The following is a 114,810-nucleotide window of genomic DNA, read 5'->3' on the forward strand; positions in this document are numbered from 1 at the left end:
ACACCTTGATTTAAACCGCATTGTTTCAGTTATCTTGTGTGCCGTTGCCCACAACGCGACGGTGACAGGACTGTGAAATACAAAAACGAGAAAAATAGGCATGACTTATTTCGCATCCAGCTAGACAACCCTGTCGTCGCTGTGATCATAGCATAGGCTTTTTATTAGAAAAGAAAACAGCAAGGGACCATGGGATAAAACTGTTACAGGTGTATTTTTTATTATTAAGCAGCGAGGCAGCTCAAGAATGTTGGGCACACATGTACTGTGGCTCTTTTGCCTCATGGCCAAGCCAACATCAAAGTTAGTTCACTAACTTTTAATTCTAGTTATTCTTCTTTTTCTTATTCTTCTGACCTAAAAATTTTGCAACTCTAACTCCTCCTAGAGCTTTAACTCTACAAACTCCAAACTCGGGTCAGACTTTCAGACTGTTTTGACTTGGTGTGCTATATCTTTTCAGACTGATTTGACTTTCAGTTTTCTTAAATATTTATATTAAAAATCATAAAAACCCCATAGACTTACATTGCAGAGCCAAGACCATGACCAAGACCATCTGACTGTTTCTATCTATCTATCTATCTATCTATCTATCTATCTATCTATCTATCTATCTATCTATCTATCTATCTATCTATCTATCTATCTATCTATCTATCCTAGCAACATGCTAATGTTAGAAACATGCTAGTCGAATGCTAATCATGCTAGAAAACATGTTAACGACATGCTAGTCGCATGCTAGTCATGCTAGAAACATGCTAGTCACATGTTAGTCATGCTAGAAACTTGCTAGCAACATGCTTATCATGCTAGAAACATGCTAGTCGAATGCTAATCATGCTAGAAATATACTAGCAACATACTAGTCATAGGGCTGTGCAAAAATCGAATGCGATTTTCATGCACATCTCATCAGTAAAGATGCTCCTGTGATTAGAAGTATATCTCCAGCACGTGCGTTCAGATCAGGGGTTGCCAGGATTTCACAACAAATCCTAACCAGTTGCTTCTTAAAACTAGTCCAATCGCGCTTCCAAGGAGGTTCCCCGATAAAAATTGCTTCCCAGGGTTAAAATATAAATTTTTTGGAAGGGTTGCCTTGGTAAAATTCGCATTTTAGGGGCTAAATATAACGTTATTTGTATTGGGGTTGCTTCAAACCGCGGACATGAAAAACAACCACAGACTTGGCAACACTGGTACAGGTGGAGCGGCAGTTACTACACAGAGCCGTAGTCTACCGACAACTAACACAAAATCGTTTTCAAAATCGACAAAGAATCGTCTGCGATTTTAACATCGATTTTGTGTAGATTGTCAGTGAATTGCGGCTCGGTGTAGTAAATGCCAACCAGTGTTGCCAAGTCTGTGGTTGTTTTTCATGTCCGCGGGTCGAAGCGACCCCAATACAAATAACGTGATATTTAGCACCTAAAATGCAAATATTACCAAGGCAACCCTGCTAAAAAACTTATGTTAAAAAACTTTGTAACCCCGGGAAGCAATTTTTATTGGGGAACCTCTTGGAAGCGCGATTGGACTAGTTTTGGACTAGTTTTGAGAAGTAACTGGGCAGAATTTGTTGTGAAAACCTGGCAACCCTGATCCGAATGCAAGTGCTGGAGATATACTTCTAATTACAGGAGAGTCTTTACTGATGAGATGTGCATGAAAATCGCATTCGATTTTTTGCACAGCCCTAGCTAGTCATGGTAACAACATGCTAGAAACATACTTGTCGCATGCTAATGATGCTAGAAACATGCTAGCAACATGCTAGCGACATGCTAATAATGCTAGAAACATGCTAGCGACATGCTAATAATGCTAGAAACATGCTAGCAACATGGTAATCATGCTAGCAACATGCTAGTCACATGTTGATCATGCTAGAAACATGCTAGCGACATGCTACCAACATGCTAATAATGCTAGAAACACTAGTCACATGCTAATCATGCTAGAAACATGCTAGCAACATGCTAGTCATGATAACAATATGCTAGCAACATGCTATTCACATGTTAATCATGCTAGAAACATGCTAGCAACATGCTAGTCGCATGCTAGTCATGCTAGAAAAATGCTAGCAACATGCTAGTCATGCTAACAACATGCTAGTAACTTGCTAATCATGCTAGAAACATGCTAACAAATGCTAGCAGCATGTTAATCATGCTAGAAACATGCTAGAAGCATGGTAGCGACATGCTAGTAATGCTAACAACATGCTAGAAACATGCTAGAAACATGGTAGTGACATGCTAGTCATGCTAACAACATGTTAGTAACTTACTAATCATGCTAGAAACATGCTAGCAGCATGTTAATCATGCTAGAAACATGCTAGTGACATGCTAGTAACTTGCTAATCATGCTAGCATGTTTCTAGCGACATGGTATCAGCATGCTATGCTAGCAACATGCTAATCATGCTAGAAACATGCTTATCATGCTAGAAACATGCTAGCAACATGCTAATCATGCTAGCAACATGCTAGTCGCATGCATTCTTTCTGTCAAACTAATCTATCATTCTTTCTTTTTAACTAATCTATATCATTCTTTCTAACTAATCTATCTGTCATTCTTTCTAACTAATATATCTTCCTTTCTTTCAACTAATCTATCAATCTATCTTTAAACTATAAACTTCTAACTTCTTTAAACTTCTTCAAACTTTCTGGTCAGGCTTTCTCAAGCCAACTTAAAGTTTGTCTCAACAAACTTTTTTTTCTAGTTTCCTTTACCATTGCTTTTGAACGGTAGTGTACACCATTATGTTAAATTAATGTAATTTGTTTATGATTTTTATTATTTTTAACTTTAAATTGAAGTTCAGAAGGCATTCTTTATTTTAATTCTGAATGGTGCACAACCCTGTCTTGCATACAGTCTGCACATATTCTTAATGCTGCGATTGCATATACAATTGCTGTGGAAGTGATGGTAGTTTAGGACAATGTGTTCGGTGGAGGAGGAGAAAGCCCAATGTGTTCAATGATGTGCCCATCCATGCTTAAAAGCATTGATGCCTTTCACCTCTGTGCGTGTAGGCATCATTTCTGCCCATTTATTTTGGCAAAGTGAGATTAATGGATTTCATCAGTTTATGCTTATTTACTATAGTGTAGTGTATAAAATTAAATGTAATTTTAATGCTATTGTTTTAGAAACACATTTTTATTCCTATGATTTCCTTTTTTTAGGTAAGTATTTAAATCCGTTGTCATTCATTTGAGTGCATCGGTGCATTTTTGTAAAGAACCCTGCCCAGTGGTTTATATACAGTAAAACATGCCCTTGGTGAGTTGAAGGGTACAGAGCGTGTGCTCCTCCTTTGTGAGCACCAAGAAATCTCATGCCACTGGATGGTAATTAGTTCCATTTGTCAGTTTTTCATGAGGTTAATATCTGAGAATGGCCAACCTGAGACTGGGACAGATGCAGTTGGCTGCATGGGGCAATAGAAGTACTTACTTTTGAAACAGGTTACCAAATCTACTGAATCTTTGACAAATGTTTCTTTCACTTTTATCTCAGTAGTTTTAAAGGGATAATTCACCCCCAAATTAATATTCTGTTGTCATTTACTAACCCTGAATGGTCCTGGAATTTTATAAAAATTTTAATATCCAAAAATGTAGCAGTACTTAATTTTTTTTTTTTTTGACACATTGAGCATAAATAACAGCTTTATTTATAAATAAATTCACTAATAGTTTGCTTTAGAAAGTTTATCTCTGTTTACATACAGAACTGTCAAAAATGTTGATAGAAAAAAAGTTTAAATGTCTTATTAAAGAATCTACTTAGTGAGTCACAATGTTGACAATCAAAACGAATAAAATTAATTATCTTGAGTATGATATTTCTGTCGATGGGGTACTTAAGACATACTGATGGGGCTGTGGTGGTGCATGTGATAAAAAATTGGGAAAACACATTTCTGTTCAACCAACGGGGGTTTTCTGAAGTTTAGAATTATTTAAATATTAATTTAGTTTAGTGAAATCGCATGTTGTGTTTTCATTGGAAATGGCTTTTGCTTTTCTAAAAATAACTTCTTTTTTTCCTTCCAGCTCAAGAAGGGGTGTAACACTGTAATGATTAAACCTGTCTATGCAGCCGTTTACTTTGACCTCATGACCACGAAGCCTCCAACTGTGGCTCCGTCATTTAAAATATTATTTAGCATTCTCTGGTTTTCGTGGACAAAACCCTCTACGGCTTCCTGAGCTCTGTCAGCAGCAGCCTGCCTTATCTTCATGTGTAGGGCTCTTTGTGGTAGCTTTTATCGACTCAAAGTGTAATTTTTCCAAATCTAATCTTGCAGAAGGGAAGCTTGAAATGTCATAGATAAGCACTTTTTGGAAGTTGTTTGTGGTCTAGAGGGAATAATTTGGTATTCTCAAGCATTCCACCTTGGCGTAAGCAGTATATGAGATGAAGTATAAAGAGCAGCATTCGTACAGAAGTGTTTTTGATTCACTGTGCTTTAGCTGTGATTAAATATATACATTCAGAAAAGGGTACAGTAGTTTATCGTGTAAGTTTTTGTCTTTCAAAGGAAACCACCCTATATCTATGAAGAATAATTACAGGTGTGTAAACATTTGTGAATTGGAATGGGCTGGGAGTTTTTCTTATCTACAGTTTCTGCGTATGAAGGAAGAGGAAAAAAATGAACAAACAAGGAACTTTTCAGATGACAGTTTCAGGCCCATTTTTTGTCCCAATTACACTGGTGTTTTTTCACTGCTAAATTGCCTTTACTGGTGCGTGAAATTTATAGACGGATCCTGCCTCGTCTGAACTGAGGCCAAATATATCCATATATGCTTTATACAGTGTTAGATTTGGGGAGAAAAGTCTATTACACTGATTTAAAATATCTTGTAGCTACTTCTACACTCCACCTTGTACCTAATCTGTCCAGACATTGACTAATTAGCATGGGCCTCCTGTGCATTTGCCAGTCTGGAATTAATTGTATGCATCCAGCTGATGTTCCTTCTCTTCCTGTGGTAAACCCATACATTTATTTACCGTTTTCTGCTCAGAATCCATGCATAACAATAAGTGTAGTGTGAGTTGCATCTACTAATCTTTGGTTATTTGACAGTTTGTCTCAATGTATGTGGGAGCTGGGAAGAGAAGTGTGTGTGTGTGTGTGTGTGTGTGTGTGTGTGTGTGTGTGTGTGTGTTTCATGCAGCAGAGTGGAAAAGTATTTGATCATGTCTTTGACAATGCCTGTGACAGTGACAGCCTGCACTGCTGGTGGAAAACCCAGTCTGACTAGAGCCCTTTGCCAGCAGTTATGGAAAGTAGAATAACTTGCAGTACTTACAGGCACTAAAGCAGGACTAGATTTTCTATTTTTGCACATTATAAAATGTAAGTCAGTCAATGTCGCAAAATAAAACATCTCTGGCACAAATCCTGGGTATTACACGGCTACTTAACAAATAAATCCATTTCATGGACATGAAATTTTGATTTGAGTTGAAATTGTTTTTTAACTTTATCTGTATATCTTAAAGTTTCCACTCAGGAAAAAAATATTACATACAAATTTGGCTTTGCAACAAGACAAACACTGCAATAGTGTTGCAGTAATATAAGTCCTCTTAAGTCATTTACACTACAGTTGATAACTGAGACTGATTCAACTGAGATTTGATAACTGAGATAATGTTCATGAAGGTCCATAAATGGTGAACCTTCATGCATATACATAAACACATACACACACACACACACACATACTGTACAATGCATGAAGGTCCTCCATTCATTTGCCATTAAATATAATAATCCAGTGGGGTTTTTGTATGTACAAGGAGTCTGACAGCCAGTGCCCAACACAGAGATCTGATCTCACCGTCATCGGTCTGTCTGGAATAACATGAAGAAACGGAACAAACTGAGACAGACTCAATCCAGAAGAACTGTAACAATGTCTCCAAAACCCTTCAAAAAACCTGCAAAGCTACAGTACTGTGCAAAGTTTTAGGCACTTGTGTAAAAATGCTATAAAGTGAGGATGCCATCAAAAAAAAAGCCATAAATAGATTTCATTAATTAACTTCTATTAAGTTAATTTAAATCAACATTTGGTGTGACAGTACTATGCGTTTAAAAAAAGCTTTTGTTCTAGGTGCACTTGCGCATTGTTTTTCTGGTAGCTTTTCAGATTTGTTGAATTGAATTTGTTCTGGTAGCTTTGCAGGTTTGTTGAAGTGTCTTGGAGACATTGCCACAGTTCTTCTGGATTTAGTCTGTCTCAGTTTGTTCTGTTTCTTCATGATGATGATGATGATGAAGAGATCAGATCTCTGTGTGGAGCACTGGCTGTCAGAATCCTTGTGCAAACAAAAATCTCACTGGATTATTACAATTAATGGCAAAAAGAATGATATTTACTACTGACACACTACAGCAAAAGATAGAAATAACTGACTTAAAACCATTTTTTGTTGGTGAAAATACTAGTGGCCTAAGACTTTTGCACAGTACTATATATATATATATATATATATATATATATATATATATATATATATATATATCACGTTGATATATATGAAGGTCCATCTTTCATGTAGACTTTCTTACTTATTTTTAGTTTTTCTAAAAATCACAGGTTTTCCTCTTTTACACAGAAGCCTTTAAAGAGCTGAACTATTGTAGAGGCCTTGAGCAAGTTACAGCTACTGAATGTAATACAATCCAGTATGTACTGGAAATTATATTAGTCCAGATGCTCATTATTTCTTCTTTAAAACAACTTAGATTACTTAACACCACAAGAGTATGACTAGATTTCCTTTTTCTGCACATTATATGATGAATCCTGCTCATTATGTTGCTTCTTACAAAAGAAATCAATTTATGGACTTAAAATATTGGTTTCAGTTGAAATTGTTTTATAATTTTGCCTGTATTATATCTTAAAGCTTCCCCTAAAAAAAAATCCATTACATACAAAATAGGATTTGCAACAAGATGAACACTATACTGCAGTAATATTTACTTCTACAGTATCTATATTACGGTAATATTAACACTTATTAAGTCCCCCCCAAGTCATTTTTACTATGCACTAGTTGTGTTTGTATGCAACAAGAGCGACACTGCAGTATGATACAAGAAACATGAAAGTAGTGCTGGCTTGTTCCCTGCATGAGTGGACTGATATATGGCATTGCCATAGACAAAAGTGAATATTATCTCCATTTCATTCAAAACAACTATTCAGGTGAAAATTTTAGATTTTTAGAAATAAATTAAGGACCCTCTGTGAGGTGTAGGCAGATTCTGTGTAATAAAGAAGCAATATCAAAGAAAAAGTCCTGCAATATAGCATTCTGAATCCAAAATCTCCAGCCACGTGACAACAGTGGAGTAGTTTAAATTACACGCTCTTACAAAGCTGCATCATAACACATTTTCTCTAATCTGTTTCCTCTTGAAGTGTGATCAGTCCATGGTCTCCTCATTCTTTTAGTAGCAGCAACATCATCTTGTTGCCTCAAAACAAATACATGCCCAAAGAATTTCCATTTACTTTGATTTACTAGATGAAGCACATAATGAACTCTAATGTGGTGCTGTTTGATGTCATTGTCCATGGATGCACATGCTGTTTCCATTACCACAGAGATGCAGGTACATGTATTGTAATAAGCAGCTATGAACAGTAGCTAAAAACAGAAAGTTGATCAACATACTTGTGAAATAAAAACTCACATTGAGAGACTGAATAAAATAGAATAGAATGAAATGCAAGCATAGCAACCATGTAATTTAGAAGCTTTTTGGTCATTACTCATTCATCCGTGATTTCTGAGGTCTGTCTTATTGTATAAAGCTCTTGAGGTGTTATTGTACAATGAAAACAGTGTAAATGAAAGTCAAAAAGCCGCAATTGGTTCTCTACTTATCATGTCAGCTTATTCCATTGAAAACAAAGTATTGGATTGCAAAATCCATGTATGGGGATTGATGGGTTCCTTCAAGCTCAAAATGTGTAATCTTCCCATTAGAGACCAGGGGAAGTGATTACCTTCTATTTACAAGCATGTAGATGCAACCAAATCCAAACAGAAGTTAAATCAAACTCCATTTATTCATTTCAAAGTCTTGGTCTTCCATGAAGACAAGGTATTGTAGTGATGTAGTGCATTGTATTGCATTTCTAATGGTGAATAGCAGCCCAGAGGGGGTCATTTTTCATCAAGTCTGTAATATGGACAAGGCTTTACTGTGGCTTCTGAATTTTTTTACTTTTGACCACACATATTGGTTTAATTTTGATGTGTGTGGATTTAAAATTGCATTGACTGGCTGACTAGTCTTATACAAATTGAATGGTCTCTGAAGTTCACATGATGTCTCTGACATTTATTAGACCCCCGTAACGCATTGAAGATGGTCTACTAAATATAGTGCATTGAGATGTTCTTCATGAATTGAATTTGTCAGGCTAGAGCTTAGGGACTTGATTCTCTTGCATGCCAACTAGCTCTCAAACATGCTTCGCAATTATTGTCCAAGTCCCTGTCCAAGAATGTCAACAAATGTGTGATTGTGTTTGTCCATATTTAAACATTCTATTTAAAATAAGCACAGAGGTGTAGACGAGAGCTTTGTGTGTGTGTGTGTGTGTGTTTCTCAAAAAGCATGTCTCTCAAAACCACAGTGCCGTAGCGATCCATGCTCATTAATCACGCTAGCTCGTGCTAATGTGACTCCGTCCCACTGGATGGGAAGTTCAAACTCTCATGAGAGAGAAGAGCACAAATTTACAGCTGCCCCAATTTATAAACTGTACAATGTCTAAACTTTTTGCAAACTCCAGCTCAATGGACAAATGGCAGCCAAAACTTTCAAGCTACGTGGACAGATTTTGCATCTCTATTTGGAGCCCAACTGTGTCTGAAAATTCATTTTTGACCTTCTCATGTTTTAATTTTTTAATCTGTCGACTGATAGATTATTCCAATGTCTGCCAAGAAAGGGGCTAATGTGTTTGTTAAGAAGGGTGGAGATGCGTAGCAATATTAAAGTTCACCATCTCCTATAGCACTTCTTGTCTTTGAAAAATATTCCAGAAATTATAATGAATTATGCAATAAAGGAGTAGGATATTTCACAATGCCAAACTTTTAGATATGTGACCTCCATCAAATGAAGCACAACTGAAGGATTCATATGAAACCAGCCATCCTTAGATACTTATCCTTTTCATCTTGTTATTTGAAATCCATTGTTTACCTGTAATCAAAAAAAGAAAAGGTTGAATAATTGGTTTTCTTCAAATATGTTGAATAAGGGATATTTTGTATATAACCATTATATAAGGGCTTTTTTTATTATTATTAAAAGTTGAAAGATTTTAGATTTTTTTTAAATGTCTTTTCACATACTACTTTTTACACACCTTTTATGTATAGATTTAGTTTTACCCTAGAAAGCTAAATCCAGACTTTTAATCTTAAAAGTTACAGTAATTAAAAGTCACTTTCAAATCTCAAAATCTCAAAAATATTACATTATATGTGACCCTGGACCACAAAACCAGTATTAAATTGCTGGGGTATATTTTTAGAAAAAGCCAAAAAAACATTGGATGAGTCAAAATTATCAAATTTTCTTTTATGCCAAAAATAACTAGGATAATAAGTAAAGATTATGTTCCATGAAGACTGCTCAGAATTCATTTTGACAACTTCAAAGGTGATTTTCTCAGTATTTAGATTTTTTTGAACCCTCAGATTTTCAAATAGTTGTATAAATAGTTCAAAATCTTGTCCAATCCTAATAAACCATACATTAATAGCTTACATATTCGGCTTTCATTAAAGCTTAAGTCATATTCATGAAAAAAAAAAAATAAGAGTATTCTAAGAGTAGTCGTAATATCCTAATATCTTTTCAGTGATTAGGGGTAACATACTCCTTCATGACTGGTGTAAGTGCTATAAAGTGAAGCATCAGCGAGCTTCAGCTTTTCCCCGTCGTTTATCCAGAGTAATTTTGAGGGGGAGGGGAGGTTAACATTTTTGATTAAAGATTACGAGGACACATATATTTTTTAAAAAATAATGAAGTGCACATTTATTTTTTTAATAATAAATACTACAGTATTCCAAAAAAAAAAAAAATATTTAATTTTGATTTCATGGTGACTTTAAAGCGGACGGGACTCGTTTTCTAAACTACGTCAGAGTTTCGATTCTTGCAACCTGACGTCTGCTATTTTCATGTAACAGTTCAAGACGGGACTAGTGTTTATTACAGTGGTGGGAGGATCTATTTTGTACATTTGGGTCACAGAGATCACACGCTCTGTACGATTGATTACCATTAGTATTATGACTAAATATCACGCTAAATGGCTAGTATAGCAAAACCATGCTAATGTTTTTCATTATTATTATTATTATTATTTGTAGTAAACCCATGTTTAATTTTTCATAAAGGTACATTGTAATTAAAACATTAGGCTATGTAATTGATTGCGGAAATGAATGTGAGTAATCTTACCTGATGCTGATATTACAGTAGCCATTCTTAACAGTTTACGTGATCAGGCTCTTGATTTTATTATTTTTTTTTTAATTATTATTTATTTTCTGGGAAACAAATATATCAAACATACGCATGGTGAGAGCATCTATGGTAATTCACGTTGGCCAAAACACACAAGGAAACGAATTTTTTGTTGTTGTTGTTGTTCAAGGGTCACATATTATATTATATTATAAGCTCAGTATAACTTTATAACCCCCCCCCCCCCCCCCCCCCCATTGTGCAATTGAGATACTTAAAATGCTATTAAAGTAGCCTTAGCATGAGAAAATAAAATCTGTCTTTATATTTTAAATGTTACATAAAGCTTGTTTTAGATTGCATTCCCAGTTACTACTACAGTCATCCAAACTTACAAGCCATTGTACTAAACAAGACTTAACAAGAGACCAGTCATTATTTATTTTGTCAACCTGGGCATTTTTGACTCCCAGCTGCACTTGTATCTACTTTGTGAAGTGCATGCACTCAAGTAGGAAGTAGGACATTATGGTGGCTAGTTTTTTTCCATGACAAAGACAAGCGATTGGGAATTTGAAGGTTTGGTAATACATCACTCCTCTTTGTGTATCACAGTTTTTTTTTTCTTCATCCATTCCAAAAATGCAAATGAACTTGGGAGACAGGGGCATTGGGAACTTATTAACGGCTGGGATTTTTTTCCCCCCCCTCATGTCTCAAAGGATACAAATGAGTGGTCCGGACCGAAGAGGAGAGTGTCAGTAACCTGTACTGCTGTACATGAGTCACTTACACGTCTAATGGGAGAGCTCTGAGCTACTGCCTCGTTCTTTCAAACTCCCTCTCGGCACCTCCAAGTAACACACTCAATTTTTCATGACATCCGGGACGATGAGTTCATCAGTTTTAAATGGGACATTTCCTCAATATTACCTCTTTTAACTAGGCTCCTTTTGGCACTCTTGCTTTGTGTGAAAATGAGAATGCTTGAAGAAAAAAAGTCAAGATTTTTTTTTTCTTTTTCTGAGCTATCAATGAATATTCATTGTTGTTGCTTTGAATAACTTGTGCTTACATTTGCTAATGGTGAGGTTCACTGTGGTTCATAAATTATCACTGCCTTATAATTTAAAAATTAGCAAAATAGCATTTAGAGAAGGCAATCTCTTACCTGTTCTGCTCAGACCTTTAAGAAATGGTGCAATTGGACAGGAAATGATTGGCCTGTCCAGCAGGGGGTCATGGGCTTTTGGGCAAGTGTGATCTTTTTTTAGAAGAGTTCGATTCACAATCCCTCATTGGGTGAGTGCCGGTTCGACCTTGACTGGATGTTCTTTCTATAGTTCTATATCATTATTCCTAATTCATTTTATTTTCTCAACTATGGAGACCTTTGCAATTACCTTAATACGTCGATATGCAAATATATTTATCTTTCATGCTAAACAGAACTTCTTGTTATATCTTATTAAATCAAATTTAAGCAAAATATAAGGTTAATTAGAAATGCAATAGGTTGAATTAGGCATTTATTTATTGATATAGAATTAAATTTCTGCAGTGTTATGATGTACAGTGACAAATTTCCTTTCTGTAGCTTGTCTTTAGAATTGTTATTTGCATTCATTAGCATTATAACTATTTATATGTTGTTCACATACTAAACAAGCATTCCTGAGATTGAGCAGCATAACGATCTGATATTATTTTGCGCCACGAATGATAAAAGATATTTAGCAGTTATTTTTCATCACAGATAATGTTCATGTACAGCATTTAATAGGCAGCTAACACCCAATTATAGGCTCAAATATGCTAATGATGAAATAATTAGTTTCGAAATGACAAGGAGGAGGTCGTAAATTCACAGGACGAGTAGAACGAAATGATTTGAATTCTGACGGTAGCTTGTTTCTTAATGATGTTTCTTAATGAATGAATTTATGTTTCTTCAGAAACATAAAACTCTCATCTCATCTTCAGAGGTACATTTTAAAGTTTTCCAATGAGATTTGTGTCTGAAATTATTCATGCAATAAAATAATTAAGGGATGTATTTAGATTTCCACATCCATAAGCCATTTTAAAATGTGTTCTGCACACTGAGCGGCATGAGCAGAGGTCAATAGGGCACAGCATGTATTTTTGGGAAAGAAAACAAACAGCCTCCCATTCCTCCAACATAATAACCCTCGGCATCCACAATGCATCAGGCTGCCAGTGGTCTTCTTGCTCCATCCTCCCACATGTTTCTTTCTAATTTTGTCTTGTGGGCTCAGAGATAGACACTGGCAATTCATTGCAGACTAAAATCATTATCCCAGTTGTATATGGCTCCAATAACTTTAATAAGCTCATGCAGTTGTGTGCCAGTATCACGGTGAGAGTAAGGGATGTCAGCGAGAGGTCTGAATCCCCAAGATGTCCTGCCATGGCTGCAGGAACAAGAAAACAAATGAGCTACTCGGTGCTTCTCCATTCATCCGGAGCATGTGCTGTTCCTTTCTCTCTCTGTATTTGTCTCTCTCTCTTTCTTTCTTTCTCACGGGCTTTGGTTTACTTGTCATCTCAAAACCAGCCCTGCACATACTATCTCTCAAGGGAGTCTTCATAAAACTATTCTTCATTCAGCGGTGCACAAACAGGTGTTGTTGTTTTTTTGTTTGGTTTTTTACGTTTCCTGAACTTCTGGTCCAATAAACAAAACAAACATTAGCCTTCTTTAAACTGACATTACCACCATTTGACCTATATGCTTTAACTATTCATCTTTTGTTTCTGCATTCATTAATATATCGATTCTGTAATGTTTCCTGCATCAAATCAAAGGTTGGCCTCAGATGAAGATGTCTGAAGAAATATGTACCTGTAATAGAGAACTCCGTAATCCCAGAGACATGCACTTTTTGCAGTGGTTGTACTTATTCATCCCTTACGAATTACTCCAAGGATATTCCTGGTTAAATCAGAGCTAGCTACTAAAAATTACATTTTGCAAGTCTTCACTTTAAAGGGGTCATATGATGCTGCTAAAAAGAACATTATTTGGTGTAATGAAATGTGTTTGTGGTTTAAGGTTAAAAAAACACATTATTTTCCACATACTGTACATTATTATTGCTCCTCTATGCCTCGCCTTCTGAAACACGTCGATTTTTACAAGGCTCATCGGTCTGATAATCGAGGTGTGTTCTGATTGGCCAGCTATCCAGTGCATTGTGATTGGCCGAATACCTCAAGCGTGTGACAGTAATGTTACACCCCTTAAAATATTGTGATGCCCCGTCCGGTCGGAGCAATGAGACAAAACATAAAACGCATTATAAACATGATTTCTAGTCGTGGCCTCTTTTGGAAGGCAAAACAAAGTAGTTTCGCTTTCTCAACGAAACGGCGTCACACACCGTGGCCTTGAGTGAGTGTATTTCCTCAGCGACCAGCACGGATCAGCTCCAAGCATGACGAAGTGGATATCGTCCTCTTTTGGAAGGCCAAACAAAGTAGTTTCACTTTCACAGTGAAACACACAGCGACTATACAACATGGAGTCGGCGGCAACAACAATACTACGAGAATAAAAGGTACTCCTCCTTTCTTTGCGTGAACATTTGGGCAGCGATATGCAAATCTTTCCACATAGTGATGTTGAGATATGGGGGTGTGTTAGAACAAGCCGTTTTAGGGGGGTGTGAACAAGTCTTAACTTTTATAAAGAATATCTCTTTGGATTTGACACTTTAGGCTTTGCAACTTTACAGATCTTCTTCATGCACCAAGAGCTTGTAACACTCCAAAGAGAAAGGAAAAATTTAAATCACATCATATGACCCCTTTAAGGTAGGGTGACCAATGACCATACATCTCTTTTTTTCTGTCCTGACCAGGATTTATAAATTGACTAAAATGACCAAGCTTTGGATTTGTTTTTCTGTTAATATGACAGTCCTTATGCATTATTTGTTCTCATATTTGCATCACTTTGACTGTTCTTTGTAGATCCCACCTTCACTCATGCAACTATTGGTCTATTATGTACAATGCCTGCATGCTATTGGTCAAACTACTTTTCAGTCATTACCTTCAGCAAGTATATAAATGATAGGAAAACATCTGAAATTTTTTGGCAATTTTAAAATCCTGGCCAGAAGGCCATATCTGGGAAAAAAAAGGATGTAAGTTCACCCTGTTTAAGGCCAGTTTAATTTAGACCTAAAAGCATGTTGAAACAGCATCTTAAAACCATATGTGGCACAAGGGCTTAAAATGTGTTGTGCGCTGCTATACAGTATCCACAATTGCAGTTCAAATTTGAATGTAAAGAAGCATAATTAAAACTAATTAATCTTTTAAAGTTTGTCCAAATTTGATGGATGGATGCCAATTTAAATTCTTATTCATTTTTTTTTTTTTTTGGTTTATTTCAAATTCAGAAATTTCAAGGGGGCCAGTTTTACAATAAACACATTTATAACATACAGTATATAAAATATAACATACAGTATTTCCTACTGCATGTTTACATATAAAACAATTACACTACAGTCCAAACAGATAAACGAACATGTTCCACTTTTTTAGTTAACAAAAATACTTTTCTTAATGGCCAAATGAAGAATTTTGTCCTTTAGCCTGAAATCCTCAGTGGCATATTTCAACTTGAGGGTGTTCCTCTTCTATTATGAAGAAGAGCTATTTCACTAGCAGATGGGGCAGAGGTCTGATATGATCTTATTCACCTTAAAACACACACCCTTTTTTGCTGAGCTTTACTTTATTCCATAGCTAAAGGTTTATTATTTCTGCCCTCAATTTGATGTGCTAAAGTATGCTTGCTCATGGTGATTTATGTATGATTGTCTGCTGATAGACATCTCTGTATTGTTCATATGAGCTGGTGGTGCTGTTTTAAACATCTCATATTTGACAGCACAATTTCCAGTGACTGGAATTCTGTTCAACAGAATTACAGGTGCAGCAGGGAAAATGTTGCAAAAATAGATCAAACTATCAGTATACTGCAAAGAATATACTGCATGCCATTAGTTGTGAAGCAAAGCAAGAGGAGGTCATGAAGGCAGATAGAAAAGAGCTTAAAGAACAAATAAAAAATAAAAGCATGACCCCAAGTAAACAGTAGCTGTGAGCCACTTTGAAGACGATCACCTCAAGCCCAACAGACCAATAACATTTCTCATACATTCTTCTCACCTTTTGACACTGCTCTGGGCTGTAAAGACAGACTGCTGTGATTTAACACAGAGGATATATAAATGAATAACTGCCCAAGCCAAAGAGCACCGCCATAATCCTCATTAGCAAAGCAGATGTTTGTGCTTCATTCAGATGAATGAGTGTTACTCTACAGTATGTCCTTCTGCAAGATCATCTGCTGTAACCTGCACAAATCTTCCTTTCTCTGACTTTCTATCTATAATCGCATTCTTGTTCTATATTTTCTTATTTGTTCATTTAATCTGTGCTTTCATTCATTCTGTTATTTTTATATATATATATATATATAGTACATATACACTTTCAATTCTTTAATTCATTTTTAATGTGGTTATTCTATTCTTTCATTAATTGTATTATTTCTTTTGTTCTATAAATTGTACTTTCAATAATTGTCTTTCTCAGTCATTTTCAATCTTTTTACACGTTCTGAAATGTATTGTTGTAAAGACACGAAGTTGCAAAAACAGGAATATTGTGGTAATAATACAATTAAAAACAACTTTTTCTATGTTAATATATTTTAAAATTTAATTTATATTTGTGATGGCAAAGTTGATTTTTCACCATCATTCTTTCATCCTTCAGAATTAATTCTAATATGCTGATTTGGTGCTTAAAAAGGTTTTTTTTTTAAACATTGATACTGTTTTTCTTTGATGAATAGAAAGTTTAAAAGAAAAGCATTTATTTGAAATTACTTTGTTTTTATAATAATGTAAAAGTCTTTATTGTTACTTTTGATCAATGTGTCCATGCTTCTTCAGAGCATTCAGTAAAAACCTTTGAATAAATAATTTCATTCATTCATTTATATATTAATTTATATTTTTATTATCTCTTTCTTTCTACTGACACTATTGTGTTATCAGCAGACCATTCTAATATCTGTATCTAAAGGCTAATTGATTGATAACAGTACAAGGACCAAAAAGTCATTTTCGCTCTCAAATTTCATTGAAACGCTCATAAAGTAGCACTGAAGTCCTCTTGACAATATTAGAAAGGGCATTCTGGCACTTAAAATAAAAGAAGAACTTCTGGTAGTAAAAGTGGGAGTGGACTTCTTGAGGCTGTATGTAAACTGTTCATTATTCTGCTGGGGTTCGCTTCATTAACCTCTCAACCATATGACCTACCCAACACATTTGATTAACTTCACTCCCTAACTTCTCTCATTTCTGTAAGCGCTGCTGTCAGAAGCCATTAAACCTGATGAAGGAGGCAAGATCTGAAACGGATTTGAGAGGAATCAAACTTTTAAAGGAAAGGTTCGGTTTGTTTTTATTAATGGGGAAAACACAGTAGTTTTTAAAAGTAGTGTCTGTTTATTTCGGGATATGGACTAGGAATGGTTGTAACACTTTTAGCTTTCACAACATTTCTTTCTTTTTTTCTAATCTTTTTTCTATTTTTTTATTATTAAACATTATTTTATATCAAACCCTATCACCCTATTTATTTTAAGCATTTTAAAATGTTAAAATAAACAGCAAACATTTTTTTATATAAATTCAACAAATACATAAATCATGGACTAGTCATTAAAAACATAACAGAACGAGTGTGTGTGTTGTCAAAATTATGCCAAATGTTGGCTTACACAATGTCCTATTTTGTTCAATCTTTTTGGGTCAAGTAAATGAGGAAAATGGTGTTAACACTGGTGTTCATGGACCAATTTTGTCATATTGTGCCAGTCTTTTTTTTTTTTTTCTTTTTAGTATATAAAATTAGCTTCCCTTTTTTCTTTTTGCAGCAAAGTGAATACTGTCACATGTATTAAAACAGGACTACAACAGAGTGTGACATACCAAAAGGAAGAACATGGAGGGCGGAAAGGCTCTTTTTAATAGAGTAAATTGCAAGAGAGGAGTCCTCAGAGGATGCTGGGAAGACATAATGGCACTGACAATCAACTGGCTGAGTGCCTTCCTCATTTGCTTTCATCGGCTGGGATTTGGGGGATGCCTGTGTCTATTTGAACCCGACACAGAGCAGGGAAGTCAGCTCGACTTAAGTGGAGCAGAGATAAGCACCAGGAGACCATGTGGAGACCCAGTTACCCATAATCCTACAGACCGCCCTGTGACATTGATAGATTAAAAGAAAAAAAAAGAAGAAAGAAAGAAAGAATCAGTGCTCATATGCTCAAAGCTCAGCGTTGCGCTTGTTGTGGCTGTGAATTAATACATCACAATATGTCTTAAAAACTGTTTCATGGCAAGATGGCAGCCTTCACAGCTCTGTCTGATTGGAGGTGTGATTGATTTTTTTTTCTCTCAGATCAGCTTTAACAAAATAAACAGGTTTAGTATCGCTTTTCCTTTCCGAGTACTTATTTATCTCTGTGAAGGAATCTGATTGCAGTGCACATTGCAAACATCCAAGGTTTTCGACAGATGTCACAGCCACTGCATTTCTTGATAGATACCCACATTTAAAAAAGAAAATGAACATCTCCAACTAATATTATTGTGACATAAAACATGATGGAACGCTCATAAACATGTCCACATCTCCAGATAAATTAAGGATACCAGACATCCTGCTATTAGCTTTGATTCTGATATAATTATAGGATGCAATACTGCAAAATATGTATGTAATTTGTAAATACTGTCGATTAGATGGTGTGTGAATGCTGGAAAACATCAGCTTTAACAGAGTTGGTGTGCATCTGAGAGCATGTGTTATGGTACATTAGATCCATCTTGATCTTTTTATATTTAAAACTGTAATTATCGTATATCTGACTAACATGTCTAGATACCCTGAAATGATTTCTGCCACTATACCAGCCTAATTCTATCTTCCCCTCAAGAACTTTTTTATAATCATATACCTTGAAGTTCAATACAAGTTAAGATTAGTCTGTAGCACTTGTGGCATAATACTCATTATTACAAAAATTGATTTAATTGATTTGTTCTTCTTTAAAAAAAAAAAAAAAAAAGTCACTGAGCAAATGTGTAAACATTAAAATACCAAAACATAAAATAACACTTCATTTCCAACTCCATATTTACTCTCCTGGTTTATCTCTATGCAAAACATGCATAGAACAAAAAATCCACAGCTCAGTTTCAGTTAATGCTACAAAAATGATTCAGGGAGTTTTATTTAAAGAAAAAGAGGGACAAGTCCCTTTTTTATGAGGTTCCAAAACTAAAATGTGATGTTTATCTGTTTACCCCCAGTGCAAAATGTAGGTGACTTTATTTCAGTATGACACAAACTGAGATTTTTAATTCAAACCACTGCTGACGTGCTCAGAACATTTTAGACAGTTCAGGCATTGCAGTGCATAAGAGGTAAAAAAAAAACAATATAAATACTGTTCAGTTTCTTGCACAGACTGATTGTTTTGTGTCTTTACACATCAATGTATCGTCATGGGCCGCAGGGTTTAATTTGGTTTTGTTTGTGTATGTTTTTTTTTTTTTTATTGTATGTACTAGCCGTGATTCCCATTCACCTCCAATACAGGACTGACAGACTGCAATGGTTTGAGTTAAAAATCTCTGTTTGTTTTCTACTGAAGAAACAAAGTCACCTACATCTTGGATACTCTGGGGGTATACAGATAAACATAAATTTTTAATATTTGGGTGAATTATCCCTTTAAGTCTGCTGTTTAATTTTATAGATCCAAACAAATAAATGAGCATTTTTGAGAAAAGCTTTGGAAAAAGACATTGTGAGGGTGAAGAATGCAGGCTTGAGAAACTGCTGTTGAAGTGAAGCTGCATTGCTAACATTACAGATGGAGAACATCACCTTCATGACCTTTACAACAACCAATTAAAGTAGTATTACAGACTGCACAAGAGTGCCAGTGCTCCAATTAACAAGATAAGTAACGACATTTGGATTTCGTCCCCTCATCTGAGAGAAATGTGCCCCTTCTAGACACAAAAGTAAATCACAAAAAGCAAACAGAAAACACTACAAAAATAAACTTGACAATTACTATCAATCACTCTTGCCATATTTTATCTTTGTTAAAAAAATGACTAGCATAGTGAAACCAGCAATAGAAAGTAGACTGACAGGTTCAATTTTTATGTTTTTAGGATTGACAGACTCACTAATTACGTTGTGGACTTAATGTAGAACTTTCACCTCTTTAATGTATAACTGTCAGTCTGCAAGCTAGAGCTAATACACCTATTAGTGCTTTTCTTACACTGTAAAAAGACTAGTGTGCCAGAACATTACAGAGAAAAAAAAATGGTATCAGCATCTAGGGTTTTACAGACTTTAATTCATAATAAAAAAAAAAAAGAAAAAAAAAAAACATTTTATTACCTGATATATTAATATTCCAACCTATTGAAGTATATTACTGTGACAACCACGAAAAACAGGTGGTGATGAGAGTAACATGATGAAAGCTCATAACGAACAGTTTTTCCACAATCTGAGGAGGAAAATACTTATATAGAGAGGGACACATAGTGTCATTCACACAAATGCTGAACACCAGCATGGAAACACATGATACTGAAATAATGCAATAAACATTCATTTCACAACAATTTACTAACAATTTAAATATTTCAACAAAAAATATTAAATCTTAAGTCCAGGGAATTCTTCTTCACTGTAGATTTTACGAAGAGCTTTATCACTTCCAAAAACTGTAACTTTTAACAGTATTTTACTGTAAAATTACATGTAATCAAAGTTATTCACCGTTTATAGTATGGAAACTTACTGTTCACCAATTAATAGGTTTTTACTGTAGCATTTTTATATTTTTTATGGTTAAAATTAAGATTTTTTCTTTTTTAACAGTGAGATAACCTCAGTGCTTTATGTAACTAAACTAGCTGTTGATTGAAATGAGCTCATCTTTATAACTGCCATGTGGAAATGACAATTGTGACATGAAAGAACCATATTGCTTTATTCTAGTCTATAATTTAAAATATCAGAAGCTGTATCTGAATTGTATTCCTCCATTATCCACTTTTTTTGTTACCATGGGAACTTGCACAGACAGTCTTGTGTATAGTTTAACATATATTAAATATACCTTTTTTTACATAAAATCTTGTAGAGAGGAAACTTTTGTACCATTAGACTTCTTAAAGATCTTAGAGATGTCCTTAAATGTGCTGTGAATGAAGCACAGGAGCAGAGGTGGGTAGTAACGAGTTACATTTACCTCGTTACATTTACTTGAGTAATTTTTTGGGGTAACTAATACTTTTCGGAGTATATTTAAAGATGGGTACTTTATACTCTTACTTGAGTAAATTTTGGGGGGAAAATCTGTACTTTTACTTCGTTACTGTGGGAGACGCTCCTCTCGTTACTTTATCTTAATGCAATAAATGTTATAAATGCTTCAGTTTATTCCAAACGCGCCGTCTACTTTTCTCTGGACAATGAGCGATGCCCAGTCGCGGATGATTCATTCTTTTGAGTCAATTCTGTTCAAAGGCTTGATCAAACCAATTGGCAAACGAGTGAATTGGTTCATGAATCAGTTTGAATGAGTCGTTCAGTTCCCTGCCGCGCGCGCTGAGCGTCTCTGAAATGGTTCACTCGGAGTTGTAACGTTTAAGAACAGAAAGAGCGTTGAAAACGTGGCTGTAACTGCACTGAATTGAAAGCAAATCAAAGGCTATTATTTGCTAGCGATGGAGATCCTTATTAGATGAACACCGCGTGTGCTGTCTACTGTTTAACAGGTAATAACTTGGGCTACATTCGATTACAGTACACGATAGCACTGTGAGTTTGTAGTACCTGTGTGGCTTATAACAGAGGGGAGTCAAGTTGAATGCAGCTTCCAAAAGACAAAAAATAGCCGATTAAGATTTTATTAATTTTAATACAATCACACCATATCATCAGCTGCTAAATTCAGATCTGTGATTGCTTGCTGGCGCTGAGCCAGAGATAGATGTGTTTTTACAGCACTGCGCATTATAACCAATCACACAAGATTCTTTTGAGCTTATTAAAGCATTGGCCGATCAGAGGCGTTCAGATGAGTCATCGCTAAAATGCCGGTGCTTCCTTCACTCGCTCGCTGACTGAATAGCTCTTTCTGGCGAATTCTCTCGTCAGAAACAACAAAGTGCAGATGTGTGTACGAATCTATAATTAAGATATTGATTTCACAGTGTTAACAGTTTCAGTGATTTTAATGGGAGTTTCTGAGAGTGATTGAAATCTAGACTGTCAGTGAAAATGATCTTTAATAATGTAAATGTTATTTGCTCTCTTTCTGAACAATGAAAGATTAGTAGCAATATTTATATCACATTAACTTTCAATGTTAAATTCACATTTAATATAAAGTCAGTCGTATTAAAAGAATGTTAAGGCATGACACCTATATCTGTTACTTAAGTAAACAGACAAGGTTTTATAATAAATTACATAAATTGGAGTAAAGGCTGATGAAATATATACATTTATACACGCACACATACATTACATACATTTTATCTATATATCTAAATAAAAATAGGCTCAGTATGACCCAAAGTAACTAGTAACTAACTACTTGAGTAGATTTTTTATCCGATACTCTTTTACTCTTACTCAAGTAACTATTCAAGACTAGTACTTTTACTTTTACTTGAGTAAATATTTCTAGAAGTACTTTTACTTTTACTTGAGTACAGTTTTTGGGTACTCTACCCACCTCTGCACAGGAGTCACACATGAAGGATTGAGTCAAATATCAGCGAGTGTTTTTGTTGAGCAGGAGACGTCCCTGTGCAGCAGATGTGGTGTAGTATGCAGAAGTAAACATTTCCTCTTGTTGAAACTAATGCTCACATTCTCTTGGAGGTGGCCTTTATCACTGCTGACGTGTTCTGTGTCAGCACAAGGACTTCAGTGGAGCTGGTATGGAGAATTATAATAAGGAACTTGGTCATCTAAAGAAAAGCTCATCCTCCTGGGTGACACTTTTTACTGAGCTGATGAAAATTTGAGCTAAGAAAAACCTTTTTGGATGGATAATAATAGCTTGACATCGGTGTATTTTCTGCAGTTATCCATGTCCCGCTTTCTTTCAAAATCTCTGATTCAGATTTTTCCATTTGCGTAACATATGTTCAATATCTGCTCACCTTTTTTTTCTTTTTTTTTTTTTGATAACATAGCCCAGTTTCACTAATGTCGGTAATTGTCCTCTAGTCATTGCTAGATGAATAATATTGGTAATGTCAAGAAGACAGTTCAAGCAGAAAAGATTACAGCTCAATTGAGTTCAATTCGCTCTGTTCAAAATTAGTTGATTATTCCCATGGCTGGGTCCCACGCAACTCTCAAGTTCTTTGACAGAATAGGCCCCCAAAGGAGCTAATTGTTCCTCCTTGCTGGCGTTCTTTTATTGTAGCTTTTAAGGAGAAATTTCTCCATACCAAGAGCGCAGTTTCTCACTAAATGACTAATAAAAATAACTGCAAATTTTTTTTTTCAGCTAACAAGATATTAGAGCATGGTTGTTATCATAAATCATGTCCATTCAACATCTGAAATAAAGGGTGTTGCTGGTGCTTTTTCATACACATATATAAACAAAGAATAAACTCATCATCCTAATATTATCATTTTAGGCTGGCAAATCTGGTCTAACTCACCTAAACACATTCTAAAAAAATCAAGGACAAGGTTTCAGTTGTTATCTGCAGTGCATTCACTGAAATGTTTTGCTTAGAGAGGTGAATTCACCAATCTTTACATCAGTTTTGTGACAAATATTTATCCTTTGACTTATATTTTTATCTTTTTAAGTTGAGAGATTCGTGAAGGACAAGCAGTTCACCAAATGGCCAACCACATAGTTTTTTATCACACAAAGACTCCCTGACTTTTTGCTCATTCATATGGTGCTAAAAGTATCAGAGTGAATGTGTTCTTGAGATCTGAAGTCCATGAGCAAATGGAGAGAAGAGACAATGTCTAAATGTCTCTATCAGGAACTCCCTGAGATTTCACTTCTATTCCTTGCAAAAAAAGGTGGTGTGTTTTCACAAGAGACAAAAGCCAAGCAAACATGGCTGCAGGGCTTACCACATTGATAAGGTGAGGTCAATGCAAGCTCATAATCAACTTCAACAGCTTATGGTGCTTGCCCTCTGGGAATTTTCACATATCAACAAGAGCAGCTCGGTGGAGGAAGTAATAATCTGCTGTTATCTGGACTGTGGCATGGGACTAGCATTGCCAGCGGCTTCCTGAAATGGTTTCCAAACAAATCCCTTTTTTAAAAGAGAAAAGTGCTTTAAGTGATTTATCAATACTCTGAGAGGCCTTTGTCTTTATCTTTTTGAAACCCTCTGGTTCTCAAATCACAAATGCAATTCTACTTAACAGTTACCTACAAAAATGCATTTTTCCCCATTCCCCGTTGCATTTGTAGATGAGCTTTTCCTGACTCGCATGGTTGCTCGTTAGTTTCTGTTTGTGCGCACACTTGCTCCATGTCATTTTTAAAGCACTGCGGTCTCTAAGCAAATTAAGTGAATGTATTCACAAGTAACTCAAAGTGAGCTTCAATGACATGTCAACATTGGTAATGACTACTGACGTGTGTCAAATCAGCTTTGTTTTTCGTGACCCATTTACGTGTTTCTATTCAGCACTGCTGGTGTCATTAAAAAGGATTATATTAAAAAGCATCACATTTTAAGTCTTGTGTAAATTGTTGAGGTATAACTGTGTCGCTGCATATTAAGAAGCACAAAACTTGAAGATGAGGTTTTTCTCTTAATTTTTGGTTGATCAGTGATTGTCCAGTATACATTGCTTGCAAAGTTGATTCAGTTCAGGAATCCAGCAATCCTACCTGCCAACCCATAAGCAAAGGCAGGTGTATCAGAGGACACATCACTGTGATGGATCATGAACTCTCTACAGTGTGACATGGGGAGTATACATCATGATGTCATGTTTTTTAAACGAGAACCCAAGTGTGTGATACTATGTTGCAGAGGGAAAAGCACACAGCCTTCCTTATGAAGACCCCATAAAATCATTATTTTTACCCTTCTACATATCTCAAGAATTAATTTGCCCTCTATGTTTTGACATAGCAGTCCGTAGGCATTAGAATCAATCCCAGTTATGGTGGAACACACTTTTAGCTGTGACGATGTTGAAATGGAGCAGCTCCGCAGAGGCTAAACCCCCCATAGCGAATCCATGTGTTTTTGAAAGATAAATATCCAGATTTCAAACGTAAAGGTTTTTCTTGCTACTGCTGACTGTTGGGAACCGGAAGATGTGCAGGTGGATGTCGTAGTTTGTCAGCGCTGTGTAGTTATTGACGAGTGTGGAGAGAGAACAAAACAAAACACTGGTCATGAATTAGAAGCACAAAACGAGGATTTGTAAAGACATTTTTTTTGTATTTCGAAATAAGCCAAGAGGAGACCTTTCCTTTGCTAAAATAATGTAACTTTGTTTCCTTTGCTCCTACATTTCCCAGAGGCGCGCGCGACACATACGTCTTCCATCTTCCACCTGCACGTTTTCCGCGTCCCACAGTCAGCAGATGTTGAAAAAAAAATGTTTATTACGTTTGAAATTTGGATATTTATTTAAAAAAAACGCATGGATATGCTACAGGGGGACTTTATTCAGCCCCGGAGCCGTGAGGGACATTTTATTAAAAATGCACGCACATTATTTAATGTCTTCTGAACTGTTGACAACAAACACCGGCCTACCCCATTGAAAGGCTTGGAAGAGCAAGGACAATTTTTTATATAACTCTGATTGGATTATTCTGAAAGAAGAAAGTCACATACATCTAGGATGCTTCGAGGGTAGAAGACAGACAAATTTTCATTCTCGGGTGAACTAACACTTTAAATTAAATTAAATATACTAAATGCGTATTTCAAACAACTAATTTAATTTGAGCTAACTAATGTATCATTTACTGAAACTTCAAATTTAAATTCAAATCAATTAGCTTGAAGGACCATATAAGTGTCACTCAATAAATTAAGCTTCTATTGTTTTTGTTGGCATATTGGCATGTGCGTGTGTGTTTGCTTAGTTAGCAAACACACACGTGCACATGCCAATTAAGCCAACAAAAACAATACCACTACTAAAAGAAAAGTTTTGTTTTTATAATACAACAATGACTGCATAAACAACTTCAGTTACTGCTTTTTTTAAATATAGCAACAATTAGTCTTAACAATCAGAGACCCATCTTCAACCTAACCACATGCTCTACTCTCCAGCAAAGTGGTAACCTCTAAAAATGCAGACATATAAATATTTTTAAAACTAAATATAATAGAACACTGACAGACCCTATAGTAATCTTGAGCAAAAATACTTAAAACTGCATTTACTCCTAGAGTCTAAAGCAAAGCATTCTGGGAACTAGAAAATGGCTTGAGAAAATTGTATTCATAAAAATCTATTTATCTGAACGTCTCGGTTACGTATGGTAACCCTCGTTCCCTGAAGGAGGGAATGGAGACGCCACGTCGGTGACCGACGAATATGGGATATCGCTTCGATAGACCAATCTACTTCGAGTGTAAACTAAACGAGCCAATGCACATTGGCATGCAATTATTGCATCCAGCTGCCGCTGATCACTGTGTGAGTATAAGAGGGCAGCAGGTGCAATGCATACCAGTTTTTCGCTGAGGAGCCGAGCCGGGGACCCGGCAGCTCAGCGGCGGTACAGCAACCATGGCGACGGGACGTGGCGTCTCCGTTCCCTCCTTCAGGGAACGAGGGTTACCATACGTAACCGAGACGTTCCCTTTCAGTCGGTCACTCTCGACGCCACGTCGGTGACCGACGAATATGGGATCCCTATCAAAGCGCCATGGGTGCTGCCCCTTCCAGTGCCCTGTGCGAGCCGCCTGCGCCCCTATTAGGTGTAGGCCGGGGCTCAGAACAAGTAGCTCCACTCACCGTTGTCAAAGCACTACCTCACTGGGTGAGATTGGATAACACTGGGAAAACGTACCCGGTCCGCTTGGAGCCGGGATGCTGCGGAAGCCCCATCCTTCCCGAAGGAGGTCTCGGAGGCAAATACACATATAGCATCCGTTTAGGAGTATAAGGAGAAATTTGAGGTGATTAAAACCCTCTTGGGAAGGCAGAAGTCTGCCGGGGAAACACAGGCTTTAAGGCTATACCGTGGAATACACATATGAGTACCGCTTAGGTCTCAATATGGAACCCACCCTTCCATGGTTCTCACAGATTCATCATGAAGGTCTGGCGCCGGACATTCCGCTGCATCCAGCTGCTTAGGGTGATGGAGGATCTCAACAGGGTCTACAATACGGACACTCTGGAGCGGTTTAAGCAAGCCGACACTAACCGGGGCCTCTCAGTGCCACTACCCGTTTGAGGTGAGAACACAGGAGGATACCGGCTCTACACGAAGGCTACAGAACCTAGTGAACGTGTTAGGGGTCGCCCAACCCGCAGCTCTACAAATATCTGTCAGCGAGGCGCCACGAGCCAGCGCCCAGGAGGATGCAACACTTCTAGTTGAGTGAGCTCGCAACCTGAACGGGCAGGGCACATCCTGAGCCTGATAAGCCAGGGTTATGGCATCCACAATCCAGTGGGCCATCCTCTGCTTAGAGACGGCACTCCCCATCTGCCGGCCTCCGTAACAGACAAAGAGCTGGTCTGAGGTCCTGAAGCTTTGTGTCCGGTCTACGTAGCACCTTAATGCTCGGACGGGACAAAGCAAAGCCAGGGCTGGGTCTGCCTCCTCCAGGGGCAGCGCTTGCAGGTTCACCACTTGGTCTTTGAAGGGTGTAGTGGGAACCTTGGGCACGTAGCCAGGCCGGGGCCTCAGGATTACCTGGGAGTCAGCCGGCCCAAACTGTAGGCACGAATCGTCGAACGAAAATGCATGCAGGTCCCCTACCCTCTTGATGGAGGCCAGTGCAAGCAGGAGCAGAGTTTTCAATGAAAGAAACTTTAGCTCAACTGAATGCAAAGGCTCGAATGGGCCCTGCTGTAGTGATTTAAGCACTAGAGACAGGTCCCAAGAGGGTATACAGGGGGGCCGGAAAGGATTTAACCTCCTGGCCCCTCTAAGGAACCTGACGATGAGGTCATGCTTACCCAGAGACTTCCCATTCACGGGGTCATGATACGCAGCAATAGCGGCAACCTGGACTTTGAGGGTGGAGGGAGACAGCCTTCGCTCCAACCCTTGCTGCAGAAAGGATAGCACGACCGCAATCGGGCATCTTCGGGGGTCTTCTCGGCGAGAAGAACACCACTCAACGAACAGGTTCCACTTCAAGGCATAAGCGTGTCTCGTAGACGGTGCTCTCGCCGAAGTGATAGTGTTCACTACCTCTTAGGGTAGGTCACCTAGAACCTCAGCGTCCCGTCCAGGGACCAGACATGGAGTTTCCAAAGGTCTGGACGCGGGTGCCAAATGGTGCCCCATCTCTGAGTCAGTAGATCCTTCGTCAGAGGAATTGGCCAAGGAGGGGCTGTCGCAAGGAGCACTAGTTCGGGGAACCAGGTCCACATGGGCCAATACGGTGCTACTAGCAAGACTTGCTCCTTGTCCTCCCGGACTTTGCACAGTGTCTGTGCGAGAAGGCTCACTGGGGGAAACGCCTACTTGCATAGGTCCCGAGGCCAGCTGTGTGCCAGTGCGTCCGTGCCGAGAGTTCCCTTGGTCAGGGAGTAGAACAACTGGCAGTGAGAGGTCTCTGGAGAAGCAAACAGGTCTACCTGAGCGGCTCCGAACCATCTCCAAATCAGCTGGACCGTCAGGGGATGGAGTCGCCATTCTCCCGGGAGCATTGCTCGAGACAGCTCGTCGGCTGTACGATTGAGCAGGCCTGGAATGTGAACGGCACAAAGTGACCTCAGAACCTTCTGACTCCAAAGGAGGAGGTGGCGAGAGAGCTGCGACATGCGACGGAAGCGCAGACCACCTTGTCGGTTGATGTACGCAACGGTCGCAGTGTTGTCCGTTCGGACCAGCACATGCTTGCCTCACAAGAGACCTTTGAGACGGTTCAAGGCAAGGTGTACTGCTAGCAACTCTAGGCAATTGATGTGCCACTGCAGCCGCGGGCCCGTGCAAACCCCTGAGACTGCATGCCCGTTGTACGTGGCCCCCCAGTCGGTGGTGGAGGCATCCGTGTAAACCACAGCATGCCTGGAGATCTGCTCTAGGGGCACCCCTGCCCGGAGAAATGCATGATCTGACCACGGAGTGAGGGTTTGGCCGGTGTAACTTGGACCCGGTGAGTGCCGCGCTTCCACACCTACCTCGGGACTCGGCCATGAAGCCAGTGCTGGAGCGGTCTCATATGTAATAGGCCGAGCGGTGTAAGTGCCGCCGCGGCCGCCATATGCCCCAGGATCCCCTGAAAGAGTTTCAGTGGGACCGCTGTCCTGCTCTTGAACGTATTCAAGCAGGCTAGCACCGACCGTGCACGTTCCTCTGTGAGGCGTGCTGTCTGTTCGACCGAATCCAACTCCGCTTGGAGTTACTAACGCTCGGCTCCGAAGTGAAAAGCTGGTATGCATTGCACCTGCTGCCCTCTTATACTCACGCAGTGATCAGCGGCAGCTGGATGCAATAATTGCATGCCAATGTGCATTGGCTCGTTTAGTTTACACTCGAAGTAGATTGGTCTATCGAAGCGATATCCCATATTCGTCGGTCACCGACGTGGCGTCGAGAGTGACCGACTGAAAGGGAACTAGATGTTTCTGGGTAACAAAGGCATAGTATACAAAATAGTACAGATTACTAGATTTTTACAATTAAAATTAACAAATTGTGAAAAAAAAGTGTCAGTTAGTGCTTTTGTTTTGAGAATGAAAAAAAAATGTGGAAACAGAAAACCTGTTTACCTGCTCTTGAGCTAGCTTGACTAGCATGAAACTATAAGACTTTGAATTGAAAAAGGGCTGATTGAAGTTTTTGCTTAAACATTACTGCTGGCTAAAAAGCAGATTTTCTAACTGCAACAGTACACCTGGATGGGCGAACACACACAAAGTGAAATGGCTGAGACAGTCTGGATAATATGCTAATTGCCTAACACCGATGTCAATGACACTCATCAAGCATTAAAAAGCAACAGAATTTTTTATTCATAACCAAAGAATTTCTAATTCACAACCTATGTCACATTTCTTAATTAAAATCAATATGTTTCTTGAATCTCCTAGGTTGATTAAAAAACAAGAAAAGTGACAGATTTTTTAAATATTATGATAATTGTTATGGTAATACCACTAATGTAAAAGATTTTCCTCTGTATGTGATTATATTATTATTATATTTATTTGTCTTTATTTATGAATAAAAAAAACTATTTAATAGTGAGAATTAGACCCTATACAAAAGAAAAAAAAATGTAACAGTTCATTAACACAAACTGAAATAATAGTAAACAACCCAGATGCCGGACAGTAAAGTACTGGATTAGAGGATGGATAAAATCATGTTATTGTGTGATGCTTTTGTGTGTAGCTGTATTGACTTTTGGTTCATGTGGTTTTTTTGCATATGAGAAAGAATCATTAATGACGAACAGCTGGTGAAGGTCTCACCAAATCTCATTACAAGGTTCTTCTCACTTCAGATGTGCTTCAGTGCAATATTCCTCAGGAAAATGCTAAGATTTTTTACATGCAGCTTTCCTAGACGTGTTATAAAATATTCCATTCCAGGACACTTTACTAGGGGTTTGGAAGATACACTGTGCCTTAATATTTAGTCAGTGTGTTGGGACACACACTGCACAGAAAAGTCCATCGCTGGTAAGAAAGTGAGCCAAACATTCTTGGAAATGTATAAAATTACAAAAGTTCGTAAGTTCTGATTTCACTTAAATCAGTGGAGTGTCCTTGACAACAGTGAGATTTTAACAACCTATTTTTAGCTGCTGTCACCACAAACCAGAGGAGAGAGTTTGCCTTCATATGCTAACTGCTCAGAAGTGCTCTCCATAGGAACAATTTGCTATCGACATGGTGCTTGAAAGCCATATTGCGGCAGTTCTAAAAACAAATCATATTTCATGTCTGCCATTTGTGGGTTGTATTATCATGTGAAATAACTAATACAGTAATAATGGATGATGTGAAATGTGTTTTATCAGCTTTTATTAGTGTAACCAGAGATTTTTAAAGATCCACTGCTAATACTGAATATCTTTAGTTTGAAATATTTATGTTTATAAAATATTTAATAATAAAATAGAATAATTAAGCTAACTGAGACTTGTTCTAGCACTTGTATATCATTGATGTTTTGTTGATTTTGATTGCTTCCATTGTCCTCATTTAGCAGACGCTTTTATCCAAAGTGACTAAATGTAAATGTAAAATGAGGAAACAGAATAGGACTTAATAAATTACCATTTGTATTGTTAATTGTAGTGAAAGAAACTTTCATCATATGATTTCCAAAGATTTTTCGTAGAGTTTAACATTTTAATCACTATATATAGATATTATGAAGACATGAAAAAAAAAAGTCCTGACTGGATTGTAAAAATGAGTCGTTCGGTCACCATTTAAAGTTGTTTTTTTCATTTTAATCAAAAAAAAAAAAAAAAAAAGAAAAAAAAGGAACCTTCAAAATATTTGTTTTCACAATATTTTTATTTTTTTGTCTTCACTAGTTGATTTGAAATGGTCCTGTGGTGTGCTGGGATGTGAAATGCTGCTTATAGGATGCTGCAGTCTGTAACAATCCAGTTTACACTCAACAGTTATAAATCGCTGATATCTGTGCTCGTAGCAAACAGTATAAATCTTGGAAAGACAAATTTGAATTCGATGCCGTCAGAATGTGCGTAGGAATGAACCTATTTGAGCTGTCAACTCATCCTTACATCCTCACATCAGGACTGACTTTCTGCCAGACAAAAAGATGAATTCTGATGAACTGTTTCATCACGGAAATTCCAGATTTAAACTGTTTTGAGATAAGACTGCAGCTGATCAAATGACACTGACTGTTCAGGCTACCTGTCTCCATCCATGAGGAAGTGTGCTGCTTGATCTAGTACACTGCTGCTTTATCTCAGTGAAATCTTTCACACACACACACACACTAAAAGTTTAAATTTTAGATTAATATTTTAAGAGCTCATTAAATGTATCCTATATATATATATATATATATATAATTTTATTTTTTCCCCCAAACCACATTTTTTGTCCATTGGTCATGTTAAAGGTTTCTTGCACCACTAAACAATGATAATCTAATAGTAGGTCTATAGTTTCATCTAGTTTTATTCTTCTTGAAATGTTATTTATCTGATTCTTTTCAGATTTAAAAATGTAGTTTTTGTTAGAGAACATATTTAAAGACAGCATTTAAATTATTATCATCCACTAACCTGCATTATATGTAAATGTCATCAGTCATATGGTAATTATCTAATTGTTTTGGTATCAAAGGCATAGTCATTTCTTAAAACTCCCTTTTTGTGGTTAGTTTCATAACTGATCTAGGTTAGACAAGGAGCTTTGCATTGTAACATGCTGCCTTGGAATTTTGTGTGTGTGTGTGTGTGTTTTTTTTAAGAGACGTTATTTACTTATAAGAGAAGTGAAATATTTTATTCTTAGTGATAGGGCTGATATTACACATTGGAAAACTCATGAATGGTGGCCATAGTGCATATAGTGCTGAGCCATTTTAACAGTGAAAACACAATATAACTAGACATTCAGACACACATTTCCCTCCTTGCTGTAATAATACAGACATGATGAAAATCCCTGAACATTGTAGTTGACAGAGCACCTCTCAAAGCTCCACTGCAGCCTTTTCCATGTGTTAGCTCCAACTTGCCAGATGCCAGACATCAGACACGCTTATTCACTGTCACAGAGACGGCCCTCAGATGTGGCGTAACACAGGGGCATTGTATTGTGTCCTCATCTCTGCTGCTGGGGACAGATTTGTGCAGGAAAGAACCCCTGTGACATCTGGCCCTTATGTCGGCGGAGGGCCTAGATGCCTAATGAAGGGACATGCTTGTGCTAGGCACTGCACTGCACACCATTTATTAACGTCAGAGAAAGTCACAACAGGGTCTGCTGCACACTTTAATGATGGTACACTCGAGCTCACAGTGTTTGCAAGCATTTGTGTAAAAAAGCTAGTCAGGCTTTCTCACAGACTTACACTTCATACACATTCTCTTGACCTGGAGTTCCTGTAAAATTTGTTATAGAAGTAATAGAAGATACATTATATGAAATGAAGCAATGATTAAGGTATCCAACATCAGATCAGATTCCTGAGTTTAATATTTCAAGTATTCAGTATTTTCACGGAATAAATATAGTATTGTTATTTTTTTGTCCAGTAGTTCTTTGCCTCTTTCCCCATTTTACTGTAACAAATAATTGCTATAACATATTATTGTCTACTATAGTATTATTCTTCCATATCTTTGCATGATAACGTCACTTTTCTGAAGTACACTCCACTTGTAACTATCAAAAAGAGGGTCAGAAGCCAAAAAAAACTTCATTTTTGAGATGGGAACAGTTACTCAAGTCTTAAGATCCAAGCACAATGCCCACATATCTAGAAATTAAATAAACACTACATAAGACATCATGCATCGGTGTGTTTAAAAGCTTTATTATGTACCGTGAAGTATAAAACCTTGTTGCTGGTCATGATTTGTTACTTCTAAGCATTAAAATACATGAGAGAATTCACTTTTTTATTCATTTTTACTTCTAAGCATTACAATACATGAGAGCATTTATTCTGGGTGAGTTCAGTCCCACTATTGAGTCTCAGTACCTGGTCTTCTTAGTAAGCAAAACAACTAAATAAAAGCATTTCCTTTATTCCCTATACTGGCACAGAGAGATGCTGACTGCTGAGTGAAATTGACATTAAACCGGTTTCAAATTGATTTCAGATATAAAAAGATTTATGAAAAATATTTATGACTAAAAAATTTGCCAGAATTATAGGTTTACTGTTTCAGTGGAGATTATGTGCAAACTCTTATTTGACAAATCTATAGACCATTCTGTATAATCTAGTGATTGGTTTTAGGTATATGTGCTGAATCCTAGAAGCTTTCAAAATCCTCCAGAAATATGCTGTTTCATTTGTACAGTCATAAGGAAATCTCATTTTAAAATTCGTTTGAGCTGTATTGATAACCTCAAGGGCATTTTAAAAAACATGATTGGATGTTTTGAAATTTTCACTGCAAGGAGAAAAAGCTCAAAAACACATTCAGCTAAGAATCTCAAAGCATTATGATGTGCATATGTGTGAAATTCACTTACTGTATGTATTGTATTAGTGGTAAATAATTTTGAAGCCTCAGGCTTTGAAAGCACAGGTTCTGATGAGTAATTTGTGCTGTATTTCAACACTGCTAGTAATGACATATGCAGAGCAAACTAAGTCATATGCTCACAGATGTCACAGTGGCAGAAAGCAAAGAAATAAGCTGCTATTATAACAGCAAAAGTATAAGCACAACTGTTTTTTGCATAAAGATATAAGTATTTAGTTGCAAGTGGTTGTAGATCTATCAAGATTTCATGTACCACATTCAACTTTCCCACATAGCTGTCAGTGAGGTGACATTGAGTAGATACATACTTTTACAAAATATACTCCATCTTCCACAGCCATTTATTCCAATTATGTCAATTTTTTGTCCTGTGAAAGTGAAAAGAGGATATATTACCAAAGAAATGCATTATACCTTACAGCATAGCATTACGCAAAAAAAGGGTTTTAAACCTGAAAACAATGTTAAGATCAACATAGCCTATGTTATTCCACAATATATGAAATGCCTTATATTGATCTTACCACCATAATGCAATATTGAATTTATGGGTCTCTGAAGAATTCAAACTGGATGTGATGCAACTTAAAAATGTATCTGCTTGGACCTGAATAAGCCAATCCAGGGTGAGGTCCATCTCATATGACACAGTTCAGATTTCATTTAGCTGAAAAAGACAATAAAAACTTGAGTCTCAACTTAGTGTCACTCAAAAAGACAAATTCTTATAAATTTATCTCTTGAACTGGGAAAAATTGGCTTAGAATTACAGGACTAGATCAGCTCTATATTCTGTGAAAATACATACCAACCGGTAAGCTCCATTTATTTTAATTTTGTTTATTTCTGATGTGATCAACCTGTTTTTTATTTTATTTTACTGCAGTATATAAAAGCTTTGTCATGCCGTCCTTTCCCATCTGTCACAAACCAAGTGTGACTTTACAGTGACTTACACAAGATGGATACGCAGTGGTCATCTGTGCCCTGCAGTGTTGTTCTGTCAAGATCGGCTCTGTTCAGATCCATGGAAATGAGTTCAACACTGGTGGGGAAAGAAAACAGAGAGAGAGAGAGAGAGAGAGAGAGAACATTTTGTGGATTCTTCACACCATTAATTCTGATACATTTTTATGCTTTTTCACCAACATCTGCCAATACAAGAACATTATCACACACAAGTAAGACAGCTCATAAACTGTGGGCTGAAACACATCAAGCAATGTTGGCAGTGACCTCGAGAAAGCGCAGTTACATTGACAAGCATCTGTCAGTTGGATGCTGTTGTCTTCAGCCCTGCAATTATCTTTAGTTTCCAAAACAAATCCCTCAGTTGACTTGCCAAGTTTGTCGTATTACCACAATGGCAGAGAATAACAGAGTGCAAGTGCACTCCTACAAGCAGATGGTGTCATTGTATCACTGTCAAACCTCTGAATTTCTTTAGTCTAACTGCATTTATAGACTCTTCAATCATAATATAATCTTCACTGCTTTTTGTTGCATAGCCAAAAATAAAAAATAAAAATCATATTGTGAATATGTGAAAAACAAATGGAGCATTTAATCAAGGTTTGGCTGGTTAACATGTTAGTAATGCCATAACTACCTAGTATTAACATTATGGGGGTATAATGGAGTCTAAAAAAATTATTTCTCCATTGATGGCCAATTTAAAATTAGTTGCATATTCCGACATAAGCAACATACAGTATACATAGAATAATAAGTGGATTTCTAAGTTTTAAATTAATTACTTATTTTCTTGCTTTGTCCTTGAATCACAGCAGAACAATTAACTTCTTAAAATGAAGAATTAAACAGATGAAGAGATGGGTGAGTGGTAAACTGATTACAAGAAAACAGGTGAAAACAGCAAGGCATGCTCACAGTTAGGAGCAGAGGAAAGTTCTCTATAATGAGAAGAGTGGGACTATTGCTAATTGAGATTCATTAAAAACTAAAGGATAATTACATTGTGTCTTGCATACTGAACTGAATATTTCATTATTACACTATTAAGAGTGCTGTGGTTTCGAAGCAGAGCGTTGAAACGTCAGTGGGTCGTGCTGAAATTCAGACCGAAAGAATGAATGCAACTGTAATATTTTTCAACAGTCCAAAAAACAAGATGAATGATAATAATAATAATAAATTAATATTGATATTGATATATAATAATAATAATAATCTTACATTTAAAGTCTTCAGCCTCTTTTCACTGCAAAGGTAACCCAAAAATTAAAGTTCCACCAATATCGTTCCTCCTAATAGCTGTGACGTGGACTAGGCTATTCTCACAGAATTAGAACAATTTTTAAAAATTTATAATTCTAATTATCATTCTAGTTATCATCTTTACTGTGAATGGCCCTTAACTATTTTTTTTTTTCTTTTTTTTTTTTATTTGATACATTGTTAGCTATTTTAAGTAAAGGCAATTTTTCACTAAGCTTTCTGAGCACTTGTAATTGAATGTGTTTTAAGTTGTGCGGTTATGGTTTCTATGTTTTAAAGTACACTACTTACCTGGCATGCAGCATCTGCACAAAGACTGTTTATAAGCATTTCCCCCTCACTTCTCACTGATTGGTTTTATCAGTTTGCTCCAAATATCAACTGCAAAGCACCTGCAATGGCAGGAAAGAGATGTTACTCAGGTTAAACAAACGAAACGTTTAAGGGGAGGCTGGAAAGGAATATCCTACTCTTGGCAGCATACAAGGCAGAGATAGAGATGTGGGTGGACCTGGTGCTGGGGAAGCTGCTGATGATATAGACATACCCTCCTCAGCGATAATATGTGTCTAAAATCTTGCCTGAAGATAGATGACATGAATATGACCATGACATGAATATGACCATGAATATGACCACAGGCTGACATACTGGTATTTGTTGAAGAATTAATTGCCTTACGTGCAGTTGTTTCAGCTGTTTTGTTTGTTAAAGATTTTTGTACGCCCTTTATGGTTCATGATCTACTGAAGAAAAATAAAAAAATATTTTAACATCACAGTGGTATAAAATAAAATAATACCACATTTCAAAAGAAGAAAATACCAACAGACTCATCATACCACATTTCAAAGGTCCGAACACTGCCAAGAAATTGGAGCTTGTCGATTTCTCTTTTTGTACTCTTTTTTTCGCTTTGTGTCCTCAACATTTGTTTGTCTGCTCTCCTGCTGTGTTAAACCCAAAGGAACTAAATTACGGGACCAGCATGTAACATCTTCAAGCACCATGCTGCCTAATGTAATCATTTTAACATTCACCCTTGTGTTTGAGCTGGTTAAATCTGCATATTTTTTTGGTCTGATTTAAAATTTAGGTAGTTCATGTTGATATTCTTTATATTTGTCCCCTTTATTTTTAGTTCCGATGCAAAACTACAATAGGATGGTATTTTATATACCAAATTTTTTTTTTGTTATTGTACCTTTGTATTGTTTTGAAAGTGTCCTTAGATTCCTTTCAGTCAGTCACTTTCGACATTACATTAGTGACAAATGAATTGGGAATCTTGCTAAATAGACCAGTCTACTTCGAATGTAAACTAAACGAGCCAGAGCACATTGGCATGCAATGATTGCATCGTTAGATTGCAGCACAAGTATAAATAGGCAGCAGATGCACTGCATACCTATTTAGTTTCGGGGCCGAGTGTGTTATCATTCTGCTCCTACCAAGCCTTTGTTTTACGGACGAGTCAGCGTGGTCAAAGGAGCTTCTCTGTGTGGGTGGTACTACGGCTATAGTGGGTTGGTCGACTTTTGTTGAATGGGTGCAAACTACAGGCTGCACTACCCCCTTTAGTGTTGCGGCAGCCATCTCCCCTGTGTGCTAAACTAAAAGAGTATTCCTAAAAGAGTATTCATGGGTGAACGTCTTTTTAAATACATGTCTTTTGGGGGGGGGGGGTGTTGGTAAATTTGCACTTTACAATAATTAACTAACACATTCATACACTTTAATACATTAACATTAACTAATCGAACCATATTGTAAAATGTTATAATTATTTGTTATTAAGCTATATATGTTCACAAAAAAAATGTTAAATTAAACAGAAAAGCAGGCATGCATAACTTGGTGTGGCAGCCAATACAAATAATAACCCTTTCATTACCTAAATTCTGCGTTTGGATCAGGCTCGATTGCAGAATCACAAATGTGCTTCTGAAATTATTATCTCTTTCTATATATTGTAGTAATGAGCTTTTCTGTGTCATACGTGACACAGAAGTTAATTTAACTTCTGAATATATTATTGGATACAGCATGCAAAGAGTGCTTCCTTTAAATGTATTAAAACAGTCAAACATTCATCACGATTTCACAAAGTTCCTTAAAAAAAATTTTTTTATGTCTTTGTTAGAAAGACGTTGCAAGCATGATAGAACTCAGCACTGGAAAAAAAAATTGTTATTGGTGCGGTGAGTGCGTGGACTTCAACCTAAACACCTCTGATTGCCCATTGCGTTTTAAAAATCAACAAACATGTCTGTGATTGGCTCTGGTGCAGGGCCTCCTTTAGCACTTTGCAGCCAGTCGAGCTCCCTCAGGAATGTGCTGGGCCCTCTACAAGGAGTGTACCAGCCGTGCCTTTGGGGCTCCTCCCAACGATTGGATGTCGATCACTGCATCGAAGGGTGAGAAGGAGCTCTTTGGAGAGGAAGATTTGGCTGTGCTGCCACCCTTCGGGGTGGTAGCAAAGCCTGAATTGGATCCAGAGATGACGGCTATGCTTCTCCGGGCTGCCTAGAGGGTAGGGCTCAAGTGGAAACTTCCACTGCATTCTGTGCCCTCGAGGTCGATTTCTCAGGGTGGCCTGCACTGGTTCTCAGCCCCATCCAAACCCGGTAGCAAACGGTAGAGCAAGAGGCCCTGAGACAGGTGACCCAGAGATGGAGTTGCTCTTTGGGAGATGGTGAACACACAACTCCCTTCCCCGGAGGAGGGCTGGGTGGTAGGGCTGGACGATTAATCGAAAAGTAATCGAAACCGAAATTTAGAACCTCTAACCGACGTAATTTTCCCATGTCGGTTATTTCGGTTATTTCCTGTTAATACTTCCCCCTTAAAAGCGTGTGTAGCCACATGATTCTGCCAGTCAGTGGCATAAAAGCAAAACACGGAGGTGAACGCCGGTTCAACACATAATGATGGCGCGCGAGCGGTGAGCCTTGAGTCTTCACTAAACTTTGTCAGTTGTATTTTTTTTTATGGTTTGGACATTCAAGCAATTAGACGATCGGATGTGTATTATTATATCGAGCTACCATGTTCACGCAGATGCACTGTGGCACAAATACTCATAGCTGTGAAGATCCTGTGCACAGAGGAACGCAGATGTCAGCGCTGTCCTGTGATTTATCACTAAAGTATCTTAGAATCTCAAAACTTATTATAGCATATTTTTCTACGTTTGAAGGAACTAGGCTATTTACAACACCCAGCTTCACAATAATATAGAGACGGTATGACTAACTCACACACGTAATCACTTGTACTGGTACTGTTTACCTTTAATCTTTATTTATCTCTTACACCGAGCAATAATATGTAAGAAATGTTAGGAACATAGATAAAATAACTGATGATAGTGAGCTATGATCGTTCTTTCAATAGGAAAAAATATCCTACCTTTAATAGTCGAGCTCAACCGTCTGGCTGAGGCCAGTCTAAAAAGACGCTCAGGGGTGCGTATCTATGGTTTTGGGAAACGCACCCCAGGACAGTTGACAGAACGCTGCTGCGTGTCAACACGAAAGCGTATCATTTTCACGTGTTATTAAGCCTTGCCACTTGCAAATGTAACCATTCAAAAAACTTTAAAGCATTCAAACACAAGACGTGGAAAAGCTGAACTGAGCTGGTTACTCGCGCGCTGTGCTCAGTGCACATGCCAGACAGAGAGCCACGTCTCACAGACATTAACACTGAACCGACCTCTCATTTGCAAAGTTCTCCTTTAAGTTCCTCCTGCACCTCAACAAACAAAGACAAATCACAGTTTAAACAAACAGAAAAGGATGTGTAAGAGCCCATTTCAGCACCGCGGTGTTCTGGTGTTCAGGGCTCATGCAGAAAGAGGCGTCTCAAAACACTTGAAAAACCGAATTTGTCCGTTTTTGCTCTTCTACCGACAAATACATAAAAAATATGTTAAAATACCCATCTTTGGATAGTATGTTCGAAAAAAACGGTCAGTTATGTCTTAAGTTAAAGTAAACAGTTGAGAAAAAAATCGTATGTGTATTATATTGGATGCATTCATTGTCTCTTAAAGTGACCGTGCCTAATAGGGCTTGGGTGCGCATTGCATTCTGGGACGTGGCAGGCATGTTGATGAACAAATAAACAGAACAAACATATAAATTAAGCACTTTCAAACAGGGCCCACTGGTACAACCTGAACCGGGGCCCCGCAAACCCCAACTATGGCCCTGTTTACAGTACAAACCTTGTAAGTGAACTATGAGGGCAAAAAAACAAAACAGAAACAAAATAATCGTTCATTAATTGTAATCAAGGTAAAATGTTACATTAATCAAGGTTTTGACTTTAGGCCATAATCATCCAGCCCTACTGGGTGGAGAATCGTTTGTTTTGTTTCATCCAACCACTGACCTCTCGGTTGGTGGTACCCAAACACTCAACAAAAGAGCTAATTCTGGGTGTCAAGAGAACACGGAGAGTTGTGGACGTTCCAAAGCTGGATCACACTCATCCTGCTCTGTCACCAGCAGGCAGCGAGTGGTTTGAGACTATTATCAAAGGCCCTACTCATGCATCCTCTGCCCAAACTTGGTACAAGGTAAATGTTGCGCCGCACATTCAGACCCCGCTTCAGTTGGTCAACAAGCTGCCCGAACCAGGTCCTTGCATTCCACCTCGCTGCCCCACTGCAGGTACGTCGGTGGTTCTGCTGGTCCCACTTGTACCAAATCTGGAAGCCTGGCTAGCACTGCCCAGCCCATTTTGCTGTCTCCTTCGAACCATCAGATTCAGTTTGCCCAGCATCTCCCCAGTTCAAGGGCATCTACTTCACATCATTGAAGGCGGCCGATGCTCCTGTCTTGCGTATGAAGATTGCAGTCCAACTGGCAAAAGGATGTGATAGAGCCGGTCCCTCCAGGTGATATGAAGACGGGGTTTTACAGCCCCTACTTCATTGTACCCAAGAAAGGCGGTGCGTTACCACCGAGCGCCAACCTCCTGCTCTGTCTCATGAAGATAACAAGGAAGTGACTAAAACTGCAATTCATCGACTGGCCGCTTGAGGCTGGCTGCAAAAGGGAGTCAGTCCCATAGACTCCCCATGTTAAAATGCCCAACTTTACAGCAGAAAAAAACATGTTTACAGCCTGGTTAAAAAATTTTTTTTGGTCTTTATAGCTAATTTTGCCCTTCATGACAACTGTGAAGGGGGTGAGGTTTTTTTTACAACTCATCCGTCTAAATTATTTTAAGCCTTAAAGTTCTGCATAATTAAGGGCGTGGCCACTTGAGTGACAGCTGGATTGCCACTGCTGACACTGCCGTCGCACTAGTTGGGCGTGGCTTCAGCAACCAGCTCCCGCCTTTTTGCCCAGTTTCGATTGTCCGGGAGAGTCGCGCGGTGCCATTGACAAGATGGCGATGGCCCGCTCTGCACACTTTGAGCTTTAAAAAAACGCTCTACAGGAGTCTACGGGTGATGTCACGGACACTACGTCCATGTTTTTATACAGTCTATGGTTACAACTGATGTTAAACCTTTGTGTCTTGAACCAGGCCCTTCACAGGCTACCGTTCAAGATGTTAACGTAGAAAGGCATCTTCGGGTGCATCTGTCCCCAAGATTTTTTTGCAGCGATCGACCTGAAGGACGAATACTGTCATGTCTCAATCCTTCCACGCCACATACATTTTCTGCGGTTCACGTTCAAGGAACGGGCATATCAGTACAAGGTGCTGCCTTTTGGGTTATCCCTGTCCCCCATGTCTTCACAAAAGTTATGGAGGGGGCTCTTGATCCCCTAAGAGAGCAAGGTGTCTGCATCCTCAACTGTCTTGATTATTGGCTTATACTTGCACAGTCTTGGGATCAGTTGTGCGAGCACAGGGATTTGGTGCGCAGGCAGCTCAGCCTGTTGGGCTTTCAGGTCAACTGGGAAAAGAGCAAACACTCCCTGACACAGAGGATCTCTTTTCTTGGTATGCAGCTGAATTTGTTTGAACAGACAGGATGCATCACAGAGGAACGTACTCAGTCGGTGTTGAGTTGCTTGAATTAATTCAAAGGCAGGATGGCAGTCCCACTGAAACAATTTCAGAGGCTCCTGGGTCATATGGGAGCTGCTGAGGCAGTCACGCCGCTGAGGCTGCTTCATGGCTGAGTCCTGAGGTGGGCATGGCAGCATGGCACTCAATGGGTCCAAGTCACCAAGCCTTGGAGCCTTCACAAATATGTGTTTCCCCTAGTGAGCTTACTTGCACAAACACTGTTCAAAGTCAGGGAGGACGAGGAGCAGGTCATGCTTGTGCCGCCCTACTGGCCCACTCGGACCTGGTTCCCCGAACTGATGCTCCTCGTGGCAGTCCCTACCTGGCAAATTCCTCTGAGGAAGGATCTACTGATGCACCCACGTCCAGACCTCTGGAAATTCAGGACTGGTCCCTGGATGTTTTTTCTGCTAACCAAGATGGTGGGGAAGCAAGAGCTGATCAACAGGTTCCTTAGGGGGGCAAGAAAGCTGAACTCTCCTCAACCTCCCTCTATACCTTCTTGGAACTTGTCTCTGGTGCTTGAAGCACTACAGCGGGTCCCATTTGAGCCTTTGCAATCAGTTGAGCTGAAGTTTCTTTCAATAGAGACTTTCCTCCTGATTGTATTGGCCTCTATCAAGAGGGTAGGACCTGCACGCATTTACGTTTGATGAATCGTGCCTAGAGTTTGGGCTGGCTGACTCCCAGGTAATCTTGAGGCCCCGTCCTGGCTATGTGCCCAAGGCTCCTACTAATGCCTTCAGGAGGAGGCAGACCCAACCCTTGCATTGCTTTGTCCTCTCCACACTTTAAGATTGTATGTGGACCGGACACAAAGCGTCAGGACCTCGGAACAGCTCCAGCAGAAGGGGGAATGTCATCAGAAGGGGATAGCCCACTGGATAGTAGATGCCATCACCCTGGTTTATCAAGCACATGGTGTGCCCTTCCCATTCAGGTTGCGAACTCACTCTACTAGAAGTGTTGCATCCTCCTGGGCACTGGCTCATGGTGCCTCGTTGTTCTACACTCGGCACGGTTGCACTGGTACACAGCTGGCCTTGGGGTCTTGGTAATCAAACACTGTTCAAAGTCAGTGAGGACAAGGAGCAGGTCCTCTTTGTGGTGCCCTACTGGCCCACCTGGACCTCATGACAGCTGGCAGATTCCTCTGAGGAGGGATCTACTGATGCACCATGTCAAGACCTCTGGAAAATTCAGGTCTGGTCCCTGGATGGGATGTGGAGGTTCTAGCTAACCTACCCCAGGTGGTACACTTATGCCCACTGGATAGTAGATGCCATCACCCTGGCTTATCAAGCACATTGTAGAGCTGCTGGCTGGGTGACATGTTCAGTAGGTTCCATAGCCTTCGTGTTGAACCGGTATCCTTCCGTGTTTTCACCTCAAATGGGGTGAAAGCTTGCTAAAACAGCTCCATAGAGTTCGCACATAGAACCTGTCAAGCTCCTCCAGACGTGGCAGACGCCTGGTGCCAGGCCCTCACTTGATGAATCCGTGAGAACCGGTAGAGGGCTGGGTTCCAAATGTAGAGACCTAAGTGGATCCCATATGTGTAAAGTCCACAGTATAGCCTCTGAGCCCATGTTTCCCCGGCAGACTTCTGCTTTTTCCAAGAGGGTTACAATCACCTCTAATCTTCCATATGCACTTAAACGGCTGTTATTTATATGTAAGTGCTTCCGAAACCTTTTTGGGAAGGATGGGTCTTCCGCAATGTTCCTGTTCCAAGTGGAACGGGTACATTTTCCCGGTGTTATCCAATCTCACTGGGTAGTGTGGGTAGAGTGGGTAGTGATACGACAACAATGACTGGCCTTTTTGTTGTGAGCCCAGACATACACCAAAATGGGGTGCAGGTGGCATGCACAGGACACTGGAAGGGGCAGCATCCATGGTGCTTTGGTCGGGATTGCCACAGACGTGACGTCGAAAGTGACTGACTGAAAGGAAACATCTTGGTTAAGTATTGTAACCCTAATTCCCTGGAGGAGGAAACAGAGACATCACATCCCGTCACCACGGCTGCTCTACCACTGCTGAGTGGCCGGATCACCGGATCACCGGCTCAGCTCCTCAGTGGAAACCTGAGTATGCATTGCATCTACTGCCTATTTATACTCGCACTTCGTGTTCTGCGTTAAGTTTTGTAACGCCGTGTGTGACCTTGAATGCCCGTTCAACTTCAACCAGCCACACAACTCCGCGTCTTCAGCCATATCCCAACCACGGGCTTCCCAGGATGTCACTTCAACGACTACTGAACTTCCAGCCAATCAGCGACATCGGGAAACCCCCTTTCAACGACAACAAAATGCCAACTTTACACATGAGACGCAAGTACTACCTCCAGACACTTGTACTGGTGTATCTAATATAATTTTAACCTCACTGAGGAACTCAATGCGAGGGTTAATTAAGTGATTGATGGCTGTTCATGTCTATGCAATTTCACGTATTGCTGTAAACTTGGGATTCCACATTACCATTCTCTTAAACTCATCTTTCCCTAACTTTCGATCTTCCTGCAACTTGTGTGAATGTGTGAGTGCGTGCGTTTATGTGCTAGATTAGTTTATATGTCTTAGATTTATCTAATAAAGCCTTATTCATATTGAAAAGAGAAGTATCTTGTGTTTTGTGCTTACAAGTTAATGTCTTAAACTGCCTATCTTGTGACTGTGCTAATTGATATTGTTTTCACTATACTTTGGATATTAATATCCAGCACAGATTTGATGTTAAACGGCTCGTTCAGTGAATCGCAGGGCGTCTCAGTGATCAGCCGTGAAACAGTGATTCTGTTCAAATTCTCTTTAAAATCTTAAATGATTCCTTTTGAGCTAAATTTACCTGTTTCCCTTACATACCAGTCCACAAATCATAATATCATATCATTTAAAGCTGAAGTAGGTAACTTTTGTAAAAATGTATTTGTGAAACCTGTCATTATGTCCTGGCAGTAGAATATGAGACAGATAATCTGTGAAAAAATCAAGCTCCTCTGGCTCCTCCCAGTGGTCCTATTGCCATTTGCAGAAATTCATCCGCTCCCGGTAAGAAACAACCAATCAGAGCTACGGTCCGTAACTTTTTTTGTGTTCAAGATTTACAAATTGTATATAATAAGCGAGTACACCATGAATCCATTTTCCAAACCGTGTTTTTAGCCTGTCCTGAATCACTACGGTACATCTATAATAAGTGTTTATATTCTGACTATTTTAGATTGCTTCGGGGTACCGCAGCGGAGTAACCCGGTACCTTTGTGATTCTTCATAGACATAAACAGAGAGAAGTAGCTCCGGCTACAATGTTCTTCCGCAAGACGCAAGCAGTTCTGTTTATTAACCGCTAGAGCGTCAAAAGTTACGGACTGCAGCTTTAAATAATGAATAATCCCTTTTTCATTACATTTAATTACATATTCTACAAAAATGTAATATAATGGTTAATGATTTATTTTATGCAGACCATTAATGATCAAAAACCACAGCAGTGTTAATGCAGCTAAAACATATTTGCCATCGTTTCCATTCCCATTACCTTTCCTTTCTCAAATAAGCCATCTGATAGGTATCAGTGATTTAATCATCCTTTCTTGGCTTACAAATGGTTCTCTGTGTGAAAAAAAAAACGCATCTGTTTGAGCATGCCCGTCTTGTCGCTAATTAGACTATAAAACATGGCTGACCTCTACAAAAGACTTCCATCCATCAAGTGAACCAAAATAATGTGACAATGGTCAAAATGAATAGAATGACTAATATATATATATTTTGGGAGACCCAAGCTTTAAAAAAAGCTTAAATCAATATTGAAAATGTTGCGTGAATGGATTTTATCATTTTTGTTTATTTCTGATGCATAATTGCCTTAGCAAAAGGAAAAATAAACCAAACAAAATGAGTACCAAAGTATAGTGTGTTTTTGTCTCTTATTACTGTAATGCTTCACATGTGGGAATCTCCTGCAGCATATTTAATACAAAAAATGGTTAATTACCCAAATATTCAAAGTATTGTTCCTGAAGGCCACATTTCACTTGAGGTTAAACAATCGCTCCTTAATATTTTAGTGGTGTGTGCAATTAAACTGTGCGTAGTGTGACAAAGTCTATATCATACTGAGTGGTTTTCTGTCTTCAAGTTATAACCCAATAGGATGTTTGTGTTACTTCCTAAAAGTTTTATTAATTGCACTGTTAAAACAAAACATTAGTACATGCTCCTCACTCTGAAACAAAAATGGTTTGCTTTATTGTTTTGTCTTGCTCTAAGACAGCTCTTTGATACATGTAGGTGTATACTTAGTGTTTCTGATAAAGCATGACAGATTTATCCTAAATGACTTCCATAATCCATGTTTCCCTGACTATATTGGGTGAAAATGGATGGATGTATGGACTTCCATAATAATAAAAATCAAGTAAGAAGTCATAATAAACTAGCATAAACATAATAAACTAGCATAAAACAAATATACACCTGAACTGTATTTGAATGCATTTGTTGTTTAGAGACACTTTTGGAGCTTACCCAGTCTGATTCAATCCACTGCATCTCAGCTCACAGAGAGACTGGTACCTGTTAGGAGGATAAATCAAATTTAAGATATAGATTTTGAGGCGCTATTGGTATAATGCACAAAATGAAGGAGAGACAATGAGAGAGACTTAAAGTCAAAACAAATGTACACTCGCATGCACAAATAACAGATGGATTAAAAAAAACAGTTTGACAATATGTTACTATCAAAAAAGTAAACCAATTTGTAGGGCAGGACAAAAGCTGTCAGAGCAGAATATGATTTAAGAGCAACCATCTTTTTCAGCGTGTCTGGTTAAAAAGCTTAGTTTAGCTGTTCAGGTATTAAAGATCAGTTTTAGCTTCTTTTAAAAGATGGATTGTAAATTGTGTTAATTTTTTTATGTGTTAGTAAGTCATTTTTGATGTCACTAGTTTATTAGCGGATTTAGAGGGCCGAGGCATTTATTTGGAGTTAGTGAGGGCAGGTTTACTTTTTGAAGTATAAATAACTTAATTTATGACTGGCATTCGCAACATTAGAGTTATTATTAGGGTTACCTGCTTAACGTTTAGTCATCCTTTCGAAGTCTTAATACGCGTCAGCATTCAGTTCTAATAGTCACAAAAAAGAGTTCAGGTCTCTATGGGGCCTTCAATAGTGCTGATATTTAAAAGCATTGGTATTACAACACAAATGCAGCCTTCTGATGTTCATTAACATAAATAGCAATTGAGGAAAATATACTATAGGTAGCAGAAATATAGCATTTTAACTGGATCCCATTCACTCTTGCGAGTGATGAAACAGTGTGAATATCAGACATATTCACATTGGCTACAGTGATTAACACCAAAGGCTGAAGGCACTTAGAACATCTTATTGGAATATGGGGACGTTCTTACCTCCTGAATCTCCATATCATTCTCAGAGTCACGTTAGCGCAGACAAGTCAGTCCGACTTATTGTTTAATAAGCTGAAGCTTAAAGAGTGTGTTAAAAAAGATTCAATTTATTGATCTAAACAGTTGATTTCCATTAACATGTTAAACATTTAAATGACTAATCAAGAGTCAATGAACAATTTAGAGCTAATGTTAAAAAGTGTTTAACAAAATTTTATTCTGTTAGTGTAGCTTATCTGTTATTACACAAAATGACTTGACAACGTCTCTATGGTTCCTTTTTGTGAATGTTCTTTGTTTAATATATATATATATATATATATATATACACACTATCCATTTCAAGTCAAACAGGCATTTAGTACTAGAGACAAGTACGTACCTAATCTAATTTTACAAAAATCATCTCATATTTATTAACAAATTATAGCAACACAAGTTTAACAATTATAATCACCTATTTAGAGAAGCTTGCACAAGGAGCTTTACATCCTTTTTATTAAATTTTTATGTACAAATACAAGCTACACACAAAGCAAAGCACTTGGATATGGCTACATACATAGCCAATTGCTTTCAAACCCAATACTGATATCAAAATCAAATATACAAACTCAGTATTTACCATCATCAAATCAAGAAGTATTAAGAAGATGTTATATACAAAATGAGTCTCTCCACTCTGTCGATACATTTTAGTCTTAACGAAAGCGTTCCCAAAGTTAGGGAAGCATAATGTGTAGCTAATTCCATGCTTTACATTTGGGGGACAAACAATGGAAAACTAAAGGAATGACAAAATTACACTGCCAAATCCTGGCCAGAATTAATGCTCATAAGGTATCATACAAAGAAGTCAACAGTTTCAGATAAGAAAAGAAGGGACCATGTAGTACCCCCCACCCCCCCGACCCAAGGTCAGTGTGAATATAAAAACAAGATTGACCTATCACTTAAAAACCCCATTTAAGATTATTTAGTTAATAAGGTTGGCGTTGTATGGAGGTTACATGATCTTGAGCACCTTTAATATCTACCATAGGGGTGATCTCTGTAGCCCCCTCGAGTAAGTCTTGATGCTGGAGCTTTGAGGTTGGGCCGCGTTGAAATCCAGTCTTCTTCTGCTAAAAGTTAAACAATTAAACAGGGAAAAAAGGCAGAAATAATTTAAACATGTAAAACAAGCTTCATTTAAAATATCTGAGAGACAAATTGAATTTAACACAACTCAGTGTAGTTATTAGAACGGAGAGGAGCCTCTTTGCGTGACTGAAATGCAATGCTATGACTATTCATCAGGGAACGGATATCCTACGGCCAAGTAATTCCATTTGACATTAGCCATTTTTAATGCCTTTTTTTTCTAAGCATTACAAAATGATAAACTGAACACCAGCTGATCATCTTACACATACATTTCAATAATTAGTTTAGAGCTCCATTCCCGCATCCCATCTAGGGCTTTGCATGTTCGCCTCGGTACATTATCGTAGATTTGAGAAATATACAATGTCACTTTGCCCTAATTATTAGTTACCAAAGGCAGAACAGATGAGGCATAAACTCCTGGCTGAGCTCACAGTAGGACCCTGCTGTCATCTAAATACAGTATGTGTTGGGAGCCGATGCTCCATTTGGTTCTCTGAGTGTGATCACTGGGCCATTGAGGAAACAATCAGCCTGCCTTCAGGGCAAAGAGCCTTAACCTTCATTGTTGCTAACTACCAGTTCACAGAGAAAGGAGGAAAAAACATTATACATCATGACAAAATCCCTTTTATTCTGGTATTCTGTGTAATGATCACTACCGCACAAACAGCCCTCCCTCATTCACATTATATTTAATAGGGTTTCCCCTTACATCCTCCTCACTGTGAAAACTATCTCTGATCATTACAATCTTATGGAAGCCTGTCTCCACCTCTGAGTAAAAATACAACAGGTAATTTTGAAAATAGAAAAAAATTGAAATAAAGTCACATTGTAAGATCTATATTAACAGTTACAAGAAATAAATTAACAATTGTGAGATCAAATTGTCAAATAGCATAAAAAAATCAATACATAAAGCAAGAAATCACATTGTGACATATAAAGTGACAATTGCAAGATAAAGTCACACTGGGGAAAAAGTCACATTTTCATATACTGTTAAAAAGTCGTACAATTTTGAGATTGTATGACTTTATACAAATTTACAACAAAAATAGAAACAATTGTGTGAAGTCACATTGCAACAAAAAGTCACAATAGCGAGAAATACAATTGTGAGCTATAGTCACATTGCGAGAAATAGTTGAGATATAAGATATGAAGATATGAAGTCAAAATTACAAGCAACGTCAAAATAAAGTCACATTGAACAATTTAGAAATAAGAAATAATACAGTTAAATAAAGTAAATAAAGAAATAAGAAGAAATAAATAAAGAAATTAAGTTGCAATTATAAGAAACAAAGGCAAGTCACATTCATCTTCATTAAATCTTGGTTTTAAGTAAAAAAGTGGCAAATATAAAATCATTCTTGTTAACACTTTGACACTCCATTGCACAATTTGACAATGCAAATGAGCAGGCTTGTATACAATGGAAAACTGGCATCAGTGAAAAACAATCCATGCCAAGAACAGACTGAATACGGCATCAAATGTAATCCAGAGAGGGCACATATTCAAAAGGCAAAGTAATGGCTGAAAGGCCATCCTGACTCTCTTGGTGGGCCCCAGCAACGCCTCCAGCTCTCTACTGGCTCTAGTCCATGATTTCAAGTGCATCTTAAAACCCAAGCCCTGAAGCAGACTAGTAAGGTAGGATGGCAGCTGCTGGGCCTGTGTGATTTAACTGCTGGCAAATGCTGCTAGGTGTTTTTCCTTACCTTTAGCTCTGAAACATTTAACAGCAATATGGAAAATGAATGAGGCAAAAAGGTTTCTCACTGGTGTGGGCAATGTGCCATGACTGAGTTTCAGCCCACCTGCTATGCGAACTACTGCTATGCAAAGAGGATGTTTCTCTTTGTGGTGCTCCATTCAAAATAGATGACCTAAAATCCTAATAGTTTCTTGGTAAGCTAAAAGAAAAAAAAATGTTTGAGACAAAAATCATGCTGTTTTAGAAGAACTGTAGATCAGACTCTTACCATAATTGTTGTAGGCTTCATCATTATTACCATGTCCATACTCATAATATTCTGAGACACTGTAGGAGTAAAAAAATATTCTTAGGAGGTTTTGACAGATTCTTAGAGCCAAAGTTAAGCATTAAATAGATCATGCTATTACAAAATGTATTTTAAAAATAAATGTGTACCTTTTTGACTGGTTGCTGTAGTTGTCATCATAGCCCTCATAACTCTGGTCATCATATTCCCCGTCATAACCATCATCATATCCCTGAAACCACAGAAACACAAAAGAATAATCACAGAGGGTGACGCTAAAAGACTAAATCTGTCTCAAAGCAGCACTCTAATTGTTTAGGGTTGAAAAATCAATGTTTAATTACACTGCAATAGGATTTCTCTAATAAATATACTCCCAGAGTGGAGAACTGGCAGAGCTGAATCATGTCTAACAGAAAATATTGATCAGTGAGTGACAATTGTCTGATCTGCCATGTCTGAAGACAAGCGGATAATGCCTAGGTCGATTTAGTATTACAGACAAAGGAAACAATAAACAGATTAAAACTTCATGATGAGATGTTCAGAAGATCCTACATGACTTGTGTGATCCATACACTTTTTCAAGCTTACATTGATTTTGAAATTATTATATATATTTTTTTTACAATGTACATACTAAATGTGCAACACATACAGTATGTTTGGCCTGAAAACCATTTGGTAAAAAGCATCTGAAAAGGACATCAAATAATAAAAGCAAAGAACACAGATGTGAATCACAGAGATGCTTCATATTTAAAAAATAAGACATTCTATTTTGCATAAACAAAATGGTGCAAATTTGTATGACTATTAAAATGTGTGTGTGTCTGTGCGATACACACGAACATTTGGACTTTTTAGTCTGTAGAAGATATGCAACATCATAAAATGAAAATTCATGTTTCCTCAAACAATATGATGTGCTAAATACTGTACACAATACTATGGTGATGACGCTATATTGCATTGACAAAAATAAATAAATAAAATAAACTATTGGGTAAACTTTAATTAATTCACAAATGCACACTCATAAAATCTAGTACGGTGTTTCCATTTTGTTGTTCAGTCAGACTAACTGAAAATGCTTCCCTTTTTTATTAGGCCTAATCTGTCAGAAAAACCTGGATACGCTATTTTGACCCCTGTCTATTCCCTTTACATTAAAATTAAGCACAACAGTTCAGTTTTATGAGTTTGAAGAAGGATTAGACTAAATTAAAGCTATGGATTATGCCAGGGATTAAGTTGTTCAGGAGATCTAACATGCAAGTTTCCTTCTATTAGTTTTTCCTTGTACTAATAGGGTCACTGTTCTGTCCTCTCCCACTAATTGACCGGTTTGTTAACATGTCCTCTTGATAGAGTGCTCAGCATATCTTTAGCAGCAGTGTGTAGAAGAGGCAGCATGTTTTACTATTTAATGGCATATTTCAGAACATGTCAATCACTCTAATACCAACAGCACTCTGAGGAAATCAATTTTAGCAGAACAGTGAGAGGTTGTGACTGACCTACCTGTTTAATACGGCAAGAGCAATCAAGAGCAGAAGGAGTAGATTTCATTTTTACACTCACGAAAATGAAAATGTGTCCTTTTTGTCTGCTATGACATTTAAAAAAAATGAAGATTCTGTCATTATTTACTCAGCCTCGTGTCACTTGATACCTGTGTGATCTTTTCAGGGAACCGTTTGATTCAGAAAGAAAATTAGAATTTTTTTTTGAAAATGAGGGTGGGTGAATTACAGTCCTTAGTCAGGTTAAATGCTATATTAACTTTAATGTGGATGAAAACAAGGGTCCGAGGAATAGATTTACAGTGTGTACAATGGCACAACTTTCAAAACTGTTTTACAGAGTTTTTGTCTATATCAGTATGTTGCTAAACAACAGTTAAATTCAACAAATGCACAGTACAGACCCATTTTCCTGACAGAAATTAAATATGGTCTATTCCTTAAAAATATACATCAAAGAGGCAAGATATACTACAATAGCCACACATTCAAACAGCCATATAAAATAGCAAAATTATTTTGTACTTTAGTATGCAGAGGTCTTGCATTCAATGTTGATATTACTTAAAGTTACATTTAAAAGGTCCTTGTGTCTGACCTTTGTGACTTTAGCATGCACTTACAAGCAGCTGTGCATAATTCGAGCAAGCTCTAGTTAATGGTGTTTGATCATTACATTTCAACACTCGTTTGAAAGAGCAATTAACTCTGGTCCTATTGAGCAAGCTAACAGGAAATAAATCAAATGCTAGAGAGCACTGCAAGAGTAATTAATACAGCACACAGCCAAAGGTCTTCAATACTAAGCTTCATTATCAATTGACAACCACCAACACCTCTTGACAGTGACTGATCTCTGTGTGGGACGGCAACTGAATATGATTCCTCACTGGAGAGCAGCAAAGGGAAATGTAGGGTTGAAAATGCTTTTTGTCCATGGCTCCATCTGCTCATTGAATGAAGGCTCTCTATCTGCCACTTGTAACTAATTTTTCAGGGCTCATATTTTCAGTTGGAAGAATGCACAAACATGGGCATTAGGCCAGACAGGATGAAGCAGTCTGAAACTGATACTGACATCCAACAGGCCATATATCTGTTTAATGGTCTGTTCTGATTGTTGCAAACGTTCAAAGGAGGCATAATTCTTTCAACATAATCAAAATGGGATTTCATTTCACATCAGTTTTATATTAAAGGGAAACTGCATTCCATATCATGGTGATTGGTGACTAATAGTTTTAGATGATTAAAGTATAATGCTCAGTTAATCACAGATTTTTGGAAAGAGGAGAATGAAGGCAGAAAAACCAGTGGACTGACTTAACTGGAGTTTTGATTTTAACTCTTGTCATTGGTGTCTTTGTTTGCACCAAAAAGTGTTTAATTGGAATTTAGTCATCCTGGTATGAGAAATTATTTGTAAAATAACAATTACATGTTAAACTTAACTTCATGGAATTATTGTTATTTGTTAAGGATTTGATTAAATTAGTTATTTTTCTAAAACTGCACTCTGAGTCTCAAATGTATCAGTTACAATGCATTGCTCCACATGTAGAGAAATCAACACATATTCAGGACAAATTTACACAGCTTGTACATATATGATAACAGCTCAATGGAAATCATTAAGGCACCTTCCACCAACCCAAGACCACATGAATATTTATAAAACTAAAATAACAGTTCAGATTATCCTGAAAGAACTGGCTTTGCCTGAAAACACAGTTGTTTGCCAGTACTAAGAAAGTGGCAGTAGAAATGTGATAAACTAGGATTGTTTATTGCCAAAGATCTCATTGTAGAAATATAGGAGCATATATTACTTGTTACATAAACTTTTTACAATCATCCAAATAAAAGAACTAATTCAGTAAGCTGATGACAGACAAGTAGGCTATTACTTCTAACCTTCAGAAGCCGCAATCCCTGCAGTGGAGGAATCTACTGTGCATTTGCAAATCATGTTGCAATAAATTTTAATAGTCATTATTTCATGCACGACAAGGAGCTGTGATAGCCATAAGCAGTTCTCTGATTCAGTAATCACTGACCAGTAAATATACTGTAGCTCATAGAAAGCATAAGGGCTGATATTTGCGTAAGCTGTAAACAACAATTTAACTGGTAATGACATGCAGCTCAACCCCCTTGTTATTTTCACAGTAAGAGCGCACATGCTTCTTTTCACAGGTTTTTTTTGTTTTGTTTTAACTGTCTTCTCATGTGCAGCTCTCAGACCTGGAATAATATGCTCAGCCTCTAGGCATTCCACATGCTTCTTTTCAGCAGGAAATTATTAAACTTCTTCTCAAGGTGCATGTCGTACATCTGATTTATTAAACGAGGGAGTTATGCATGAAGAATTCCACTTCAATAATTAGTTTACCTCAGAAATGTCAAGTTAGTAGTGTAAGCGAGCCCATTATTAAAAAACAATTACAGCCATGGTGAGATCCTTGCTTTGAAATAGTGCGAGGAAAGCCTTTTTGTAACATTCTATTCTGCAACATGAATTGGCTTGCCATGTGAAGCGGTGTGTGTTTGTGCATGGAAGAGGTTTACTGTGATACTATCCGAGACACTCAAGGGCTTCTTCATTTATTTATCCAAAGTGAGCTGGTTGTGACCTTACAAGGCATTCTGCATGCTTTTTTATTGGTTTTCAAACAGTTACATTAAAAAGTACTGTACCTTATGCAAGAAAAAAGAAAACTGTGAGGTGGTTAAAGGGTTAGTTCACCCAAAAATTTAAATTATGTCATTAATGATTCATCCTCATGTCGTTCCAAACCCGTAAGACCTCCGTTCATCTTCGGAACACAGTTTAAGATATTTTAGATTTAGTCCGAGAGCTCTCAGTCCCTCCATTGAAGCTGTGTGTATGGTATACTGTCCATGTCAAGAAAAGGTAAGAAAAACATCAAAGTAGTCCATGTGACATCAGAGGGTCAGTTAGAATTTGTTGAAGCATCGAAAATACATTTTGGTCCAAAAATAAAAAAAATTACGACTTTGTTCAGCATTGTCTTCTCTTCTGGGTCTGTTGTGAGTGCGACTGCTGTGACTGTGTACGTACGATGCAGCATCGGAACAGATCCGGAAGAGAAGACAATGCTGAATAAAGCATTGTGTTGCTCTTGATGTTGCTGCATCACTAGTGTGGCCAAAAATAATTGGAAAAATAATTACTGTTCTCAAACACCTTTCCACTGTCTGCCATTGGTCAAGACAAACAGATAGCTCTGCCCCAAACCACTAAAACCACTGGTTGAGACACTGATGTTATGCTGGGCTAGTTGGGATAATCAAACAAATAAAACAATGGTTTGATAGCACCACAGAGCCTCCGTGTTAATGCTTCTCAGCATACTCATCCTACAAATGACTTACAAGCACTCTGCATGCTAAGCTGGGATAGGAAAATGTATTTTATCATCAAATAATGTCCAACAGATAAGAAAAAATGGATAATTAACAATTAAGAAGCAGCTTTGAACATTTTTTTTGAATGTTACAGCACAGAGATCCGACTAGTATTCTACTAAGCCACATTCAGAGATCTGTGTATTTTGTGGGAAGAAAAGGGGCATCAGCTCATAGAGGAGTGTCTGACTGGTTTGTAGAAGAGTGAAGAGCCCTCTGAGAAAGCATTTGTGATCTTTGAGTAAAGCTGTTGTGCTGAGAGGGAGAGGAGGAGGCAGTCTGGAACGGCTCGGCTGATATACATAAGAGCTGTGATTAACTGGATTCAAATCCTCACCAACAAAAAGAGCAGAACGCTCCCACACAACAGTGGATATTCATGTGTCTTTCAATTTATACATCTTAAACCTGGACGACAGTTTGTTTGTATGAAAGCAGACAGCAAATTAATCATAATTTTAAAAAACAGGCACACACACACACACACACACAAACTGAGAGGGCATATTCTTTTTTTAAGGGTTTGGATAAATATCCATGGCAAAATAATCATTTCAAGCTTACCACAAATTTCTAATAAATATATTGTTTTTACTAATATATGTCATATTTAAGTATTTAATTTTTAAATAAATATAACATAAAATTAATAAACCATTTCCCCTAATAATATTACTAATTTAATTATTGTCAATAGTTTGTATTATTTATTGTATTATGAAGAACAAGGGTCAAAACTGTAAATATTGTTGTTGTTGTTGTTTTTGCCAATAAAATACTTTAAAACGTATGATATGCTTATCATTGTTTTTCAGTATACCATAGAAACATGTGGAAAATTTTTCTACAAATACTGCAGCAGGAAACTTTGCAAAAAACACAAAATTTATGTCACTGCCAAAACTTTTGGCCATGACTGTATATTTCCACTATGCACATTCTGTATTTTCCAAGTCTAGGTAAAAATCTATAGGTTTAGGATTGGCTAGGTTTGATTTTGAAGGGTAAGTTACAATATGTTCCTAGTGAACTGCTCACTTCTTTGCCCTGTTTCCTCCACCTGCCTACCCCAGATCCAATTACCTACAGACGTATGTCCACGTTTTCCATGTCCCCCAAAATACAGAGGCTCTCCAGCAGAACTCAATTCATGTTGGTAATGAGTCTGTACTCTAACATTTCCCCATGCAGACAGACCAATCTGCCACCGCGCTACACATATAGGGCTTTTGCATTAGGCAAAAGCTCAGAGGAAATCAAATCCATGAGATATTGCTTTTTTCATTAAGTTTAGAGTTTGACGTTCACTTGGCTGAGAATTCTCAAAAATAACCTTGTGCACACCTGGGTGCAAAAAGTCTGCAATGTGGAGGTGTTGTCCTACAAATGAGCAAAAGCTTCCATAATGATTTAATAATCATCATCATGACCATCATCAATAATTATTAATGGGAAGTCGTGGCCTAAGGGTTAAAGAGTCGGACTTGCAATCGAAAGGTTGTGAGTTCGAGCCTCGGGGCAGGAATTGTAGGAGGGGGAGTGCATGTACACTGCTCTCTCCACCCTCAATAACACAACTTAGGTGCCCTTGAGCAAGGCATCGAACCCCCAACTGCTCCCCGGGTGCTGCAGCATAAATGGCTGCCCACTGCTCCGGGTGTGTGTTCACAGTGTGTGTGTGTGTGTGTGTGTTCACTGCTCTGTGTGTGTGCACTTCGGATGGGTTAAAATGCAGAGCACGAATTCTGAGTATGGGTCACCATACTTGGCTGAATGTCATGTCACTTTCACTTATCATACTGATAATGAGAGTCAAGCTCATCGTCTGGCAGATAACAGCCAATCAAGTGAGCAGATGCTTTTTTTTTTGCACCACATGGTGGCTTTTCTTTACAGTACCTCAGCATGTAGACTAAAATCTTATGGCATTCAATCTGTCAGAATGGGTTCTGTCTTCGCCGATTCATTCAACCTTTGGTAAATAGAAAGGCCATTCCTTGTCCTTTTACCTCAGTGAATTTGAGTTAAGGATTCATAAACCTTTTTTCTGTCAAGCCTTTTATTTGTTATTTATTTATTTTATTTTGAGAGTGTATATGTGTTTGCGTAGGTGTGTACGCAAGACATTTAATAATGAAACGTTTTTGGACACCAATTCAACTCTGGTCATGTAAAAAACCAACAAGTGTTTATACATCAGTAGTTCTTGAAACAAAACTAAGACACATACACACTCCAAAAAATGATTGTAATTAAAAACACTTAATCTTCACTTACATAGTCATCATATGATTTGTGCGTGGCTTGCAGTAGTGAGGCTCTGTATCCAGCGGTCCCTGTAGTTCCTCTGGCCCTGGGTGCAGACACTCCCCTGGCTAGTGTGGGTGTGGGGACAGAGGTGCGTGTACCCACAGTTCCTCTGGGTGCTGCTCCTCCTCGTCCCGGTGGAGGGGGTGGAGCTGCCCCCCCTCGACCTCTAAAGACATAAATAAATTGAAATAAGATAATAATAACATAAACATAATATATTCTTTTTCAAAACTTTTTATTTTATTTTTATGAACAATAAACTAATATTTGTATATATTAAGATTTTTAGCACAAAATACATTTATGCAATGTTTTTTCATTTCTAATTGTTAATTTTTTATTTTATTTTATTTTCATATTAAAATACATTACAACAAAAAAAATATTAATAAACTAACTTTATAATAATTATTAAAAAAATCTAAATAGGTTGGGCCTTAATTTAGCTTAATGTATAAGATGATTCAAATGTAATTAAATTGTATTATCTTAGGCACAGTAAAAGTGTTAATTTGATATTATATCAGCACTAAATCTTCCTATAATTGTTTGATATTGCTGTGATATACTGTAACTGCAGAACCACACATTTCTGCATAGCCACATACCAAAGGCTTGATGCAGTGACAGCACTATGCAAAATTAGTGCAGCACAATTTCAGTGTTTACAGCTGAAAAATTTGCATTTCGTGTTAAGTCATTTGCTACAGAGCTAATAATAGTGGGTTGCTATGTTTTCATCACTGACAGCCTATTAAAGCCCAGTGAACCATAATGCCAGTGATTCAATTAGGTGAAACAGCAGAGTTTTCAAAGATACTGCAATATTCACCACCTCAGCTCGTTTCTTTCATAACACTGCTCTGGTTACACACTGTAACAGTGGCAGTGAAGCATGGCATCAAAAAGCAGTCTGTAGAACACATTGTTTCATTCAGTCCGATGAGAGACAGCTTTATTTTGATCTACGGCTTCGCTCCCTTGTGCTGCTATTGTTTGTTTTTTTCAGAATGATTCTGTGGAATCAAGGGGTGAAGCTGTCTGTTTCTGAAGTAATTTTCGACCTGATTACTATTGCAGCATGGCAGATGGATTTGGCAGCACTGGACAATGGCAGATGTTTCGGTCTCTCTAGATATACATTTCGTCCATCCAAATCCAAAGATCCTACAGAGACTAATGGACTCATCAGTGTTGTTTTTGCCATGCTGATTTGTGGTAATGACTTCACAGGGCACATCAAGGGAAAGAGGTGCTTTATAGCTTCATCCGTCAGGAAAGGTAAAGATTATATTTTGAATCTATTATTACTACCTGATGTAAAGCAAGCTGTAGTAGTTTTGGGAGAATCCTAGAGGGATCTTCAGAGGCTTAAGCAAGCCAGAACAAGTGCAGTGTGAAATTCATGAAATAAACATTAAAGATGGTGTGAATAATGTATGACGGTATATATAAGTTATGCTTTTGATGCAAACAATTAAGGCTTCACCTGCTCACCTGATTAATAACACTGAGCCCCAGGGCACTTTCATGATTCAACAGTGCACAGATGTTTGGGCATGAAAATTGGAGCTCTTATAGACTTGTTACTAGTTAGTCTTAAAGCAGCAGTAAACTTTCATTAGAAACACAGAATTATTCTGTGTTTCATCAGAAATTATTATTATTAATATTATCATTTTTTTTATGACAAAGGCGTAGAATACATGGGGAATGTGTGGGATCCTGTATTTGGTCCAATTGTTCAAATCAGCATGAAGACCACATGTGTGTAGAACCTTTCATTACCTGATGGGACACACTTATAGTATTGAAAAAATGCAAGTGTTTACAGAGCCTTATTTTTATTTTCAATACCTGCATTTTAAATTCAACTTCTACATTTCTGTGCAGTAGTCAATTTTGTGGTGCTTTTAATTATGTGATAAACAGTGGCGACTGGGACAGTAAATCAGGCCGGGAATTTGACTTCACCCCAGGCCACCTCTGTTGCTGCAGTCACCACCACCCAATTCATGTGTCCACCAGACTGCTAAACTCTTTGGCTCTTTCAGTTGTTTGAATTGGGTTATACTTAAAAAATAAGCACTTTCAATCATCTATATTAATTATGCAGCCATCAATTGTATGTTCCAATGATCACAGTCCTACTACATATGACCTTATAAATCATAAAAGCACATATTTTTTAAGAGTATAGCCAGCATGTTAAGTTTTGTTTATAGCTTAAACTTTAGCTGAAGGTTCCTGCTCTGACTCAAAAGCTGAACTGTCCACCCCCTCTTGTTCAACAGCAGGAGCACTAGCAGCACTAGTGCTACTGTTGCTTCCTTCGTCACCTTCAAAATAAATAAGCATTGTACACTAGGCTACATATTGTAGGCTAGAAATGGTCAATTTTGGCACAAAAAAATACTGTATCCCCATATGTAAAACAGTGTGCCATTAAGATGCTCTTTTAAAGCATCTATCGTTATATTCACGGTTTTAGAGTCACGGTTTCGGTACCGTTGTATGTGCTATGTTTATGGAAAAACTATACTTAGGTAGGTCTTGCATTAGTTTTTAGGTACAGAAATTAAAGTAATCAAATATAAAACAGCATTGCATTTTGAAGTATAAATTAAAGATTATTCTTTATTAAAGTAAAAAAAGCTTTTTAATCAAGAGCAGTGAGTGATTTCTTTATTGTTGCTGTTCGATTAATATAAAGATACTTTAAGAAAATCCACTGATTCAGTGTTCGTATTAGTATTGAACAAGAGTGAATGATTTGTAGAGGGTTTTTTTTTTTTTCATCAATGATGTTGTAATGTCTGGGAATCCAGAATGCGCTTCCATCAACAGAAATATATATTAGCTGAACCCTGTTTGTTTTACGTGTTATTTATATTAAACCATATTACAGATGTGTGACGAGTGGGGCGGGGCCGAGGGACATGGGAGCGAGGCCGGTGGAGTGATTGGAGATGAGCTACACCTGTTCGACCCACCGGTCTCGAGGCCCATGGAGGAGATGGAAGGATATAAAACTGGAGCGACGACGAGAGAGGACCAGGCCTGGGCTTTATTTTAGGTTTTGGTTTTATTTTGTGCGCATCAGTCGTCCGTGAGGGGCTGGTGCGCTGTTTTGTGTTTATTTTGTAATTTTTAAAATGTCATTTTGATTGTCCGCCGGTTCCCGCCTCCTTCTTCCCGATGATTAGGAATTTTTAATTCATTACAAGATGCTTTGTCAGATTTAAGTTGAACAGCGGTCTCAGCGCATGCCGAACAGTGTGTGCTAAACTGAACGGTTCGGTTTTTTCAGTGAACCGTCCCATCCCTACTAAATATAAATGTAATTCTGACCGACCTGCTCCCTTACTGGCGAACATGACTGGGATTTTGCAGCAACTTGCTGTGTCTGTGGCCAAGGCTTTTCTTATTTATATACGTTCCGTCTCTGCTCCTCCTTTGCGTTTACACTGCATTCTTTTGCGCGATTTTCTAAGATAAAGCCTGCTCAGGATATAGCCAATTACGCAGTGCTTCGCTGATGTTTGGTCATGTGGTGGTGTCATTTTCATTCCGTGATCGCCTGATTCGTAGATTCATAAGACAGTCAATTAATTCGCAGTTGCATAACAGCCTATTGCACGTCAGTCTGATCGACTGCACAGCGGCAGCCGGCAGGCCAGAATGACCGTCAGGCCACCAGGAAATGTCCCGGTGCTCCCGATGGCCAGTCCGCCCCTGGTGATAAAAAGCATTTGCAAATGTTGTACAAAATAATTATCACCAATACAAATTTGCACCAATTAACAAATAACTTTTTTTTTACTAACCAATTTTATATATTATCTAAATATTATTAATATTCAACATAAACTGGAAAGGATTCTGTGTCCTTTCGCGAGATCTCTGCAAAAAGTCTCACGATTTATTTTCACAACATGATGCATGATGGGATACACTAAGCTACAAATACTGCTCCGGAGAGATATTCGAGGCTCAGTGTATCCCATCATGCATCATGTTGTGGAAATAAATTGTTATAGTGTAGATTTAGTGTGAGTTAAGGGCACTGTGCTTTGGTGTTTTTAAGACCTGGGACAGTCTTGTGCACTTCCTTCCAGTCGCGCACACGTGCTCTCACGTGGCCAAGACCGTATGGGTTTTTGGACAAGGGGACTGTTTAAAGTCCATGTGAACTGGGAGTTGCTGCCGACTTTATTTCAGTATTGTGACATATTTCCAACTGAAATATTGATATTTCAATATCAGTAGATAATAATAATATTGAATAGAGGGTGGGGTTATATTTTTGTGCTCCTCCTCTCCATCTCTCACTCATAGCAAATTAATGGTTAATGTGGCGTGGTATAGAATATTCTGCCCAAGCAGTCAAACTGATGTTGAATGCCATTCCAGAGCTGAAGCAAATTATCAGATTTGGATTAAAGATTACCAAGACAAAGTAATTAAAAAAAATTTATTGGATTAACTTGCATTATTTCTTCACTTTAGGACTAGACTACCTTAGATGTGCGCTAACAAAATAAATATTGTGCATTTTGATTTCATGCGGACTGTAAGCTGAGTAAAAAGTCCAAAAGAAACATTTGGACTGATGAAACGTGAAGACCCTAAACAATATATGTTTTATGTGTGTTTTTCTCTTCAATAAATAAAGTATATGAATAATGCAGTGCTATTTGACACAGCATTTATTACAGTATAAAAACTATTCTGACCTATTCTGTGATAGAAATGGAAAAAAGTATTTGTAGTTTATAAACAAATAAACCTGTCATTAGGAAAATATAAGAAAAATATTATAGAATACAATTTATTGTTTATTGTCCAGCAGTGTTTTTGATTTCTTAGCCAATTAAAAGTAAGAAATAAGAGAAAAAAAACTTGTCATTTAAAGAAAAAAAAAAAATTATTACCATTGACATTTCTGTCCCCCTCACATCTGAAATGATGGCTACAACCCTGTTGTATGATCTTTTATTTATTTTTTTAGATCTGATTTGTAATGATTTCGTAACAAGTATTAATATTATATTAATTAACTTTCATTTCACATGGTTTTCCGTGCATTCTGTAAATGTCATTAACACAAATTCACAATGATTAGTACCTAAAAATAATAATAATAATAATAATAAACAATTTTTTCAACTTAAAAAGTGCCCCAATTATGCCATTTTTAAGGTTCCTAATATTGTTTTGGGAGTCATCTACAATAGGTTTACATGTATGCAAGGTCAAAAATAGACTTTAGTTTCCTCAGAATATGCATTTAATATAACCTCTTTTTAAACTAGCAATTGTGTATTATACATTCACTTATTTGACATAAAATAAAATGTATTGTGATACAATTTTTTTTATTGTGTAAAATCATTAAAATAGTTTGTTAGTTTATGTCTCTCAAACTCCAGTCCACAATCCTACATGGGTGTTACTTGACCTTTCAAATTTTAATCTTATACCTTTAATCACATGACTATGTGACATCATTTTCTTGGAAGGAAAGCAACTACAACAGTTTAGTTCCAAGATTATTAATCAAACATTTTCTCTTTTTTCCTCATAAAAAAAAAAAACATGTCCACCCTGTGTGTTAATTTATAGTGTGTGTAAAAAAAATTCTTTTTTATTTTTGTTATTTTCTAATTAGTATGAGCTTCATTAGCTTAAACCGTCTACCCTGTTGAGGTCTACCTTGTTACCTGAGCCTAAGCTCTTCTGATAGACAGAAATTGTCTCCCTCTGATAAGACTAAAAAAATAACAGATTAAAAAAAAATGTTTTTTAAATAAACCTGCTCAGTTTAAAATACACTAAACTAACACAGAGGGAGAATTTTTTTTTAAATCTTCAGAACTTCATGCTCTGTGTTCCACAGAAGAAAAAATCCATGCAGGTTTTGAATGACATGAAGGTGAATAAATTATGGCATAATTGGGTGAGCTATTCCTTTAAGGTTTCTATGATTGTTCAGAGGGCTGGTGTGGTGAAGCTACTGTACCGGGTGGATGCTGTAGAGGTTAGACGTAAGCCTCGTCCTCGTGCGGTTCTTCCTCGGGTGGGGTTATCTGAGCCATTTAAGTAGGAGAGCTCACGAAGTTGCTCCTGCCTGATCTCATCATTGTAGTCCTGTGGAAAGAAAAAACAGCAAACTTGACATAAAAATACATTCATACACCAATGTGAAGGTGTTGCATGTGCATCTCATTCGACATGCTTCTACATAAAGAAATTACCTTCTTTATGCTTCTACATAAAGAAATTTCTACTTAAAGAAATTATAATTCAGAAAACAGCGTCAAAGCAACAGAGTATTAAATCCATTGCCAGTACACAAGAAAGTTGGCAAAGAATGTTAAATATACTGCCAGAAAGTTTTGCTGACTTCAAACTAAATTAAGGATAAAAAGAAAACTTGTTTTAGCTTGTTATTCACATGTGGAGGACAATAAACAGTTTTGCATGCATATTGACAAAAATGCACCATATGACACACACTACAGCACATGCCGAAAATATGGTCTAGAATGAGGGAGTGTGATGCACACATATCTTTCATTTAGAGTAAGAGAAATGATAAAGGGAGGAGAAAAAATAGAGCACTGGCTTATTAACTTTATTTGACATCAGCTGTCAGTGCATTTTTATGAAAGAAGAATTCCACTTTCTGCATTTATAAACTCCCTCTCTCATTTGATTGAACATGACAGGCCCCTGAATCACAAGGACGATTACAGAGTGGATAGCACTTATTTTATTATTATGTCATTGCCACAGGCAGATAAACTGAGCCTCATTTCCACCAGCCACTTATTTCCCTTCCTGTTTGGCACAACAGCTGGGTACAGGCAAATATCAGACATGGCAGCTAGAAGAGAGTGGCCTTTCCACAGAGATATGCTCAACAATCGATAAAAATTGTATTTCTGAGGTTAAGAGCTGCTTTTGTGTCCACTTAAATGGAGGCGTGTCCATTATTAAATTAATGAAAAATTACCAAATATAGAATATACCTTTCCTTCAAAAAAGGACTAAAACACTATATATCCATCCTCTAAAGTGCACACAGTGGTGAAACATTTAAAAAATATGACATATGAGGGATGATCATTACACAGTCCACTGAAGGTACTCTTGTAACTACAGAGACTATCACCTAGACATTGGAATTTTGATAGCTTCTGTACCATGTTGAAAGCTGGGATGTGTATTAGGTGAAGTGAGGTGAAGTGCTTGGATCAGCGCTAGGTTTTCCCTGTTTCCAGGGCAGCCCATGTCGCAACCTAAACATTCTGAATGCATTCCTTGCCTTGAGAAATGAGGGTAACACATGGAGAGACAGAAATGTATTTAAGACTGATCAGATGTAATGAGCATTCTGATGGACTCATTAGGTAGTGTCTCGTGCTCAAGCTAATTATGTTCTGAATCAGATTCAATAACAGCGGTAATGCATTGATTCAGGATATAAACAAACCTTAGAAACATCAGAACAAATTATGTGTTGCCAGCCAGTCAGACTGAAATAAATAAATAATTAAAAAATAATAGAATAAACTTCTTGTTTTTTCTTTTCAGTCTCCATATAAGTACATCCTCTCTGTATTATTGGTATATATAAGACATCTTCCAGCAAATCTAGCCAGTTTCCTTCTTAATGAGACTACAGTCAACCGATACAGTACAGTACAGTACTGCCGCTGAGAACAGCCCACTCACACCTACTGAAGATGCTGTGTTTTGCATGCATTATTCTTTTTCCCATGGCAATGTATGAGGCTGTGTATTCGTATTCACATTATAGGCTTTCTGTAGGCTTTATCAACAAAGGTTTAGGCCTATCAGTAGACCAGGTTGCAAAGTCGTTTTTTTTTTTTTTAAAGACATATTCATTCTATGTTAACCACATCTAAACTGAAATTACAAAATTCATTCAGTGGAACTTCACAAATCATAGTACAATTTAATCCAGAGCTAAAGATAATCTTCATGCTGTTTATTTTTTATTTTTTTGACAATGATATCTTTACAGCTGAAGCAACATAGAGAATTGTCTCTATGGTCTATTGTCTTAAAAAGACAATTCTTTTATTCAGGAAGGATGCATTAAACTGACTAAATATGATAGTAAAGACATTTATAATGTTACAAAAGATTTCTGTTTCCGATAAATGCTGTTCTTTTAAACTTTACCTCAAAGAATCCTGAAAAACAATATCATGGTTTACACAAAAATATTAAGCAGGACATTTAAAAAAAAATGAGAAAATGAGAAAAACTTTTTCTTGAGCAGCAAATCAGCATATTAAAGGATCATGTGACACTGAAGACTGGAGTAATGATGCTGAAAATTCAGATTTTCAGCTTAGAGGGAACATAGATCTGGACTATTTCCAGAGATATTCATTTGCCACATTAATTACCTTTGAGAGCTCAAAGACCAGCTTTTTCTAACAAGTAGGCTAGTGTGTGTACATTACTCTTCAAAGATTTGGGGTTGGTAAAAGTTTTAAATATTTGTAAAGCCCATAAGGCTCACCCAGGCTGCATTTTTTTTTATACAGTCAAAACAGTAATACGATGAAATATTATTCCAGTTTAAAATATCTGTTTTCTATTTTAATATGTTAAAATTAAAATGTTAAAATATATTCAGTTATTCGGAATAGTTAAAAATATTTCACAATATAACATTTTTACTGTATTTTTAATTCAATAAATGCAGCCTTGCTTTCTATGAGAGATTACTTTCAAAAACATTAAAAATATCTTACCAATATCTTGTGTATGTGTTTGTTTGGCATTAATTGACTCATTAATCTTTGACTCTTCTCTCTCCCTCCTTCCTCACATTTCTTCACTCACTAAGTCTGCCTCACCTCCGTACTATCACTCATTTACATCGCTTTTTAAATATCAGCGATGCTGAGACACTGGTTCATGCTTTCATTACTTCTTGACTCAACTACTGTAAATTTATTTTCTAAGGTCTACCAAAGACAACAATAAAAAGCTAAAATATATTCAGAAATCTGCAGCTAGGGTTCTCAATTTTTCAAAGAAATCTTCTCACATAACTCCCATCCTATACAGCTGGCTAGTGGCTAGCAGTTCGTTTTTGGTATTCAATACAAGATATAGTCCTCATCACCTTCAAAGCACTTCATGGTCTTGTCCCCCTGTATTTTTCCGATATCATTCATACCTACTTCCCAGTTTGCACACTGAGATCTTCTGATAATGGTCTGCTGTTGATTCCATGGCACAAGTTAGCATTGTTTGGTGGAGGGGTGTTTTGTATCTCTGCCCCCAGACTCTAGAACTCTATTCCCAAACACATTCGTGATCTCACATCATTACATGATTTCAAAAGCCTCCTTAAAACATATCTTTGCAAAAAGGTGCTATATAAAATGAACTTATTATTATTAAACAAAATAAACATATTATTTGGAAGCTGGGTCTGCCTTTGCTAACAGTTTCCACTCTTCTGGGAAGGTTTTGAAGTAGACGTTGAAACACGGATGCTGGCTTCTTCTCTTATTCGGACACAAGAGCATCACTAGGACATGTAATGATGTTGAGTCAGGGAGTCTGGCTCTGAGTATGTGTTCCAATTCATCTCAAAGGTGTTCATAGGAGTTCAGGTCTAAGCTTGGTGCAGGTCAGTCAAGTTCTTCCACAATAGACTTTTCTTAATAGACTTTTCCTTGTGCACTGTGGCATTGTGTGATGCTAGAACAGAAAATGGCTTCCTGAAACTATTGCAAGAAAGTCAGAAGCAAACAATACACTGTGTGCTGTAGCATTAAAGGGATACTCCACCCCAAAATGAACATTTTAACATTAATCATTAATCGTTCCTAGCCCATAAAAGCTTTGTTCGTCTTCAGAACACAATTTAAGATATTTTGGATGAAAACCGGGAGACTTGAGAATATCTCATAGACTGCCAAGTAAGTTACACTGTCAAAGTCTAGAAAAGTATGAAAGATGTCGTCAGAATAGTCCATCCAATGGAATTAAGGGGCCTAGCAAAAGCCTAGAAAGGGGCCATGTAGTGAATGTCATGTCTTTATAAAACAAACGCTATGAAATATTCACGTGGCGTCCTAGATATTATTAACATTTCAAAGTGCACTTGAGATGCCAACACATTCCTTTAATCCTGACAGGAATCAAGCTTTCTGACAAAGATAAACGAGTAGACTACTATAAACACAGTCAAAAATGGAAAACGGTCAAGACATTATCTCCAAATCCTAATGAGCTGCCTCACCACATATACTGCATACATAGGAAGATACTTTTATGGCAGCATCCTAACAGAAATGGATACCCACACATTGGTAACACTTTACAATAATGGTACATGAATAATAATTTACTAGTACCTGAATTAATATGTACTTAAACATGAACTCATGATTAGTAAAGGCATGAGCTAATTATGAACCAATCAAGAGAAACTATGACTAGAGTCGTAAGGATTCATGCATGAATAATGCATCCTTAACTACATGTTTGATAGTCAAAGTCTCTTTAAGGAGCAATAAGTCAAACTGTTTCTATAAGAAGCAATAAATAAATATTTTGACATTCCAATAAACCTAAAATCTTGTGCCATCCACTAATGTTAATGACGGAGCTGCAGACGTCAATAGTTTAAATTATGACAATTTTAAATTGTTTACATTTGTTTGAAAGTCAGAAAATTTATTTTTGCTACTTATAGAGAATTTTTGATTTAGTTAACCCTGAAATGCTAATTAATGCATTAACTATCAATGAGAACTAGTATGTATTAATTCAGGTATTAGTACATGATTATTCATGTATGGTTATTGTAAGTGTTGCCCACACATTGCTTTCTTGCAATTTGGCTAGAGGAGCTGGCATCATAATTATGTCGGGAGCGTGTCTATAGCCCCTTTCACACTGCCATTCCGGCGAATACACGGGTAAAGTGTTCCGGCAATTGTTCCCGGGTCGCTAGATTTTGCACTTTCACACTGCCAGTGATTACCCAGGATATGTGCGTGCTTTCACACACAACCCGTAAAGATCCCGTAATGACACGTGACATCAGGGCGTGACGTGTAATGTACGAGTCGAAAACGCTAGGCACGTTATACTTTCACTGAAGCAAGCAAACGATCTCGGCGTCAGCGCAGAAAATGAGGAACTAACTGATCTCTGCTTCTTTACAGTTTGCACATATTTTTTTGTCGCGAACGTTGATCTTTCTTCAAAACAACTGATAAAAGAGTCGCACAAAAATGCGCGTCATCACTTCGACATGGCATTAGATCTGGCTTTTGTTCACACAGCGCTCGTCCCGGGTCGAACCCGGCAATGTTACTAGGTCCCCGACCCGGATTCAATGTCGGAATCAATCCCGGGACGTCGTTGCTTTCACACAGAAGGCGACCCGGCAATGTTCCATTAATATCATCTTAAATATACATCTTAAAAAACCTAAAGATGTAGATTAGAAACAGTTATTGAGATTGAAAACTCATCTGCTTGGTATTCTTCTGTGGGAATAAGGATAAAACATGGAACAACACTGACAGCAAAACATATGGAGGATGTGACCATATCAGTGCTGTGGATGATAAAAAGATGTGGTCCAAGAGGCTAAGAGCCTGCATAAAGCCCAGGGCAGGAGAGGTGAATGCAGGAAATCTCTACAACTAACAGTCTGGACCAATGTTCCCTCTAATTTTTTTTTCTTGCTGAGCAAAACCTTTCTCTATTGGGTGGATATTTTGGCCACCTGAGCAAAAACATTCTTTATACCAGACCTGTACAATGCACACACAAAAAAAGTGTAACTTTTAACTTTAATGTGCTATTTATATTAGATTTTCCCCTTTATGTAACTAAACTGTGCAAATTTAGTTACATAAAACATTTCAACAGTGTTGTGTTACTTACCAAGAAATTCTATATATATATATATAAAAAAAAAAAGAAATTCGCATGCAGTAGTGCACACTACTACACCTGTAAATGTTTCAATTCATCAACTGGATTCACAGCTTCTATAGCACAACCAACTCTATAGCTGTTTGCCTGAGCATTGCATTTATTTTGCATTTACTAGAATTCAATCAAATTGCTTTCCCAACTGATTTTTGCGTCTGTCCTATTAATGCCAGATTATTTTTTCTGAGTGGCTATTACATAAGCATCGGCGGACGTACACAGCTTAGAAGGAACATTGATCTGGACTATTTCCAGAGATATTCATTTGCCACATTAATTACCTTTGAGAGCTCAAAGACCCGCTTTTTCTAACATTACAAGTAGGCTAGTGTGTATACATTACTTAAAGATTTGGGGTTGGTAAAAAATTTTTATGTTTATAAAAGTCTCTAAGGCTCTCTAAGGCTGCAATTTTTTATATTAAAAATACAGTCAAAACAGTAATACGGTGAAATATTATTGCAGTTTATTTTAATATGTTAAATGTAATTTATTGCAGTGAATTTTCAGCAGCCATCACGCCAGTCTTCAGTGTCACATGAGCCTTGAGAAAAATATTATAATATACTGATTTGGTGCTCAATAAATAAAAAAATAAATCTAATGTATTTATTATTCAATCTAATTATTGCCAATGTTAAATGTTGGTGCCAATTACATATTTATTAGTTTATTTATTTATGTATATACCATTACACAGTGTACAACATTAATTTGAAATCTCTTGTATTATAAAAGTATTATTATTATTTTAAATCTTACTGACTTTTGAACTGTAGTATACATAGTCAAAAGCTGAAGCTCTTGTCATTAGTTTTTTTTTAAGACAATTCATAACCTAGGGTGAAATTATTGTGGATTTGGAAAATACATTATATGAAACCAGCAGCATTATTTCAGTTTGTTGCCAATTCCAACATATTAAACATCCAATTTTGTAAGGCTGATGTCCAATGCATATATTCAGTTAAGGAATCCGACTATATGAACTTACTGGAACAAGGAATTTCTTAATCTCCTCCAGGGCATGGCTCATGCGGGAATAGGCTTCTCCAGGTGGTGCGAAAACTTCAATTAAAACATGAAGATCGTTGCTCAAATGGGCGTATTTCGCCTCTCCACTTTTCCTCAGCTCTTCCTCCTAGAGATGGAAAATAGTCAGGACTTCTGTGTGAAGAATTAATCATATCATTAATGAATTAAATAAACAGTACCCCCCCCCCCCAACCAAACCATGATGCATATTTTGAACTGGAAAGGCATTAAAGGGATACTTCACCCAAAAATCCCATCATTTACTTGTGGGACATTTTTCAAATGATCTTTGTATCCCACATAGAAAGGAAAGTCCTACAGGTACAACATGAAGGTGACAGAATAATACTTTTTAGGTGAACAATCCCTTTAAAAAAGAAAGTATTTTTGAAGTGATGATGTTCTTTGGATGTATTTTGTCAAAAAGGCCGCAAAGATTACTTTTTTTTAGCTCACATTTTATAATAATTCTCATAACGGCATGAGAGAATTGTGAACAATGAAACCTATCAACACCCTTACTCTGTAACACAGATAATGGGTACACACATACTGCAAATCGTGAGTCTTTAATCTGCAAAAGGGCTTTTGTAAGAAATAAATAGACACTGTCACCCTTCTGAAATCCTGCCATCAGAAGTGCAGAAAAGGGCGATATTTCGCTGAAGTAATCAGTGTTTCAATTCTCTCTGATTGCTAAAGGTGTTGTGGCTCTTCAAAAAATGTGAAACTTCAAAAAGCTTGTAATTACGGTAGCTAACATTTCTGTCTAATGTTGATTAGAATTTGACTGTGGCTTCTTCTTAAACACAGGAGGACTTTGATGTAGGGGCCATTCACAGATGTCTGATCACTGATGCGGGCCCTTGAAGCCTCTTCAGCTTTAATAAACACTTACCGATGCCATCTCTTTATCATTTCAAAGTGACCCAAGCACTTTTTCCATCATGCCTTGCATGAACAAAAGGTCAAAAGACTGTCACGGTTCATGAATCGGCTGTCTCATAGTGATGTGTCTGCGTGAGTGTAATTGTGTGGGTGTGGTTACTCGTTGTGTTGATTAGTGTCACCAGCTGTCATGAATTCCAGTTTCTTTATATGCTCAGTAATTTCCCTCTCATGTTGTCAGATCGTTGTGGTTGTTCCTCGGTGTGTGTCCTGTTCTCGTGCCTCGTCTGCTTAAGTTCTTCGTCTGGATTTCGTCAGTTCTTCGTGTCGTCTGGATGTTCCACGGTTCCTGGGTTTTCTCGAGCACGCTCTTCACCGCACCACCACCGGATCGCCATCTCGTCCCTGTTTCAATTGCCACCTGAGTGTTTGTCCCCGACCTGTGTCTTTACATCTGACCTAATTCAATAAACTGAGTTTACTTGCATCTTGCATCCTCCTGTTATTTCAGCACAGAGACACTTAAGCTTTTCTGAGTGGCCTAATCATATTTTGTGGGGCTCTGTATGCAGACACCAATGAATTGTGTGGTGAGATTGTTCAGAAGGTGATTTCGAGAGTAGACACAAATATTGTATATGCGTCTAGGTATGGACGCTGTGGGTGTTTCCAGATTAATTTAAAAATGGACTGACACAAGGTAAAGCAGGAGACACCTGAAAAGTCTGCCACCTCATTTTCAGTCCTCTGGAAAACCGTTCATCAGATGATATTTGTTCTGTTTCAAGCCTGAAAGCTCCAACTTTCCTTTCATGTCAATCCATGAAGAAAATGTTCTGTTGTTTCAAAAGGTAGGCATGTCTCCCAGGACGCATTTCAAAAGGCACTCAAGTAATTCTCTTCAAATTTGACAAAATGAAGTGTTCCTCATATTTATTCCCAGTAAAGTACAAATAGTGAATCTGACACTTATAAGCCTGACAGTTATCCAGGTCCCCTATGGAGCAAAAGAGCTCAGTTTTGAAACATTCAAACAAAAGCATACAGAGCTCAATAAAATCTACAGCTGAAACTCATAGAAAAAGGGTAATAATAAACAATGGATTTTTATTTTTATTCCATAAAATTAAGGAAATTAGTTAAATATTTCTGCTGTAACATTTGTGTCTATCCCCTAAAATTGAGATTTGTGCTACACCAATTGCCATTGTGGTGAATGTAATATCCTGAAATACCATTTTTTGATTCAGCCAATTTGCTGCCCTCAGACATAAACTGTTCATTTACTTGTCCAGGGAATCATTCTAAATGCAATATTCTTTGCTTTGCTGATCCTTGGATGTAGTGAGTTTTATATGAAGACCTCAGCAGGACTTTCAAATACTGCACAGACAAGTCTATAAAGATGCACGTCAGAATCTTAATTTCATATGTATAACAAACCTGTACCAGCTCAAGGTGACTTTTTATGATGGAATATGTTTGCATTAATGATTGCCTTTGGGATTTAAAACAATCCAACAGTCATAAATTTAAATAGATTTCAGACTACGATTCATCTGCATGGTTAAAGCAGTGTGAAATCCGAGTGAAAAGTGTGTTTAAACAACTAAAATAACATTTTGCTTGTAGAAATGCCCAACATGGCTATTTCGAATAAAACAATGCATATTCCTGACTCATTTGCTTCTTTTAGACACCTTTTTAGTATGTAACAATGTAAGACTATAAAACATTAACAAAACATTGGTCTTGTGTGGTTCTGTGAAATAATTGCAATGAAGACAGATTTAAGTCAAAACAATATGCATTACGTGTTAAAATTAAAGTCTGACGGGGAATTCATTAAGAAAAGATTATAGTCCTAAAAGCATCTTTTATTTGCATGCCATCTGCATCGCTTGAGCACACAATTCACTTAAGAAATTATGTAAATCAGGTTATGGTAAAATTGGTGCTGTGTGCATGATGTGAACACACAGTGCAATTAAGTATAAAATTGATGCAAGACCACATATAAACACATGTATGTACAGTATGTGGCATGCGAAATGCAATATGAAAATAAATCTAGTAAAATTAAAATAACATTTTATTGGATAGAATGGGTCATAAATTATACATATGGTTTCTGAAACTGCATATGAAAAGAAAATCTATCATTGCTTTTTTTAAAGTCATAAATCAACCAATCTGATTTTAGTAATAGATTGATCCACAGACAAATCCAGTAAATTTTATAGAACTATGTTTATATATACATATATACAGTTTGCGCTGAATTAGTTTTTTTAATAATCACAGCACAGCACTAAACCAGCGCACATGCCTTTAGCACACGGATAAAATAAACTGCAGGTGGAATGTGAACAAGACACTGGGTTTTGCATTGTGCGCTATATTTCATTCCTCTAACAAGTTCAGTACACTTTTCTGAGACCAAATCAAGACAAACAGCTTTTGTGTAAATAATTCATACTACACTAGTTTCTGTTGACTGTAGAAATCTTCAAATAACAAAGTTGTTTTCATCATGGTGTTGTTGAAAAAAGGATTGTCCCAGCTCTAAAATGTTATTGTTTGAACAATATTCAACATTGTTGCAAATATGCACACATCAACTCAATGCTATATCAATATGCCAAGGCTCCATGCTTCACTTGTGCCTAACAACACCCATTAACATTGGTAAAATCTCTTTAGAATACAGCATCACTTTGCTTATTGCTTCATTCTATTTCATACACTAAGTGAAAGAAAACATCCCAAGGTTACGTATGTAACCCTAGTTCCTTGAAGGAACGAGACGCTGTGTCGAAACGCTTTTGGGGAACGTCCCTGACGAGACCGACTCTGAATATCGTATGCAATCAGTCCATCGGAAAGGCGTGACGTCAGGGGCGGGGTGACGTAGCGACCAGGAAGCTATAAAAGCACGTGCCGTGCAGCTGGCTTCAGCTTCGAGTAGGGAAGCAAGCGCCGGCAGGGGTGCCGGGAGTATGGCTCTGCGACGCAGCGTCTCCTTCCTTCAAGGAACTAGGGTTACATACGTAACCTTGGGACGTTCCTTTTCAGGAACTCGAGCTGCGTCGAAACGCTTTTGGGGAACGATGTGCCCACGCTGCCAGACTTCCAAATCCCTGCCTAGTGTGTAGTCAAAGAGCACAGCTAAGACGAGAGAACAGAAGAGCCCGGCGTGGCTCGCATGTCAAGATCGTAAAATCGGACAAATGTGGAGGGCGTGGACCACCCCGCAGCGTTGCAGATGTCCAAGAGGGACACACCTGCTGAGAAGGCCTTGGAGGCCGCCATACCCCGAGTAGAGTGAGCCTTGGCCCCCAAAGGAGGGGGAAGACCAGAGGACTCATAGGAGACGTTGATAGCCTCGACTATCCAACGACTAAGGGTCTGCTTGGTGGCAGGAGAACCCTTGTTAGAAGGACCATAGCAAACCAGCAATTGGTCGGATTTTCTCCACAGGGCAGCTCTGTGGACGTACGCGTCCAGTGCTCGCACTGGACACATACAGTTTAGCTTCTCTTGGTCTGGCTCCCGAAAGGGAGGAGGACAGAAGGCCTGCAGTACGATAGGCTGTGGTGTAACAGAGGGAACCTTCGGAACATAACCTGCTCAAGGGTATAAGAATGCTTTGGCCATACCAGGGGCAAAGTCTAAATAAGTAGGGGCCACCAAAAGGGCCTGAAGATCTCCAACTCTCTTAAGTGAGGTGATTGCCAGTAACAGGGCAGTTTTAAGTGTCAGGTGTCTATCTGAGATATCTTGTATTGGCTCGAATGGAGCTTTACAAAGAGCCTCTAAAACCACAACCAAATCCCAGGGGGGAACACAGGATCGTACTGGAGGTCTCAGCCTCAGCGCACCACGGAGGAAACGTGTAACTAGGGGGTGTCTACCCACTGACTGATCATTGGAAGGGACATGGAAAGCAGCTATGGCCGCCACGTAAACCTTTAAGGTGGAGTGGGATAACCCCGCAGAGAGCCTGGCTTGTAAAAACTCCAGAACTGTACCAACTGGGCAGTCTGCTGGGTCAAGCTGGCGGTCTCTGCACCATGAAGTGAAGAGCTTCCACTTCAGGGCGTACAGTTTCCTCGTAGAGGGAGCACTGGATTGGAGTAGGGTCTCAACAACCTCGGTTGAGAGACCAGCTGCTAACAGCTGTGCCCCCTCAGGGGCCACACCCACAGCTTCCACAACTCCGGGCGAGGGTGAATTATCGTGCCCTGCGCCTGTGAGAGTAGGTCTGTCCTGATCGGTATCTCCCACGGAGAGCCGTCGAGGAGCGAGACTAGATCTGAGAACCATACTCGGCCCGGCCAGAACGGGGCTACTAGTGGTAGACGGGCCCCGTCCCGGCGTACTCTCGCCAGTACTCCCGGGAGCAGAGCGATAGGGGGAAAAGCGTAGAGACGAAGCCTCGGCCAGGTCTGTACCATAGCGTCCAGTCCCAGAGGAGCTCAGGAGACATTGCGATGTCTCCTGAGTCGCAAAGAGGTCCACCTGGGCTGTGCCAAATACTCTCCATATCTGCTTCACCACCTCGGGGTGAAGCATCCATTCCCCGGGCCTCGGCCCCTTCCTCGACAGTATGTCTGCTCCCACATTCAATCTCCCAGGAATATACACTGCTCTGATCGAGAGGAGTTTGCCCTGGGACCACAGAAGGATCTGGTGTGCCAGCTTGTACAAGGGGTGCGAACGCAGACCCCCCTGGTGATTGATATAAGAGACCACTGATGTGTTGTCGGTGCGCACCAACACATGGTGACCTCTCAGGTCTGGGAGGAAATATTTCAATGCTCGATAGACTGCTAGTATCTCTAGGCAATTGATGTGCCATGTCAGATGGCGACCACTCCACAGACCGCGGGCAGGGTGGCCACTCATGACCGCACCCCAACCGGTGAGGGACGCATCTGTCGCTAGCGTTACACGGCGACAAGGAACTCCCAGCACCGGGCCCTGATTCAAGAACCAAGGTTTCTTCCACATGTCTAAGGCACAAAGGCACCGCCGCGTGACCTTGATAACTCGAAGTGGATTTCCCCTTGGGGAAAAGCCCTTGGACTTGAGCCACCACTGTAGGGGTCTCATGTGCAGCAGGCCAAAAGGTATCACGTTGGACGCAGCTGCCATCAGCCCTAACAATCTCTGGAATTGTTTGACAGTGAGTGACTGGCCTTCTTTGACTCTCTCGACTGATGTGAGGATCGACTCGATCCGAGCAGGAGACAAACGTGCCTGCATCGTGGTCGAATTCCACACTACGCCTAGATAGGTGGTTCTCTGAACTGGAGAAAGTACACTCTTCTTGGCGTTTAGTCTCAAACCCAGCTCCCCCATGTGTGCGAGAACGACATCTCGATGTCGAGCCGCCATCTGCTCTGATTGAGCAAGGATCAACCAATCGTCGATATAATTTAAAATGTGGATGCCCTGCATACGGAGGGATACCAGAGCCGCATCCATACATTTCGTGAACGTGCGGGGTGAGAGTGCGAGGCCAAAGGGAAGTACTCGATATTGATAAGCTTTGCCCCCGAAAGCGAACCTCAGAAACTTCCTGTGTTGTGGAAGGATGGATATGTGGAAGTATGCGTCTTTGAGATCTATTGTGACAAACCAGTCCTCGGATCTGATTTGAGCTACAACCTGGTTGACAGTGAGAATTTTGATCTTCAGTGACATAACTGAGCGGTTCAGGTGACGTAAGTCTAAGATCGGACGCAACCCCCCATCCTTCTTTGGAACTATGAAATACCGGCTGTAAAACCCGGATTCCCTGTCTAGAGGAGGGACCACCTCGATGGCCTCCTTCCTTAAAAGGGTATTCACTTCTTGTTCCATAACCAGAGCCTGCTGGGGGCCGACCACAGTCGGCGTAACCCCGTTGAACTTCGGTGGTGGATGACCGAACTGAATGCAATAGCCTCTTTCTATTGTACGCAGGACCCACTGAGATACATTTGGCAGTAGCTTCCACGCTGCTAAATAATCTACTAAGGGAATCAGTCTCTCGAGACTGACCTCTGGTGTAAGAGGCCCCCGAAGGGGCGGCGAGCATCCCAGCTCCACTACGCTCACGGGCGGAAGTAACTGGGAGTGCCGCTCGCTGGAGGCCGCTGCGCCCTGAAACTCTGGCAGGGTTGGCAGACCGACCTCCTGAGGGTACTGAGGTGAGACGGGCACTGTATAATGAGGTGGACCGCGCTCTACCCCAGCAGGGGCTACCCTCTGGATCCTGGCGTCAGGATCTTTTCGTCGAGGACTTCCGGGCTTCGATGACAGATCTTAAATCGGTTTTTGCCCTAGAAGCCCCCGACTCAGAGCGTCGTTGCCCTCGGTCCCGACGTGGGGGAGCACGAGCGGCGACGCTCTGTTTTTGCGCTTCCCGGTGTGAGGAGCCGGTATGTGGCGTGGTCATCTCCCGCCCAGATGCACCACGAGAGCGACGAGGGAGGAAACTCTGGAACGCCGCTGCCTGCTTGTGTGCCTCCTTGAACCTGTCGACGACAGTGTCCAGGAGGCAGACCCTGTCTCGTTCTTTAATTTCTGACAGGGTCAGCCACAAATGCCTTTCCGCGGCCACTAAGGCTGCCATAGACCGCCCAATTGCGCGAGCGGTCTCTTTAGTCGCGGAGGGAGAGATCAGCGGTCTTTCTGAGTTCTTCTACATCTTCAGACTTAATCCCCTCCCCCTCATCGATATCTCTCAGCAGGTCAGCCTGATAAGCTTGCAGGACTGCCATAGTATGAAGGCACGCCCCAGCCTGACCTGCTGCCACATACCTTTGCCCACTAGCGATGATGTAACTCGAAGCGGCTTAGTGGGCAATGTCGGAGCCTTTAGAGACGAAGCCGAACCGGGCGACAGATAGCCCGCGAGCGTCTGTTCGACCCGTGGCATCGCTCTATAACAACGCTCTCCCAGCCCCATCACGTTGCCATAATATAGTGAATCGGGGCCAAAGAGGCGGGTCGAATACGGGTGGTTCCACGATCTCGATAACTCATCATGGAGATCGGGAAAATACGGAAGGCTCCGACGTGGAGGTGGTTGCCTCGGCCGCAGAAAGCGTTCATCTAATTTGCTTCTCTGTGGCTCAGTTTGTTTCTCAGCAGGCCAGTCGATTTTTAATTGATCTACTGCTCGCGTGACCACCTCCAAAAGCTCCTCATACTGGGGCGACAGGGGTGGCGAATCCCCAGCAACAGTCTCCACATCGACCTCCTCGGAGGACGAGAGGTGAAGAGCTGATCCCTCACCCCGGGGGGAAGAAACCGACGAGCGTGCTTCCGAACCCAGGGTTTGGGCGCCGGATCTGGCAGATGAGGAAGGAGATAAGGACTGGCCCATCTCCATTCCTTCTGACAGATCCACCTGCGAACCCCACGAGTGCAGCAGCCGCTCTGCCTCGGCAGAAGCGGGGCCAGCACCGCGAGGAAAGCTGGTGAAGGCTCCTTCCTTGAAGAGAGCCCTCCGGGATCGAAGCATCCGCATTGGCAATCGCTTGCAATGCGGACAGTCGGCCCCCTCGAGAGCTGACTCAGCGTGCTTCGATCCCAGGCAAGCCACGCACAGACTGTGTGTATCCCCGCTCGTAATGTAGCGAGGGCAGGGAGGAACACACAATCTATAACGTGGCTTGGAATCGCCCTTCATATGTTTGGTCTTTTGCTTTTGCTTTGGCATATTGAGCTGTTTTAGCGATCTTTTAATGGCTAAGGGACAGACAACAATAAATAGGACCAACAGGACAGACTTTGACATGCACACACAGAGCGCTTGCTGACAGATTCGAAGCTGAAGCCAGCTGCACGGCACGTGCTTTTATAGCTTCCTGGTCGCTACGTCACCCCGCCCGTGACGTCACGCCTTTCCGATGGACTGATTGCATACGATATTCAGAGTCGGTCTCGTCAGGGACGTTCCCCAAAAGCGTTTCGACGCAGCTCGAGTTCCTGAAAAGGAACTAATGTTTGCTAGATATGAATGTTTTTGGAGTAGCATTCAATATTACATTAAAATGAAAATATTTTGAGCTGGGGAATTCAAGATGGCCTATTATGAGGTTACAGGAGCAGCAACCCGAGAAATATTACATTTGGAACGATTCTCTGGCTAGGTAATGACCAGTATGACTCTTAGGGCAGCTGTTTGGCTGAATCACAAAATGCCATTTCTAAACATTACACTTAACACCACTCAATCCAAAGCACGTTTAAATCAGATCCACTGAGAAAGACCCAAACTGTGAATAGTCTGAATAACTCCTCTGCAACCTAGAGATATTGTTGATTCTACAAACACTGAAAAAAAAAACTTGGTTTAGGTTGCAATATATATTTCTCTTGTAAACAACATCAGTAAATGCTAAAAACAGCAGTTCCTCCTCTATCTTGGGGCATATAGTGCAGGTAATGATCGTCAGTCTCAGCGTCATCTCAAACTTTGCTCTGTCAGCCACTGCTGATGCTTGTAAGACTCAAATAAATGAAAGGTTTAGAGGATTTAAAGGATAAAGCAATCTGCTCTGAAATAAATGTAATGTGCATAACATGCACAAGATTATGGAAGCCCATTTCCTCCACTTAAGAAAAGAATGCTTTGGTAAATCAAAATTATGATATAAAAAGTACAAATTATGAGATAAGTCATAATTATAAGATAAAAAAGTCAAAATTATGACACACATAAATATGAGATAAAAAGTCTTAATTATTAGTTAAAGTGCGGAAGTTGTGGCCTAGTAGTTAGAGAGTTTGACTCCTAACCCTAAGGTTGTGGGTTCAAGTCTCGGGCTGGCTATACCACTACTTGTCCTTGAGCAAGGCACCGAACCCCCAACTGCTCCCCGGGCACCGCAGCATAAATGGCTGCCCACTGCTCCGGGTGTGTGTTCACGGTGTGTGTGTGTGTTCACTGCGGTATGTGTGCACTTTGGATGGGTTAAATGAAGAGCACGAATTCTGAGTATGGGTCACCATACTTGGCTGTATGTCACTTCACTTTTATCACTTAAATGTTGAAATTTGGCAATAAAAGTTACTGCATGACTCAATATGTGATAATTTTTTTTCCTCATAATTATGACTTAGTATCCAATATTTCAAGTATGTGAGTGGAGTGGCAACAATTTCTCCTCCACACTTCAAGCATTCAGTATTCACTCTGCCCCGGGTTCAGTGTTTCCCGCTCCACTGATCAGAAACACCGCTCCACGTTTGCTCCATGTGCTATAATAAAATGTGCTATAACTTTTCCTTTTTTAAGCTGATAAATCACAGGACAGTGATGACTTGAATGTTTCTATGTGTGCGCAATCTGTACCTTAAGTGCGAGCTTGTGTGTTGTGTGGGTGCTTGTAGCAATGTAGCACACTTTAGTTTAGAGCGGAGATGAACTACTTAACTGTTTAAAACATGATTTCAACTAATCAGTACTGAATATCCACATGCTACCAACAAACATGGCTGAGATATAACCTCCCACACTGGTCTATCGTCATCATTAACCTTCACCTTATTTCTGATTTGAGTGATCCACAAATCTGTCAAGCAAGTTAATGATGTTTAATGCACAAATTCTTGATAAAATGCAGTTATATTATCAGCTGTTGGTATTAATTAAGCTCGGAGCGAGTGAAAACCATGATATTCCGACATTTAAAAAATCCACTCCTCACTCCAGTCAAAAATCACACCGCTCCACTCACATACTCTGATTTCAACATAATTATAACATAAAACGTTTTTCAAATTATGAATGCCAAGTTATAATTATGAGAAAAATAGTTTAAACCATGAGATAAATTTCAATTGTAAAATAAAAAGTCAAAATTATAAGTCAATATTTTGTCTCAATTAAGATTTTCTAATCTCATAATTATGTAATAATTTTGACCTTTTATATTATATATTACCTTATATATTACTTTGTATTTCATAATTGTAACTTTTTAAGTCATACCAAAAAACATTTTGCCAAATTTTCTTTGGCAAAAATAGACTTCCATAGAATTTAAATTCTATTACTGTATACTTTCTCATTGACAAAAATCAATAAATTGTTTAAAACAGGTACAAACAAATGCAGGCAGTTTGCTTTTGTCATTAGCAGCATTTTATTTTATTTCTGAAAACATGCTGGGATAGTGATGGTTATTGTACATTTATGGTTACAAACAAATGTCAATCATAATTATAATACTCAAAGCATTTATGGAATATGTTACATTTATACAGTACATACTGTCAGAGAGTATAAAAGAAGTTGTTGCCAGTCATCTTACCTTGCCTTTATCCCTCATTGAACCCTTGCCGAGGATGGACATCTTTGCTCCCGTTTCCTCTTGTAATCTTTTCATGGAATTGCCCCTGGGCCCCAGCAGTTTCCCAACAAAATTAAACTGTAATAGAGGAGAGAAAATGCAATACAGTTGGTCTCTCACACTGCCTGCTTCATAGACAGTTGCCTCCATTACCTCAGTCAAAAAAAAAGAAAGAAAACCAAACATTCAAAAGTAGGTTGTTTTTTCTCATCATGCACAAAAACTGTTACAGTGAGAGAATGAAAAATTCTTTTTTTGTTCAAAATGAAATCTGTGGCAGTTCTCAATCATTTTTGGGTTTAAGTTTCTTCAGAAGTGATTAAAAAAGATGTGAAAGTCTACACCTGTTTCTGCAGGGCACTGCAGCCACTCGTGTGACTAATCGATGTTAGGAGTCAGTGGTTGGGCTCTGCTGCTTTTAAAGATATTATAACATGTACCAAATGCCAAAAGGGATCTTCAAAATGATCCAGAAGTCCATGCTTGAATGAGGCATAACATAATTAGCTCATTTCCAATGGGGATTCAAGTAATACTACTCAGATGATGAGCTATCAAGCAACTGCCTTGGGGCAGCAACTAACATTTCAGTCACACAGCAGATCAGTGGTCATTGAGAACAATTGGCCTTCACCCTTTCTTCACCCCCTCTCTCTGTTGGTTTAATCACATCTGTGCATCATACAGCTGTATCTTCAAGGGATTTCTGAGTCTTACACATTGCAATCAGATTTGGGCTGTGGAGGACTGTTTAATGCCCATGATAACAACAAATCTTAAATAGTCAATAAATGCTGCCACGGTAAGAAAAAGTGTGCTTGTATAAAACGGTGCATCAGATTCCCTTTATTATACTTCATCACTGTCTGCTCATGTTCAGTGTTCATCACTTTTGCATTACCACAATCCCCTTAGCCAGTAGCCTCTCTAAATTCACTTTAGATGTAATATGTTTTTGAGAAACCTTTTATTTTTATATATCTTACCACAGGACAATAAAACAGATGTTGAGAATGCATCTAAACTGACACACACAGTTTCTTTCACAATTTTTCACATTTTAACTTGACACATCTTAAAAACACAGTGCTAATGGCAAAAGACATAAAAAATTATATATATATGCATTGATGTTAAATTGGGGATAAATTTAAAAGACATTTTTAGGAGAGCTTTACTGTGTGAACTGTAAAACAAATTTTTGAACTGTAAAACTAATTTTACTGTACAAGCAGGGGAAAAAAAACTTTATTCCTAAAAAACAGTCTTAAGACTAGGAGGCCCAAATAAATAAATTAATACACAAATATTGGTTGTGTTTGACTAGTCCACCATCTGTGATAGTCCAACTGTAACACAAATAAAGCACGCATTTATACAGTCTGACGTTGCATAATTTTAGCAATAAGGCTGCTTACTACAGTATTTGTATATGTCCAGTCCAGTGAGCCAGACATTACTAAGAGAAGTGAATTTGTCCTTCAAATGTTTGCAAAGGTTAACTAATATGTGCCGGCCAGAACAAAACAGTTATAACACGTTCACATACCCTGCATAGCACATGGCTGGAAACTCCTCAACACATGCTCTTCCCAGTCAGGCTGTAGAAGCAGCTCTAGGGAACTCTAGCTGATGAAACGCAGAAGAACTGTCATCAAATTTGGCCAAAGCCACAAAGCAAATGCAAACCGTTTCAGGTGAAAGGGTGAGGTGTGGGTAGGGCAGTAAATTTAGCAACATTGCAGCACTGCGCCAAAGCATCATGACCAACTCTTGGAGCAGCTGAGCTGGAGGTGCGCCTTTTGCATCCCCTCTGATGGGGTGTGCATGACAGGGATACTCTACAGCTGGCTGGGTACCTCGGAGCAGATGGTTGCCTCAGCTACAGTGTGAAGATACTCACTGGGTGGCTGCAGTGGAGTGGCCTGTTTTCATTAAGCTAATGAATGTCTGGAGCCACTCTCCTGCTCCAAGGTGGGCAATTTAGGCTTTATTAGGGGCACAGTTCAGTGCTGGATGAGGTTTGAAGCGCTGCAAGCTGTCCCTCGCAGTCCCCGGCAGAGACAGGCCACAGAATGATGGGCATTATGCAGCACTGACAGGCTGAGGATGATAAACCTGACAACCGGAGGCACAAGTGTCAAACCGCATTGGCTCATTATGAGAAAATGAGACTTCTAAGAAAGTGCGCATGGAGTGCTGTTGTGATGGAGACTAGATCACTAACTCACACTTCTAGAGCCTGGATACATCTGAAAACACTGCCAAAATCACGGGAAATTATGTGCTGTAGTGTTTATTGATAATCTAAAGAAGCTCGGATGGCTATTCACTGTGCTGTCATGCAGAATCACTTATTTTTGGAGCCCGCAGGGAGTTCAGACTGTGTGTGTGGCTGGCTGAACAAATGACTTTTCACACATGAGTCCCTTTGACAGGGACCTTCACCTGCGCTCAGCTCTTTTTCATGTGCATTACATTGATTTCTCTGTCAAAATCTATTCTGAAGTAATTTAAGTCACTCAGAACACTAAGCCTTACTTCATATATAGTAATATTTAGGGCCCCATGAAATCCATTTTATTTTCCCTAAATTCTGCTTTTTCCATTGTATTTTTTTTCTAGATTCTGTGTTTTATGACTGAATACAATTTGCCATCAAAAATGGTGTCTAATGAAGTTAATAAATAAAACTATAAAAATTAAATCAAATGAAAATATAACAATGTACAACAAAACATTAATAAGATGCTGCACAACAGAACTACATTAATTAAAACATGATCATTGATATGGTACCTTTTCTTGAACATGAATGTGAATGTCACTGGATAACTCTCTCCAGGTATTACAGACCTTCTGTTTTTGCCGGAAATCATTCCCTACATGATCGTAACGTGTCTAGCAGAATTCTTTGAGGTGTGATTTCAAGAATTTTGGAACTTAAGAATGAACAAAAGACCAAATAAGGTTGAGAATTCCTGCTCTAAGACCAGCTTTACTTGTTCATTTAAACCTCCTAAGAAAGAGTCTTTAGAGCAGGGATAGGCAACTCCGGTCCTGGAGGGCCACTTCCCTGCAGAGTTTAGCTCCAACCCTAATTAAACACACCTTAACAAGGCAATCAGTGTTTTTGGGATTACTAGATAGATACAGGCAGGTGAGTTTTTATGAGGGCTGAACCTAAACTCTGCAGGATAGTGGCCCTCCAGGACCGGAGTTGCCTATCCCTGCTTTAGAGTTTAAAATCTGTCTCATACTCTTTGATGAATTCTGTACTTGTACTGTACTCATTTTGTGGTGCACAAAGAGTGCTGTTCTAGAACATTTCTCTTCTGCTGTCCCAATCTTGACAGATTTGATTCAAATTGCTCCTCTATACTTATCTTAGTCTTTGACTATTTTTTTTTCATTGTGCATTACCTTATAATGACCGATACAGTTTATGATGACTGAATATCCTCTACACGTTTAGCTAAAGAGGTATTAAGCACAAGACACATGTTAACTTGAGTTATTTACAAATTTGGGCTCCCTGGAATTATATACTCTGAAGTAGGAGTGTCGCAATATACCAGTATTGACGATAACCGTGATATTCAAATAAACAATTATCAATATCGTGATGGCCTGTGCGTAGTAACACTTTATTTCTTTGTTTAAATCTATAAACAGTTACAGGATTAAAACTGATCTTGAAAAAATTAGTTACCACATTGCTACATTAAACTTGTAAAATGTTAAGTTGGTCGCAGTGCCATGCACTTAATTCCTCATCTGCGGTCATTCTCCAATAAGTGTTGTTAGTTAAAATTAGTTAATTTAATTAATTAACATATATAAATAACATTAATAATGAACAATATTTCCACAGCATTTATTAATCTTAGTTTATATTAATTTTCATTAAAATCACAAGTTGTGTTTGTAAACATTAATGCACTGTGAACTAACATGAAAAATGAATGACTCATTTAATTAACATTAACAAAGATTAATAAATTGTATAATAAATATATTGTTCATTGTTCATCCCTGTTACTAAATACATTTATGTTAGCCAATGACAACCTATTGTAAAGTGTTACCATTAATATTTATTTATTTATTATACTGTTGAACTTGACAGTATTGTCTCTCTTGTTATTTCATAGGAGCTTCAAAGAAGATGGTGAAAGCCAGAGTCTTCTGCCCTTCGTTTATCAGTATCCTTATGTTTGTTGGGTGAAAAAGAAAAACTCAGTAAACAGTAAAAAATTATTTGACTGATATCTTTTTCCTCTCAAGGTTTCTATAGATATCACTATATATCGATATCATGAATTCTTATGGCCACAATGACCGTGATATGAAAGACAGCCCTTCTCTGAAGACAACACCTCCACAGCATGTATAAATGCTGTATAAATGACTATATTGTCTAGGGCCAATAAACTTCTAAATATCCTCAAGGCTGTTTCAGCAAAATAGCACAAAACTCCTCAGGCTTCACAACAGAATGTGCTGCCAGCCAAAGTTGGCAAAGGGAACACTTAACATAACCATTAGTGGAGTTAGGATGTTTGCCTCTGTTTGAGTTGGAGGTTGAAACATAGCACTCTTGCCATAAGCTGTAAAACCAGATAAGATCCGCACATGAGGTTAGACTTCTACTGCCAGTGTAGCCAGTTGTGCTGCTAGTGAGGCCTAGCACTGGCTGATAGCAGGATTATTGCTGGGAACTAGGACTGTGAGAGTTGGCTTGGTTGCAGTCAATAGACATGGGTATTAGCAGAGAATGGTTTAAACAGTGGCAGCACACTATGGTGTAAAATAGAGATGGGACTCAAGGGCCAGTGCTGGCTGTTAGAAGAGGCTAATGAGCTAGGACCAGTGTTGGGAAGGTTACTTTGGAAATGTAATAGGTTACAGATTACAAGTTACCCTGTTTAAAATGTAATAGTAGTGTAACTTTTTCAATTACTTTATTAAAGTAATGTAACTAATTACTTTTGAGTACTTTTTGATTACTTTTCTAAATTTGTGAAAATTAAAGAATAATAAATAAAAGCATATACATCAACTCAAATACAGTTATCTAATAAGCATGTGACGTATTCTGTGTAATAAACTCCTGAAACATTGGTGTTTTTTTTAAACTGCTGTCTCTGTATATGATGATAGTTTTCTCAAAATAAGTAAAATGCACATGAAGTGACACAGAGCAGTTCTAGAAATTATGTTTATGTGCTTGTGTACTCCTATATTGAGATGGCAGAGGTTGAAAACACTGCGAGCTTCAGTAGGCCTATGTGTAGTAAATGAAACCATGTCTTTGCCATTAATTTACAGGAGGGGCGGACTGGGAAAAAAATTCAGACTGGAAAATTCAAACTCATACAAACAAATTCATGGACAAAGCTATTTTTTGTATGGACCTGACATAAAAAAGGTTTAAATCTTTAATTTGGGGACATGCAAAATAATTAAAAGTTCTCTCCTGAACTGCACCTTCACTTCCATTTTTCTCTTCAGTCTCTTTATTTTGCCCTGTTATCCATCTCTCTCATGACTTTAATACTCAAGATTGAACAAAACTATACTTTACAATACAATACTCTACAATACTACAATATCTTTATAGAAAAATCCTAATAGTGTACACGAGTCATGTTTTCCTTACAAAAATTTACCATGCTCTTATTAGCCTATATAAAAGTAAAATAACCTTTTTTTTTTTTTTGCAAATGGATTTGTATTTATTTTTAAATAAATACATTTGTAAAATAATTTTACATTTTTGGTTACCACATTTAAACAATAGTAACCTTTTTCTCTGGATTTATAGTTAAATATTAAAATGTTAATTTTCGTAAGGGTTGTGTTGTTGTCTGTCGTAGCTCCCCCTAAACCTATAAAAAAAAAAATCGGAATTTTTTTTCAGCTAAATTACTACTGTAACATTACAACAGATAATAATGATGTCCTTTATATAGTATTTTGAGTGATGACTGATGAGCAACGTGCTGCTGCTTGATTAAATAAATAAAAAACAAAGACAAAAAAGCATCTTTACAGATGAAACTGACCTGAAACCCTGAACAGTAGTTCTGCTTCTCTGCTCCAGCAGTCCTCTCTATTCTATTTTATTCTATTCTATTCTATTCTATTCTATTCTCTCTCTCTCTCTCTCTCTCTCTCTCTCTCTCTCTCTCTCGCATTGATTACTCTGATCCAAACCGTTTGGCGGAGGCGCGGAGAGCGCGTGAGTCATGACTAACACTTCATGACTTATTAGCGATTTAATTATCAAATGGCGGATTCGCAAATGATCGCTTTAGTACATTCGGCAGGCAATTATACAATAATGATATTAAATAGTGGGGTAAAATCGGCTGCCAAGCCACCGGGAATTGTCCCGGTTCTCCCGGTGTCCAGTCCGCGCCTGATTTCCACAGACACGCAGAATGTGCAAGTCATATATTGCATTTGTGGGGCTTAATATTCACAGACACTAGTCGATGTCATGTTTTGATTCAAGTGTACTGACCTACTTTTGATTTAGTCATCCAAAATGTGGCATATTCCGTCCGTGTTAGGCATTTCGTTTGTATGACTGGATTCTACGAACCAGACTGTATTTCCGCATCCGGGAAATTATTAGGGCGGTATGTCTCAGAATAGTCAGTGCAATTTGGGAAAGAAATCAGTTAAATCTGTATGTGGATATGTGTAAATATTCAAATGTAATCCCCTTTGTAATCGTAAAAAATGTCATAAGTAACTGTAATTTAATTACTCATTTTTTCTTAGTAACTGTAACTAATTACAGTTACAATAATTTTGTAATAAAATTACGTAACGCCGTTACATGTAACTAGTTACTCCCCAACACTGGCTAGGACAAAGAGAGAGCTATGATACTGGCCAGCATTCACCATATATTATTATAGCTTTAACATCAAAATAAGCCATACATACACTAACTATACTGTTCAAATGTTTAGAGTACAATCTTTTATGTGATTTTAATTCATTAATTCATTCATTATTTTGAAAGAAGTCTTATGCTTACCATTGGTTGTATTTATTTGATCAAAAACAAAAACACTAATATTATGAAATATTATTACACTTTAAAGGAGCATTCCGTAGGTTTTGAAATTTCTAACCGTTACTGACACCAGTGGCCGTTAGAGGAACTGCAGCCAGTCTCATGCTCGTTCTCAGTGTGCACGTTCTTTTTTTTTTTTTTTTTTACTTACGAGGAGTGTCCGTGGGTGTCTGAATTGCGCTGGAGGCTGGTCGCTTCTTTCCATCCGCAGAGTCCATTTGAAAACACTATTGCCGTTGCTTACTATAATGGCTGGCTTGTCGTACGGTTGTAAGCCCAAGTAGACGAGAACGCGCATGGCGTCACATTTTGTGAATTTTCGCGCCAATTCGGGCCCGAGTCCTCCACACACAATTGAGCCTACAGGCTGATAGAGGCAACCATGGTGGACAGTCGAGGTGTCATTCTTTTTTTTACATCATGGTTGGCTCATACATGTACAAATGAAAACTCTATCTTAAAGATTTTTTTAAGTAAAAACCTACACATAGCTCCTTTAACAGTTTTCTATTTTAATATATTTTCAAATGTGATTTTTGCTGATAACATTTGTGCTGCTTAAAATTTTTGTAGAAATTGTGATACATTTTTTAAGGATTCTTTTAAGAAAAAAAAAACACAACAACATTATTTTGAAAATGATTTTTTAACACTATAAAAGTCCTTCCTGTTACATTTGATCAATTTAATGTGTTCTTGCTAAAAAGAAACTGAATATTTGTTTGACTTTATATATGCCTGACTTTCTTTACAATATTTTAAATTGAGAAAAATATCAAATGACATTAATATAAAACTGTAATGTTAAAGGGATAGTTCACCCAAAAATGAAAATGTGATGTTTATCTGCTTACCCCCAGAGCATCCAAGATGTAGGTTTCTTCAGTAGAACACAAACTGAAATTTTTAACTGAAACCATTGCAGTCTGTCAGTCTTATAATGTAAGTGGATGCGAATCACGGCTAAAACATGGCGGATAGCAGACTTATGAGTGCATCACCGCCACCTATCTCTCAAGTGGACCATTGACAATTAAGATTGTAGATAGAGTGTCAATGGTCCATTTGAGAGATAGGTGGCGGTGATGCACTCATAAGTCTGCTTGAGAATGCACTCAGTTGAGTTTGAACAGTTTCCACATTGCGTAAATCAGAGGTAAAAACTATATAAATACTGTTCAGTTTCTTGCACAGACAATCTTTTTTTGTCTTTACACATCAATGTATCGTCACGAGCCGCAGTGTTTAATTTGGTTTTGTGTATTTTTTGTTTCTTTGTTTTTTTTTGTATGTTTTAGCCGTGATTCCCATCCACTTACATTACAAGACTGAAAGAAAATCTCAGTTTGTGTTGTACTAAAGAAACATTCACCTACATTGGATGCCTTGGGGGTAAGCAGTTAACATCAAATTTTCATTTTTGGGTGAACTATCCCTTTAAAGCCTTGAAACTTTTAACATCTCTTAACATTGATATTAATAGATATCTATAATACTAAAATAATAATATATTTTAATTGTAAAAACAACAACAACTATAATGTTATTATTGTTCTTTTCATTTGAATTTTTAAGAATATTTGTTGTTGAAATGTGTAAAATTAAAAAATGAGATGCACATAAATAGAACGCATAACAAACATGTATGTTATAATACAAATACATGTTCCAACATTCTGAACATTGTGTTCAGTGCAGCTCTAGAAAAGGTAACAGCCTGAGGAAAAGTTGATGATGGATCCCCTGCTTTACAGAACCCATATTGAGCTCTGACGATCTGGGGCTGACAGCACAGATGCATGGTAAACAAACAGCGCATTAAGACCATCTCAGAGTCAGGAGGCTGACAGGTTAAAAGACTTCTACCCATATGGATGAAAGGCATCTACTCTCTTCCCCAGACTACATTTCCAATGTTACTTTGGTGTCAGCTCTTAAAACGAAATGCAATCCTGCAAAAGTTAAATAACTGGAAAGTCACACATTTACAAGTTTACCAAATTCAAAAACATTTGTTTGCTTACTTTGCTAAAGATTATGGCACCAACATCACAAATTAATGTCTTTCGGCAGGCTGCATAGTGAGTGTGTTATGCCATGGGGTGTTGGTCATTTGAAACATACTGGGATAAGCCTTATAAACCGATTAGGAAAGAAGCCTTATTCCCATAGGCTCAGTGTTTCTTTCCATGACTTTCAGTCTCTCCAAATCTTGGACCAACAACTGTGCACCACAAGAAAACCACATTATTTGAGCTCATGTTTACAATTTTATAAATAACCTTCCTCAAAACAAATAAAAGGTGCCTCAGCAGGCTTTTAATTTATTAAGAAGATACAACTTCCTCACTATTGTTGATTTTTTATTTTTTTTTCCCCTACTGTGTAGGGTTCAAACTGTTCAGGAGCTTATCTATGCTAAACACCTTTGACAAGGTTGGTCGGCCTTTGGAACTAGGGAATTCTTTAACAAGACAACAATTGGTTTCTCTTTGTGAGCTGCGTTTGCCTACATCCCCATGTAAAGGTCATATAACTGGAGAAAGATGACCCACAATCTATGGGGACAACAACCACCGGGGTTACTATTCAATTGTTTTTTCAGAACTATAAAAGGCAAACCTTGTGGTAGATCTGTTTGAGTCTTTTCTTGTTGCTGTTTTTACTAAAAAAGGTTTAGGTAAAGCTGGGTGCTTACTACAATAAAACTGCACTGTGAATTCTGAATGCTACACTACAATGGTTTTATGAATATCTGTTATACAGATTCTATGACTAAACACAAATGCAATTCTTGCAGTCTAATGCTTAAAAATATGTTCCCATGTTTTAATTTCTTGTATGCATGACTTTCTTTACAACACTTTAAATGATAAGCAATTTAAATTAATGTAAAATTGTAATGTTCAAGCCTTGAAACCTTTTAAATTGTTTAAAACATTATATATACATTATTATAAATAAATATGCTACATTAAATGTCATTATATCTATCATTATTAGGAGATATGATTAAAAAAGTATAAATTCTTCATATAAATCTGAAGAGAAATAATAAATTATATTTAAAATATTATTATATTCAATTTATATGATCTATTATTGATATTGATATTGATATTTTACTATTTATATTTTATAAAAGTTATTAAATATATTTGCGGTGTTGTTCCATTCATCTACAATCAACAAAATTTCTGCCTTCAAGGATTTCTTTATATCATGATTTGACACGGGTCATAACAATCAGAAATGGACTGAAAATATAGGCATTGCAGCTACCGCCTCGATCCAGGTGCTGATGATGCAAGTTTTTTTGCACCACTGGCATGTGCTGCTGGACATGTGTTTGTCAATTAAATGTTCAGCCCATTGGAATCAGGTGAATGATAGCATATACTTCACATCATTTTGATTCATAAGTGTGCGTTGCACCAAAACAAGCTTAGCGTTTACTATGCCTCTTATGAGTCTCTGCACAGATGTACCCATAGGACATTTGCTAAGTCTTAATTAGAATCCTCTGACAAACAGACGCCAAGGCGCTCTGGCTATATTGTAAACCCATGCAAACTAAAAACTAAAGCAAAATATCCCAAATGTTTACCGACATGTCCCTTTTTTGAATACTGTTGATTAAAATAACACCATCCCCTATCTGAAAAAAACCCACTGAGCATCATAAAACAAATTTGCAGCATGTGCAGAAATGGCCTTTGATAGATTGCCCAAATCCATCTCTTAAATCTAAACACGTGGTTTCCATGGCGACCATGTCTTTGAATTTACTAGATGGTGATGCAGGTACTCCATTCATCTCTTGGTCTTCCTTTTGGTCTATATGTGTGTGACGCTCTCTTGATTTCTATCAGTTCTCACAGGTATCTGAGGTCTGTGTCAGCAGGGACTATATTTTATTTCAAACCACTGACTATGCTTCACTTTAAGTTATGGAAAGTAAAACCATTTATTTGCAAACAGATAAGAGAAACTGATGAAAAAAAAAGAAAACACAGTGCATTTTTGTGATTTCACAATGAAATATATACAGATCTGTGCAATGAGATCTAAGGAAGTACAGTTGCAGAGGAAATGCAAGCCAGGATTAAAATATCCGGTGATTCAATATTTGGTGGAGACTGTCCAAAACACATCAACTAAGCATATTTGCTGAGTTTTTCAATGCAGTAGCAGAAACTGGATTCCCAACGAGATGTAGGGGAGACCAGGGGCAATTTAACAAACTAAACGTCCTCAATGATGTCCTCAAAGTTCTCACTAACTGAGAAAGAAAAGGGTTCATGTTGTGAATTTGTAAATTTTACACTGTAAAACTAAACAGTAAAATGAGTTATGACACTTAAACATTACAGAATGTTCATCGTAATTAATAGAAAAAGTTACATGAACTTAATAACTGTTTACATTAAGCAACAAATGTCTTATTCCCAGAATGCTTTGTGTCAGACTATAAGGAGAATAAATGTTAAAATGTTTTTGTGTGTTTTTACCAAAGTTTAATAAAAGGAGAGAGTATTCATGTGTTAATGTGTTAGTGGTAAATGTTCTGTTATGCTGTTATTTGTAGGGGATTCCATTATGTTGTAGTTTTCCGGGGGTTACCATTGTGGTGAAGAGTGATAACACAAAAGATGCAAAATAAATAAATAAATAATCTTGACGGAGCCAAGCTGTACAAGTTGTTATTATGCCTCTGATTTATGTCATAAATTCATAAGTTCATAAAGGGGATTGTTACACTAATAGGCTGCAACTCAAAAAGACAGAAAAGAAACAGCTTTCTTAAAATTAATGAAGTCTTTGTTCCCCTGTTTTCTGTAACCTTGCAGATTCAGCACAGAGGAGCCATTGAACCTAATATTCACTGAATAAATCAATTTAAACAGAGTCTGCTGTCAGTGCCACTGTAAATGCATTTAACTTTTCATATTTCATTTCAAAAGAAAGTGCCCTGAAATAATTTGAAGAGAAAATAAACACACCATGAATGTATACTGAGCACATGCATAGGACAACATTGATGTGCAATTAATATCTTGTCATGAAAAACAAAGATATTCTAAGAAATGGGACAACGCATTTAAAGTCTCAATTTGAAACATTCAGAACTATGTCAAGGTCAATATATACTTTAGAATAGACAGTCAAAAGATACATAACAAACTGCCATTAAAAGTCCACAAAGGCCTATTCCTTATTATAAATACATAAACTAAAGTTAGCCTAATTTAATGAAAGGATCAAAGAAACCAAGATCAACTCCAGCTCAATTATTCTGAGCTACAGGCGAAGATGCTTTTCCTTAGAAACAGTCTCCTCAAGCATGATTAGTCAAAACTCTGAGGCAGCGCTGTCATCACACACAGATTAATTAACTTCACATAGTTAAATCCTGGGGATTTGTAATCACAAGTTCATTGATCAGCTGATGTTAAGGTATAGTGTTTGTAAGCGTTAAACTAACATTCATTCATTCATTTATAAAACCTTATAAAACCCTAAAAAAAATAAAGCCATTTCATATGCTTATATTTGGGGGGGGGGGGGGGTATACACCCTCATTCTCTCTTATATCCTAGTACTAAAACAATATGTCAAATTAAATCTCTGGAAATTACATAATTTACACTTAATATTATTCAATCCAATGACATTATACAGATATTTGTCACATTCCAGGAATATCACAAAAGAACTTTGCCATGGAATTACCATAACTACAAAGCAGCAAAGGTCCTGAGGAAAGAGGGATTTAGGAAAACAAAAATCCATTGTTACAACTCGAACAAGACATGTAAAATCTAAACCTAAGGCGGTTTCTTTGTGCTCCTTTTCAACAGCAAAAATCTACTAAACCCATCAAACAGTCTGCACATTTTAGTACTCCAGGGATTCATTTCCTAAAGCAGAAACAGTAAAAAATGAGGGAGCATACGAGAAACCCAGAAGCTTTATGGATCCGTTTGTGTGATGCTCATGGGCTTTTTTTCCCACCCATTTTCAAAGCATCATTTTCAGCAGCACAATGCTGAATAAAAGAGTGCTGCATGCACCAAACGTGATAACGACAGAGTAGTCTGAAATAAATAAACAGTCACCTGAAATAAAAACACTGCATCAGAACAAGCTTCTAAAATAAAGCACTGTGACTGACAAAAACATGATGTGTGATATTGTTTAACATGATATTGTTTTCAGTTGAATTAACCTGGGATGTTCTGGCTCTGTAATAACTGAATCACTATAATCAAACTATCAGCAGGAATCAAACATAAGCACTCAGCACCAAATACGCTCGTTTTTTGCCACTTTTAAAGACTTTCATTATCTGTGAATAAAACTGATCAACATAACAAATACGAGAGCTACCAAGTTAAAGCCCCACAGAAAGATTAATCAACCAACAGACAATAAAATTATACATGTTACTAAATAAAATGGTTTTATGGCTCTATTGGTGCTGAGACAGATCCATGAGAGGCCAGCTGGTAAAACGCAAAAAAAGAGGAGGGACAAATATAAGAGCATAATTTCCTGATTCCAAAATGAGTCAGAATAATGTTTAAACAGGTAGAAACAGATGTGGCGTGCCTGCTTCCCTAAGAGAGGCAGGAACCTTTTCAGCAAGGACAGAAATACAAGGTGTAAATAACAGCTGATCTGCAGTGCAGCACAAATCAGAGTCTGACTCCATCTAGTTTGCTCCTGCCAGATACAAAACATATTAAGTCATTGCCACGAGCACAGCAATCCCATAAAACTGATGAATTGCTTTTGATTCTCTCTGATCTCCACATGACTATAATGTTGATTTGGCCGGCACATCAGCACCACTTTGTATGTTGTATGGAGCACTGAGGCCTTACCTTAGGATACTGCTGCACCGGGATCAGCACGCGTTCTGACAGTTTGATGTTTTTGTTGCTGATGATATCCAAGTATTTCTTCACCTCGCCATCTTTTCTCAACTCGTCTCCTTCAAACTTTTCAATCTCTGAATGAATGAAAGAAAATGAATACTGAATATTAGGAAAAACTCAAAATGCTTCCAGATCTTTTCAGCTTCCGGTGGCATGTTTATTAACAGCAATTAAATAAATACTCCACGTAGAAAGTAACTTGTCGGCGTAAGCCTGCTAAGCCCTTATTCGCATGACAAACACAAATTAAAAAGTTGCTGCACAAAACTGTAATATTTTGTGCTTGAGGAATTTTATGGTGCTTTTGAGAATTGAGCCGGAGACTTAGCAGCCACACAACATTAAAGGGGCTTGAAATGAAGCTGTCACCTGGGCTCCTCCAGGGATCCTCTTCTGTCATTGTTAAATTAATGCTCAGCAGAATTGAGAATTATGAACCTGTGCAACTCATGTAAAACATGGAGAGAGAAAAGAAGGCAAGGAAAGTCAGCAGGTGAAGGGAGACCATTATTTTTCAATTCTCCTCTGGTGAGACTCTCAGCTGCTCAGACCTTCAGAATACCCTACTGTCTCGTACTAACTTCTATACTGTATGTAGGAAGGAGCAGTTTGGATTTTATCCCAGTATATTTTCAAGTTCTAGACCCAAAAGAATGTTTGTTTTAATGATAGCTTAGTGTGGTGGTCTTTGTGAATACAACATAGGTTGTCTGCTTTTATATGGCACCTTATGTATTTAAAATGAAACTTTTGCAGTTTTTTCTGCAGTTATTTTGATCCAGCTGGTCTCAAGGTGATTTTTAGACGATGTATGAAGTCAGTTCAAATCAGTAGTTCTTACTGAAAAAAAACAGGTATTGGGAAAAAAATACAAGAAATATGGTCTCAGTTTACAGCTGGATTTTATGTTTATTTTAGCCTTTTATTATTAAATAATAATAATAATAATAATAAAAGATTAATCTAAATAAGCCACTTCTTTAAACCTAACAAACCTATTTCACTTGAAAAAATGTGTAAAAAAATTCTATCAAATATTTCTATCAAAAAAGTAAGCAATGACATGGTTTATGTAAAAATCACCTGATACATTTTTTTTATATTTTTTTGTACTGGGGACGCTGTTCTTTCTTTCGTCTTGCCCTTTGGCTGAAGGGTATGAAAGAAACCAAACCAGGCTGAAAATTAGACACATCTGCAAAAGGAGATCTAACAATTAGGCATGAACATTTATTTTACGGAGAATGGCTACATACATCCTGAATTAATATTTGTTTCTGCAAAAACTGTAACATAGGAATTTGAGGAAAGTATAATCACTTTGTCCTCTTGTTTATGAATATATGTAAGCTCATTTGAAATATTAAAAATACTTCTCAGTATTGTAATCCACTTGGAACAGACTCTTCTGTGATGCATTTCTAATTCTATTTTATTTGCCCAGAAAAGATTTGATCAGAATTCACAGCAGCTGTTTTTCATTTGACTTTTTGCAAAATACAAACTGCAAAAACAAACAAATTCAACATAAAAAAGACTGTAAAACCTCTTTGTTTTCGGATTTCATTGATTTTGGATGCCCCTAAATACAACAAAAACATCTCTTGAGTATGCTATGCACGCCTGACAACGCTAACTAACAAAAGTCTCTGAGTGCTATTTAGGAGCTGCTGATCTGAACTTATTGAGAGAGTAAAAGACCAAAAAGTCCACAAATGGGCTTTTAGTTGATACATATAACAATTTCAAGGGTGAGTGGCTCTGTGGAATAAGTATCGCAGCATAAAAGGAAAGATCCAGGCTTAAATTCTGGCCCTGGGTGTTTTTTCAGACGTCTGTTGTTATGTTTTTTCAGACATCTTTGCACAAAACACTGTAGACCAACTTGTTTAAGAAGTGCCCTATACAGTTACTGATGCATGGACAATTGATTGGTCATTCAAAGTATTTAAAAAAATCATTCAAATACTTAAATCCTAAAATAAATATATAAACCGATCTATCAAAAAGCATTAAAATATGTTCACTGCACTATTTGCTCATTTTGAAATTGAAAACTCTTGACATTACAATAAGCAGAAAAAATCATAGAATGTCAAATATACTCATTCATCATTTGTTACATTTTTTTGTCATCCTCACTGTGTGTTTACTATTTCTCTCTAATTTGTAACATAATCAGTGCAATAATTGCTTTGCATTCTCCTGACACACTCATACACACATATAAAGTTACAGAGGTGTAGGTTTAAAAATGATTAAATAATTCAGATAAAGATGATGACTGTACAATACACCGCGGTGAGGAGTGCAGAACAAGGAAACGCAGGAGAATTCACAGTAAACACAGTCTTTAATCCATCTAAACAGTGTAGACAGAGCAAACAGGAACACACGTACAGTAGCATGGAAGACAACATTCAATACCAGACAAAGAAACATGGAATGACACAGGGCTTAAGTAACGGGACTAATTATGGGAATAATGAGAAACACCTGTAACTAATGAGGGAACACCTGAGATCAAGGAACACTCTGGCTGCATCCGAAAACTTAGGCAGGTGACTTGCTGCCTCGCTGTCTAATCAGGCAATGACTTTGCAGGCAGCGTTTTTGCACGAAGGCACCTCACGAAACTGATTTTGGACAGGCTTGTGAGGCGGAGTAATGGTTTAATGATCTACAGCAAAATATAGAGAGCTTTGATGATAACTAAGTGGATATTTCATTACTGCAATATTGATTTCTCGCTAGAAATGACATCAAACGTGGAAAACGTTGATCAGAAACATACATTTACACACAAACTGACCACCGACCGCACCTTTCAGACGCCATCTTTATTTTTTTGCTTAACTCTCACGGAATGTAACGCACAGGATTGTGGGATATCAAAGGCAGCGAAGGATACACCTATGCTGCCTTCAAAAATCAGCCAGATGAAGGCATCTCAGGAGACAGGAAGTGAAGCTAACATTGAATTCGGACGTGTCTTGATGCCTCACAACCTTGGAATGCGTCCCCCGAAGGCAGCATTTTTCAGTTTTCGGATGCAGCCAATGAAACATGGGGAAAAACACACAGAATGATTCAAGGGGGCGTGACAGTGACTCTGTCACAGGATATGGAGGAGGCAGCTGTCAAAAGTGAGAGATGTAAATTAGTCTGGGCTAATTGTACATTGCTCAAACCCGCCTTGTGTTTCTACCTAAGCAATATCTCTTAAGAAAGAACCATAGGTAATAATCACAGTACCCTTCCCATTCAGAAAAGTCAACTCTGCAGGAATAGTAGCTTTATTGTAATCAACCAGAACACAAATTAGCAGAGAGCTGAGGCAATCTCAGCTCCAAAAGGCCCTCTGTGATTGTATTTTCCTATTTTGTAACATAAATCCCACTCTGAAGGATACGCTTGATCTATAACAAAACCCAATTTAGACATTTTCAATCTATGGAACACAGATAAAGGAGTTAATACTAACTTTTTGGCAGCACTTTAACTACGTCAGCTTGTGAATTGTTGCCCTGCATGTTACCTGAGGGAAACTTTCATACTACTTCAGCAAACAAAGACCACATTTATCAATTTTAGATTAAGTTAATATTTTGGTTAAATTGTTATTATAATTCTTGCTTACATGTCTAGAAATCAGACTTCCAGTTTAATCTTGTTAAGAAATCATGACACTTAAAGGTCAGGGGTGATTCAGTCCTGTGTCTATGTAGTAGAAAGGCAATTTTTAAATAACTGGTGCTATGTGACTAAAGAAAATCGAGAAAAAGGGCTATGGTGTTCCCATTTGCCAAAAAGGTAAGTTTTGCATCATTCATCTGACTGAAGCTGACAAATAAACTGGGTGCACGCAACATGGAGAAAGAATACACATTGTTCATTTACATATAAATGGTCAAATTATGACACCGTTCTGATTAATATCAACATTCTTGTGCATGTAAATGCAATCAATGAGAAACTGAGGTCAAAACACACAGGCATACAATATCCATTAAACACATATTCAAAGTGTGATATTGGTATTTTTGAAACGTTATACTTTTATTTGTTGGAATATGTCAATTCCCAACATCATGATTTTACAATTGGCTTCATAATATTAGCCTCAGATGAGTTTGGGAAACTCATTTCAGTTTCTGAATATTAATATAGTTCCATCTTCTGCCGATCTCAACAAATATTAAAAGTCTTTACTATTAGAAACCTCTTCTCTTTTCATTTCCTTCCCCATCATACATCACCCTGCATCGTGTATCACTCTAATTTACATTACTTAATTAACCGTAGTAGCCCAGCAGGAATGTAGATATTTTTGTTATAGTTTAGTCAGAGGTGATATTTTCACATTGTGCATCTCAAGACACTTGTCTTCTACACACAAAATGTATATAAAATAAAAATGTATACCTCCAAATAGGTTCTTTAAAGTCAAATACACTAACATTAACACTGACATAAAGCATTCATATTTCAGCAAAATGTGTTGTAATCGCCGAACAACAATTCAGGGTGAATGATAATGATTCTTCCTGGATGTTTCTTAATGGGCAGGAAAAGACATTGAATGCTAATGTTTAACCTCCAATGTAAAGAACATCTTGTCTTGCTTCCTAAACAGAATAAAAGTGAGCCTGACGTGTGCTGCATTACTCATGTGTGTGTGTGTGTGTGTGTGTGTGTGTGTGTGTAGTTAATCTAATTGGAAATACTTTACAATAAGTTCATTAGAATAGTTTATATTAGTTAACTACTTTAGTTAACATGCACTTAGAATGAACAATACTTCTACAGCGTTTATTAATATTAGTTAATGTTAATTTCAGCATTTAATAATGCTTTATTAAAAACATAAGTTGTGATTGTTAACATTAGTTAATGTACTGTGAATTTATATGAACTAACGATGAACACTGTATTTTCATTAACATTAACAAAGATGAATAAATACTGTAAAAAATGTGTGGTTCTTGTTTCGTTTCTCTATGCTAATACACTAATGGAACCTTATTGTAAAGTGTTACCATGTAATTGTATCTGTTTATATTATTTAATGGACATGAGCTGACATGATTTACCAATGAACAGATATACAATACAATACAATATTTTTTGTTTTTGTTTTTAAAATAACTCTTTTATGCTTACCAAAGCTGCATTTATTTGATCTCAAATACAGTAAAACAGTAACACTGTGAAAATGTATTGCAATTTAAAACTTTCATTTGACTTAGGGCTGTCAAATCTATTATTCATGATTAATTGCATTCAAAATAAAAGTGTATTTACATAATTGTGTGTATATACATTGTGTGTGTGTGTGTGTGTGTGTGTGTGTGTGTGTGTGTGTGTGTGTGTGTGTGTGTGTGTGTGTGTGTGTGTGTGTGTGTGTGCGTGCATGCATGCGTGCGTGGTTGGGTGTGTGTGTGTGTGTGTGTGTGTGTGTGTGTGTGTGTTTACACAACAAACCCACACACATATGTATAATGTAAACACAACTTTTATTTTGGATGCGATTAATTATGAATAATCGATTTGACAGCTCTAATTTTAAAATTTTAAATATTATTTATTCTTGTTATGGTAAAACTGAATTTTCAGCAGCCATTACTAAATTTTTCAGTGTCGCATAATCCTTTAGAAATCATTCTAATATACAAATTTGGTGCTCAAGAAACAAATATTTCTATTATAAATATGTGTTTTGGAGACCATGTTTTTAAGAATTTATTCATGAAAAGAAAGTTTAAAAACAGCATTTTAAATAGAAATATTTCATAACATTATAAATTTCATTACTATCACTTTCAAAAACAAAAATCCCCAAACCTGTTTATTAAAACATATATGTGTGCACAAATTACTGAATGCCCTCTTCACTGTATTCATTCAGTTACTGACAGCTCACTAACAGTAACATGAAGACAAAATATACAAAAATGCCTTAAATCATTGTGACATGCTTTTAAGCAAATCTCTTTTCTCCATTACATTTTAAATCATAAGAAGATTCCTTAATTGAACTTTAGCCAGGGGGCTCATATTATGCATGAATAAGGAACTGAGAGGGTGGCTGTCATGCATTAAAAGGACGATATGATTTCTGCTCCAGCTTTGCACAGTCTCCTTTCACATGGGGCTACAGGTGATTATTGAGAAGAGCAAAGGGAAAGAGAAATAGTTTTTAGATCCAACACATTTGCTTCACCTGTCTGAAGCAAACACAAAAATGAAATCACACTCAGTATCCAATTCAGTATCCAATTTTGTTCTTTAGCCAAAATGGACACTAACATCTGCCACATACTTAATATTGAGGCAAATTATTCCAGGATCTCAAGGACAAGCCTGTTCAAATTTGCTGTCAGCCATACCCCATTCTCCATGATGAGTGATATTTCATCAATCACCAAACATGCTTGCAAAGGAGTGCTACTCACTACCTCTCACAGCAAGTGTATGGGCATCCCATTTTTAGAAGGTGTTGCTGTAACAGCAAGAAGAAAATGAATCTGCCATCCAGCCAGAGGAACAAAGACACTTGGGATCTTTGGAAGATTAAAGGAAGCAAAGGATATACGTCTGCACTGCTTAAAAATCCAACTCGGATAAATGCAATTGATGCCTTCCTACCTCCATATACACTGCCTAAGAAGGCATACTTTTTTAGTTTTCACAGCCATTAACTCGAGGAAAGCAACATGCTAAAGAATCATGAAGCAGAGGGGCAAATATACAGAGAGGTGACTGGCACACAATAATTAGTTCCATCAGTAAGCCTAAGAGAAGAATATGAAAAAAAGAATAAAAAAAAATAGAAACAAATTAAACTTCTACAGTCACACTTCTAGTAGCACACAGCTAAACAATGTCTTCCTGTAGCCTCCAATTGCTACAAAATATAAAAGTGACCTGGCACATCCCGTATCATTAGAACAGGGTATCAAGCTAACTATCAATTTCAGCCGTGGAACAACATCAAAATATTTATCAAAATATTAATGTAGCTGGCATTAACCTATTAGCCTGCACATGATTACACTGTGATAGAAAGCTGTGGCTTGATAAGTTTTCAAATGGGAAGCTGTTAGGAACAGCTGATCCTATCAACATACCCATTTTTAATAGCTCACTCTCTACATACTAATGTCTGGAGGATTGCAGTAGCTGGTCTCTCAAAGTGTGTGACTGCAATCTGAGGGTCAAATTTATACTGCAGGAGAACTAAATCAAGTTAAAAGACTGCTTATGAAAATTGAGACATATCATTAAACATTCATTCTATCTTGAGACATTGGCCTAATGATTTTGTTTTGTCAGGACAAGGTTACTGCTTTATCCCACTTTTGATCAACTGCATCCATAAGCACTAATTTAAGACTTCTGGAAGCATATGAACTGTGTAGAATCTGAAAGATGTGTGTATTAAACCGCAGATATAACTAGATTGACTTGCAAATCCTGGTTAACTTGGACTGCAAACATTTCATAAACACTGTGTAATTTAAAGCAATGGTTTACAAAATGCTGCTTAGCAAGGTCCCATTAACCCCTGCTAGGAAATGTTGTAACTGCACTATCCTATAATAAAAAAGTATTTTTATTACACTAAATAAATTTAAGTGTATTCTCAAAAAATAGAATAAAAAATTGTGAGCATAAACCCCAATCATTTCACTTTATTATAGTATAATTTTTTATAAGTAGATACTTTTTTGAGGGCTCTTAAAAAGCATCCTTAAAAATGAGCCATGAGCAACAACCTCATTCCAAATCTATTACTACCACTAGGTGTTGCGTCAGCCGAGCAACTGCTATTGAGTTGAATGGGAATACTAACACATCCTTGGTTATTATAGTGAATGGTGATTAATTACTGAATTACTGTATGACACTCATGCTGTTCTATATAATTAAGTGTGTCGTGGTAGAATTTTCCCATCAGGCACAGCGATCCTTGAGAGTCATATTACTGTTGTTTAAACCACAATTTAATCACTAAAAGCTGTAAAATCATAAATATATATATATATATTTCAACATTCTCCGATTTGAAAAAAAAAATGCTTTGTGTGCCGCTTTTCATTTGAGTCACCGTCTACCACAAATATCTGTCCAGCAATGAATGACTAGCTGTTTTAATAATATAAGAGCACTTTGATTTAAATGCTTCATTTTCATTTCATTTCATCAGGGAGGAAATATTTCAGCAAAATCCTGCCTCATCTTTAACACCATCTTGTAATATCCATTCCAAAATTGTTTGTTGCTAAGCAATTTTTTGCTGCCTTACTTTTTGTGACTATGAGAAAAAGAAGGCACATTTTAGAAAAATGGACTCTAAAGTGGATGCAGTAGCAGTATGTCCTTTTCTAAGTAGTTTGCATCAAGTCACCTCTATAAAAGCAATTCAGCAATACACTTTACAAGATCAAAATGACAGAATGGATTTTGAAGCATCCTCTTTGTTCCCCTATGAGGAACAGCTTATTCCAGTCGGTGGTCCTCTGGAGTGGACTGTCTCACCTGAAAATCGAAAGCCTCTGGATGGAGAACATGAATAAACTTTAAACAGTCTCCTTCAGCCATAGATACCCTATCTTTTCTGAGACAAACCTGTCAACTCATTTTGCCTTATATCGAGAGTGATATTGCCATATAAAGTACCTATAAGGCAATATATTATTTTGACATATGTACATTCTCTGGGTAGAAGAAGATATAAGTTCATAACATATATAAATCTATAAATGTGTCTTCAATATATATTTTACTTGTATATGGAACTTTATTAAATATATATATATACATACAAAATATCAGTATGTTAATATATGTTTTTATTATAATACATATCTTTTATATTTACTTATATGATATCAACATATACTGATGGGTTTAAGATGGATATACATATGCATGACATACATGTCCAAAAATATTTTACTTATACATAAACAAACATATTTGTATGGGCTGAGATACATGTTAATATATGACATTGTTCCGATTTCTAATATATGTTTTTGCTTTTTGTATGACAATGTATGTAATACATGGAAATTTTACATATTTATATATATATTACATTTGCATATAAGATCACTTGTATGTCATAATATTTCATGAACTTAAATCCTATTGTTTGATGAGCTGCACAAATTAAGATACAGTCAAACCAAAAATTATTCAGGCTCCAGATATATATTTTTTTCTAGTTGGTGCAGGACACTGTAGTTTATTTATGTAAGTGAGCATAGTAAAATAAAGTAAACTGTGACATATAATACTCAAAAATTCTTCATACAGTAGACTTCCAGTAAAGTTGATGAAAATTTGGGACCAAAAACTATTCAGACACTTCGACCTGACCACATTTTGCTTAATTGTTATCTGACATTATCAAGATGAATTTGTTCTGACACAGTTCTTGTCATATTTTATTACCATTTTCTAAACTATAGCGAACTTTGATAATGTGTGAAATGTTGAAGGTGTCTGAATAAATTTTGGATTGAATGTAAATGATCTCCTAGCAGTTGCTTTACTGCACTAAAATATGTAAGTATCACAGTTACGCAGACACGGTCCATTAACTAAAGTGCTTAGTCGTCAGTTGTTTCCAGGCCGCCTGGTGTTTAGGATAAGTTACACTTGTATTGATCGCCGTTGTAATATTAATCACTTCCCTCTTAAAGTGTGACAAAAATCTGTACCAAAATAACTACGCTGTGGGAGACTCCTTGCCTGAACTCTCCTTAAACCCAGAAACTTTGAGAGTGGAAGCATTTGATTTAAATTCCCTTAATATCCCAAAATGTACAGCAAACAAAAGTGTAGAGATTTAAATCTTAAACAAGAAAACACATATCAAAGTGTTCCCTGAGCATGGGCCAGAGTCATTTCCTATCCAGATTTAAGTCTGGATACTGTTCTGTATCTGTACTGTTCACTGGCCCTAAAGGTACATGCATTTGGCCTGACTATCATACGACATTCAGAAAAAAATAAAATATGTGCTTGGGTAAATAAACACTGCAGGGTAACAGTGGCTCAGCATGAAATTTAACAAAACCACAAGGTTTGCTTTTTTTGTTTTTTTTTAATCCTTGCCACTATTGGTACATCCTTCATAATGTGCTACTGTACCAAGGTGAGAGATAATCAAGTTAATCATTTTTATTTATTTCATTATTTCTGAATAAATTACTTTATAATGACGTAGGCTAATTATAACAGTGAAACGTGACAAGAGCTAAATATTACAAAAATAATCAGATTCAAATAAACACAAAAACAACACTTTTTTTCTACATGTCTTGAGGGAAGCACCACAAATTTAGCCTTTTAAGACAGAAGGTGTTAATAATAAGTATGACCCACAGCAAAGCATCTTTACTAGGCTGCCACTAATTACTACTAATTCCAGTTCAATAAGCATTTTTTGTGCAGAGGCAAAATATTTAGACTGAATAGTGGTGACATAAAGTATGTGCAGACTTTCATAACCATGGCCAATTTAGTTCATTTGAAAGACAGCATACAAATGACTTATTATCCCTTTTGTGGAGAGTCGTGCTATCTTGATTGCTTTTAAGATTATGACTAATTAGCATTAATAGCGATTAATGTTTAAATGTAAATTAATGTTCCACATTATTTACAATTAAAAATATGTTTAGCCTACTGTTATTTACAATTTCCTTATAACCTGGACTAGTTACAACTGTTGTCATTTAATTATATGCATGCTTATTCAACAGCACATACCCCACTTTGCTCCCCTGCACTTGAGATAATCTGAGCCAGTGTGAGTACTTTGTAATAGCTGTAACTGCCTCTTAATTACTCTGCTTACTATCTGATAAATTGTCAAGGACTGCTTTTATCTTATCCCAACTATAATATCAATCAAATGCAATGCTACCATGTCCTTATAACCTCACACAAATGAACACTGGGGTAGGCAATGAAATATTAAGGCTCTCTATGCTGATCATTAAATCAGTAGAGGTACATCTTTAAAAATAAAGGTGTTTCACAATGCCATAGAAGAACCATTTTGTATAAATGCTTCCATTAAGAACCTTTAGCATCTGAAGAACCTTTCTGTTTCACAAAAGGTTCTTTGTAGCAAAAGAAGGGTCTTCAGGTTATAAAAAGGTAAGAAAGAGATGCTTCTTTAAAGAAACTTTTACTGAATGGTTCTTCTATGGCATCGCTGTGAAGAACCTTTTGAAGCACCTTTATTTTTAACAGTGTAAAGCAGCATATATAACCTTAAAGTTGTAAGTTATTCTTTTCTATTTAAGTTCATATGGCAAAACGTGCTTTTTAGTTATCAAAGTTTGATAAAAATTAGTAATAGCAAGCCAAAGTAGGTAACCATAACAACAGAAGGCTGCTAGCCAGTTTTCCATTGCGATAAGATAAGATTCCATTGCTGTTCAAGTACTGTTGTTATGCATGACTTGTAAATAACCTATAGGGCCTATCACAATAACGAGTGTTCTGTTTAGATAAGCGACGTCTAGCTAAGTAGCCTATACAATTCTAAATCAATGATTTCGCGAAAAGAACATAGATAGATTATGCTACGAAATTACTTTTATATTTAAAAAAGTTATGGTGTTTTATACCTTAAAGTTATGGTATAATTAACATATTGCTTATTAAATGAAACCGAGTGAGAGATAAATGTATTCCTATACATTTAATTTATTAGATTAAATGCATAAATAAATGAGTACATTACAAACACGTTATATTAGGTTTCACTATATGAATGACGTATTGCCCGATTAAGTAATTCGAAATAAATTCTGTGATTATGGTAAACGACGTCGTTGAAGCACGCTAACTTTTTCGGACGAACTCGAGGAGAGCCCCCTAATATTTAATTGTCGTTTGTGCTGCTTCTAATTTCTTTTTTAAATTCCGGTCACTGGTTACAAGTTCATCACAGTCCCAATCACTGGAAAAGACAACCTTGCATCCAAAAAATTTTTACAAATTTTTTTTATAAAGACCAAACCCGCCTGTGCACAATTCCCTCATTTTACAAACGATCACCTGAAAACATAATCAATTAAAAACGTCTGATACACATGCATGCTTCAAGAACAGATATCCATTTATCTGAATCAAACATGATTAAAGAATATTGTATACGAGATAACGACACAAGCGTACCTCCGCGACGCCACACCAAACAGACAGGAGCCTGAATATGATGGCAGAAGAAAACATAGTTTACCTTCAGCGAGAAGGCGCATCGCGTTCACGAACGACGGGTCCAAGCTCTCCTTCTCGGCAATGAGCTCTGGCAGGTACTTTTCCTGATCCATCACTGGATTCCTCTCCTGAACACCAAGAGTGCAGGTAAGACGACCAAAGTGGAGAGAAATGGAATGGGTGTGTGGATGGTGCTTTTAAATAGACTGCGTAATACCGGGGAGGGATCGTGTTTTTTTCGCGCACAACGTGGAAGATATCAATGCATTGTACCCATGTCCTCGAGTCTCTCATGTGAAACCTCCCACCTTAGACTCCGAATCTGTTATCTTACTCCGCCCATCTATATCTGGATTGGTCATGGCAGAGAGCAAACTGCATGCAAATGTCAGATATTGTCTATAGGATTGAACAGGGGACATTCTGAGATCCCACTGCTGATCTGTCACCCCTGTCCATGGTTCTGAACACATAATCTTCATTCCAAATCTATTGTTTTGTACTCTCCGACAAGTAACCTTGGATTTCATCTACATATTTGTTTTGGAAAGACATCAGACAACAAATGCATCGTTGTAATAGTATTATTAAGCAAGTACAATTGGATGCCGAATTCAACATGAAATAATTGTATGGGTCATTCATCATATGCTTTAAAGGAATAGTTAATCCAAATTATATGAAAATTTAATCACCATTTAAATCACGTTCAGGTCATCCAAGATGTTGATTAATATTTTTATTTATTTTTTTATCATTGAAATGTAGCATTACTTCACTTGCTCACCCATGGATCCTCTGCAGTGAATGGGTGCCATCAGAATGAGAGTTCAAACAGCAGATAAAAACATCACAATAATCCACACGACTCAGCCCATCAGTTAATGTCTTGTGAAGAGAAAAGTTATGTGTTTGTAATAAACAAATCCATCATTGTGGAGATTTAACTTTAGACAATTGCTTCTGACCAAAATACGAATCCATAATCCATAATTACATAGTGAAAAATTCCATCCCGTGTTCCTCTCAAATCAAAATATTCCAACATAATATTTGACTAGAATTTTGAACAGTTTTTTTCTGTGCATATTTCTCTCCTGATTCAGACGAGGTCGCTTTTTACTTGAGAAAGCAATATTATGGATAGCTGAAAACAACAGTGTAAATGTAGTATACATTATATATAAAACAACACAATAACAGATATTCAGAACAAACATAAGTTTGACATTGCAGACAGCAGAGTTGGAAGGGAATTTTGGTAAAGGCCATGAATACTAATCAGTGGATTTCACTTTTCCCTTAGTTTGCCAAGATGGATTAAGCTGTTGTGACAGACAGTCACAGATAGTGCAAACACACACACTAACACTTAGCCAAGCAGCTAAGCACATATTAGGGGGAAGGAAAGTTAGCCACAGAGGAGAAGGGGAGAGAAGACAGAGAGAGAGAGAGAGAGAGAGACAGGCAGTGAAAGGAGAAAGAGGGACAGGACCAGCTTGTCTAATTAATAACTGAATGGTTTACAGTGCTGTTGGCAAACATCTGTACCCCAAGTGTCATATTTACTGTCTGCCTGTGAACTATGAACATAATTACAGAATACTGGTCCACACAGGCGAGTGTTGCATGATAATGCTACAAATGAAAAACCATTTGGCACAAGTCAAAAAAACGTGAAACATCAAAAAGTGTCATGTGAGTACTATCTTATCCAGAATATTCCAAAATATAAAAAAGGGGGTTATGAAAATAAAAGCATACAAAAATAGAAAGCATGCTACTGCATTAGATAAAACATTTTTATCAGTATGCAAAAAATAATGTAGTGTAATATGTCACACAAGCCATACAGACCATATAAAAATTGTTTGCATTACTCTTTTCATTAAATGTTTAAATTAATTATACAAATAAAAAAGGCCATACTATTAAAATATCGAATCTCATATTTTATATCTGACAAGTTATACTAACTTTAGTACATTTTTAACCATCACTTTAAATTAAAATGACAAAAAAAAACAACCTGCAGATGTTTTCAGTTCTCTTTAGAACACTTTAATTTCCCGTGTGACTTCCAATTCAGGTACAGCTGACAGGTTCATGTTGTATTTTACGCTTTAACACTCTAGTCCAAATCAGTTTGGCAATAGGATAATCAAATGGAGTTGGGGTTTCTATATTGATTTTAGAGGGTGGTGAATAGGTAGGGATTAAGGAAAAAGAAATAGGGTTTGGGGAGGATCAACACCTTCTATACTGTACGTAACTCACCACTCAACATAATGAAATCCTTCTGAAGGGCAAAAGCTATCAGTTGCTATGATATATTCTTTTGTATATCAACTGTATAAAAATTTTTACTGCTTCATCAAAAGCTTGTAATTCATCAAAAGTCTCTCGCTTAAGCTAATTTGTTGCTTTTGTGTTCTCATTTTTACAAAAAAACTGCCTGTTTGTTACATAAGTCTTTATTTTCATATTGGTGTGAAAAAACATCAGGGGATAACCATTTATGGTGATATTATGATATCCACAGTTATCCAACACCACACTATCAATCAGCTCCTTTACCATATTTTTATTCAGCCACTGTAGAAATAAATAAATGCCACTATATTGAATTTCTGAGGCATCTGGTCAAGAAGAAAAAGACTAGAGCAGCCAGTACACTTAACAGCTTGGCATAATTTATCCTTTTACATCATGTATTAAACTAGTAAGAATGGCTTTCTGCAGCACTCTAGTGGCCAAAAATAACACAACAGATCCCTATTTTTTAATTTTTTTTTACAAACAACTCACAATTTGCAATTTCTTAAATCTGAATAGGAAACTGATCATGTTGGTTTTTAATTGTCGATTAAAAATTAATTGGTTTCATGCTGTGGGCAGTCAATAATTCAAAGCACAAAATAAATTCTGGCTTTCACAAATTTGTAATTGTTATTGTTTCCTGCTGTCACTAACACAAAATTGGACAGTGTTTAATTGGAAAAGTGATGCATTTTACAAATATTAACTTTCATAAACATTTGTTTCAAAAGAACATAAAAAAAACATCTGTCAAAATATCAAAATATAACTGTCAAACATAAAATCTGTTTTTCTGACAAAAAAAAATAATTAAACCTTTCAGTAGATCAAGACATTCATTCTGGATTTATGGCACATCAAGCATTGACGGATAATTTGACTTTTTTTTTAATGCAAGGAAAATACATGATGAATTGCAAGGCAATCATGTGTTAGGAATAATCAATCTTTATTACATAGTCAAAATAAGTAGAGCTATGTAATGACGATGCTGATGCAGCATTAGAATCCATATGCAGAAGTTTATTTCAAATATCAAACAACAAACACGTGGAAACAGGCAGAGGGTCGATAACAGTAAAGCAGTCCGATCTTTCGACAATCCAAGGGATAATCCAAGAGACGTTAGTGAGAAACCAGGCAGAGAAGTCAAACCTTGAGATCAGTCCACACAAGCAAACAATCCAGAAAGGGAAATCCGTGGAATCAATGGTCAGAGAACGAGGCAGAATCATACACATGCAGACAATCAGAATATCAGGGAAAACGCTTGGTAAGGCAGGGTAAACTGGCAATACTTCGCGATGAGAAAGCACATGGTCCCAGCTTAAGTAGTCCCAAACAGGAAGTGAATGTAGAAGCAGCAGAGGGAGCGCTCAGTCAGTACTCGGGTGATGGCTCCCTCTGCTGGCTTGGCATTACAGAACCCCTCCCTCTAGGAGCGACTCCTGGAGCTCGGCGAGGACGTCCCCGCGGTCGGGGTGCTGGACGGTCAGGTCTGACTCGATGGAATTCCTCTGTGAGCGATGGATCCAGGATGTCGTTGGCGGCCACCCATGACCTTTCCTCAGGTCCATAGCCCTCCCAGTCCACTAGATATTGAAGCTGACCCCCTCTACGCCGAGAGTCCAGTAACTCTTTTACCTGGTAGGTGGGCATACCACCTACATCCAGGGGTGGCGGTGGTTCTGGGGTCATCTGGCCGGGGTCAGCCTCCGGGTGGACCGGTTTGAGAAGGGACACATGGAAAGAGGGAGAGATACGGTAGTTAGCAGGAAGCTCCAGCTGGTACGTTACCTCATTAATACGTCTGAGAATCTTGTAAGGGCCTACGTACCTAGGGCTGATTTTCCTGCTGGGCAGCCGCAGCTTGATGTCCTTCGTAGAGAGCCAGACCCGCTGTTCAGGTTCGTAGGGAAGTTGTGGACGTCGGCGTCTGTTGGCCTGGATCTCCTGATTCCTTACAGCCCGTTGAAGACGCACATGAGCACTGTCCCACACCCTCTCACTACGTTTAATCCAGTCGTCAACTGCCGGAACCGAGGAAGGTTCACCGGACCACGGGAACATAGGGGGCTGATACCCCAAGACACACTGGAAGGGGGTGAGGCCTGTAGATGCATGAGTGAGTGAATTCTGGGCATATTCGGCCCAGGGAAGAAACTCTGGCCAACTATGTTGTTCCCTACTACAATAGGTTCGTAGATAACGGCCAATCTCCTGGTTGAGTCTCTCCACCTGGCCGTTGCTCTGAGGATGGTATCCAGACGTGAGGCTAATGTTAATATCCAATTGTGTGCAGAACGTTTTCCAGACTTGGGAGGTGAATTGTGTTCCTCTGTCGCTGACAATGTCCTCAGGTAAGCCATAGATGCGGAATACATGGTTGAAGAGAGCTAAAGCTGTTTCCATGGCTGTAGGTAATCCCTTTAATGGAATTAACCGGCATGACTTTGAGAATCTGTCGATGATGACTAGAATGGTTGTGAATCTGTCAGATGGTGGCAGGTCAGTGATGAAGTCAATAGAGAGATGAGACCATGGTCGTTGTGGGATGGGTAATGGTTGAAGTAGGCCTGAGGGTAATTCCTTGGGGGTCTTGGATTGAGCACAGATCTGACAGGATTTGATGAAGATGGTTGTGTCTTTGGTCATTGAAGGCCACCAAAATGAGTTCTTTAACAGATGGAGGGTGCGTGATATACCTGGATGTCCTGAGCTGATGGATGTATGAACCCATTGGAGTACTTGGTGACGCATGTCTTGGGGTACGTATTGTTTGTTTGGTGGGCATTGTGGTGGTGGCGGATCTTGTTCTTGTCTGCGTTGAATCTCCTCCATGATGTCCCATGAGACTGGAGCCAGAATGACAGTGGGTGGTAGAATGGTTTCGGGTTTGAAATCCTCTATAGGAGGGTCATGCTTACGGGAGAGTGCGTCTGCCTTACTGTTCTTGCTGCCTGGTCGATAAGTAATGGTGAAATCAAAACGAGTGAAGAAGAGGGCCCATCGAGCTTGGCGAGGATTAAGTCTTTTTGCTCCCTTTATATACTCAAGGTTCTTGTGGTCGGTGATGACTTGGAATGGGTAGTGAGCGCCCTCTAGCCAATGTCTCCACTCCTCAATGGCTGCTTTCATGGATAATAATTCCTTATTACCAACATCGTAGTTCTTTTCTGCACTCGTGAGTTTTCTGGAGTAAAATGCACATGGATGAAGCTTGCCTGGTTGTCCATGACGTTGGGAGAGAACAGCTCCTATTCCGCAGTCTGATGCATCCACCTCCAAGACAAACGGTAGATCAGGATCAGGATGTTTCAGGATGGGAGCTGAGGTGAAACTTGACTTGAGGGTGGCAAAAGCATGGCTTACTTCTTCATTCCAACCGAGTTTCTTGGGTTTGTCTTTCAAGAGTGAGGTGAGAGGAGAGGCGATAGTGCTGTAATCTCTGATGAAACGGTGGTAGAAGTTGGCAAAGCCTAGAAATCTCTGAAGCTCCTTAATGGTAGTAGGTTGAGGCCAATCCGTGACTGCTTGAACTTTGATTGAGTCCATCCTCACTCCCTGGTGACTGACTTGATAGCCAAGAAAAGATGTCTGATGGACATGGAACTCACATTTCTCAGTTTTGACATAGAGTTGGTTCTCCAGCAGACGGGATAATACTGCACGCACATGA

At 37.8% G+C, this 114,810-nt stretch overlaps 1 protein-coding gene across 6 annotated transcripts; it reads right to left on the bottom strand.

The window, feature by feature from the left end:
- Positions 1-34,487: 34,487 nt before the first annotated feature.
- LOC132110730 (KH domain-containing, RNA-binding, signal transduction-associated protein 2-like) lies at positions 34,488-109,161 on the bottom strand. Of its 6 annotated transcripts, none has more exons than XM_059517573.1 (13): positions 108,835-109,161; positions 96,510-96,637; positions 82,491-82,607; positions 71,249-71,395; positions 64,265-64,392; positions 58,210-58,408; positions 51,127-51,209; positions 50,957-51,015; positions 48,854-48,937; positions 46,923-46,970; positions 36,637-36,737; positions 35,064-35,152; positions 34,488-34,774 (listed from the first exon to the last, which is right to left on the bottom strand). In XM_059517573.1, the coding sequence occupies exons 1-10, from the start codon at positions 108,923-108,925 to the stop codon at positions 46,948-46,950; spliced, it is 1,059 nt and encodes a 352-aa protein (XP_059373556.1). In that variant the 5' UTR covers positions 108,926-109,161; the 3' UTR covers positions 34,488-34,774; positions 35,064-35,152; positions 36,637-36,737; positions 46,923-46,947. The 6 variants fall into 6 exon arrangements, with proteins under 6 accessions (XP_059373556.1, XP_059373560.1, XP_059373559.1 ...); XM_059517577.1 differs by having other exon boundaries at positions 48,841-48,937; positions 108,835-109,160; XM_059517576.1 differs by having other exon boundaries at positions 47,472-48,937; positions 108,835-109,160.
- Between the last annotated feature and the right edge of the window lie 5,649 nt (positions 109,162-114,810).

Source organism: Carassius carassius, chromosome 30 (genome assembly GCF_963082965.1).
Source record: "Carassius carassius chromosome 30, fCarCar2.1, whole genome shotgun sequence".
Lineage (NCBI taxonomy): Eukaryota > Metazoa > Chordata > Actinopteri > Cypriniformes > Cyprinidae > Carassius > Carassius carassius.

Excerpts from the sequence above, each read along its gene's own strand:
- LOC132110730 (XM_059517572.1), bottom strand. The coding sequence starts at position 108,925 with ATGGATCAGGAAAAGTACCTGCCAGAGCTCATTGCCGAGAAGGAGAGC. Across the intron at positions 82,608-96,509 it reads CGGTGCAGCAGTATCCTAAG|TTTAATTTTGTTGGGAAACT; the intron begins GTAAGGCCTCAG and ends CCTCTATTACAG. Across the intron at positions 71,396-82,490 it reads CAATGAGGGATAAAGGCAAG|GAGGAAGAGCTGAGGAAAAG; the intron begins GTAAGATGACTG and ends TTCCATCTCTAG.